The sequence below is a fragment of the Paroedura picta genome, chromosome 5, assembly GCF_049243985.1.
Source record: "Paroedura picta isolate Pp20150507F chromosome 5, Ppicta_v3.0, whole genome shotgun sequence".
Taxonomy (NCBI): domain Eukaryota; kingdom Metazoa; phylum Chordata; class Lepidosauria; order Squamata; family Gekkonidae; genus Paroedura; species Paroedura picta.
The window spans coordinates 8,878,519-9,000,414 of NC_135373.1; the positions used below are offsets into that span (position 1 = coordinate 8,878,519).

Below are 121,896 nucleotides of genomic sequence, written 5' to 3' on the forward strand. Positions count from 1 at the left end.
AATCCAAATGGCCTTGATTGTGAGACGGATATACTTGACTGTCTCTTGAAATGCTGCCAGTATGGCCTATGCTGATGTGTTAAGCTGCACTCTTTCCAAGGCCAGTGGAAGTAACTGGAATTGTTGATACTAAACCACTGGAGTTTGGCGGAGGGCTGGGAGGAACGGAAAATTGCCTTTTGGGGCCTTTCCGGTGACTTTGCAAAATGGCAAAGGGTGGTCCAGGTGGGATGTGCAAAGGGTGGAGACCTTAGGTTATTGGTTTGACCCGTAGGGGCATCACTTTTACCCACCTCTGATGAAAAGTTATATAATTTCATGTATCTCTATCGTTTGATGCACAGGCTCTTTTGGGATCATCTTTTGTTCTTCTGCAGTTGAATAAAATCATAAAAGGTGTTCCAGTCTAGTGGTCACTATATTTGGGCACTACAAAATGCTCGGACCAGTCCCAGGCCTCTCAAACTCCTTCCTACTCCCAGCTCCACCCCCAAAGTCTCCATCAGGTTACTCTTCATTTCAAGATGGTTATTCATTTTCAGTGTATTACATATTCTTTAGGCACAGTTTCTCACAGCTTGTACTTGCCTCTCAGCCTTGGGGTTTCAAGCTGGAGGTCATTCAAGCCCTAGATATGGTCAGAAGCGCTATGCTTCTGCCAGGCTTCAGTCCCAACAAGGTACTGCTGTGTTAACTTGCTTGCTCTCTGTAAACTCAGTCTTTTGCACCAAGTCAAGGATTCGTGTTTTCGAGCAATCGGAAGAAACCTCACGGAGATGAGTATTAACAACCACAGCCTAATATGTTTAGGTCTGTGAGTTTTGCTGGAAAGTTGCTGTGGATTTGGGAGTGGATCCTGGGGAGGGCAAGGTTTGGGGAGGGGAGAGGCCTCAGTTGGATATAATACCATAAAGTCCACCGTGCAAAGCACCTCTTTTCTCCAAACGAACTGACCTCTGTGGTCTTGAGATCAGCTGTAGGAGTGTGGGAGCTCCATGCCCACCTGGAGGTTGGCAACCCTAGTTCGTACACTGCACTCTGGAAATTTCTAGCTGGGCCCGCGCAAAGCAAAAAGCAAAAAGCAAAAAGCAAAAAGCAAAAAGCAAAAAGCAAAAAGCAAAAAGCAAAAAGCAAAAAGCAAAAAGCAAAAAGCAAAAAGCAAAAAGCAAAAAGCAAAAAGCAAAAAAGCAAAAAGCAAAAAGCAAAAAAGCAAAAAGCAAAAAAGCAAAAAGCAAAAAGCAAAAAACGGATTCAGCTTGATTCGGCACGAATCTGATTCAACTGAATCATCCAATTCAGGTTCAGGGTCTCAAACCTCATTGTATTACTGGAAACCAACGTGGTTTCTCTCTGAAATGATCTTCCCCTGTCCGGTCAGTCATGTCTGCCATGGGAGTCGCATCCTTAGAATTTAATTCTCAGGGACCTTCAGTCCCATCCGAACAGGAAGCGGTGCAGGGAGCTGGTGTATGAACCACTGGCAAAAGAAGCTTAGGTGCCAGTTAGCTGAGAAGGGTGGTCCTGGGTTAGCTCTGTGGACATGCCGCCATTGTAAGTAGTAAGTTCCTACCTGGGGATTCCTTTAAGCCAGGGGTAGTCAAACTGCGGCCCTCCAGATGCCCATGGACTACAATCCCCATGAGCCCCTGCCAGCGAATGCTGGCAGGGGCTCATGGGGATTGTAGTCCATGGACATCTGGAGGGCCGCAGTTTGACTACCCCTGCTTTAAGCTATGTTGTGGAGGAGGGAAGGATTCCATCAGGGACCTCTGCAGTACTGGGGATGGGGACACGGGAACCTTCCTTCCCTGCATTCTATTTTGAGTTAGAAAAACAGAATGGGTGGAGGCAGGACCCCAACCTCCCCTACTCAGTGGTGGCCCCAGGTAGTGCTGTTTCCTTGAGGCTCAGCATTCAAAATGGCGGCTTGTGTCCATGGGGCGAGCCCTGGGACGCACATCTTGCACATGTGTAGCCTGTCTGGGCACATAATCAGTTTCTCTGATGCATCAACCGGGGACATCTCAGCAAAATGGCACTGTGGGAGTGGGGGGGGGGACCCCTGCTCTAGTCACCTTCTTCTAAGACAGGGAAGTGCTTACCGTGCACATCCATCCCATAGGCCTGGCAGATGACCCCTTGGCAAACTTGCCACAGGCCTGTGTGGTCTGGGCCTGTCACCCAGTAGTCCGAGACCAGGGCAGCAAGGAGCAGGCTGAGGCCGATGGAACCGAAGACGGCAGTGCCAATGTGCAGGGCGCCCATTCTGAGAGGTTGTCTGGTCTGGACGGCAGAGCTGAGGGGAACCTAGAGAGGGCAAGAGGGCAAGGTTTAGCCACAGCCAGCCTCCCCTCAGAAAGCAGAGAGATGCCAACAGAAGGGGTTATCCTAAGCGTTGACATATGAAATGGGTCTCCTCCTTTGCCCTGCCCTCCCCCACCAGCATCTAAGTTTTATCGATGAGGTGGCAAGCAAGAAGCTCATGGTCTACCTTGTCAAACGCTGATAAGAGCAGCGCTCATCCACCTCGGTCCTCCTCGGTCACCAGAGATCATCGATCGGATTGACTAGAGCTGTCTCCACCCTATGTCCAGGGCAGAAACCTGACTGGAATGCCTCCAGAACCAATGCTTCATCCAGGAATGCTAGCAGCTCGTCTGTGGCAGCCTTTTTCAACCACCTTCCCTTGAAATGGGTGGTGCGATCCAGGATAGTGACTACCTGGGTCCAGCAATGGTTTCTTCAACAAGGGAGAGGTGAATGCCTCTTTCAAACCATCTGGGAGGGCCCTTCCTACCTTCTCGCTGCCTGTTTTTAGGAGCCATGAGGAGCAGGGGTCTAGAGCAGGGGTAGTCAACCTGTTCGCAATAGGAAAGAGATCATCAAGCTGCCAACAGCTACCATACAGAGTCTTGCAAGGAGCAGTCTTCTCTCCAATCCTGTTTAAGATCTTCATGCATAATCCTGTTTAAGATCTTCAACTGGTATGGAAATTCAGGCTGGGATGTCATCAATATGCAGATGACATCCAGCTCTTCCTCCTGATGGATGACTGCCCTGATTCTCCACTAGAAGCATTAGCCAGCTACCTGGAAGTGGTGACAGGGTGGCTCAAGTAGAGTCGTCTGAAGCTCAACCCTTCCAAGACGGAGGTCCTATGGCTGGGCACAGGAAGGGTCCAAGCGAGGAAGCATGCCTACCCAACCTGGATGGAGTGCCAAGCCAAACTACTATGCCAAGCCAAACTACTAGCACCCTACTTGGCCCTGGAGTACTTAGCCACAGCGATCCATGCGGCGGTCACCTCTAGACTGGACTTCTGCTACTTGCCTGTACAGGTCTGCCCTTAGCCTGGAAACTACAGATGGTCCAAAATACAGTGGCCAGGCTCCTCACAACATCACCATGGAGGTCCCACATCCGGTCAATCCTTCAACTGCATTGGCTACCGGTTGAATAACAGATCAGGATGAAGGTTCTGGTCATCACCTTCAAGGCCATACATGGTCAGGGCTCAGTGTACCTGAGAGAGTGCCTCTCTGCCTACACCCCTCAAAGAGCATTGTGCTCTGTCACCTCCAACCAGCTAATCCCCAAGGAAGCCCGCTTGACTTCAGCCGTGGCCAGAGCCTTCTCTGACCTAGCCCCCACCTGATGGAAAAAGCTCCCGGAGGAGGAGATCAGGGCCCTGACGGATCTAAAACAGTTCTACAGAGCCTGCAAAAGGGAGCTCCTCCACCAGGTGTTTGGTTGAAGTCTCTGTCCTAACCCCCACCTGATGGAAAAAGCTCCCTGAGGAGATCAGGAGGAGATCAGGGCCCTGACAGACCTAAAACAGTTCCGCAGGGCCTGCAAAAGGGAGCTCCTCCGCCAGGCGTTTGGTTGAAGTCAGCTGGAACCAACAACACCCACTGGGCCCCTGAGCCTTCCTCCCAGGAATCCATGCACTTGACTCAGACAACCATGGACCTCTTTGATTGTTGTTCTGTTGGATTGTCATTCCCCTGTTTTTATCATCACCCTGACTGTTCTTCTATTCAATATGAAAAACTGGTTGTGATGTATAGTTTCTTTGTGTTCCATGTCAACTGCCCTGAGCCTCAGGGGCAAGTGGTATACAAATGCAATAAATAAATAAATAAATAAATACATTTTAGGCAAGAACATTCCTGCAGTAAAATGGAAGCTGTGTCCCTTGCTCATCTCCAAGGATGCCGTTATCATCTGCTTCAGCCCCCAGAATTTAGTCCATCCCTTGAACCACTGTACTGCCCAGCCTCCCTTGGGTACCTCTGCATTTCGCTGTTGTGAGGAGCAAAGAGTTTGGACCACCCATAACTTAAGCTTTTTAGTACTGAGTGCAGAATCCCCAAAACTGAAACTAGCAAGCAGAACTGACAGCCCCACTTGTATGGAAGGAAGTCCTTGGGACTTTTTAACCATCGCAACCAACAAGAAGAAGAAGAGTTGGCTTCTATACCCCACTTTTCACTGCCCGGAGGTGCCTCAAAGTGGCTTGCAATCCACTTCCCTTCCTCTCCCCACAACAGGACCTCTGTGAGGTAGGTGGAGATGAGAGAGCTCTAAGAGAACTGCTCTGTGAGAACAACTCTAGCAGGATTGTGACTAGTCCAAGATCACTCAGCTGGCTTCATGTGGAGGAGTGGGGAATCTCATCCAGTTTGCCGGATTAGAAGCTGCCACGCTTAATCTAGCGACCAGGAGGAAAAAGTGATATCCCCAAAAGCCCACACAAGCATTTCTTCACCCCTTAATAAGTATATCCTCCTTTCCTGTTGGACAGAACAAATTGCAAGCAACCATCTAATGTCCCAAGAGCTCTGTGGGGTAGGAAGGATGACTGCAGCTTACTTATTTTTTTTTATATTCCTGGTTAGAAAGAAAAAGAGGAATGCATGCATTGTGCAGGGAAACAGCTGAAAAGGTTAAGAGGTATTAGAAGAAAGAATTCTGCTTTTCTCCTGGCTTTAGCCTGACACCAAACAACGTCTTCATAAACTTACCTTGAGATGTCTCTGCCTTAATTCTGCTTCTACATAATCTCAAAATTCACCTGCTGGTGAAAAAAAGGCAGTTTTCCCTTCCCTTTAAAAGAAATATCTACAGTTGCCTCTTCTTATCTGGCACAGAAGTGCCTTCCCCTTTATTCAAAAGAGGCTGGCATGCTCTGAGAAAATTATCCACAACCAGCGCCCACAACAGTGGCTTTTATCCAGAGCAGACTCCTCCTCCTACCCAAATCCAGCTAGGCATGGCCCTCACTGTCCAGTTTGCAAACAGCACACTTTCCCTAGGTAGAAGAAGAAGAAGAAGAAGAAGAAGAAGAAGAAGAAGAAGAAGAAGAAGAAGAAGTCTCAAAGCAAAGGAGTCTCAAAGCAGCTTACATTCACCTTCCCTTTCCTCTCCCCACAACAGACACCCTGTGAGGGAGGGGAGGCTGAGAGAGCCCTGATATTACTGAAGAAGAGTTGGTTCTTATATGCTGCTCTTCTCTACCTGAAGGAGTCTCAAAGCGGCTTACATTCACCTTCCCTTCCCTCCCCCCACAACAGACACCATGTGAGGGAGATGAGGCTGAGAGAGCCCTGATACTACTGAAGAAGAAGAGATTTGGTTCTTATGTGCCGCTTTTCTCTACCCGAAGCAGTCTCAAAGCGGCTTACATTCACCTTCCCTTTCCTCTCCCCACAACAGACACCCTGTGACGGAGGGGAGGCTGAGAGAGCCCTGATATTACTGAAGAAGAATTGGTTCTTATATACCGCTTTTCTCTCCCAAAGGAGTCTCAAAGCGGCTTACATTCGCCTTCCCTTTCCTCTCTCCACAACACACACCCCGTGAAGGAGGTGAGGCTGAGAGAGCCCTGATATTACTGCTCGGTTCAGAACAGCTTTATCAGTGCTCTGGAGAGCCCAAGGTCACCCAGATGGTTGGATGTGGGGGAGCCCTGCTGAAAGACTTGGGGAAGATGCTGTCTAAACCTACTTAGGATTTCTCTCTTAATCATGTAATACATTGTTGTTGCAGTCATTTGATTCTCCTGCAATGTCCCGGATACATGCCATGCTTAAGTTTTGCAGTTTGGTTTGTCGTTGAACCACGAACCAAACCACAAACTGATATGCCCGTTCACAAATGAATCTGGTTTGTATAAATTAGTGAGCTATTTAAAGTTTAAACCCCTGATTTCTGCTCCCTGTGACAGTGGCAGGGAGCAGAAGGCAAGGGTTTAAATGGCTCCGCATCATGGTTTAAATGGCTCCGCATCATTTAAACCCTTTGATTCTGCTTTGTAACCCTTCAAAATGATGAGGAGCAAAAGCAGGAGGGTTAAACAGCTCCTGTGAGAGGCACTTCACCCCCGTCCTGTCTATTAGTCAGGGAGAGTCATAACCCACAGACAGGAGGGGGGTAATGTGCCCTCCCCCCAGGTATTTCACAACTTCCTTTCTGCTGGTTGGGGAAAGCCAAAGAAAGAAGGGGGTGAAATATGCCCCCAGGCACTTCATTTTCTTTCTGCTAGCCGAGGAGAGCTGCAAGCAGCAAAAAGGAGGATGTGATGTGCCCCTTGGGAGGCACTTCGTCCCTTCCTTTCTGCTGGCCAGCAAAACCCAAGGCCAGCAGGCAGGAGGGGTGAAATGCCCCCCTGGGAGGCATTTCTCTTCCAGATTTCTGTGGCTCAGATCCATTTGAACCCTCTTTCTCTGCTCCCTGCCATTTTTTTGCAGAGCAGAACTCGATCATTAAATGGAACCATTCACCCCTCCAGTTTTGCTCCCCATCTCTTCAAAAGGACTCCGTCCTCAGATGGTGAACAGTTATCCCCTCACACCAAGGAGCTATCCTGGGGGGGGGGGGCTCTTGGTGATTTAATCCTTAGGCAGGTAGATAAGAGTGCTGCAACCCTGCATACTGATCACATGGTGATTTGCCTGCCTGGTTCAAGGTAGCAGACATTCCCCATGATCTACATAGGCTGGAAGACAGTCAGTGATGGTTTAAGGCAGGGGTAGTCAACCTGTGGTCCTCCAGATGTCCATGGACTACAATTCCCATGAGCCCCTGCCAGCAAATGCTGGCAGGGGCTCATGGGAATTGTAGTCCATGGACATCTGGAGGACCACAGGTTGACTACCCCTGGTTTAAGGATTCATGGGGCCCATTGCACTAGAGCGACTTTAAGGATTTGCAGGGCCCTTTTATTTTTACAGAATGGAAGAGCCCAGGAGTGACAGCAGCTCCAGGACGAGAGTAAGTGTGGGATGGAGGAGTCCATAATTGGAGGAATCAATCCCACACTTGCTCTCCCTTTCACAGCTGGTGATAGAAACCTTGGGGAGGGTGGTGTGGGCTAGACTCATCCACTCCTCACCCACCTTTCCTTAAATGGCTTCCTGTTCACACTGGGGGGGGGGATTTAAAAGGGAGCTGGCAGCCTGGCTGTCATTATCAGCTGTTAGTACCGCCTACTCCCTTTAAATCTCTCCCCCCAAATTTGCAGACAAAGCTGCCTGTGAAGTTGGGGGAAGTCTGGGAAGCCTGGGAAGGAATTTAAAGGGAGCAGAGGGTGTGTCTGTCATTATCAGCTGTTCGTTGCACCACTGACCCTTCCCCGCCTAGTCAGGCACTGCCTGAGAAAGTGAGGGAGGCAAATGCAAATTTCAGATTCAGAAAACCTTTATTGGCCTAATATATAGAAGAAGAAGAGTTGGTTCTTATATCCTGCTTTCCCCTACCCGAAGGAGGCTCAAAGCGGCCTTCCCTTCCTCTCCCAACAACAGACACCTTGTGAGAGACGTGAGGCTGAGAGAGCCCTGTATTACTGTTCGGTCAGAACAGCTTTATCAGTGCTGTGGCGAGCCCAAGGTCACCCAGCTGGCTGCATGTGGGGGAGTGCAGAATCGAACTCTTAGAAGTCCGCACTCCTAAACACTACACCAAAATGGCTCATCAGAGTCCAATGTAATGAATAAAGTTCAAAGGCAAGGGCATATAAGATGACAATTTGAAACTGACAGTCTTCATCAGTGGAGGGGTTTATTCTTGAAATGGCCAACAAAATTTTGGCCACCCCAAGAATAGCTGATAGTTCCTTCTCACTCAGCATCATTTTAACCAGTTGCTTCTCTTTTACACAATCATATTTCAGTTTCTTCATTTAATTGCCTAAGGAATGTTGATACATCAAAAAACTTAGGACAACCCAGCAGTAAATGCAGCAATATATCCGGGGCATTGCCTCTTTGCACACAAGTTCTTTCATCAAAGGGGATTTGAAGAAAACGGCCACTAGATTATTTCAACGAGAAGATATTTTACTGTGCTAAGAGAAAGGGTCTTTTAAGAGGACAGCTGTCCAGTAGGAAGAAGGAAGAAGGAGGAAGAAGAAGAAGAAGAAGAAGAAGAAGAAGAAGAAGAGTTGGTTCTTTATCAATGCTGTGGCGAGCCCAAGGTCACCCAGCTGGCTGCATGTTGGGGAGTGCAGAATAAAATCCAGTTCACTAGATTAAAAGTCCACACTCAAGTTTGCATTGATTTATATAACAAAGGGATACAGGAGGTATACAGGAGGTACACCTGGCCTCAGCTAGGACCAGGGCCAGGGCTTCTTTGGTCCTGGCCCCTTCCTGGCAGAATGAGCTCCTAGAAGAGCTGAAGGTCCTGATGGGGCTACCAGAGTTCCCCAGGGCCTGCAAGACAGAGCTCGTCCACCAGGCCAGAGCTAGGAAGATCTATATTGCCCCTCCTCCAAATGTTTTATTATTTTAACAGATAGGAAACTATTAAACACCTACCTTGAGGCTAAAGCTAGGTCAATTGGGTGGAGCTTGATGGGGTTCTGGGGGGAAGGGTCAGGTTTGTAATATTTGTGATTTTATTGCGTTTTTACAATTTCGCTGTGAACCGCTGTGAGCTGGCTGGCCCAAGAGCAGCGGTCCATAAGGTGAACAATATAATAAATACACAAATATTCCAATAACTACATGAACATACCCTACAGGTTGGTAAGCCCATCAATTGGGCATCAAGGTTTTCCTGTCTTTGTGTGCTCAAAGACTGGACTCTTGGACAGCTACTGGTGTCATTCAGGGCATCAGCAGCTGCTTTCCAGAAAGTGTGACAGTCCGGTGACTTTACGACTTCATTTCATGCTTCCCAGTTCTTTTTGTAGAAGCTGAATGTTTTTAAGTTGTAACTAAAGAGTCATATTCCTTTTCAACTCTGAGATACCGTTCTTGATCCACCTGCCAGCCAGATTTTAATGAGGGTTTAATGCTTTCTTTTTGGATAGACAGTCCTTATCAACCCAAATGGACATTTTGATTTTAATCTTTGGGGGCTTAGCCTAATGGATAGAATGGCTTTTCTCTCCCATTGAGAAACCCCTGAAACGTTCTTCAAATTTCGAGGAACCCCAAAAGTAGTGTGATTATAGTTGGGAAGCATCGTTGTGGACACACCCATCCAGGGCCCCTCCCCTTCCTGCCCCCTTCAGGTCCATTATTGGCCACTATGTGGGGGGGAGGGTTGACATGACCATATATGGTCATATCACTTGATAAATGTTTAACAAATTTTAAAAATATATCGAAAATTAATTAAATCCCAATCCATTCAGGAAACTCTTCCAGGGCCAATAAGAAGCCCCAGGGTTTCATGAAAACATGGTTGAGAAAGCCTGGGATACAAAGCTTCTGTTAGGAAAGCAAAAATATATGCCAGAAATAAAGCTTTCCCTTTCATTGAATAGTTTTGAAGACTCTAATAGTTCTTCCAAGTGAGTGGCTAACATAGTTGTCCAACTGGTTTTTCTAAAATGGTGGAGTGGTATCTGGACAAAGCTCTCCCATACCTGCGAGCTGAAGGCCGGTATTATATGCATAGAATTTTGATTACAACTTTAAGTGCGTTGAAATATTGAAAACTTTTAGGATAAGTTTCAAAATCATAGGGGGAAACAACCACTGATGAAAGGTCTACTTTGAAAACGGAACAAAATCTAGAGTCCGTTCTCGTTGTTTCATTTATCATTAAAATAGAGATTGTATAAATATATTGTTAACTGATTTTAATAGCCTGGGACAGGTTCTCTCTTTTTCTGTTGTTGTTGTTGTTAGGTGCGAAGTCGTGTACAACCCATCGCGACCCCATAGACAATGATCCTCCAGGCCTTCCTGTACCATTCCTCAAAGTCCATTTAAGTTTGAACCAACTGCTTCAGTGACTCCATCCAGCCACCTCATTCTCTGTCGTCCCCTTCTTCTTTTGCCCTGAATCGCTCCCAGCATTAGGCTCTTCTCCAGGGAGTCCTTCCTTCTCATGAGGTGGCCAAAGTATTTGAGCTTCATCTTCAGGATCTGGCTTTCTAAGGAGCAGTCAGGCGGGTAAAGTCTGTTACAACCAGTATATATTACTTGCAGAAAAAGATTCTGTTTTATTGATTTTAATACAGGGGGGTAAAGTCATATGGCCACTTTCAGAATAATATTCTATGGCATGTATGAAATTAATTATTTCAGGCAATACACAAATGTAATCAACAATGCTATGTCCCCTAGTAGAGTGGTCCCCAACCTGCGGTCCACGGCCCAGTGTCGGGCCGCGAAGGCCAGGGCGCCGGGCCGCGGTTCCCTCTCCCCGCCATCCCTGCAGTAAAAAACTTCCCAGGCCGCAAGCCTGCGGCCCGGGAAGCTTCTTACTGCGGGAGGTGGGAGAAAGGGAATAAAGGCCGTGCCGCGTATTGCACATGCACGGCCCAGGCATGCATGCGCACATGCGTGCTGCGTGGCCGAAACCGCACACGCACAGCACTTTCGCGCACGCACTTTCGTGAAAGTGCCACGCATGCGCGATTTCAGCTGCGCAGCACGCATGTGCGCATGCGCGGCCCACCCGCGCGTGCGCAATTTACGGGCACGGCCATGCATGCATGCTGCGCGGCCGCGGCCGTCGCCCTGCCGGTCCCCTGCCAGAAAAAGGTTGGGGACCACTGCCGTAGTAGATATATGAGCACTTTTATTAGCGTTTAAATAGCTTTTTGAACCATTGAGGATATTTAAATGTAGATCACTACACAATTAATCAAGTGTTTGCTGGCTGTATTGGTTTTGGGTGTCAATAAAGTTCCTCGAGGGGGGTCTTGATTTTTATTAGTTGTATTAAGTTTTAATTGACTACTATTTGTCCCTATTCAAGCATTAAAGTCACTCATTAAAATTATTTTAGCGTCAGGGTATTTTTTTTAAAGGAAATAATAAATACAGAATACTTTCCTGCAGATTAACAATCTATATTCCATCTCTAGCACTGGAGCAATATAAATGACTAATATTGGACTAGGAAGAATTAAGATTGCATGGGTCAAGGGTTGGCAGATGGCAGTTTATGAGATTCTATCCATAATGTTTGATTTCACTAAGATACTAAGTCCTATTTAGTTCCTCCCTCTATTGTTAGCAGGTATGGCTCTTATGAGCCAGCTTGGTGCAGTGGTTAGGAGTACTGATCTGGCGAGCCGGGTTTGATTCTGCGCACCCCCACATGCAGCCAGCTGGGTGGCCTTGGGCTTGCCAGGGCACTGATAAAGCTGTTCTGACCGAGCAGTGATATCAGGGCTCTCTCAGCCTCACCTCCCTCACAGGGTGTCAGTTGTGGGGAGAGGAACGGGAAGGTGAATGTATGCCACTTTGAGACTCCTTTGGGTAGAGCAAAAGCGGCGTATAAGAACTAACTCTTTATCTTATGTTAAAGCTTTAAAACCTTGGAGATGAATTTCTGTTGTGACCCAAGTTTCTGGAAGTGATGTTATGCCGTAGTTTTGCAGGAAAGAGATAAAATCGGTGTCCTTGTACTTGTTGTGCCATCCCATAATATTCCAAGACAGGATGAGTAAACTGAATGCCGGTCCAACAAAATCTAGTCAATCTGAATTCCTTATCAATCTAGCCATATGTGTCCTTGGAGTCTCAAACTAATCATCTAGGGATAGAAGCTCAATCTCGTCTGCATCTTTGTCAGATACTACGCATCCATTTTTTGCAGTGCTCCCCCCACGGAATGCAGGTGCAGTGGAATGTTTCTGCCAATGCGGGGAGGGTATTTCCACACATTAGTAAAAAAAGTGTCACGCTCACAGAATGGCGAAGTGCTAAATTATAAAGTACCTCCTAGGGGCCCTCCTCACCTTTTTGCTGTCTCGCCTTTGTCTGCCTTTTTTTTGCGTGTCTTACCCTCCTCATTTGCTGCTGGAAGAGGTGGAAGAGAGCAACATACCTTGTACGCATTGCTTCTGCCTGTCAATCAATTCAGGCAACCAATCCCCTTTCTCCAACAGTTTAAAGGGCCTGTGATACCCGCTAATATCTATATCTATATCTATATCTATATCTATATCTATATCTATATCTATATCTATATCTATATCTATATCTATATCTATATCTATATCTATATCTATATCTATATCTATATCTATATTAATTCATACTTCTCCATCGCAATGCCTATGCACAGAATCATAGATGCATAGTGCTTTTTGGATGCCACCCCTTATGGGATCACGAGTCCTTTGATAAATTAGAAAATTAATATAGTTCCTGACTTTTTTTGGTGGGGGAGGGAGAGAAAACTTTCAAGACGCACACTTTGTTGAATAAAATTTTATTTTATTTCTGGCATCACCTACATGTCTGTCTGCCTATTCGTTGCTCCAGGCATGTCACCATTTTTAAAAGAAATTCCTGTCTCCAGGAACGAGGGAGAGGGAGGCGGGTGTGAGGGGAGGACGAAGCAGGCGACTTTAGCGTGTTTGAGCCTCCATGCCTTCCTTCTTCATTAGCTAGCTCTCCAGTAGCTAGCGCTTTTTATGTTGGTGAATCCACTTTATTCGATTCCCAAAGAAGGGCTTTTAAAATGGAGGTTGTAGAGAGCTGTCAGCTGGATGTGGGTGACGTCATGTGCAGGGGCCGGAATATTCAGCTTGCAATCAACTGGCATGATGCTACATTTAACGGGTGCAGAAATGCCCTTCATTTTGCAGTATGCTGAGAGTGTTTGGGAATGTCATCCCACCTTCCAGCAAAAAAATGGTGCCTTGCAGCACCATGAAGCACCACAAAGCTGACTAGGGCTGAGGCGAACTGCTGGCAACTATAGCCCCTGTTGTTGTCCGCAAGGCCTAATAAAAGTGGACCACCTAGAACATTTGCAGGAGACAAAGCTCCCTCCAATGTTGCTTCTGACAAAGGGAGCTATCACTTTCAAAAACTTAAGCCCCCAATATCTTGTTGGGCTTTAGGGTGTCACTAGACCAGCAATGGCCAATATGTGGCTCTTCAGATGTCCACGGACTACAATTTCCATGAGCCCCTATCATCATGGTCTCATGGGAATTGTAGTCCATGGACATCTGGAGAGCCACAGTTTGACCACCCCATACTAGATGCAAATCTGGCTGTCCTACTGGAGGGCTACTCTCGGAAATTTTGTTTTACTGCATCAGGAGGAGCTTTGTAGTCAAAGATTTAGATTGGGAGTCTTTAGTCTTGCTGAGTCTTCAGGAACTGTTAGAATGTGGGAAATAGAGATTTCGTTATCATGACAAAATGGCTGTCAGAGGGCCAGGGTCAAGCAACAAAATGGCTGCCATGGAGTAATTTATTTATAATTACATTTATAGCCTGTCCCACTTCTTCCTGCCATCTCTAGGCTTGTCTCCCTAGGTGGAGCTGGAGATCTCCTGGAGTTAAAACTGGGCTTCAGACCACAACATTCCCTGGAGGTAATGGAAGCTGTAGAGGCTGGACACCATACTCAACTCCCTTTCCAAGCTCCACCCTCTCCCTAGACACAACCTCCCAGTCCCTTAAACTGGAGTCGGGTGGAGAAAACAAGACCATCATAAAGATTGTTCAAATCATGTGAATGTGAAGAAAACCCTGCTTTGTTAGCAATGCACTTTGCAAAATGATGTTCTCATCTTTCTTAGCAATGCACTGCTAACCTGTGCCTAAAAGGTATACCTCATAACAGGACACGCTGAAGCCCAAGGCAATGAATGGCATAGTGTAGTGGGTATGAGCAGCAGACTCTAATCTGTAGAGCTGGGTTAGATTCCCCACTCCACTTCCACATGCAGCCAGCTGGGTGACCTCGGGCCAGTCACAGTTCTCTCAGCCTCACCTACCTCATAGGTTGTCTTTTGTGGGAGAGGAAGGGAAGGTGATTGTCAGTCGCTTTGAGACACATGAGACCTGCTGGGTGACCTTGGGCTAGTCACAGTTCTCTTAGAACTCTCAGCCCCACCTACCTCATAGGGTGTCTTTTGTGGGGAGAGAAAGGGAAGGTGATTGTAAGCCTCTTTTTATTATTATTATTATTATTATTATTATTATTATTATTATTATTATTATTATTATTATTATTATTATTAAGGTGGCTCGAGGCGGCTTACATAATCCCAACCCCTTTGAGACTCCTTCGGGTAGTGAAAAGTGGGGTACAAAAATCTAGCTCTTCTCTTTAGCACTCTCGAAGGTCAAGGAGTTACACAAGGTATTCTAATTGACTAGGAGTAGACACCAAACATAATTGTCTAGTAAAAGATGTAGTTAGAACATCAACCTTACAGAGGGAGCAAGTAGGCAAGGAGGGAATCTGAATTTTACATATGTTTGAGATTACTTTCTCTCTCTTTCATCCTTGAATGTGGTCCCTTTAGGCACCATGGCATCCCCCAGTGGGTGCTCTGGAGCCAATTAGCTTCTTGCTTAAAGCATCTCTTCCCTAAGGCAACGATTCAGTCCTGGCTTTCCTCCAGGCTGATGGAGAAGGAAGTGCTTTAGAAACCCTGGTCAGTGTCACCTTTGAATCTCCAGGGGAGTGCCTAAGCAGAAACACCTGCCTCCTTATTAGGTAGATGCTGGACTTAGAACCTACCACATTTTGTGACGCAAATTAAAGGAAGCTTTATGAATGTTCAAATACAGTGGCCACAGAGCAGCTCCTAGGTAGAGACAGCTTCAGTCCTGGAAGTGTGATACTGAAATACAGTAAATTAGTCTCCTAAGAAGTATATTGCTAAAAAGGTAACTTTAGGCCATTTCCGCATATGCAAAACGTAGCTTGACAGACTCCGCATGTTGACGGCATTTTTAGGCCCCCTTGCTTGACATTGCCTGCATCCCGAGGCTGTCCAGTAGGCTGCTCGTGATTTCACCATTTCAAAATTGCAATGCGATGTATCTATGAAAGTGGATTTACCACCCTAAAAAGCGTGAGCCACCAGTAAGCAACCAGTGATCAACCAGGAACAAATCTCTGTGGTATGGAGATGAAATAATTCCAGGGGATCTCCATATCCCACTGGGAGGCTGGCATCCCTATTGAGATAAGGTCTGATCTAGTAGGGTTATATTCTGCAGTTTCCTTGGGAGGCATTGTGTCATGTCTGACCTGAGCCAAAAGGTTGCCCCATTTCTGCAAACAGTAATGTTTTGAAACCTCATTACTGCAAAAACGGTGATGTGTTCTGGTTTTGTTAGCATCATGTTGAAATATTAGTGGTTTTGTTAGAGACATTTCAAAACATTTTTTGTCCTCGTGTTGTAATTTATGATTACTATGGATTTATAGAAATTACTGCAAATTGAGTATTGATTTTGTAAGGGTGGGATGTCATGAATGCCATGCTTCTGCCATTCATTATAACAGTTGTTAGAAATGTAGATGTAGGGCTCGTGGCCAACTTTACTGTTCAAGCTGTTTCCTTTTTTTTTATCACCTTCCCCTCATCCATCTTCCCCTGTCTCCGGAATGCAGCACCTCAATCTTGGGTGCCAGGCTATCTGGTCCTTTGAACATCTCCCGTGTTCCAAGAGTTCTCACAGGAGAGAGAGTTGGTTTGGGAGTTACAGGCTATATCTATCCTGCCATGCCTTAGTTCTGACAAGGTATTGTTGGGGTAACTTGCTTGCTCTCAATAACTCAGTCTTTTGCACCGTCAAGGATCAGTATTTTTGAGCAATCTGAAAAAAGCTCACCTAGAGATTGTTAGTTTCCCCAGAAGTGACATCACATCCTTCCCAATGTCCACCTAGCTCCACCCTCAAAACCTGGTATTTGTCAAAGCAGTTCTGGCAACCCAATGGCAGGAATGGTGTGCTCAAAGAGCAAAAAAAAAAATCAAATCAAATCAAACAAGTTGATACTGAAAACCACCTCTTTAATCTACAAGTAAAATCTATGAAGATCCCTAGGTAAACACACCTAATAGGGCCAAAGAGAACTGGAGGAATGCTAAAGCCATCTAGCAAGTGGCATTACATGCATGAAGTCTCTGATGTCCAAACTGAACTTTCTCGTAAAGTCACATACACAGTATGCATGGGAGTTCCATGTCCCTCTTCAAAACCCACACCGACTCACACGGCCTATAGCCAACACTCAGGCCAATCTGCCCAAATGGACGGTGTTTTCTCCCCTTGTCCTCAGGACAAACGACTGTCTCGAGAAACTTGGTCTGCTCAGATGGGAACCTGCAATGCTGTATTCCTTTCAGGCCTTCTCAGCCACAGCAGAAGGGTTTCTACCAATAGCCAGCGAAGTAATCAGGAGCCACTGTTGACATGCTGGTGGGTAGGTTGATTTACAAGAGCAGGGAATGGGGGGGCGGTATGCTCTAGCCCCCAAAGAGAGTGGCTTTGTGACTCAGAGCACCCCTTGTGAATCTCCACCTGCATCCACAAATATCTAGGCAGTTTTGCTGCTGGTGCAGCTGGGGCCTCTTGGTCGTGGCGAGGAAGTACGGTTGTAAGCTGCAGAGAAACCAGAATCCTGCCTCCAGCTGTGGGTGACTGCAGCCTTGGAGAAAAGCAGTCATTGACAAGAGAGAGAGACACACTGTGCTCAATGCAATGTTGCTGGCAATCCACGATACAAAAGCAGCTAGACTCTCACAGGCAGATCAGCAGGTCTTTGCCATTGAGTGGGCCTGCAGGCTCAGTCGAGGGAGGTTCTGTGAGTGATCATTATTATTGCACCTTAGAGGCAAAGGGGAAAGAAAGACACGTTAGGGCTCCCAGGGCAATGAGATGCAAGGGGAAAGGCCCATCTCCCTGACAACAAGGGGCTACAGATTACTTTTCTAAAGTACAACAAAAGATGAAACTTCAGATAACCTGACAGACTGATTGTTATAACACTATCACATAGGGGTCCTCGATCTGTTTGAGACTGTGGGCACCTTTTGAATTCTGGCATGGTGCGGTAGCCACAGCCACCAAATGGCTGCCATAAGATGGCTACTGCAGGAGGCGGAGCCAGGCACAAAATGGCTACTGCAGGAGGCGGAGCCATAGTATACCTTCAGTCACGCAGTGCAGATCCTTGTGTTGTGGTGGCCGCTGATGTCAAAGCAACGTTTAAACAAATTCTCACAGCCAATAAATCTGCAGTGACCAATCAGAAGCCTTAATGAGCAAAGCCCCACCATGTTCCGTCCACTCTCTGACAACATTTGGCAGGCACCAGGAAAGATGTCAGAATTTCAAAGGCACCGTGTCAGAGATCTCTGCTATAAGATCTCAATTGCCAGGGATCTATCAAGCCACTGAGCGGGTATCAATGTGGCAAATGAGGGTAGAAACTACACTCAAATATTTTTCCACTGTAAATCTTGCCAAATTCTGGTAAATTTGAACCTCTATCTACAACCTTCCTTTCCCCTGATTTTCAATATATCATACTTCTGCATTTGCATTTGCCCTTCCTGCTGGATTGGGGGATTGGTCGGATGAAGCTCCAGCTGGCACTGAAGGAGCACAAGGCTGGAGAGTGCTTTATTTCCTGCCTTTTGACTAGTCCAGAGTCTATAGCCAGAGCAAGCTGGGGGAGGGGCAAGTGAAGCATGAGGCTGCTTGTTTATCTTTCTTTCTGTTCCTGCAGGAGCAGGGTGAGGGGAGGGGAGTGGTGGGGTGGGAAGGCAGCAGCCTCACAGAGAACTAAGAGAGGAAAGTAAATCCAAGAGGCAAATCTCTGCTCAGAGAACTGTGGGCGTTTGTAGTGCAATCACTTTAAAACAGATCCCAAAATGAGGGCAAGAATAAGTCTTGTGAGGGAATAGCAACTGGGAACCAGGCAGCCTTTGAATTGATGCCCTGACCAATCAGCAACAGACTGCTTCGCTATGTCAGCATTGGAGGCACCGAGGAGGAAGTTAATCCGGCAAAACACAGAACATCTATACTTAATACTGGGGCTTTCTCATTTGTAGCAAGTTATATTTGCTCCTGAAAGGTACTGTCACCATGGATCAATCATAGATGTTCCAGAGGGGAAATTTAAAGCGCTAAATATCAAAATGGAAATTGAATCATGTGTAGATGACTTTCTTTAACTTGGGGTCACTGGGGATAAAAAGCCCAGTCCAAATTCAACGAGGTTCAGTGTGGGCAAATGCAAAGTAATGCATATTGGAGGCAAAAATCCTAACTATAAAGATACATTGATGGAATCTGAACTGGCAGTAACTGATCAGGAGAGAACTCTTGAGGCCATAGTAGATAACTCATTGAAAATGTCAGCTCAGTGTGCAACTACAATAATTAATAATAATAATCCCCAAAAGTGATGCTGGGAATCATCATCTATCAACATCATCAGCTGGTATCATAATGCCATTGTGGCCTCGTTTGGAATATGGTGTGCAGTTCTGGTCAGGAAAAAAATTATAGCATAGGAAAAAGTACGAAAAAAGGCAACTGAAATTAGTAGGTGAATGGAGGACTTCCCAATGAATAAAGAGTCTTATTGTTATTTATTAAAAGATTTATATCCCGCCGTCCCAAAATTAGCCCAGAGCATTTAAGACTTTTTTATGTTGAGAAACAACAACTGATGGTTGACATGATAGAAGTTTACAAAATTATGTATGGGATAGAGATGAAAGACTCTTCTCCCTTCCTCACAATACAAGAGCTGGTGGGCACTCCATGAGCAGTAGGTTTAGAACAGATCAAAGGAAGGACTTCTTTGCCCAAACTGGAATTGACCGCTGTAGGAAAGGGTATGTGGTTGTAAGAATGGGCAGCATCAAGAGGGGAATGGAAAAACATCTGGAGCAGAGGTCTACCAGTGGCTGTTAGCCACAAGGCATGGATGGAATGCTCTGCCTGGGGCCATGATGCTCTGTATTCTCGGTGCTTAGGGGGCAACAGTGGGAGGGCTCCTGGAGTTGTGGCCCATCTGGTGGACCTCCTGATGGTCCTGGGTTTTGAGCCAGGACCTGGTTCCTCACCCCTCTCTTCTGATTCGTCAGAATGTATAAAGCAGCCCATCCCCATCAGCAGTTGGATATGCATATAAAGCCTGTGTGTTTTCCCTGTTACCGTTCAGTTTTTTTGCTTGTTAATAAAAGTTCTCTTTGTGTTGGGGCAAACTGATGAGGCTGTACCTTACTCCCTTCCCTCCCCACAACTTTCTCAGTGGTAATAGAGAGGTAGAGCTGCAGGGTCAGTTATGCAGCGGTTATGTCACTGTATAAAAGGTGCTCTGAAGCAGTTGTACTTCTGGAAAAACTTCAGCCCCCCCCCCCAAGTGATTGGGTGGGTGCCTCAGGGCCACCTGTAGAGCACGACTCACCTGTAAAGACGTAAATAGGGATGGAGGCCCAACACAATCCATAGGAGGAACCAAAGATGAGTATGTGTCGCATGTACCCCTCTGTGCTCCTGTTTACAACTGTGAATACAGAGATGGCGATCAAGGTGAAGAAACCTGGGCCAAGAAGGAGAAATGAGAATGTGCTTCAGAAGAACCTCGCAAGCCCTCTCAACCACCCATGTTTCCGTCTCTGTCCCCTCTCTGCTGAGCGTTGCTGTGAAGAGGCCCAGAAGGTGGCCCAGCCAGTAGGGCTCTCACGGCGGCATTACCTGTGCTGCAGCTGAGGAGCCCGGCAGCCACCATGAAGTAGACCGGGCCGACGGACACACGTTCGAAGGAGATGCAGATGAAGAACAATGATGTCAAGCCACAGAGAACAGCCATAATTAGGAAGGCTCTGGTAACATGGAGGTATTCTGCAAGGGAAGAGAAGAAAAAGAAGAAGACGCATCATCCAGGACAAAACAGCAACAGAGCCTTCAGAATGGGTTCTAAACAGAGCTTCCATTTGGGGTCCTCCTTCGCTCCCCTTTGGCGTTTCTCCATCACAGATTCAGTCGGAATGGAGTCCAACCAAGAGTGCCATCCTAAGCAGAGTTACACGCTTCCAAGTCCATTGATGGCAGTGGCATTTGAAAGGCTTAACTCTGTTCAGGGTGGCATTGCAAGTTCCCTGAAGAGGCCACTACACAGGGCAGATTCCACAGTCAGCCCTGGCCTGGATAGCCTGGTCCTGTCATATCTCGGAAGCCAAGCAGGGCCAAGCAGGGCCTTGGAGGACTGGGATAGAGTTCCTCCAAGGGACAGGAAGGGGCATGTCTAGAGGCAGGAAATGGCAAACCAACTGTGAACGTCAACTTTCTCAGTCATCCCTTGTAGGATGTGCTTGCTCCATTCTATGCCCATCCTGTGGTGGTGCCAAAAGCTAGTGCTTGCTTGAGGGAAGAAAATGGTTGCCCAACTCAGCCCAAAGCCACTGTGACCTTGGGGTCACCCCAGCACTGATAAAGCTGTTCTGACCAAGCAGTAATCTCAGCCTCACCTCTCGCATAGGGTGTCTGTTGTGGGGAGAGGAAAGGGAAGGTGAATGTAAGCTGCGTTGAGACTCCTTTGGGTAGACAAAAGCGGCATATAGGAACCAAATCTTCTTCTTCTTCTTCTTCTTCTTCTTCTTCTTCTTCTTCTTCTTCTTCTTCTTCTTCTTCTTCTTCTTCTTCTTCTTCTTCTTCTTCTTCTTCTATTACTGGATTATGATCAATTAAAAACCTTTTTTTTTGTTAGCAGCTGTCCCTTATCCTCAATGGCTAACTAAAGTTGAGTGTAAAATAAGGTCTCCTGGCTTAGACCCGGTACAGTTGCTGAAAGGTGGTCTAATGAAGCAAAAGGTATGATACACCAGTGACTTCTGGGTAGAGGCACAAAATGAGACCTCTAAATTGGCAGCTTTCTTCTCTAGCTTAAAATCATGGTCATCTGGGGTGGTCCAAAGATTGTTTTGGGGTGCAACTTGGCCCCAGTGTCTGGCTGTGGGATTGTCCTGAGGGCACCCTGCTTTGGAGCAGCTGAGCTTCTAGACTCCAGAGGACAATTTCCTTGGAGAATATGGCAGTTTCTCATCGACTCTATAATTCATTCATTCATTCATTCACTTATTATTTCAACTTATTACCCGCCACTCTCATAACTGGCTCATGGCGGGTTAAACCCGTCCGAATTAAAAACCCCATTAAAACACTTCCGGACAATCATCCAATACAGAACAAAACAGACTCCTAAACAATTAAAAACCATGGTAGTCAACAACCCACTAACCCCCCCAAAATCTAATACAGGAGTGGGAGGAGGGAGCGCAGATCACATGGCGGGTGCTTACACTCTTGACACAGAGGTGTCCATCAGATCTTCCTCGCCACGCTGGCAACCAAAGACCTGGCAGAAGAGCTGCATTTCGCAGGACCTGTAGAACACTGGCAGCTCCTGCAGGGTCTACACCCCTAGCATTATGGAGTCTATCTCCACCCTAAACCTTGTCAGCTTCAGGCTCCATCCCCAAATTTTCCAGCACAGAAGTAACATCTCTGACTGGAAATGCCGGGGATTGAACCGGGGTCCTTCTGTATACAAGGCTGAAGATAAACGCTCCTGAGCCAAGCATGCAATATAAAAACAAAGTATTATTATTACTGATGATGACGATGATGGAAAAAAAAACAAATATTCTGCCATATTTTAAAAATCCAGTCCATAGCCTGAAGTTATGGCATTCTCCCACCAAAATACCTGGCCACAAACCCTGGGCCCATTTTTAGCCGTTGGGGGCTGGGGTTACAATAGCAGCCAGAGATCCTACCTGGTACATTAAACGGCAAGTAGTGACAGGAGGGCCTCAAGCACGTCTCCCAGAGCCCCCAGTGCACCAGACCATGTGGGCTCCGTTCGGTCACCCAATAGGAAGTGGTCAGGGACGTAAACAGGATCAGGAAACTGCCACAGCTGCAGATGGCGCTGCTGATTCTCAGGGGGTGGGTCAAGACGGTGAGGTAGTGGGTGGAGAACATTTCCGATAAGGTGTTAAACGAGGATTCCCTGGGAGGAGAAGAGACAGAGGAGGATCAGGACCGGTGAAAGAGCAGGTGTTGACCTCTGACCATCCCCCCCTGACCTCTGACCATCTCCAGACTACAGGGATCACTTTTAGGATCAGACCATGGACCAAGCAGGGGCACAGCTCCTATACAACTATATTCCACGTACAACAACCCCGGTTGGTGGGTGGTTAGGGGCTAGGGATGCCCAGGTAGGACCTAGAATTACAGCTCCTCTCCAGACTACAGCGATCTGCTCCTCTGGAAAAAAAGGATGCTTTGTAGGTGGACTATAGGGTAGCTTGCAGATTGCTGAGATCCCTGTTTTCTCTGGGCTCCAACCCTAAATCTCCTGGTGTTTCCCAGCCTGGATCTGGGAACCTAAACCCCACTTCCCCTCCTGGTAGCTAGGAGGGATGGGACCTGGGAACATGAGGGGGGCTATTTTCAAATAAATGTTCGCTTTCAACCCTCCAGTTTAAAAGTTTTCTCCTACTCCCCCCCCCCACAATATACTTAGAATCATAGAATCATAGAGTTGGAAGGGACCTCCTGGGTCATCTAGTGCAACCCCCTGCACTATGCAGGACACTCACATCCCAATCGCTCATCCACTGTAACCTGCCACCCCTTAAGTCTTCACAGAATCAGCCTCTCTGTCAGATGGCTCTCCAGCCTCTGCTTAAAATCTCCAAAGAGGGAGAACCCACCACCTCCCGAGGAAGCCTGTTCCACTGAGGAACCGCTCTAACTGTCAGGAACTTCTTCCGGATGTTGAGACGGAATTTCTTTTGAATTAATTTCATCCCATTTGTTCCGGTCTGTCCCTCTGGGGCAAGAGAGAACAATTCTTCTCCATCCTTTATATCAATGGTCCCCAACCTTTTTATCACCAGGGACTGGTCAACGCTTGACAATTTTACTGAGGCCTGGGAGGGGGGATAGTCTTTTGCCAAGGGACATCACCACCGCCTGAGCCCCTGCTCCACTTGCTTTCCCGCCAGACACCTGTCTTCCTGCCACCCGCTGGGGGGCACTACCAGCAGCAGCTGCGCAGTGCCACGCTGAGGGGGAGTCCCAGCCATGGCAGCCACTGGAGAGCACCAAAGGTGAGCCGTCAGCAGAGTGGCAGGGCAGCCCCCGAGGCAGCAGCCAGGGAGGAGGACGAGGAGGAGCCTCGGACCGGTACCGACTGATTTACGGACCGGTACCGGTCTCCGAACTGGGGGTTGGGGACCACTGCTTTATATGGCACCCTTTTAAATACTTGAAAATGGTTATGAGATCCCCTCTCAGTCGTCTCCTCTCTAAGCTGAACAGACCAAGCTCCCCCAACCTTTCTTCATATGTCTTGGTCTCCAAACCCCTCACCATCTTTGTTGCCCTCCTCTGGACATTCCAGTTTGTCAACATCCCTCTACAATTGGGGTGCCCAAAACTGAACACAGTACTCCAAGTGAGGCCGAACCAGAGCAGAGTAAAGCGGTACCATCACTTCCCGTGATCTGGACATGATACTCCATTTGATACAGCCCAAAATCCCATTTGCCTTTTTAGTCACTGAGTCACACTGCTGACTCACATTCAATGTATGGTCTACTAAGACTCCTATATCCTTTTTGTACATGCTACTGCCAAGACAAGTCTCCCCCATCTTATATTGGTGCATTTGGTTTTTCCTACCTAAATGCAGAACTTTACATTTGACCCTATTGAACTTCATTTTCATTTCTTTGTCAAATTAATAAAATAGACTCTTGTGAACACCAAACTTCAGCCATTCCATTCAGGTGGGACAGAGATGTTCCCCATAAACCTAAAGAAAACATTTTCAAAGTTTTTAGAAAATAATATCAGCTCTGAGACGGAAGAAGAAAGCGGGGATTTTGGAGGGGAAGGACCTCAACAAAGTGCAGTGCCATAGACCCCACCCTTCAAAATAGCGCCTTTTCTTCAGAAGAATTTATCTCTGTACTCTGTAGTTAACAGCAGAAGAACTTAATGCTTCTTTTGTCCTGTCCTCCCCTTTCCACTTGACTTGTCCTATACCAAAGGCCATACCTTCCTTCAAGGCCCCGTCCTGGTCCAATCTCCCCTGTCTCCGCTGCCATCTTTGAAAGGTGGGTGAGGAAGAAATTGTATGCTTCTTGGCTAATACACCTGGTTGTCTAGGTGACACCTGCAGCTTGGTCCACCCTCCCTCTGTGTGAATTCTAACCAGTAAGGTTCTTGGTGTGCTCCCTCCGCAAAGATTCTGACCAATCATTCATCTGGTCCTTTGAGACTTGGATTCTATGCACATGGACCCTAACCAATCAGTGCCTTGTTCCTTCCTGACAAAGCTTCTACACACATGGATTTTTATCCAATCAGTTTCTTGTGCCTTTTTTTGTCACATGGATTTTGACCAATCAGAAACTGTTTCCGCACTAGAGATTTGCATTAAGGGTCGAATGTTTCGTCAATTTCCGCACTGAAATTAATCTTTTCCAGCGCAGACCTGAATTCCCACCTCCCTTGCCCCGCAGCAAAGGAATCCCAAGAAATCCGTTTTTCATTTTTGATGTGGGATCTAACAGGGTCTAAATTGGGGCTGGCCAATGCGGAAATGTAGCATTTGGCCTTTTCCAGTCTGTGGCCACCATTGTTCCCCACCCCCGTGTAGCGTCACTTCTGTCTCTTGCACCATTCGCCCCCCCCCATTCCCCCCAGGAGAATTTGTGCATCCTTCAGTTCACTCTCCCCCCCCCCCCACTGCCCCATCCTTCAAGAGCCCGGATGCTGATGCGGGCTCTCCGCTCCTCCCTGAAGCAATTTGGCTCGAAGTTCAGGTGGTTGCCAGATCTCATTGGGGAGGGGAGGCGAGGAGATGCCGCATCAATCTTTCCGATGCAAGCCGGTAGCCGGGCTCTTGGTTTCCACACAGTTTGTGATTTACCCTGGCTATTTGAGCTATTTGCCTATGGAAGGGATTATCTAATCTAGGGGTAGTCAAATTGCGGCCCTCCAGATGTCCATGGACTACAATTCCCATGAGCCCCTGCCAGCGAATGCTGGCAGGGGCTCATGGGGATTGTAGTCCATGGACATCTGGAGGGCCGCAGTTTGACTACTCCTGAATCTATACTGGATAACACAATATGCCTTCTGAATATTTGTAGTATGGTTGTAACAGAAGGGAGAATGTTATTTGTTTAAGATGATGGCAGCTTTTGTTTTAGCTCTGGCTACTGACAAGGGGTGTTGGAGACAGATGCTACACACTGGAACCCTGCCTGGTATTTTTGTTACATTATGTTAAAAAAGAAATCCTGTAAATATTTCTGTCTATGAACAATGGGTTCCCAGAGTCATTAGGAACCAAGAGTTTTATTTTTCACAGCGTCATTGCTCTTCACACTACGGACCTGTTTGTTTTGGGAGACTGCCACCTCAAGTTTGACAACTCCAGAATTAATTGGGCAGCGAGGCTCCGCCTGCCTGAGGATTTGACCCTTTCCCGGCATTCCGTGCCTTTTTTTGAGGTTTTTCACCACCCTATCCCACCCTCAACCTCCTTGTGACGACACCAGGCTGAAGTCAGATCAGCAGCTCTCCCCCAGGGAAGCAAATCTGCCATTACTGGTCTTCTAACTGAAGAACCCCAGATAGCCCCAGAGGAAATCTTCTGGCCTTGTCTTTTAGAAGATAAAAAGTAGGGGTCTTTTTCTATATCCCATTTTTTACTACCTGAAGGAGGCCCAAAGCAGATTCTTCTTCCCCCAAGAGACATCCTGTGAGGTAGATGGGACTGAGGAAGCTCTGAAAGAATTGCTATAAGAATAGCTCCAAGAGAACTGTGACTGACCCAAAGTCACCCAATTGGCTGCATCTGGAGAAGAGGGGAATCAAACCCAGTTCTACGGATTAGAGGCTGCCACTCTTAGCTATAGTCTAGGGATATTATGCAGAAAAAGCCCAGGAGAGAAATCCTATTCTCAGATCCTGCTGAGATCTCTTTCTGAGTTTGCTCAGTAACTGTGTTAGGGTGAATTGCATCTCCCAGGTTCGCAGCAGGGGCGGCCCTTTGCCAGATACCCTCCCCCCCCCCCCACACACACACAGATTCCTTTGCAGAAAGCTTGTGCTCATTGGTGGTGGAAAGTAGCATCACATCACAGCTGGCTTTTGACCACCCCAAAAGGCTTTCAGGGCCAGAGACCTTCGGAGGTGTCTTGCCACTGCCTATCTTGACAGTCTCCCATCCAAACACTATGCAGGCTAACCTTGCTCAGCTTTCGAGACCTATCAAGATCAGGCCAGCCTGGGGCCATTCTCCTTGCAGCATCCAGCTTGGAGAGTATCTTTATGCAAGGCTAATATTATCCATCAAGACCGGAAACACTGCATTGGGATGGCACTGAATGGGAAGGACCCTGCTCAGATGCACGCAATTGCATTGATCTTAGAATCATAGAATCATAGAGTTGGAAGGGGCCATACAGGCCATCTAGTCCAACCCCCTGATCAACGCAGGATCAGCCCAAAGCATCCTAAAGCATCCAAGAAAAATGTGTATCCAACCTTTGCTTGAAGACTGCCAGTGAGGGGGAGCTCACCACCTCCTTAGGCAGCCTATTCCACTGCTGAACTACTCTGACTGTGAAATTTTTTTTCCTGATATCTAGCCTATATCGTTGTACTTGAAGTTTAAACCCATTACTGTGTGTCCTTTCCTCTGCAGCCAATGGGAACAGCATCCTGCCCTCCTCCAAGTGACAACTTTTCAAATACTTAAAGAGGGCTATCATGTCCCCTCTCAACCTCCTTTTCTCCAGGCTGAAAGTTGGATCTTAGTCCAACTTGTAACGGATGAATGCTACAGCTGCTGTCACCGAACTTGATAGGCTTTAAAGGTTTTATTTTGCAAGCCTGTGTCAGGATCAGACGCCTTGATCTCTGCCATGGTTTGTATTTGACCTGAGTGACTCCATCTTGAATCCATCTATGTTACTTTAAGAGTCTCTGTGTAACCCTGAACTGTCTGCTTTGCGCTGTGATTTAGGTTTGCAAATATTTCTGCTAGACTGTGTTATCTGGAGGAGAGGAACTGTCTGACACCCAAGGCCAAGACGGCCCGGCTATCGCTTGGAAGGGAGCCCAGGCTGGCACCTGTGGGAGGGGCGCTTTTGCTCTCTGGGAAAATGTACAGCTCTGGGCGGGAAAGAGAAGGAGTAAAAGTGCTTGCTTTTCATGTATTGATCAGAATCGACTATGAACGTTGAGGTGTCTTGATCTGCTAGCAATAAAACTTTCTATTAATCTTCGTTGTTGGTCTGTCTGCCCTTGACAGCCTGGTGCACACCCTGTTTGTACTGTATTTTATTTCCGCTTATTCTTTCCTTCTGTCACACCAATAAAGGCTTTGTTGTTGTCGTCGTTGTCTAGAGAGGGGGGGGGAATGTGTGGCCACCCTACAAAACCTTTCCTATGCCTCCGTGAGGAAGTGAGGCTGACAAGCAATCTCTGACTGATGTGAGTGGATGGCTGAGCTGAGATTTGAACTCGGGGCGTCGTAGCCGCGCTCCACATATCCAAGCAAGACCAGAAACAGGTGGGTGTATTATTCCGTCATGGTTGTGCCAAGTCAGCATTTATTAAGGGAGTCTTTTCACCAGAGGCCCTGCCCACCTCCATCCCCCTTCGGAGGGCACAGAAACGTCCCCAAGTCAGTGGAGCAACGGCCGAGCTAGCGGGTCCCTGCCAGCCTCTGGCATTCGTGCATCCTGTAGGCACACATGTAGAAGATACCTGCAAGAAAAAAGAGACGGGGAAGGGGGAAATTCAGTGCTGTGTGGTCCTTGCAGGAGCCTCTGCTGCAAGCACTAGAACAGGGGTAGTCAAACTGCGGCCCTCCAGATGTCCATGGACTACAATTCCCATCAGCCCCTGCTAGCATTCGCTGGCAGGGGCTCATGGGAATTGTAGTCCATGGACATCTGGAGGGCCGCAGTTTGACTACCCCTGCACTAGAACAAGATAACCGTGTTTTAAAAATGAACTTGGCCTCAATGGGTTAAATTGTCAGGGCTTCACCCAGGGAATCCTGGGAAGCGTAGTTCTGCAGAGGAGAAGAGCCCTCTCTCCGAGGCATCGTTCCCCAACAGCCACAAGAAAACATTTTGGTCCGTTAGCAATTTGCCCATTGGGGAAAACAGTCCATATGAACAGATTAATTAATTATAGATTCTTGATAGTGTGTGTGTGGGGGGGATACATCCAATTAATTAACTGGATCCATTACCCGCTGGTGTTGAGAATTGTCTCACGGCGGGATACATAAATATAAGAACCCTAACCCTAACTCCGCATCGTTCAAAACAGGGGTAGTCAACCTGTGGTCCTCCAGATGTCCATGGACTACAATTCCCATGAGCCCCTGCCAGCAAATGCTGGCAGAGGCTCATGGGAATTGTAGTCCATGGACATCTGGAGGACCACAGGTTGACTACCCCTGGTTTAATACATTAAACACCCAACCATACTCTGGCGGCGAGAAAAAACAAAAGCCGGTCCACTTCTCCACCTCCCCCCAGCGCCCCAGGGGAAATTCCCGTGGTGCCAACCATTCCAGTCCACTTGTTCTTAAATGTGGAGAGGCCCCTCAATCTCCCATGCCATGGGGTCTATCAAAGACCTGGAAGAAGAGCCCAGTGTTGCAGACCTTGCAGTACCACGAAAGCTCCTGCAGGGCCCTCAGCTCTTCCAGGAGCTCGTTCCACCAGGTCGGGGCCAGGACCAAAAAGGCCCTGTCCCTGGTCAAGGCCAGGCGAACCTCCTGTAGGAAGGGAAGGGGACCTCCCGTGGGAATTTAAGGCCAGATTATTAGAGAAATGACCAAGTGGCAAAGAAGGGTGCCAGCTTTTGAATTCAGCATCCTTCATATCACTGGAAGTTCATCCCTCCAAAAACAGGGGAGTTAAAAAGATCTTTGCAAGCATGGTGTGACAGACAGAGCCCTGGCCTACAAAAATCTTGAGTTGGGGAGTTGGGAAAAATTGAAAGACTAGGGGCAAAGCCCATGGCACCCAGGAATGCACCAGACACCAGGACACAGGCTTGCACTGTGTCCTTCCTGGGTGCTTGAGATCCACCACGATGAAATGGTTAAAGACTAGCAAGTCTCTAATCTCAAGGGCTGGGTCAGATCCCCCCCATCCAAGTGCAGGCAGCTGGGTCAACCCAGTCCTGGACGGGCCACGGAGAGGCTTCTGCAGGCTGTGTGGTCCTTGCAGGAGTCTCTGATCTTGTTGGGCGGGTGGGCTGCCATTTCCATGCCTCCTGTGGCCACATTGGAGTGGGGCAGGCTGCTCAGAGGCCTCCCCAGACCCCGTAGGGCTGGCGGATGGACTTTCCTGGGCCGTCCGCCCCCAACCCTTGGATCTTGGGCAGGCAGCTGGAGAGGCAATGCTGGGCTCCTTGGGGCTGGCCTGCAGTCCAGCCTCTCTCTTTTTCCCTCCCAGAACCAGCTGGAAGGAGGAGGAAGGGGTATGGCAGGCCCACCACTGGCTCACCTTGGTGAGTGAACGTTCCCTGTTGGGGGCCCATGCCACAGAGGGCCGATCAGGTTGGGCATGAGTCATCCTCACGCACTTTGGTTTTTATCTTGTTTAAAGATTTGGGGGCTGGAGCCTGGGAAGGGCAGGATTTGCCCTTCCCAGATGTCCATGGACTACAATTCCCATGAGCCCCTGCCAGTGCCTCCATCCAAAGCAGCCACGTTCTCCAGGCGAATTGATCTTGGTCATCAGGAGATCAATTGTAATAGCAGGAGATATCCAGGGGACACCTGGAGGTTGGCAACCCTAAGTGGGCATGAAGGAGGGGAAAGTAGCTGGCTATACCAAAGCTGACAGGAGCAAAGCAGCAGCTGGCTGTTCCCCTTTTGAAAAACAAAGCATTCTGCCATAACCCAACAGTGAATTTTTTAATTTTTAATTTTATGTGTGTGTGTGTGTGTGCGTAAACCCCCTGCAGTTGCTGTACCATCCCTGGGGATGGACTACAGATGCCCCTCCCGCTGGTACAGAAGGGTTTTCCCCTGGCTGAGCTCAGGGATGCCAACCTCCAGGAAGGTCTGAGGCTGTCCTGGAATCAGAGCTCCTCTCCAGACTGCAGGGATTCATTTCCCTGGAGAAAACGAAGGCTCTGGAGGGTGGACTCTCTCTGGCATTGTACCCCACTGAAGGCTCCAACCCTAAATCTCCAGGAATCTCCCAACCTAGATCTGGCAACCCTGTCCACCACCCCCTCTGGCCTCCCACCAGAGGGACTCGGTGACCTGACTCTACCTCCAAATCTCCAGGGATTCCTCAACCTAGGTGTAAACTGCACGGAGCTTTCATTCCAATCCTAGATCAATTCAGTCCCTGCTGTCTACACAGAATGCGATTTCTGTTTTGATTGTGGCCGAATTAAATTTTCCTTCTGCAGCAAGAAGGATTGATCCGGAGTGACCCCACCTTTATTGTGCGATATCTTAGAGTGCTTTTAATGCTCAATATTTTTAGAATTGAATTGAGAAAGCAGGCTGTTTTGAATCTGGGCTTTGCTCTGTGGTAGAGAACCTCTGATTGGCCAAAGCTGTTCATGTGACAAGCTTGCCTTAAAGGAGAAGCCCCTAATTTCTCTCAACTTCTGTCGATCTTGGATTTTTTTCTCCCTCCTCTGCCATCTTCGATCCTCTCTCCCCCCAGCCAAGAAAAGAAAGAGGTCCCCTGCTTGGCTCCTCTCCCCCGACCCCTTCAAGAAAAGAAAGAAAGAGGCTTGGCTCCTCCCTCCCCTTCTGAACTATCCTAACCATGTGCAGAACACTTTCCTGTTTCAATAAGGAGGGGAGGGGAGAGGAAGACCCAAGTTCAAATCGATCTGAATTCAACAGGATTGACAATGGAATAAACAAAGTAAGTGAAGACTCTGCCCTAGAGTTGGCAAGCCAACTTGGGTTTCAATGGTGAGTTCGCTTGTGAGGAGCAGGGATCTGACTGTGGCCGAGAGTGCTTTCCGCTGGGGTTTAAGCCACGGAAAAGAGCTGCTGCCATTGCTGCCCTCTCTTCGGCCTACGCCTGTCTTTCTTGACTTTTATTCCCATTGAAAACCCCCTGAAACATTCTTCAGGCTTCGAGAAACCCCAGAAGCGGCACGATGGTGCAGAATGTGGTCAGGAAGCAGAGCTATGGATATGCCCACCCAGGGCTCTTCCCCTTCCCACCCCCTCCAGGCCCATCATTGGCCATTTTGGGAGGGGTTGGTGGGTCGACATATCTGGTCATATCACTCAAATGTTTAACAAATTATACATATACGTATAGACAGACAGACAGACAGACAGACAGACAGACAGACAGACGGATAGATAGATATTCACTCCCACCCATTCAGGAGACCCTTCTATGTCCATCAAGAAACCCCGGGGTTTCACGAAACTCTGGTTGAGAAAGCCTGGCCAAGGCAGAGGGGAAGGGAGTTGAGGTACCTGCGAAGAAAGTCATCAGGAGGGCCACCCAGCCCAGGATGTAGGACCAGGAGAAGCGCCATTCGCCGAAGCGTTTTCCCAGGAAGTTGACGGTGACTCCTGTGTAAATCCCCATCGCCAGGAGGACAAACAGGGCTGGGGAGCGGAGGGAAGAGGAAGAAAGGCTGGTCAAGGCAACATTTGCAGGAATGCTGGCCTCCACGTTACGCAGCAAACAGAGAAAACTCCTGGATGTGTGTATTGACATTACTTATATTCTGCTCTCCTCTTTATTCTGCTCTTATTCTGCTCTCCTCTGTTTCATCCACACCACAACCCTGTGAGGTTGGCTAGGCAGAGAGGGCGCAACTGGCTCAAGCTGATTTCGCAAGCTCCCTTGGCAAAGTGGAGATTCGAACCTGGGTCTCCCAGGCGGGGGTGGGAGGGGTGTGCTTGCAAGAAAGGAAGTGAAGGCATCTGGAATTAACTTCTCACTCTCCTCAGTGGGTGACTGCCTGTCCTGTCCTAGGAACGTTTCCCCCCTAGAATCAGAGAGTTGGAAGGGACCTCCTGGGTCATCTAGTCCAACCTCCTGCAATATGCAAGACACTCACATCCCTATCGCTCATCCACTCTAACCTGCCACCCCCTTGAACCTTCACAGAATCAGCCTCTCTGTCAGACGGCTATCTAGCCTCTGTTTAAAAATTTCCAAAGATGGAGAACCCACAATCTCCCGAGGAAGCCTGTTCCACTGAGAAACCACTCTAACTGTCAGGAACTTCTTCCGGATGTTTAGACGGAATTTCTTTTGAATTATTTTCATCCGATTGGTCTGTCCCTCCGGGGCAAGAGAGAACAACTCTGCTCCATCCTCCATATGGCACCCTTTTAAATACCTGAATATGGTTTTCAGATCCCCTCTCAGTTGTCTCCTCTCCAGGCTAAACAGACCAAGCTCCCCCAACCTTTCTTCACACGTTTTGGTCTCCAAACCCCTCACCATCTTTGTTGCCCTCCTCTGGACCCGTTCCAGTTGGTCTACATCCCTCTTCAACTGGGGTACCCGAAACTGAAGACAGTTCCCCTGCTCCAAGGCGCCCCAGGGACCACGGAGGAGAGGAAGAGGGTACTTACTGGAAGCGAAGAACAAGATGCCGGCCGCAAAGGATCGGTTGAAGCGCTGAAAGGTGGAGAACTGGGCGAAGGAGAGGATGCCGGTGATGATGCCCGCGAAGCAAGACAGGGCGGAGAGGATCATGAAGGCTCGCGTGGCGTTCCAATAGGCTACCGGGAACAAGACTGAGAGCAGTTCACAGACAGGCACGAGGGACTGTTATTGAACATCATTATTTTGGAGCACAATGTTGGTTGTGATGGATGGGGATGGGGGGGTATTGGCCCTTTCCCATCCAGTGGTGAACCTGCGGCTGGCGGCTGGCTGGTTTTGCACTCATTGTAAACTAAGCGTTTTTTCACGTGAGGACCGAAGGACAGCCACCCAGCAATGGTGGCCGAGCCCAATCCCCGTCCCTGGTTCCCCTCCCCCACCCCGGTCACAAGTCAATTCCTGGTCTACAGATCTGGGGTTCTTTTTCCGGATCCCCACCACGTGGCGCTGAGCTGGCTAAATAATAACATAAAGGCAAACTGGCTAAGAGCAACAGTGACCTGTCGAGACCCTACAGCCCGGCAGAATCCTCAGGCCCCTTAATGAGGGCCACGAGGGCCTCTAGTCACGTGCAGAGTTTATTCCCTTCGGATTAAGGAACCCTACCTAAGGCCAACCCCTTCTCTTTTGAGACGGCAGGCCCAAAAAGTGCAATTTGGCAAAGTCCGAGAGGGGCGGTCTAAAAAATCCCCAAACAGACAGACAGACAGACCAACAGACCGACAGACAGACAGACAGAGAGACAGACCGACCGATGGACCGAAAAGACCGACAGACCAACAGACCGACAGACAGACAGACAGAGAGACAGACCGACCGATGGACCGAAAAGACCGACAGACCAACAGACAGACAGACAGACAGACAGACAGACAGACAGACAGACAGACAGACCGACAGACCGACAGACCGGCAGACAGACAGACAGACAGACAGACAGACAGACCGACAGACAGACAGACAGACAGACAGACAGACAAATAAACAATAAAATCTTCCAGGCAGGCTCTGCCCATCCAAACGAGTGGCAGAATTTGCACACAGGTCCCGTAGGTCCCGTTCCAAGCGGCCTCTTACCGATGCTCTCGACTTGCATGTAGCATTTCCCGGACACACAGTATCTCCAGAGACCCTGATGGGAGAAGGTCCCGGCCAGCCGGTACTGCATCCAGTAGTCGGTGACGGTCGAAATCACCAGGAGGACGTTCCCCACCGAGGCACAGAAGAGCCCCCCGCCCATGAAGCTGTACATCTCGGTCTACCTCTGAGCAAGCAGGCTGCTGGCAGAAGAGTCGGGCTTAGAAACAAGGGCAGACATTATGGTCCCCCATGTACCATTAGGGATTTCTGTACACTTGGGGGGCAGGCCTGATTTTTAGGAGCGGCTTGGAGAATCACCATAGTTGTGTCCCAGTGTACCACAGGGGGATATCCATTTATTCTGCCCCACCCCCCATACTCAGCTGATATATTAATTAAACCATTTAGACCAGGGGTAGTCAAACTGCGGCCCTCCAGATGTCCATGGACTACAATTCCCAGGAGCCCCTGCCAGCGTTCGCTGGCAGGGGCTCCTGGGAATTGTAGTCCATGGACATCTGGAGGGCCGCAGTTTGACTACCCCTGATTTAGACCCTGCCTTTTGTGGCTCAAGACAGTTTACAGCAAGTGCTAAAAAGCCTGCTACGAAGGGTCCAAAAACATCAGTCTCCCCTCCTGCCTTTTATCCCCAACGACCCAGTAAGGGAGCCGAGGCTGAGAGTGACCCGCCGGACGTCAGCCAGAGAGCTGCCCAGGCAAAGGGGATTGAAAGATTATTGAGTCGGAAGAATGCTCAAGGCACATAACGTGGCAGAGCTGATCTGGTTTGTTTGGGTCAACGAGAAACAGGAGTTACAGACTGAGTCTCTTTATCTCTGCGAAAGCTAATTTGAGTCCTTTGTGACAGGGAACTCCATTCTAGACAGGCTCCAGCAGAGATGGGATTCGAATCCAGTCTGACTAGCTAGGATGGGCAGAGACGCAGGAGGCATGTCCTGCCCTCCTGGTGCCAAGACAGAGAATTTCAGCATGGTGTGGAGAGAAGGTGAAAAACCAGGAGGAAGGAAGGAAGATTCCCTGAGAGTAGCAATTGACACATCCAAGAGATAGCATAGAAGGGGAAGGGGGATCAGGGCCCTGGCATCTCTCTCTCTCTCTCTCTCTCTCTCTCTCTCTCTCTCTCTGACTCTCTGTAGTTCCCTTCTGAAGTCTGAGGCTAAGAGGCAACACAAACTGGTTGTGGTGGGCTTTCAGGGCTTTGTGGCCATGGTCTGGTATTTTTTGTTTCAGAGGTAGAACATGACAAGTCAGGAATCCCTCCGAGCCAAAGCTCAAGAGAAATTCCCATCTTGCCGTGTCCGACCTCTGAAGATGCCAGCCACAGGGACTAAACCTCAGGGACGAAAAGGGTCAGACCATGGCCACACAGTGTGGAAAGCCCACAAGAACCAGTTGCCTCGGGTCGTGAAAGCCTTCAACAATTCCTTAGGCAGCACAAAGTCCTTCTCTTCCAGCCCGCAACTCTGGGACCCCAGACTCTTAACAGCACTGGGACTTCTTAGCTCGCCTTTCGGCTCTCCAGGAACCCTAAGCAGCTTGCAAGGAAAAGGGAAAGGGGAAAGAAAGGAACCTGGAGGCACATAAAAGAAGCCAGCCTGCCCTCCACCCCAAGTCATCTGGGCCTAGGCGAGCACCCACAGAACTGGCCCATCAAAGCTGTGCACCACGGGCTCCGTGCCAAGGGCTCAGCTGGCTCCCAGCCATCTGCGGCAGAGAAGACAGGGGTTGGTAGGAGAGTTGAGCGCCATCGTCAGGACTGTAGAGCTCCATTGATGGATCGTGATGCCTGGAGACTCAGGGTCCATCCCCCATCCATTCACCTGTCCCTGGTCACCCACCCCTAGGTCCTTGTCCATCGACCCATGCTTACCTGTGGATCCCGGAGTCTCTTTCCCTGGCCGTCTCTCCTCTCAGCTGAGCTGACCCCTGTCCGACCCTTTTCCCAACGCCCCCCTGGTGTTTCGCTGACTCTGCCTAAACTTCTCTGTCCGGGTCCAGAGAGTCACAGGAGAGAGCGACAGAGTGGGGGGAGCACCGGGGCTGATTGTTCCAGAAGGCAAAATTTGCACGGACAGCAGACTGCCTCCGGTATTGTGAACGAAACGTGCTGACTCTCCAGCTGTGGAGCCCAGTTTAGGCCTCCAGGAGGGCATCAGGAAGGGTTGCACACACATATTCTAACTCCCTCAATAAGTGTCAAGAATGGGGGTTAAGGCTGCATGCTGGCCTGTCCTATGTGCTTAAGAGGGGCTCTGCAAACCAGCAAACATTCATGGCCAGGATCCAAAGTGACAAAGTGGAGCAGCGGGAGAGGACGTGGCATCTGCTCGGCATGCAGAGAGTCCCAGGTTCAAACCCCGGTGTCTCCACTTACAAGACTTGGGTGATAGGAAAGATCTTCAAGACTGCACGGCCCACACTGACCTTGATAGACTGCTGAGTTCTTTAAAGCAGAGGTAGTCAACCTGTGATCCTCCAGATGTTCACGGACTACAATTCCCATGAGCCCCTGCCAGCAAACGCTGGCAGGGGCTCAGGGGAATTGTAGTCCGTGAACATCTGGAGGACCACAGGTTGACTACCCCTGCTTTAAAGGGATGTGGAGCAGGATTAGAGCATCTGCTGGGCATGAGAAGGCCCCAGGTCCAATCCCCCAGCATCTCCACTGGGAAAGCCCAGGTAGTACGTGTTGGGAAAGACCTTGACTTGCGGCCCAAGAGAACCACGGCTCCTCAGAGGGGTAATGGTAGACCAAGGATCTGATGTCGCAGAAGGCAGCATCTTCTTTAAAAGGGTGTGGCTTCGGGGCAGAACGGCTGTTTAGCATGCAGGTCATCCCAGGTCCAATCCCCACAATTAGGCAGGTACTTCTGATCGAATTGTGTATATAGCTACAATTTCTATTGTGGCCTTTTCATTATTTGAGGACAGGTAATAAATGCCTGGAGCTGATGAATTTAGAAGAAGAAGGGTTGATTCTTATATGCCGCCTTCCCTTTCCTCTCCCCACAACAGACACCCTGTAAGGGAGGTGAGGCTGAGAGAGCCCTGATATTACTGAAGAAGAAGAAGGGGCTTTCCGCACCGGGATCCATGTAGCAAATTGTTTGCTGAACGAAAAATCGCCATTTTAAATAGTGGAATTCGTCGTTATGCATACCTGCCTTTGGAGTGGAATCCAGTTGCGTTTCTATCGTTTCCCACAGGCTTCCGGCCTCGGCAAAAATCGCTAGAAAGGAAGCGCTATTGCCGAGCTGTGTCCCGCCCCTGGCCGTCAAGCAGCCAATGGGCGGCCGTTAGCATGCTCCCAAACAGCCCATTTCCCTTTAAGGAAGGTTTAAAAAACACACACACACACACGTTGCAACGAATCTGCGTTGATTCGTTGCAACGGAGAGACCCATCCAGCTAGCAGGTGGTGTTTGAGCTGCCGTTTCATCGTTGCCACGCTCCCCCCGAGTGAAAAAAAAAAATCCCCCCCCTCATGGGTGCGATTTTCGGCGAAAATAAAGTCAAAATAAACCAGCAAACGGGCTTCTGTGTTGCTTGTGCTTAGTGACTTTAAACAGAGGGACTGCAGCCGGGGAAGCCTCGCTGGCTAAACGAAGGCTCGCCGGTGCGTTGATCTCCGCTCGCTCTGAGAAAAAAAAATGGCGATCGCTTTGCCGGAAGATCAGAGGAGAGAGCCAGGGGGAGGGACTTTTCAAAAACTGCAACAATGGTAACGCACAGAACTTTCCTGCTAGTGTTGCAGATTGGTTGCAGGAGTGTATCGCTTTCCGGAGGGTGAATCCACTTTTTGGGATTTCCCTGAATGAGCTACAACAAAGCGCTTTTTGCGGATCGGTTTCAGGTGTGTGGCAGATTGTCAACGACATTGTGCATAACGGCAAAACTGTAGCGATTTCAATTAGTAACCATTGTGCTATTTTGGACGAATGCGGAAAGCCCTGAAGAGTTGGTTCTTAAATGCCGCTTTTCTCTACCTGAAGGAGTCTCAAAGCAGCTTACATTCCGCTTCCCTTTCCTCTTCCCACAACAGACACCCTGTGAGGGAGATGAGGCTGAGAGAGCCCTGATATTACTGAAGAAGAAGAAGAGTTGGTTCTTATATGCCACTTTTCTCCACCTGAGGGAGTCTCAAAGTGGTTTACAGTCGCCTTCCCTTTCCTCTCCCCACAACAGACACCCTGTGAGAGAGGGGAGGCTGAGAGAGCTGTGACTGAATACCTATTAGTATTGTACCCACTGGGTTGACCAAAAGTTTCGCCAGAAGAAGAGTTGTTTTATTTTTATGCTTTTCACTGTCCAAAGGAGTCTCAAAGCAGCTTACAATTGCCTTCCATTTCTTTTCCCTGTGAGGGGGCTGGGGCAAGGAACACAAGGAAAACACCAAGCTCCTTCTCCAAGGAGCTTGCAAACAGTCAGCCAGGCTGGGCATGCCAGCAACAGACCTCAGTGCAGTCCTGAACCTTTTTATTCAGGACTTCTTCCCACTGAGCTCAGTGGCATTTCATTCCTAGTAAACATGCCTAGGACAGCAGCTAGAACTGGCTTGTGAGCATTCAATGAGCAGATCAGTTTCAAGACACAACCTTGGCTTCTAAATGCTGATAGAAGGAGAAGTTGGTTCAAAAGCTGGCCACCCTGCACAAGAATGCCACTTGGTATAGGAGTTAGGAGCGGCGGCTTGTAATCCAGGAGCCGCGTTTGATTCCCCACTCCTCCACATGCAGCCAGCTGGGTGACCTTGGGCTGGTCACAGTCCTGATAGTGCTGTTCTCACAGAGCTGTCCTGCCAGGGCTCTCTCAGCCTCACCTCCCTCAGAGGGTGTCTGTTGTGGAGAGAGGAAATGGAAGGCAAATGTAAGCCCCTTTGAGACTCCTTTGGGTAGAGAAAAGCGGCATATAAGAACCAATTCTCTTCTTCTTCAGTAATATCAGGGCTCTCTCAGCCTCACCTCCCTCACAGGGTGTCTGTTGTGGGGAGAGGAAAGGGAAGGCGATTGGAAGCTGCTTTGAGACACCTTTGGGCAGTGAAAAGCAGAGTATGAAAACCAACTCTTCTGCTTTCTCAGATAGCCTGGGAAGGGATTTTAGGGAATGCCCCAAGGCACTGTGTTCAAATAAGAAAGCATTACTTCAACGCTCTGCTCTGCCACTTCAAGCCACCGCTTCCTGTTCCGGATGTTCTCCCAGCAGGGGGTGGCCGGTGAGTCACTGTTCCCTGTCCCCTTGGCTGGTGAAAAAGGTGTGCTCATGATTGCAGAACAGAGGTGCTGAACAGCCACGTAGCTTCTGAAAAAACAACACACCAGCTGTAGTTTTAAAACTGGAGTATTAAATAATGAAGTTCTTGAATACAGCCACCAGAGGGAGCCAGTGGATCAGACTTCATCCACCCCAGACGGCGAAAAAATCTGGGCAAACTTTAGAGGTGCAGTACACCTCCAACCCTATGTGCAAGTGTTTTGCCTCCAGGACCATCCATTCCATCTACATTTATATCCCTCCTTGGATCTAGCCTCCTCTAGAGAAACCTTGTTGGGTCAGGCCATCAACCTGTCCAGGCCATCACTCTGTGTCACGGTAGCCAAACCCCAGGGGGCATCAGGAGGTCCACCAGAACTCCAGAAGCCCTCCCTCTGCTGACCTCCCAGCATACAGAGCATCACTGCCCCAGGCAGAGTGTTCCACCTCTATCTTGTGACTCAGAGGCGCTGATGAACCTCTTCTCCATACATTTATCCAGTCCCCTCTGCAAGCGGTCCATGCTTGTAGCTGAGTCAACACCACCACTCCCGGCAGCAGTGAATTCCACTCATTTCTTGGGCTGCTGGTGAGTTCTTGCATTAAATGAGAGAAAAGTCCTTTTTTCTACCCTCTCTGTCCCAGGAGTCATTTCATAAACTTCTGTGATACCACCTCTTAATGGTTGTTTCTCCGAGCTAGAGCGACAACCTCTTTAGCTTTTCTTCCTTGGGAAGGTGTTCCATTCAATTAATCCTTTTTGTTCCCTTTATCTGCACCTTTCCCAATGCTATATCTTTTTTGAGGTGTGGTGACCAGAACGGTACACAGTAGCTCAAATGGGGCCACGCCATGGATGAATTTTGGGAAGGGCTGTGGCTCAGAGGCGGAACATCTGCTTGGTATGCAGAAGGTCCCAGGATCAATACCTGGAATCTCTGACCAAAAAGACCAAGGGCAAGACTCTACCTGAAATCTGGACCTATTCTGCACACATTGGATAATGCACTTTCAAAGTGCTTTTGCAGCTGGATTTTCCTGTGCAGAACAGGATAATCTACTTCCAATTGAAACGGCATTTTCCAATGTGTGCAGATTGGGCCCTGGAGAGCTGCCACCAGACTGAATAGACAATATTATGAACAAGGAGGGGACAAATGATGCTGGAACAGAAAACCACAAACCTAACAGGAATTAGCTAGGACCTGAAAGGTTAACTGTCTGGCCAATTTAGACAACAGGTTACAAAATTATATAAACAGCTAGCAGCAAAGCCCATTTATAAAAAAATGGGCTTTGAAAAGGGAGAAGGGAGAATGATAAGGGAAGGGGGAAGTGCCCCCATCAAGTGTACTGGTCTTCTGTAGGTCGTCCTGAAGAGCCAGGCCCCTGCAGGAGCAGGATGAGAGGCAGCTAGTGGGGCGGGAAGGCCTGTCTTCGGTGCACCCGGTGTAGGTGGGGTTCCTATCTGCAAGCCCCTTGCCCCGGAAAGGCCTTTCACCACATCTGCAACACGGCAAAATGCCCTCCCAGGCCAAGGGGCAGTGGAGAAGGACCCCCCTCATCAGGAAATACCACTGCAGAGCAAAATGCCCTCCCAGGCCAAGGGGCAGTGGAGAAGGACCCCCCTCAGCAGGGATGCCACTGCAGAGCCACCCTTCAGCTTCAGCAGTCAGGGATGCTTCTGAGGCAGGGGTGAGTGGCAGTCAAGGGAGGGTGGGAGGAGTTCCAGCTGGGCCAATCAGGCTCTGATTGGCCCTATTCCAGCTCGGACAGCTGGACTCGCTCCACCCCGGGGGCAGTTTCATACATATATAGAGGAACCATGGATAAGGATATATGTTGTGTGCAGCTAAAAAAATATCTTTTAAAGTTGAAAACACCCAAAACGCACAGGGCATTACTGAAAAATTATCCTGTACACTGAATAGCAACTTTGGAATGTGAGAGGACAGACTCAAGGAAAATTGGAAATGGGTCAAAAGAGAAATGTCACCATTTACTATTTACCATTTACAACAAGGAACCGAGGAAGACCCGAGTTCCAATCGGTCTGAATTCAGCAGGATCCACAACGGAAAGAACAAAGTGCAGAATCAGCCTAGGTCAGGATTTCTCATGGCCTCCTCCAGTTATTCAGCAAGGGCAACAAAAACCTTGGATGGTCTTTAAAAACCCACCATTGACTAAATATGCTCACTTCTTTAGCCTTGTCCATAATGAATCTGGCCACAGAATATGGCTTAAAATCCAGGCTTGATGTGACCTCCATTAACAGCCTGGGGAATTGTTCTGTCTGAAGCCTGGTAAAGACCATCTTGTGTCAGCTATCATTTCAGATCTCTCTCCTTCCTCACCACTGAAGCACAGGCAAGGAAGCGGCTGCCGACTCTGTCTTCTCCATCAGCATCAGAAACGGGGATATCGGTACAAAGTCGCTGTCTTTCTAGCTGAGGCTTATGAAACAGGAGCCCCCGTTTCTTTCCCCTGAAGCTGGATCCCCCCCCCCCCCGCCTCCTTTACGAATTCATTCCTCTCTTGCTGAAACTGAAACCGAGTCCTCACCGGGAATAGAAAGCAGCTAACTTTCCTGTTTCGAGTGGGTCGCCGTGGTGGTCTGAAGTTGCACAACAAAATTAGAGCCCAATAGCACCTTTAAGACCAACAAAGATTTATTCCAGGCGTGAGCTTTCGAGTGCAGGCACTGAGTGCCTGCACTCGAAAGCTCACACCTGGAATAAATCTTTGTTGGTCTTAAAGGTGCTATTGGGCTCTGATTTTCCTGTTTCTCACTGTGAGTCCATAAAGGCCGAGTAAGGAGGAGAAGGGCTTAGAGATGCTAGCCTTTGCCTCTCTCTGCACCATGGCCCTGGTATTCCTTGGAGGTCTCCCATCCAACGCCAGCCAGCTCTGCTCAGCTTGAGGGAACTTATTCCAGCCCTGCCTATCCAAGTCAGGGTTCTTGGAGTCATTAGGACTAGAAATGAGGCTGTGGGACCCAACCAATCACCATCATTCCACTATGGAAGACACTAATAAGGGGGGGGGGGAATCGGCACGCTCGGATTACCAGTCATCACCATGCTGTTTAGCCTGGGCAAGGGCTTTGATTGTAAGAGCATTCATCATGCCTCCCTGCCCTCTCTGTACTCCCGGCACAGTTACATTGCCAGTTTGTGCCTCCGGAGAGGAAGGCCAGCTTGCTCTCTTCTGGCTCCTTGTGATTGAGTCGTGTTCTGTTTGGGAGCCTCGTGCCTCTCGCAGTGGAGGAGGCACAGGTGCTACGAGCCTGGCTATTTTCCTCCTTCCTGCTCCGGTAGAACAGGGGTGAAGGAATGGGGCATTTGTGCCACCGCAATCAGTCCTGGCAGGGAGGAGGTTGCAATCTCTGTCCTAGCCTCTTCTGCCCTTTGGTATGGCTCCGTATCTAAGCACACTCCTTCCCTGTCTCTGTGCGTTTCTTCTTCATCTTGGAGGTAGACAGAAGAACAGCTTTCTTCTCCCATGGAGTACTCCCATTTTCCAAATCCTAAAAGTCCACCGTTCTGCAGAGTCATGGAGCTCTGCGGCGAAGGTCCTGTTGGAGCAGCGGGGCTAATTGGACTGGAGAGAGGGTCAGCCCACGACAGTCCAGTAAAGGCATACTAAATTTGTATAGCCCTGCCTGGAGCGATTGGAGGCATGACCTGACCATTCCTGGAGGACTTCCTCCACTGAAGGTGAAGGCGATTGTGCTAGGGTTGGCCAGTGGAAAAAGGAGACCAGGCCAACAAAGAGTGCAGTGGTTGGACACAACCAGGATGGACACCAGCCACATCACACGGCTGTGTGGGATTGAGGATCGTGGTGACAGCTAAGCTGTGGGATCTCCAAGAGTCGGACATGACTGAAGGGATGACAATAACATCCTACGCACCACACAATCTTAGGCCTTAGACCTGATGCGTTTCGACCCTCACTGGGTCTTCCGCAGAAGTCTACTTCCAGTTAGGTTTGTTGTTTTCTGTTCTGGACAGTGTCCTGACCTCGATGGATCCAGGGTCTGGATAAGGCAACCTCATGGATGCATCTTCCCAACAGCCATGCAAGGTGGATTGATGGATTGATGAAGACTAGCTCCAGGCTACCCTGTAAACCAGGGGTAGTCAACCTGTGGTCATCCAGATGTTCATGGACTACAATTCCCACGAGCCCCTGCCAGCAATTGCTGGCAGGGGCTCGTGGGAATTGTAGTCCATGAACATCTGGAGGACCACAGGTTGACTACCCCTGCTGTAAACACCTCTGCCCTTTCATCACGAGGATGCCTGGCCTCGAACAGGGTCAGGGCCAGGACCAAAAAGGCCCTGGCACTGTTCAAGGCCAGGTGTTCTGGCTCTGACCTGGTGGAATGCACTCCTGGAAGAACCGAGGGCTCTGACAGAGCTTGTGTACACAGGGCCTGTAAGTCAGAGCTCTTCTACCTGGTTTTTGTTGAGGCCGGGTGGCAATAAGATCGAGGGTCCTTCCGTAGTTCAGCCAGGAAATCAGGGTCTCCTCACATTACTTTTTTCCTGAGGGGTCAGACAGGGGTGTTGTCAAACAGAGGGGTGGAGAGTTGGTCATTGGTCTTAGAATGACTTTAGTTGGGGATGGTTCTATTTTATTGTGGGGTTTTCAATGTTTTAACCCGCCGTGAGGCAGCTTGCTGGGAGTAGCGGGTAATAAATCCAATCATCATCATCATCTAACGCAATTGTCCACAATCCCTACCCCCTACCCCCGTGCTCTAATTTAAAATTGTTACAGGCTGCCGGGATTTAGAGAATTTCCCATCATGCCCTGAACGACCACTGGTCCAGTCTGCTACCTCATTTATTGTGCTTAAACCATCCGTCTCCCAAGGTGCTCCGAGTCGCAGGCGATCCCCTCCCCTCCTTCCTCTCCTCCCGTCAAATCTGAGCTAAGGTTGCCATCTTTGCCGCAGCGTTTTGTGAAGCTGAATGTAATTGATTCTGACGTGAGCTGGTGGGTCTTGGGTTCCTCACCAATTCTTGTGTCTTTTTTTTTTTTTACTGCCAAGTCTCCTCTCCTGACCCTGCATACATTGTGGCTTGTATCTGTTCTGTATTTTGATGATTGTTCAGGTGACCTTCTTACTATACAGGGGCATGCAACAGAGTGAACTGGCTATAGTTTCATGTGTCAGCGTAGGGTTTGAGGAACTCATTGCCACTAGCTGAAAAGACTGTCTCTGACCCACAGGAGTCTTTCAAGGGGGATTCAGAAACTTCATGGAGGATGGATCTGACTAGCCCTGACCTTCGGAACCTAGGTTAGCTTGGAAGTGCCAGCGCTAGGAAGTGAAGAAGAATCAGCCCTGCTTAGTGCTGGGATCAGAGACCGACATGGAAGTTCAACAGGTGTCCATCCCGCGAGGTTCAGCTGTGACTTAATGTCCTCCCAAAAGGTCTGTCAACAGGTCCTTGCCATGATGCCTAAATGGAACCTCCATGTTCAGGGGCAGTATACCTCTCAATACAAATGCAAGCAGGCCTCTGGCCTCCCCTTGTAGGCCTTCCAGCAGTATCTAGGGAGAATCTGGAACAGGATCTGAGGGCGGACCATGGATCAGATCCAACAGGTTTGCTGGTTTAAACCTTTGCTGGTTTAAAGATATTGCTCCAAAGCAGGTTCTTTTTTTGCTCATTTGTATTTACTCCCGAGATTTAATCTCTGGAGTCTCTTGGCCTTATTATTCCATGGGGGGGGGGGGGGAGCAAAAACTCCAGCCAGACACTCTTGGATAAACACAGAGACGCTTTGCTCCAAAGTAACACCAACTTCCTCTTTATTGCAGTAAGCAATAAATAACAAGCGATCCATTTATTTAGAATGGGGTTACATCTCTTCGACCCACATGGCTTAAAGGAAGCACAAGATTAAGCCCGAGGAAAGAATAGGAAAGGGGGGATCCGGGCGGGCACTCCCAAATGCACACACAAAACCTTTAATGTGCTTTCAAGATTACATAACCTGAACTCCAAACCAACAGAGATTTCGCATGGGCTGTCAAAGTAACCGAGCCCCGCTACGTTACATGCACAGAATATTTCCCCCACCTTCCTCCTCAAAAGCAGGAACCAAAGTATATTTTTTTCCTGACGTTTTTAAGCCACCTGATGACCTTATGTAGGGGTGGCTCTCCAAATGTCTGTGGACTGCAATTCTCAGTGCTTGACAGGGGCTCCTGGGAATTGTAGTCCACAGACAATTGGAGAGCCATAGCTTGCCCACCCCTGACCTCAGGCCTTTACGCTACTCCCACGATTTCGGTTCCCCGCCAGCTTCTTTCTCCGGGGATGGCACCTCCTCCTCCTCCTCCGGCTTGGACGACTCCACGTCCATGTCGATGACCAGATCTGAGGATCCTTCGGAGCTGGACGTCTTCGGCAGATCAGAGTAAAGATTCTTGAGGTAGTTGACGAACCCGCCATTTTTGCTCCGGTCTGTGCCGGACGCTGCTGGTGGCTGCCCTGCAGCAGAAGCAGCAGCAATTGGCTGGCCCTTGGAGGCCAACTCTGGAAGAGAAGAGGGCGACACACGCTGTCGGGGAGGCTCAGCAGTCGAAGCACAATCCCCTGCTTCGGAAAGGTCGGCTGGGACGTCCGAACGGGAAGAGCTGGCAACGGCCCCTGGCGCAGCAGCGCCGATCGACTCTGCTTCGTAATCTGTTTCCCAGTCTTCTCCCTTCTCCTGAACGACTGGTTCACCGCCTGCAGGCTTGAGCGGGAAGCTGGTTGATTCTTCTGTTCCTTGATCCCTGGGCCAGCCCACTTTGGCGTTTTCCATCGGTCTTTTGGCGTCGGGGGCACCCCACGGCGGACGAAGGCCCCTCTCTTGGGTTCTTTTGTTGCTCGTGTAGTTGGACCCGAAAGTGGAGCCGTCCTTCCTCACGTCTTGTGCGCCTGACCTCCAGGAGGCAGGGTAGCCTGTGTCGGGTCTCCGGTCACCCCTGGACCTGCCAAAACTCTCCCTCCTGCCTTGCCAGTTGTCCCCATTATCCCGCCCTCTTCTTTCCCCGCGCGGCTTCTCCTGCCAGCCTACTGGGGACTGGGGCCTCTTCCAACCTCCTGTCGGGCTGGTCCTTGGCCAGCTTCTCCCATCCCTTCGATGGCCGCTGCCATCTCTGCTGGGCCTGTCTCCGTGGCTCCCCGAGCCCCCTACACAGCTGCTGCAATCTCCTCCGTACTGATGGGTCCCACTGGGCTGGGAAAGGCTGTGGCAAGCTGTCGGGCAGCCGCAGCCACTTGGAGCACGCTGGGCCGGTGGGCCATGGTGGCAAGGGGAAGGAGACCCCTGTACGACTTGGACGGGCGCGGGGGGCAGGGCGCACTGCGCTCCTCTGGCAGCGCTGTTGAGCAGGAACAAGAGGACGTCCAGCCGCACGGGCACCATGACGGAGGCCTGGTTGCTCGGGGACGTCACATGACTCCAGGAGGTCTGGTTGCTCGGGAACGTCACATGACTCCGGGAGTAGGGCTGGAGCTCAGATGACCCGGGGCACAAGGGTTCACCGGAGGATGAGCAGGGAGACCCATGGACTGGCTTTCCGGTGGCAGAACTGCTGTGGCCTGGGTACTTTTCAGCCATGATGGGGCCTTCAGTAGCGCCGATAGCAAGAATCAAGGAGCTGCACAGAGGAGGATAAAACAGAATGCATCACAGCACTCATGCAAGGGAAATCTGCTTTTTCCTAGCCATCGTGCATTGAAAGAGTTGGGGTCTTCCACCTTGCATGGTCCTATCTTGGCAATGGAGGTGAGGTCGGGGCTTTTGGTCTGAATTCTTATGAGGGCCACCCACTGCGGAGCAGCACAGGCAGAGAGAAAAGCCAAAACTTATTTAAAAATATTGCAAGAAGTTTGTATGTAGTTGGTGAGTGGCTGGGCCATATTCTAATACTGCATGTATGAAGAAGTTGGTTTATGTACTCCGCTTTTCACTACCCAAGGGATTCTCAAAGCGGCTTACAATCACTTTCCCTTCCTCTTCCCACAACAGACACCCTGTGAGGGAGGTGGGGCTGGGAGAGCCCTGACAGGACTGTGACTAACCCAAGGTCACCCAGCTGGCTGTATGTGGAGGAGTGGGGAATCAAACCCAGCTTGCCAGGTTAGAGGGTGCCGCTCTTAACCGCTACACCAAGCTGGCTCTCTATGTAGTTGCTGACTGGCTAGTTCATATTCCCATAATGAATTATGAAGCAGCTGACAAATGTATTATGAAGCAGCTGTATTCTAATAACTCATGCATGTAGTTGCTGATTGGTTAGCCCATATCCTAATAAAGGTAAAGGTATCCCCTGTGCAAGCACCGAGTCATGTCTGACCCTTGGGGTGACGCCCTCTAGCGTTTTCATGGCAGACTCAATACGGGGCGGTTTGCCAGTGCCTTCCCCAGTCATGACCGTTTACCCCCCAGCAGCAAGCTGGGTACTCATTTTACCGACCTCGGAAGGATGGAAGGCTGAGTCAACCTTGAGCCGGCTGCTGGGATCGAACTCCCAACCTCATGAGCAAAGCTTTCAGGCGGCTGCCTTACCACTCTGCGCCACAAGAGGCTCTTTATATCCTAATACTGCATGTATATAGTTGCTGACTGGCTAGGCCATTTGCTAATGCAGCTCCTGACAGGCCTGTATTCTAATAATATGGCTAACCTGTATTCTACTACAGCACTAGCCAATCAGCAACCACATACTACTATCTCAGTGGTTCTCAACCTAGGGGTTGGGACCTTTCACTGGGGTCGTGGCAGGGCAAGCAGCTTGCCCGGGGGGGGGGGCGCCATCCACACAACAGCCTTGTGAGGCAGATCGAGACAGAACGTCCGTCTGTCTGGAGCAGCGGAAAAGAGTGAGATCAGCATGGTGGGATAAGAGGCAAAGCTGAACTGAGAAACCCAGGGGGGGGGACAATTTATGTACAATCATGAACAATGGATCTTCACCCCAGTGGTCAGTTCTGGTTTAATGTCTGTGAAAGAACCCTTGCATAATTTTATGGTTGGGGTCACCACAACATGAGGAACTGTATTAAAGGGTCGCGGAATTACGAAGGTTGAGAACCACTGTACTATCTGGTCACATACAACTTCCATGTTAGAGAGCCAGTTTGGTGTAGTGGTTAGGAGTGCGGACTTCTAATCTAGCATGCCAGATTCGATTCTGCCCTCCCCCACATGCAACCAGCTGGGTGACCTTGGGCTCACCACGGCACTGATAAAGCTGTTCTGACCGGGCAGTGATATCAGGGCTCTCTCATCCTCACCCACCCCACAGGGTGTCTGTTGTGGGGAGAGGAATGGGAAGGCGACTGTAAGCCGCTTTGAGCCTCCTTCGGGTAGGGAAAAGCGGCATATAAGAACCAACTCTTCTTCTTCTTCTTACCAAATCAACAAGCTAACTCACCTGCAGCCCATCTATATAGCATTTTTCCATGCCCCCCGTCCCCCCCCTCAATGGGGGCTACCTGACCCTTGCTAAGGGGATCCAGGATTCTTGCTGGAAAAGCAAGTTAATCCTGTTACAGTACAGAATCAAGATTGATTGATTGCAAATGTCAAAAACCTCGTGGGCACCTTATTTATTTCCCGGCAACAGGAGGTCACCAAAGCAGCCTAAAGTGGGAACACCAACGCAAGCTGTGGCAAACCACCCTTGATCATCTCTGACCTTGAAAGCCCTACAAGGTCCCTGGAAGTTGAGGGCCCTCTTCAACCCCACCAACAAACCCACAGGGTTGTGCCATTTCAGGTGTCTGAGTGCCCCCAAGCATGGGGAGGGGGAAGGGAGTGAAGAACAAACCTCTCCCTTCAATGGAGAGACAGAGAACATGGAGGATAGAGATCCCTCTGCCTACCATGCTGGGAAGACACAGACCCCCAACCCGGCACAAAACATGCCTGCAGCTCCCCTCTGCACGCCTGATTCTTCCCTCCCGGGTCTTCGGCACACACAGTGGTGTGCCTCTACTACCAAACTGCCATAAAGACACTTGATAGAGAGAGACAATGTGGTTTCAAAACTTAGGTTTCAAAAGCAAAGCAGGGCTTGACTGCCGCCTACGGGGGCAGCCCCTAAGGCCAGTTGATCTGTCCAAATTCAGGTGACTTAATCCCGATACAAACCACCAAGTTAAAAATGAAGTCCAATCGAAGTTGTTGGTTTTCTAATCCCATTTGTGCGGCGTCTACTTCGGGATCCTTTCCTGGTGACCGCCAAGCGTTTTTTTAAAAATGGGTGGGGCCATATGGGCCTTTTCTTCAGCAAAGACTCTGATTGGCTATGCAGATTTTTAAAAGAAAAACGCAGTTCTGGCAGCAGCTGTCTTCCCGGCAAGTTCTTACTGTTAAAAACAGTTTGCATTCAAACCGAAACGTTATACTGTGCTGTATTATGAAAGTTCCAATGACAACCGCCCTGAGCCACAAGGGAGGGAGGGATATAAATATAAATAAATAATCGTTGTATGGCTGATATTAAGCGGCCGCAGCTATTTTGGGGTTGGCTCCACCTCCCACCGCAGTCATTTTGTAGCTGCACCCACCATGCTGGATCGGAATTCCCATGGTGCCTTTCGTCTAATTCAGGGGTAGTCAAACTGTGGCCCTCCAGAAGTCCATGGCAGGGCGAATGCTGGCAGGGGCTCCTGGGAATTGTAGTCCATGGACATCTGGAGGGCCGCAGTTTGACTGCCCCTGGTCTAATTCACAGAGTTTCCAAACTCAGGTACATGCTGATGTGTTCCTGGAACTGCCTTTCCCAACTTTTTTACTGTTGAGAAACTCTTGAAAAAAATCCTTCAGGCTTCGAGAAACCCAAGAAGTGGCTCAATTACACAGAATATGGTTGGGAAGCAGACCTGTGGACACGCCCATCTGGGGCCCCTCCCCTTCCCACCCCCTCCCGGCTCATCATTGGCTGTTTCGGAAGGGGGAGCGGGTCAACATGACCACACGTGGTTATATCACTCGATAAAAGTTTAACAAATTTTAAAAAATGTTAAAAATTAATTAACTCTCACCCATTCAGGAAATCCACCCAGGGCCCTCAAGAAACCCCAGGGTTTCACAAAACCCTGGTTGAGAAAGCCTGGCCGAGAAGAATGATGAAAGTTCCAGTGTCAACCACCCCGAACCATAAGGGAGGGAGGTATATAAATGTATAAATAAATAATCTTCCTTGCATGGCTGCTATTAAGCACATCTTTCTCTAACAAATAAGGCCCTTTAATGCAAACCCAGGCACATAATCTTAGAAACCATCACCTGACATTTGAGAGCAGCAGCATATAGATAGATAGATAGATAGATAGATAGATAGATAGATAGATAGATAGATAGATAGATAGATAGATAGATAGATAGATAGGCAGGCAGGCAGGCAGGCAGGCAGGCAGGCAGGCAGGCAGGCAGGCAGGCAGGTAGGTAGTCAGGTAGGTAGATCCCTAGTCATGCAGCCTGCATGGTTTTTGCACTGGCAAATTTCCATGTTCTTGGAGAGCAATCACTAAAGCAAGGATTTTGCTTGGATTTCTCCATGCACTTCCTGGCCCAGAAGGACCGGCTGCAGTTCCAAACCTTCAAACTATTCTTCGGTGCTGCAGGCTGGTCACTGAAAAGAATGTACATTTGCCTTTTCAACACTGCTATGCACAAAGAGACCCACTGGGCCACACCCGAAATGCACATTTTTAAAAAATTACAATATTTGATAGTGGTAAGATTACTAGATGTCTTCTTTTCAGAGGACATGTCCTCTTTTTTTGGTGTCTGTCCTCTTTTGGGCTCTTTGTAAAAAAAAAAAAAGGATAAAAATGTCTTTTTTACGTGTTGGAAGATTGGGAGTCATCTTTCTGTGTAGCCACAATCACAACTTAAACAGCGGGGGTATTAAAACCAAGATTCATCATAGTGATCACTTGTTTGACGTGGTCTTTTGGGAAATATGTCCTCTTTTTTGGTTTTCAAAATAGGATGACCCTAACAGAGGTGCAAACTTAAATGGACTCTGGGGAATGGTAGAGGACAGGAAGGCCTGGAGGATCATTGTCCATGGGGTCGCGATGGGTCGGACACGACTTCACACCTAACAACAAGAGCGGCTAAGGCAGGCCTTCCAAACCAGGGTTTTGTGAAACCCTGGGGTTGCTTGGCGTCCCTGGAAGGGTTTTCTGAATGGGCGGGAGCTAATTCATGTTTAATATATTATTTTAATTTGTTCAACATTTAATCAGGTGATATGACTATATGTGGCCATGGTGACTCAACCTGCCCCTCCCCAAAAGGCCAGTGATGGGCCTAGAGGGGGTGGGAAGGGAGGGGCCCTGGGTGGGCCTGTCCACAGCTGTTTCCCAACCCTATTCTACAGGATTGCGCTACTTCTGGGGTTTCTGGAAGCCTGTGGAATGTTGCAGGGGTTCTTCAATACTCAAAAAGTTGACAAAGGCTGGGCTAAGATTGCCACTTAATATGATTGCAACCATTTCACAGGTTTTGGTATTCTTTTTTGGGGGCGCGTTAGGGTGTGCCCTTGGAGCCAGCGGGTGCCCCTTCGGTAGGGGAGGAGTGAAGCTGGGGGGTGGGGGAACGGCTGGAGCCTCCCCTCGGAGGAAAGGCGCCCCGGGAACTTTACCTGTAGTCCGCCTATTACCTGCGAGACGCCCGCCCTGTCTCAGTGCCCGGAGCGGAGGAAGGCGGGCCGGGGGCGTGGCTTGCGCCAGGGGGGCGGAGTTCAAGCATACACACCAACAGCGCGGAACACCGAAGCGGTTCCGGAAAACTGCAGAATTTGGGAAGAAACAGCCTCGAGAGCAGCTGCTGCAGCCGATAGGGGCGAAGATGAAATTTTGCAATTCCCCCCTTCTGCTCCTGCAAACGCGCTGCCACCTTCTCGGCCGCGTCTGTTGCATCCCCGACGGAAGAAAGGCTAAAAGCTCCAGCCGGGGGGGTGGCAGTGGGACAGAGGCGGGACGATCCTAAAGAAGGGGAAATAAACGGGGAGCAGGTGGCAGTCAAGACATCGGCGCTAGAGTTGGAAGGGAGTCCCCCAGGGTCATCTAGTCCAACCCCCCCCCCGCACAATGCAAGAAACTCAACTACCTTCCCGCCCACAGGGGCCCCAATTCCATGCTAGAGCAGAGTGTTGTCTTTTTGTAGAACTGGTTTATTCCCACCCCACGCCCCAACACACTGAGTTTGGGAGCCAGTTCTGCACAGGAGGCAATTTCGTGGAGGTTGCATGGCCCGAGTCCCGTGTGTGTGGGGGGGGGGGGGATTTCGCATTGTTGCGGGACGCCTCTTAGGGACGTTCGAGGGTAGCAAAGGTTAGCTGTTCGGCAGGGAGCCCCCTCGTGGCCACCTGCGGGAGTGGTGCAGGTGCTTCGGAGGTGCTCTGGAGACAGGTGACGAAATCAGAATCATATAGTTGGAAGGTACCTCTAGGGTCATCTAGTCCAACCCCCTGCAGAATACAGGAAATTCACAAATAGAATAAATAAAGATACAGGCAATTTCCGCACATCAGTAAAAATAGCATTATGCCATCTGAATGGCGTAGCGCTAAATCATATTGCGCCTCCCAGCCCCTCCTCACCTTTTTGCTGTCTCGCCTTTGCCTTCTTTTCATGCGTCTTACCCTCCACATCATCTGCTGGGAATGGCAGAAGAGAGCAACTCGCCTTATATGTGACTCATTTCTGCCTGTCAATCAATACAAATACAGACAAATTGGACAATTTGTAGTGTCTACAATCAAAGAGAGAGATAACCCATCCCTAGGCTACTAAGGATATTTTCAAAATTTGCACAGAATCGTTCTATGTTGCTTTATTGTAATGTAGATTCCAACCAGAATGGTTTCTAAATATATCCTGTTTTCAAAGGGTAATTTTCCTCACTGGTTGTCCTCTCACTTGTAAGTATAATGGTAATCCAAATACATAAATAATAGATCCCCTGGGAGCAGTTGGATTACTAGCATCCCTACAGTACAGAGTAAAGTTTGGTGTATGCTTTAAACCGGGAGTCATCAACCCCCGGTCTGTGGCCTGGTAGCGGGCTGCGAAGGCCTCGGTAAGGGGCCAGCGGCAGCCACGCCTGCCTCTCCCCGCCCCTGCAGCAAGAAGCTCACCAGGCCGTGAGAGAAGCGGCCGCTTTGCTCATGGCCCGGCTAGCTTCTTGCTGCGAGAGGGGGGGGAAGAGGCAAGTGCGGCCACCAGCACACTGGCAAACACAAACGCGCATGTGCGGGGCTGCCATGCATGTGCATTAGCACCCCCTGGTGGTGAGAACACGCATGCACAGCAGCTCCGTGCATGAACGTTTTCACCACTAACACGCATGCATGGCGCCCGGGCTCTTCCCCACCCCCGGAGGCGGTTCTCAACCATAAAAAGGTTGGGGACCGCTGCTTTAAACGATTTAATAAGAATTAATAGAGGTGGTGAATTATCTGTTTGGATTACCATTATACCTACATGTAAGAAGACAACCACTGAGGAAAGTTACCCTTCAAAAACGGGATATGTCTAGAAACCGTTCTGGTTGGATTCTACACTACAATAAAACTACATCGAACGAAGAGACCTTTTACTTTACTTTTTTTCTGTACTATTTTGAAAATATTGTTAGTAGCCTAGGGATTGTTTTTTTTTTCCTTTGATTGTCAATCAATCCAGGCAACCAATCCCCCTTCTCCATGTTTTCTTTTTTAGTCATACTTCTCCGTTGAGACGCCTATGCATAGAATCATAGGTGCATAGTGCTTTTTGAATGACACCCTTTATGGGATCATGAGGCCTTTGATACTTTTAAAAATTAATCTTCCTGATTTTTTGGGGGGGGAGAAAACTTTGGAGAGGCACGCTTTGGGTTACACCTTTGAAAAAATAATTCTTTTATTTCTGGCATTGCCTGCATGCTTGTCCGCCTATTCGTTGCTCTAGGACAGCAGTTCTCAACTGTCCTCACGCCGCGACCCCAACTGCAGCGGCAGGGGTGATGCATGCATATACGCGGGCAGCGTGCACAGGTGCGTTTGCGCATGTGCGTGCACGTAGGTGCACAACAATCCGGAGGTGGCCAGCGCCATGGCGCCGCCGCCACCGGCCACCACCACAGCGGCAACCCGACATGGTGACCCCGCGTGAAGGGGCCAGGTGACCCCAAATGGGGTTAGTATCTCAAGGTTGAAAACCACTGCTCTAGGATGTTAGCCATTTTTAAAAAGGGATTCCCATCCCCGGGTACAAGGGAGAAGGAGGCGGGTGTGAGGGCGGGATGAGGCAGCTGCCTTTAGCACGTTTGAGCCGCCATACCTTCCCTCCGCTGGTTGCCTGCGGATTGCTCTCCAGTAGCTAGCTCTAAATAGGTGGGTGAATCCACTTTATACGATTCCCCAACTAGCGCTTTAAAATGGAGGATGTAGCCAGCCAGTTACTGCCCAGATGCGGGAGGTTGTCAACGTCTTGCAAAACGCCAAAAATATGGCGTCTTCATAAGGTTAGCATTTCACTATTGTTTATCGGGTGCGGAATTGCCCAGTGTACTCTCGTAAGACAAACTGGGTTTCCGTTCCCCTTCAACTGGTTTCTGAGGAAGACCACTTTTCACATCACTGCCCAATCATCGTCACAGTTTCATTCATTGGAAACTGCTCTGTGGTTACGGGAGTTTCGCTTAACAGGGGAACCCTTGAATCTTTACTAACAGGCAGAAAACCTGGGGGCCCACATGAAAGCATTCGTCTTTCTGTTGGGCTGCCTCTTCTGGTATTGGGCTTGCCAATGTCCAAGTAGGGCTTGGAGATCTTGGAGAACCGTGCACATGCACGGTTGCAAAGGCGCATGTGTGGCTCTTTCGCGCATGTGCACATGCGTGGGAGTGCCACACATGTGCCTTTGCCGCTGCACATGGCCTTCGCGGCCCAGTGGTTTGGGACCACTGCACTACATTGCTCTGACTCTGCATGCAACAGTTTGTGCTTTCCATCCCGATATCCCCTGCAGGAGTGTCTGTTTTAACAAAAACACCAGTGGAGGCAAACAAAGTCAAAGCAGATTAAATGTGACATATATTATTGGATCCCTTGTCATTTTTTAATGATAAAAGGCACTGTCAGGGCACAGTTTGGACAGAGGGAATGGCATAATTCAGCCAGAAATCATTTCATTAATTTATTTATACCACCACAGACCAGGATATAGAAATTAGGCATGGTAAAACATTAAGATTTTTAAAAATGTCGGGGGATGTGGAAAATAAAATTGGCCCTTGTCAAAGATTTTTCGGCAAAAAAACGGTAGAGGTGCTTTGTTTCCTTCTGGTGGGCTTGAATCACGTGGGCCCAAAATTTCACTGTCCGTAGAAAGACTGGAGGCTTGTCTCCCCTGAGTAGGCCTTTGGGCCAGTCTGCTTCTGTTTGGCATCACCTCCCTTCCAGGAGGGGGTGAATAAGCTTGTTACGGAAGTCAACAAAGCAACATACGCTCCATAGTTTCCACCTCCATTAATGGGCAGGTGCACAATCTCTCTGAGGCTGGCCTTCTTTTATATCTGCCCTGCCGAAATGCTGTGGGCATGGCCGAACAGCTTGCTAATGTTCGTACGTGCCTATATTGGTTGCTGTCAATTGATGAGAGGGAAGCAGCTGGTGTTCATCTATATCTCGTGGATGGCAGTGAGAGAAAGGCTGGAGCGTTTGCGAAGTCCATTTGCCTTTTGGCATCTTATATATTTTTGCCTGAGAATTCACTTTGCCTGATCTTTCCCCAGTCTGAGTAGAATCTGTCCCTCCTCTTCTACTTTTGGAAACGGTCATCTTCCCACCCAAGTGAACCTGTGGGCTGTTTCTGAGGGCGTCTTCGTTCAAACATGGTGAGATCTTGTGAGGCCAGGTAAAACGAGTCGGGGCTGGGATCGGGCCCCAGGGCAACCATGAACTCCCCAGTCAGAAAAGAAGGCCTCGGGTGGTCAACAGGAGAGAAAACAGTTCTCTTGTCGTGAGGTTTCTCCAAGGTGATTGAAGGAAGGAGCTGATAAGAAAAGGAAGATTCTGGTGGGTCTGGGGAATCGTCGGACCGCTAAACTGGGACCGTAATGGAACTCCCAGGGCCATTCCACACAACGTAAATGTAGCAGAAGTCTTACCTTTGGTAAATGCTACTAATTCAACATTCCGCATGACGTCGCACACAATCTGCAACACTCCTGCAACACTCCCGCAAAAATCACTTTGTTGTAGCGCTTTTCGGGAAATCGGGAAAAGTGGATTCCCCCTGAAAAAATCGCTACACTTCTGAGCACAAGCTGCAACACATCAGCAAAAGACATGTGCGTTCTCAATGTAGAGGTAGAAAGAATGTCCCTCCCCCACTCTTGCCCCCGAACTTCCGGAGAAGTTCCGGAAGTTCGGGGGCAAGAGTCGGGGAGGGACATTCTTTCTTCCGGAGAGCGCCATTTTTTTTCCTTAGACGGGTGAAAGCAACGAACGAGTGAGGCTTCTCTGGCTAAAGTCCCTCCACAGAAGTGATTAAAAGTTAAACAAAGCTCCCTACTGCAAGTGTCTTTGAAGTTCCCAAGCACAACACAGCCCCCTGTTCAGCACTGCCCGTAATTTTGACCACAAATCGCCCCCATGGAGGGGGGGGATTCTTTTTTTTAATTGAGGAGCATGTAAACGATTAATTGCCAGCTCCTACGCCAGCAAAAAAGTTCTTTCCGAAACAAAGATTGAACACATATTCATTGCAACGGGTGTGTTTGCGTTTTTAAAAAACAGTTCTTAAAGAGAAAGGGGCTTTTCGGGAGCATGAACATAACAGTCCATTGGCTGTTCCGTTTGATTGACGGCCAGGGGCGGGAAGAAGCACAGAAAAATATTGCTTCCTTCGTTGCGATTCCAGCAAGACCGGAAACATGTGGGGAATGAATACAACACTACTGGGACTTCTATATTCTACTAAAAATAAAGGTATGCGAAATGACGAAATTCCACTATTTAATATAGCGTTTCTGCATTCTGAAAACACTTGGCAACATTGGTCCTTGTGCGGAATGGCCCCCAATTTAGCCACACCCTCCTGCCTTCTGTATCCCGCACTGCAACACCAATAAAACTTTTGCGAACCCCAGGGGTGCAACTACCACTTCCTAGTTTGTCTTCATTTGTCCAGGATGGGGACGGGAGACCAGACCACTGGGGAACGCTGCCTAAGCATCACACTTATTGGTCAAGTGACGCGAGCTGCTTCCTAAGAGAGATCCTTCCTAAATGGTGTAGACTTTGGGGAAATGGAGCCACAAAAGCCAGAAGCTGTGGCCTGGGGGACCTCAGTGGAACATCATGCGACCTTCCACAGCAATTTCTTCAGGGGAACCAGTTTAATGTCACCTGGGGATCAGCTGTAATCCCATGAGATCTCACAAACTCTTCTTCGTGCCAGGGTGTGTGGGGCAGTGAGAGAAGCCCTCTTGAATGCCAGGCAGATTAGAAGAGCCCCAGAACCCCTGAGGAAAAGCAGTAGCAACCCGATTTTCATTGTCCCTGGCTACATCCGCCATGGAGTGGGGGCCGGGGCTGCCATCTGGGCTCCTGTGTTTCCAGAAGAAATCCCTCCTCATTCCAGCTGTTTGTTGGGTGACCTTGACTGACCTGGGCCTCTTCAGCTTAACTGCCTCCCTGTTGGAGGGAGACACAGGATAAGGGTCTGAAAGCTGTTGGCCCAGGAAACGGGCTGGTTAAATGATTAATAACCCTCACAAACCACGAGAGTGGTCCCTTTAACGCTACTGCTCTGTATTTCCCCGTAACACTGCTGCTCTGTATTTCCTGCCCCCTCCAGGGTGTCATTTTAAGAATTTGTTTCACATCTCGGGTGGATGAAAGTGACATGCAGCCAAGAGGGTCGCCAACTCTGGCTGGGGAAATTCCTGGAGGTTTGGGGGCAGGGCCTTCAATTTGCCCTAGAGTCAAAGGTAAACCATAGAGTTCTCCCTCCAAACCAGCCAGTTTGTCCTGAGGGAATTGATCATGATTTTCTGGAGATCAGCTGGCATTTGGGGAGAATTCCAGGGTCCACCTGAAGGGTGGTGGCCCTATTTCTGGTTTATCTAAGGACTAGTGGATCCTTTAAAAAAAAATTAATGTGGGGACAGAATCTGGCAGCACGGCAGTTTACTGAATCGCAGCAGTCATGTCAGCACTGGGACAAAGGGCCGAAGCCAAATCCACTCTCCAAATTACTAGCCTGGCGATAAAACTTTATTTACACCCTGCCTACCCCCTCAATGGAGATCTAAATCGACTTACATCCTCCGCTCCTCTGTTTTGTCCTCACAACAACCCTGCGAGGTAGGTGAGGGCAAGAGTGTGTGATTGGTGAGCTTCCAGAGCAGAGCACGGAATTCGAATCCAGGTTTCCCAGATCCAAGTCTGATACTTCAACCATGATACCAAGCGGGTTCTCGTGCTGTCTGGTTTAGGATTCTTCATACAGGCAAACAGTTGTCAGCTTTTGAAGTGGCCATTGTAACTGTTTCCTTAACAGCCAACTGTTGGGTGAATTGTCAGATGTAGAGCCATTCCCTGGAAGATTTAACAGGTATATCTTGATTTGATCTCCATTAAAGATGCAGCTGTTGGTTAGGCCTCCCCCCATCCCGCCCTGTCTGTCAGATGGGAACCCCCCCCCCAAAAAAAAAAACACTCAGAACATTGTCGTAACAGGGGAGGAAGCATTCGAAAGGATCTGAAAGAGAGCAGGCCTTACTTTCTGGTTCCAGTGAGGACACTGCTAACTAAAAGAAGGGAGCCTTGCTGGTCTCACAACTCTGACCTGGCTGGATTTATACTTTACTTCCTAACTCTGCACCCCACCCAACTATTGAATAACTCGGGGTGGTTTACTGAAGGCTAACCTGATTTATCCTCACAACAATCCTGCGAGGTAGGGTAGCCTGACCATGAGACCCCGGCCGAGGGAAGATTTGAACTCGGGACTCCCCAGTTCAAGACCAGTGCTAGACCCACAGCATACTGTCTGAACAAACTGGGTTGTTGGGGGCGGGGTTGTATTTTGTAAACTGCTTTGAGTTTCTGTAAGAAAGGCAGACTATACTTGGACAAAAACAAATGAACATATTAGATTGGCAATTTGTATCATGCAGTGAGGATTTTCCACTGGTCTCTGCTGCTGTCCCTGGGCTACAGAACTTAGGAGGTGAAGGTGCTCACAGAAGGGACATTGGTATTTGCCATCTCGATAAGGGAAGGTTTTGAATACTATTGTGAAAAGATAATTTGTAAAATGCTAATTTACAGGCTGTATATAAGTGTTGGAAGCTACTGTGGGAAGGGATTATCCTGAAAACGAGTGGCAATCCGGCTCTCATTTTGTCTCTCATCATCACATCAAGGAGAAATTTACGGGACTTGTAGCCTTCCCCATCGGCTGTATCCACAAATCTCCAGGATTTTCCCAACCCAGAGATAACCACTGTGTTTCGGAGGGTCCCGTCTCTTCCCAAACAACTTCTCTGTCTAACCCAACCCTTTTCAACCTTTCTACTATGGAGGAAGCCCTGAAATAATTTGTCAGACTTCGAGGAGCCCCAGAAGTGATGTCAGCTGGCCACGCCTCCTTGTCTCACACCCACCCACCCACACCCACACCTCGATCCTGGAAGTGACATGTCACTAGAAGTGACATCACCACCACCTTCACAAGTAGACTTGCGGACTTTCCAGGCACAAAAATCATGATAGAACTTGTGCCACCCCCTCCCTCTTGGGGCGATGGCCGTATTTTGCCCACCCACGCAGACTGACAGGTTTCCTGAATGCTCTGTAGGACCAGATGCCTCCGGGTGACTGGTTGAGACTGCTGGTGGAGGACTGGCAGTGCCAGCTGTTGGCCACCACTGCTGAAATCGCTCCCCAACACCCTGTCTGCCCTCACCTCAAACATGCCCGCTGGTACACTGGGGAGCTTCGGGAGAGGAAGGGGGAAGTGAGATAGCTGGAGCAAGCGTGGAGGAAAACTTGCAACGAAGCTTCAAGAACATCCTATTGCATGCTTATGAAGGAATATGAGATGGTGGTGAAGCTGGTGAAATAAATGTTTTATGCCACTACCATCAGGTCCACAAGCTCTCACCCGGCATAATTCCTTAAGGTACTTCAGTCCCTCACCACTGTTGAGGAAGGGTGTCAAAATTTTATTCAATTGGATCTGAGTTGTGAGACATTAGCGAGCTATCTGTTCCACTATATATTTCTGGTAATGGATTGGAGATGGTCTCATAGCTTAAGTGTCACTCAGCACCTAACACCCACTCAGGGCAGCTGTCCCTCCCCTGAGTGCCTCCTCCTACAACCGGCTTGCCTGTCTATCCAGTGGCCAGCCAATCGCCTTCCATACCATACCCTTGATCACCCCCTCCTCCTTCCATTTCCCTCAGAGGCTTGGAGGCTGCAGATCCCTGTTGCGTGAGAGCTGCCCTTGCCAGTGAGTTCCCTGCCTGGGGGCCTCCAACCTGTAGCCTTTCCAGGGCCTGGGGGGAGGGAGAGGCCATCTGCAGAGTTCTTCCACACACACACCAATCTAGCGCCCATTGTATTCCTGAATGCAACGGGCTTCGTCCCTAGTTTTGTAGATAAAGTCTTGTCGCTCTGCCATAACCTACCTGCCACACTTAACACAGAAAGGGAGCTGGCGGCCCCTTGGCTGTCTTGGGAAATAATATTTGATGACTTCAGGTTGTTCCCTCTAACTGGAGTGGGTGAGCTGCTGGGGTCAGTGAGGGCAACCAGTTGCCTCCTTGATCCCTGGACATCCTGGCTACTCAAATCGAGTGACCAGCAGATAGGAGTCCCCTTCAGGGATATTATAAACCCCACCCTGTCTTCCAGGCAGTTCGAAGGGGCACCCTTTACTGAAGAAACCAGAAACTGATCTTGGCACCCGGCCAGTCTCGCATCTTGCATTTCTAGGCAAGGTGGTTGAAAGGGCCACTACGAACCAGCTCCTCTTCCATACTGGATGGAAGTCACCAGGATTTGTGGCCCCCACATTAAGTTACACCACCCCATGGCCTCCCTAACGTGCCCCCAGACATGACATGTCATGGGAAATGACATCACTCCCCATGAGGCGGGAGAGACAGGATTTAGCTTAAGGCGGGAGTAGGTGTGTAGGCTCCACCCCCCTCCCAGGTGCAGAAACCACGAGGGAACTCAGCCATGCTTTGGAGGGAGGGAGGCAGGAGGGGAAGGCCGTGGACCCCCTCTGGAGCCGGGTGGGAATCTCTGCTCGTTTGGCCACCCCGTTGGAGTTAATGGGAAAGCTTCCCTGTTTCATAGCAGATGCTGTTGAGGTCATAGCATGCACAAAGAGGGAGGAGGAATTGATGCAAGCCATGCTCATGGGAGAGATGGAAGGCAGCCTCCACACTGCCCGTGCTTTTGAGTCATCGCCAGCCCTGCCTTGCTTCGAGATCCTAAGAAACAGTTCTGCTCGGGGCCCTGCTTTATTTGTACTTCACACACAAGGAGAGAGGAAGCAGCCGGCCTCCGCCCACAGCTGTGATCAAGCGGTTAGAAGGTGCAGGTCCTGTGGGAGCCTATTTTTGTTCCGCTGGCCCGTCCTTGTATTCGTGCTTCAGGGCCACACACAGCCACAAAGCTCCCTGCATGTTGCTCCCTTCCAGGTCATCACTGGCCAGCACTCAGCTTCAGTGTGAACTTCACAGGTACGGCACAGCGCTCTGCTTATAGGGTTGTCTGTTGTGTCTGCAGCTCTGCCGAGGACCAAGCTTGAGGTCCGAGGCAGGATCGTAAGCCTGCACTGTAATTCATCAATGCGTGGCTAGATCCTGTCTGCCAGATCCAGTCAGTTTAAAGTGAAACGAACCAATAGCACGCAGGTGGGAAGATCCATTGTGGGGCTTGTGTATACAAGTTGGGGTTGGTTCCAGGGGGTGGCAGGTTAGAGTGGATGAGCGAGAGGGTTGTGAGTGTCCTGCCTAGTGCAGGGGGTTGGACTAGATGACCCAGGAGGCCCCTTCCAACTCTATGATTCTATGACTCTATGATTCTATGGTTGTGGGTTCTGCTTTCTCGTTGTACCATGCTGGGATCCTAACGAAGAGCTCGAATCACTTCCATTGTCCATTTCCAGATTTAACATTGTCGATTCTGGATTAGAATTTCCCTGGCAATTTAGGGAAGGCTGGAGTTGAGAAGAGGAGGGTCTCCAGTGGGCTCCAATGCTGCAGACTCCAACCTCCAAGCAGCCATTGGCTCCAAGAGGATTGATCTCTGTAGACTGGAGAGTGGTTGTAATTCCACTTGAAGATCGGCACCTTCCCATAGAATCAGGGAATTATTTTGGGCACAGTCATAACTGCACAATACACTGTCCCCATGCCCTCCCCTCAATCCTGGGGCCTTGTCCATCTATACCAGGGGTAGTCAAACTGCAGCCCTCCAGATGTCCATGGACTACAATTCCCAGGAGCCCCCTGCCAGCGAATGCTGGCAGGGGGCTCCTGGGAATTGTAGTCCATGGACATCTGGAGGGCTGCAGTTTGACTACCCCTGATCTATACCCTGCAGTTTCCAGTGGCAAAGGCACGCACACACGCTCACACACACACCTGTTTAAGAATGGGTAAACAGTGGGGCTAGGGAAGGTGCATATCCCTTCACCCCACCTGCTATGGTTTAAATAGGGGCCCCAGATGCTTGGGAAAGGAATTTGTTGCTGCAGAGGGGTGACTGGCTGATCTCAAGTCACGGAGGGCTGCTTGACCACCCAGTGTGGCCTGGAATTTCCCGTAGAATCATAGGGTCATCTAGTCCAACCCCCTGCAGAATGCAGGAAGTTCACAGCTACCTGCTCACCCACAGTGACCCCAATACTATGCACAGATGACGCCCTTCTCCCCAAAACCAGAATCCCTGGTCAGTATGGCCTGGAGGCCATTTGCCTCCTGACCCCAAAGTGGCGATCAGCATTCCCCTGGGCCTGCAAGAAAGGTCCAGGCACCAACACAATTCCTTCTGCCCACCCACTCACAATCTGTCTAAGTTCACAGAATCAGCATTTCTGTCAGATGGCTCTCTAGCCTCTGCTTAAAAACATCCAAAGAAGGAGAACCCACCTCCTTCCTTCATCACAATTGATCTCCGGATTTCAGCAATTAGTTCCCCTTGAAAAAAAATGACTGCTTCAAAGAGCAGATTTGATGGTATTGCACTGCGGGAGTTGAGGGAGGCCCTGCTTTGACACTGCTCTCCCCATTTGGGGGGGGGGGTTCAGAAAGCAGGTGGGAATCACTCCCAAAATAGCTGCTTTCAGTACAATCCTTAACCATGCTGAACCTTCCCTGCCCTTTTCTGCCCAGCCTGGTGGAACTCTCTGCCGGCTGAGATCTGGACCCTGTGAGGTTTACTACAGCTCCACAGGGCCTGTAAAAGTGAGTTGTTCCACCGGGCTTCCGGTTGACGGAAGGTACCTTCCACCATTGGCCTCCTGGTCAATTCCCCTCCCCCTCCTCAAGCGACCTACCCATGGACTGTTGGGTTCATCTTTGAAATCTAAGATGTTATTCGTTTTGACAGTTCTCCATTATATTTATTCTTGTGGTTACTGTGAGCTGCCCGCAGACCGCTGTGGGATGGACAGGCTATAAATCGAATTTATAAGCACACAAATTAATAAATACCCTCGACCCCCAAATCTGGAGAAGACTCTTGAGAGTCCCTTGGACTGCAAGGCGAACAAACCGGTCAGTCCTAGAGGAGATCAGCCCTGACTTCTCCTTAGAAGGCCAGATCCTGAAGATAACACTCAAATACTTTGGCCACCTCATGAGAAGGAAGGACTCCCTGGAGAAGAGCCTAATGCTGGGAGCGATCGAGGGCAAAAGAAGAAGGGGACGACAGAGAATGAGGTGGCTGGCTGGAGTCCCTGAAGCAGTCGGTGCAATCTTAAGTGGACTTCAAGGAATGGTAGAGGACAGGAAGGCCTGGAAGATCCTTGTCCATGGGGTCGCGATGGGCCGGACACGACTTCGCGACTAACAACAACAACCCACAAATCTCCAGGAATTTCCCAACCCAGAGTTGGCAACCGTATGCCCAGTCCAGAGGACAGAGCCAATGACTGTGCAGTCACAGCATCGCTGCAAATTCCTTGCTGTTATTGTCCAAGGCAGGCGGGCTTGAGGAAATGCAGTTCTTTCCCTTGGTGGAGGCTGGCGGGGTGGAAAATGCCACGGCAGCAAGTATTCCTTCCTTCTGCTGATCTGCAGTAGTAGTAAAATGCTGGGCCCTCTGGATCTGCGTCGGGAGGTCAAATGAGGAAGAGAAAGGCCTTGCAGAATTGGGGGGGGGGGGGAGATGAGGGAGGGAATGGATAGAAGAGCCTACAGGGCTGTGTTTCCAAAGAGATCTTACGCGGCCGTTTTGGCCATAAATTAAGCCCTAGCCCAGGGGTAGTCAAACTGCTGCCCTCCAGATGTCCATGGACTATAATTCCCAGGAGCCCCTGCCAGCGAATGCTGGCAGGGGCTCCTGGGAATTGTAGTCCATGGACATCTGGAGGGCCGCAGTTTGACTACCCCTGCCCTAGCCGATTCCACTCTCCTACCCTCCCCTGCTTCCCTAATGGTGTGGCGATGAATCGATGGGTGTTTGGCTTGTAGCCCAGGATGGGAACAGTCTCATGCTGGAAAGTGCTATGTCCAAACTGAGACAATTCTCTCTACGGGGTGTTCTTAGGATGGCCACAGCCAGTAACTCCCGCTGGTAGCCGTCTTGTGGAGGGAACTGGGATGGAAAAGACAAATGGGGTGGAAGAGAAAAAGGGGGCGGGATCGAGTCCTGTTTTTTTTTTTTTGCAGATATAACCAGGTAGTTAAGAGCCTCTTGTGGCGCAGAGTGGTAGGGCAGCAGACATGCAGTCTGAAAGCTCTGCCCATGAGGCTGGGAGTTCGATCCCAGCAGCCGGCTCAAGGTTGACTCAGCCTTCCATCCTTCCGAGGTCGGTCAAATGAGTACCCAGCTTGCAGGGGGATAAAACGGTAATGACTGGGGAAGGCACTGGCAAACCACCCCGTATTGAGTCTGCCATGAAAACGCTGGAGGGCGTCACCCCAAGGGTCAGACATGACTCGGTGCTTGCACAGGGGATACCTTTACCTTTAACCAGGTAGTTTGTTAATTAACTTTTTGAGTGACCCTTTTCCTCTCCACTGGTTAAGTAAAATGCCAAAGAAACTTTATACTATGGGTCTGGACATCTCAACCCTCAGCATGCAAGAGGAAAGGGTCATGCTAAAATCAATATCACAGGGACTAGAAGATCAGTATACTCAGGTTTTAGGCTCCTCTAATAACAGGGTATGTTCTCCCAGTTTCTGGGATATTCCTTCAACATACGAATCCATGCCCATGTATTTCCAAATTTTGGGGAGACACCCGTTAAGAAGAGCATTTCTAGTAGCTCTCTTAAACATCACTTAGGCAAGAACTGTGTTTTTGATGGGGATGTTTCACCTCACATGTCCAATTTACACTGTCTAAAGCTGTTCTTAAAAAGCATGTCCTGATAGCACAGGTTTTAGCACCCTATTTGAATGAAAGGGCCACAGGGTCAGTAGCAAGATGCCAAAGAGTGATAAATAACATTAAGTTCAGTCCATTGGGAGGTATCGTATCCAAACAAAAGATGAAGTAACTTTCTGCACGTTGAAGATCCATTCCACTGTGATATGTGCCATTGGCACATATGTGTTTACTGTGAAACTTTATTCAGGCATGTTGCTGATTGGATTTGTTTTTGCTGGTTGCATGATTTGTGTTATTTATGTAAATCTGACTCTAATTATGACACTGAATAATTGTAGATATTGACAGGCAATCACTGATGAAGATACAGAAAGCTGAATAAGAGTACCTGGGACCGCGTTTTGGTTGCCGATGTTTGCGAATGAATGTGTACTGATAAGTTGCAAATTAGAAATACATTCATTAAATAAGAAAAAAAAAAGACCTTCATACATTTGTGCCATTTGGATTTCGATTTGTGACTTCTGTGGTTGTTCACGAGAAATCTACAGCGTTCTGTCTATTCTACAGTTCTCTTTCACAAAGCAGTAGGTTAAGAAAATTAGCTCGGATTGTAAAATCAGACAACTTTCCCTGTCAAAGTCAGACAGCTTTCTCCGTCTGATAGTCGGTCAGACAGCTCTCTCACTTGGTTTGAAAAGGGAAGTCAACCTGGATGCCGTCAATTACTTGTTTTTAATATTTAATAGTTATGTTATTTAACTGGTTTTACTGACTGTTGTGAAGTGCCGGAGACAGCTGGGCCGATAGGGGCAGGTTATAAATTTGACAGATGGAGGATGGATGGATAATAAAATCAGAGTCCAGTAGCACCTTTAAAGGCCAACAAAGATTTATTCAGGGCGTGAGCTTTTGAGTGCAAGCACTCTTCCTCAGACTATGAACTCCTTACGTGACAGTGAAAGAAAGCATCACCCACAAGGGCAGAACAGGGCAAAGGTAGATCATTTGTTCTAGCTAGTTCTAACTCCACCCACGTACTCAAAACAGTTGGCAGGGGCCGGGAAAAGTATTCGGGGCTGCCGTGGTGCCCACGGGTGCCACATTGGGGACCCCTGCTTTAAACAGAAATCTTTCATATCCCTTTCCTCCGACATGGTCTGTTCAACGGGAGAGGCTGAGGAATGAACCTGGGGCCTTCCACATGCAAAGTCAACCTCCAGTCCTGAAAAAAAAAATGCATTTTTCAGAGGACATAATAACTTATGTCCTGTTACTGCTTTGGTCACCCCCTGAGCGGAATCCCCGGCGTTTGCCCCTATCCTGCTTGGATTCTGGTCCTGAGGACAGGGACGATGGGAGCTGTCCTCCCCCTGCTGGCTTTCCAATCGCTGGAGGGGTCTCCAGGGAGCATGCAGCTGTTTGGGCCCCATCAGCCCATCTCCAGCGGGCTGGGTAGCAAAGGCCACTGGCGGGCGGAGTCTGGATGCTAAAGCGGCACAGAGAAACTTCACGCAGCCCCCAGGCCAGAGAGAGAGAGGGAGGGAGAGAGAAGTGATTATTTATAGTTGGCAGCAAGGGGGGAGAGGACACGAGGGGGAGGGAGGGGAAAGAGAGAAAGGCAGGCAGGGAGGGAGGGAGGGAGGGAGGGACGCGATGGCAAAGAGACTGACAGGCGGGAAGAAATAGAGCGTGAGGAGGCAGCTGGCCGGCTTGCAGGTGCTGGGGGGAGCAGCTGGGGACCCCTCCCCCGTCTCTGACAGGTGAGACCCCTGGGGAGACCTACATGCATGTGTGTGTGCGGGAAGGGTCAGCGCTGGGGCGGATGGAGAACAGCTGGCGCTAAGGACGGAGGGGGGTGGGTGGGGGTGGGTGATGCGCTGGGTGTTGACCGGGATGGTCAATCCCGCATTGCACAGCTGGCGAGAGCAGCAGACCCGGGCGCCCTGCTGGTGCCTAGCCCTCCCTCCCCCTCCCCTCCCATGCTGCGGCTGGAGGCAGAATCTGAGATTGCCGCTGCACGGCTCCTTCCAAGGGGGTTGAGCGCTTCCAGCCCAGCGTGAGAGGATCTCCCCGGCTGAACCCAAGAGAATCCAGTTTTGGTTCTCCCCCCCCCCCAAAAAGAAGGGACGCTGCTCTCCCTGGCTGTTTCTCTCCTACCGCAGCTAGACTTTCTCCCCCCCCCTTCCCCTGGGATCCATGTAGGATCAGAAAGGTCCCTATGTCCAACCAGAGATTCCAGTTCATCCCCACAGATACCGTCACAGCTCAAGAGAATCCACTAAGAGCTCACTGTCCTCTACCAGCCCTTGGGGTCATAACTCCGGGACAATTTTGGGATTGCAAGCAGCATCCCTAGCCCTTGCCTCCCATGCTTGAAATCTCTGAATATCCTGCTCTGGAAAGGCAAGAGAATGACTGCCACATTCGACATTCTTTGCCTGGAATTATTTGATTTCCACCCTCCCCCACCCCCCGCCTCTCCCCACATCCCAGTAAAGCCAGGGCGGGAGAGTCAAGCCTGCAAGGTCAAACCGAAATCGCAAATGAAAGACAGGGTCCTGCGACCGACCGTTCAGCATGCAGTAGATGCTGCGGATTCCGTGCATGCCTCCAGCCGGCTGCATGCGGCTGGAGACTTTCGCAGGCAAGAGAGACAAATGTCCTTCTTCGCCCCACGCAGTGTTGACTTATGGAACTTACTGCCGCTAATGTAGCAGAGGCCGTTTGCTTAGGGGGCATGGGGTGTGTGTTTGTGCAGGGGGGAATGAAGCATATCTTCGAATCTTGGAATCATAGAATCAGAGAGTTGGAAGGGACCTCCTGGGTCATCTAGTCCAACCCCCTGCACTATGCAGGATACTCACATCCCTACTGCTCGTCCACTGTCACCTGCCACCCCTTAAGCCTTCACAGAATCAGCCTCTCTGTCAGATGGCTATCCAGCCTCTTTTTTAAATTTTCCAAAGACGGAGAACCTACCACCTCCCGAGGAATAAAGTTTGGATGCACACTTTTCTTGGATGCTTTAGGATGCTTAGGGCTGATCCTGCGTTGAGCAGGGGGTTGGACTAGATGGCCTGCATGGCCCCTTCCAACTCTATGGTTCTATGATTCTATGAATCTGGGGATGAGAAGTTCCTCATCAGCTATTGGTCACAATGGCCCAAAGAAACGTGTGTGTTCAGAGGAGGGTTGCCAGATCCAGGTTGTAAAACACCTGGAGATTTGGGTGTGGAGCCTGGGGGAGGTCAAGACCTCAGTGGGGTACAAGGCCTTAGAGTCCATCTTCTAAAGCAGCCGTTTTCCCCAGGGTACCTGATCTCTGCAGTCCGGACTCTGGAGATGAGCTGTAATTCCAAGGGATCCCCAGCCCCCCCCCCCCCGGAGGTTGGCATCCCTAGTTCGGAGCCTGTGTAGTGCTGAACTGCAGTTTCCAAGAGAACAACGGGGAATGGTTGTGGGCTCCCTGTCAATCCAAGTGGCCCCTGTGGGAATTGGAATCCTAGAACTAGATCGCCTGACCGTTTGCTCCATACGCTGTGACGTCGCAGATCCAAGCTTTGGGCGGGTGTCGGAAAGTTCTAGAAGCCTGTTGCGTGTAAACGTGTGAAGCTTTGTCCTCCTGCTTTCAGGACTGACGGCCCAGTGGCGGTGCGCATGGCCTGCTCCCCGTGTGCATTTAGGCATTTTTATCCCACTTCCTTCCCCAGGTGGGACTCCACGTGGTTTTAATCACAGTTCTACCTCTCACTGTTTCCTCACAAGAGTCCTGTGAGGTAGGCCTGGCTGAGGGTTTGTGACTCACCTGGGCTCACCCAGAGTGGGAGGCCTGGGAGGAGCTGTGGCTCGGTGGCAGAGTATCGGCCTGGCGTGCTGAAGGTCCTGGGTTCAATCCTCGGCATCTCCAGATAAAAAGGATCAGATGCTAAATGAAGTGAAAGCCCACTTCTTGAGGCCTAGAGGAGCCGCTGCCAGTCAGAGCAGGGCAATAATAACCATGCTAGATCCGTGGTCTGATTCAGTATAAGGCAACTTCATGTGTTCAAGCAGGGATTCAAGCCCGGGTCTCCCAGGGGGCTTGCTAGACCCCCCACTGCTACTCATAGGCCACACTGGCTCTCAAATGTGGAAAACAAGAAACAGAAAACCAAGCGGGTTACGTGTGCCGAGAGAATCCCAAATTGCAGGGAGGAACAAGGGTGAGGCAAGGGGTGGGTGGTGGCCTTGCCTCCCTGGCTGAGTGAAGAGAGGAGTGGAGGGTCACGGTGGGTGGGCAGGGATGGAAAGAGCTGGGGAGAGGCAGCCCAGAAGAATGGAGAGATGGAATTTTGTAGGGATGGACCGAGGGGTGTGGCCGGGATGGGCGGAAGGGAACGGAGCAGAACGGCAGCTGTCCAGCGAACAGCTCTTCATCTCTGACTTCCCGTCTTGCTAAGCCTCGCCATCCAGGGCTCAGAGAGTCACATTCAGAAAACCTTTATTGGCATCAATCTACCCAGGGATTGGCATCAATCCACTCATTGCAAGCAGCAACTGGCTGTCCCAAACAGGGGCCCACACTTTCAGGATTCAATAGCCAGAGCCTGAAAGGGCAGCTTTCCAAATTTATGTATTTATTTGCCGTCAAGTTGCAGCTGGCTGAGGGGTTTACAACAAAGGGGGTTTACAACCTGGTACAAGGAGGAGTATGAAGTGGGGATTTCTTAGCCCCTCCTGTTCCTCTAGCTCCCCTTTCACGTTAGCACGAGTTAGAATGTCAGATCCCAGAAACGAAAGCTATGGGGGTGTGTCACGCGGCAAGAGTATTCCTTCCTTTGTGTCTTTTTTTGGGGTTATTCAAGGTTTGCATTTGTTTTGACAGCAGTTTCAGTTCTATTTATGTTTCGATTTATATCCCGCCACTCTCCACAAGCTGGCTCTAGGGGGCTGCTCTTCCTGTAGGCCCTGTAGGTTTCCTGGCATCGTATATGCAGGAGATACATTTGTATGCAGCTTATGGGGTATTTATACTTATGATAAAAAGGGTATGATGCTGATTAACTCAGAAATAGCTTTGAAGAAAAGGACATTTTATGGGGAACATTCCATAGCAGGGGAAAAGGAGGGAGGGAGGGATGGGGAGAGAGACAGAGAGAGAGAGAAAGAGGGAGGGAGGGAGGGAGAAAGCAAGCAAAGAAGGAAGGAAGGAAGGAAGGAAGGAAGGAAGGAAGGAAGGAAGGAAGAAAGAAAGAAAGAAAGAAAGAAAGAAAGAAAGAAAGAAAGAAAGAAAGAAAGAAAGAAAGAAAGAAAGAAAGAAAGAAAGAAAGAAAGAAAGAAAGAAAGAAAGAAAGAAAGAAAGACAGGTGTGCTTCTTACCAAGGAGAACAAACAAAACAGGGATTCTCAGGTCAAAACTGTAAGGAAGATAATTTTAAAGTCACCCCTAATACTGCATTATGTACATTTCTGCATTCTGCATTTGGAAGGTGGCTTTAATGTTCTACGTTCTTTTTAACTCCTTGGAATATTTGGTGTGCTTCAGAGCAGGAAATGGGTGACTTAAGTTCAACATTTTATGGCTAAAGGAAACTTTTCAATATTAGTCCATACAAAATCTAAACATCTGAAGTAGTGTCTGTGTCCATAAAACTTTGAATAAAACTTTGTGGGTCTTAAAGTTACCCCTGGACTCAAACTATTAAGCATTTCTGAAGAATCTCAGATCCAGCTGCTGGATTTCACCACTTTGAATAGAGTTTTGGAAAGCAGTGTGTTAGAACTGCCTAAAGGTAAAGGTAAAGGGATCCCCTGTGCAAACACCGAGTCATGTCTGACCCTTGGGGTGACGCCCTCTAGCGTTTTCATGGCAGACTCAATACGGGGTGGTTTGCCAGTGCCTTCCCCAGTCATTACCGTTTTACCCCCCCCCCCCAGCAAGCTGGGTACTCATTTTACCAACCTTGGAAGGATGGAAGGCTAAGTCAACCTTGAGCCAGCTGCTGGGATCGAACTCCCAGCCTCATGGACAGAGGCTGCATGTCTGCTGCCTTACAACTCTGCGCCACAAGAGGCCCTTTAGAACTGCCTACACACCTGCTAATTAGACTTTTATAAAACTGTCCCTTCAACCCCAGTATTTTAGAGACAGCACTGAACTTCAGCTGGTTGGCTGAAGTTAGGGGGTGACTGTCAGTAGGGTTGCATGACAGGTAGAAATTATCTCAGTGAAACTAGACATTCAGCACCTGTTGAATTTCAGCCTACCACCCAGTCGTTAGAAACCCAGTGCTGGCCAAGAAAATGAAAAACAACAATGATTTGTTTTTGTTTTTTTATAATTTTATTATTTATTATTATATGAAGCATTTACAGAAAAATAAAGAGAGAAAAAAAGCGACCAGCTGATATGGTTTGCCATCCTCTTTTAACATACATATTCAATTCCCATCACATATTATTCCTAATCTAGAAGTTTTTACCATTTTTCTTAGCAAACTGATTGTTAATACATATGAGAATATGATCTGTTATAAGAATATATTCTGTTATTATCTTAAGTGATATAAGGTCAGTCCCCTTCCCTGACCTAAGAGTAACTGCTGCCGTCTTGTTAATACATATGAAGTATAGTTTGTCATCCTCTTTTAGCATACATATTGGCATACATATTCAGTTCCCATCACATATTGATCCTGATCTAGAAGTTATTACCACCTTTCTTAGCAGAATAGTTGTTAATACACATGAGAGTATAATCTATTATAAGAATATATTCTATTATTGTCTTAGATGATATTAAGTCAGTTCCCTTCATATATTGGTCCTGTCCTAAAAGTTACTGCTGCTGTCTTCCCCACAGGAAACCAGGGGAATACTCCACTGTTCAACTCATCCTTCAGGTGGTCGCAGAAAATGAAATTGTGTTTTTTTCCATAGTAAAGTATTTCTGATTGTTCTTCTGTCAGGGCCAAAGAAGTCTCTTACTTGATTCTTGCTTGCAGTCGCCTTTGAGTAGGCTCTGTATACTTTATCAATCTCGATCTCTTCCTCTGGTCGCACAGAGATATCTCCTGATAGCTTCCTGCGTGCTGTCGCCTTTGAATAGACTCTTTTTATTTTGCTGATCCAAATCACTTCCTGCTCTAAATAGACTTTCAGGTTTTCGGTGCTTTCCTTCCTTAAATCTGTTTCCCCAAGTTCTTCCAAGGTGCTTTGGATTTTTACGTCCCTAGCTCTCTCCCCCTCCTGTTGATTAACTTCCAAACATTGAATTCTCATTTGAATTATTATTGGCAGAGCTGTGTCATCAGCTGCTCTCTCCAGACCGTCGGCTCCGTCCAAAAGCTCCCCCTTAATCCCACGGATTTCCTTTTCCACCTTATTGACTGCTTTCAGTATCTTTGAGTTTCCTTCGCATAACAAATGGAAAAGCTGTGCCTTAGTTAATTTTTCCATAGTTCTAGGCCAGGGGTAGTCAAACTGTGGCCCTCCAGATGTCCATGGACTACAATTCCCAGGAGCCCCTGCCAGCGTTCGCTGGCAGGGGCTCCTGGGAATTGTAGTCCATGGACATCTGGAGGGCCGCAATTTGACTACCCCTGTTCTAGGCAGTCACAAACTATAAACAGAAAGTTTTGTGAGGTCTCGCAGGAGCACGAACGATTCCAAATTATCAGTTTGTCGATCTCCGTATCAAGTCAGCTTTCCCCACTGAACTCTCTCCAACAAAACTTTGAAGTCTGTCTTCTCTTGAGCACTTTGTTTGTTTGGTTAGTGGGTATAATTAGCTGGGAGCCTCTCACTCGAGGAAAGAAGGAATTCACTTGTAAATTGGTTGAGGGGGGGGGAGAGCTTGTGGGGAGAGAAAAGGAAGAGCGAGAAAATTTTCAATCCTTACTGTTGTGAACTTCGGCTCCTGTCAGTCTGGTAAAAGATGATCTGGGAAGAATGTAGGGTCAGCTGGTCGTTTCAGGCTTAGAACAACAATGATTTGTGATTATATCGGATGGAGACATAAAGGGTAATGGAATCTGTGTTGAAAAACAGGGGCAATATTTAACTTAAGTATGGCTCTGAAAACTTCTTCCAATCCACATGTCTACCTTTCCTATAAAGGGGGGGGGATGCTGTACCACAAGGATTGTCAACCAGTTTCCTAATGAAATTAGAGCTGATTTTTCTTTTTTCTTTCTTTCTTTCTTTTTTTTGCCCTTGGTGGTAGGGATGCCAACCTTTTAACTGGCCCAGGCTCCTGTGCCTTTCACAGCTATGAGAACTTCAGTCAGAGACAGTCTATCAATATGTCATCAAAACTTATCTCAATTTCAGCCTCCCTAGCTGCTGCGAATAAATAAATAGATAAATAACTGAATAAATCAATACATAACTGACCTCAGGGGTCATTTGGCAACCTTCCATGTTGTCCACATGGGGCCTATTTTTTTTTATTTACTTATTATGTATTTACTTATTTTATCTCTTTGAGAGCCAGCGTGATGCAGTGGCTAAGAGTGGTGACCTCTGATCTGGAGAACTGGGTTTGTTTCCCCATTCCTCCACACACAGCCCGCTGGGTGACCTTGGGCTAGGCACAGTTCTCTTAGAGCTGTTCTTGCAGAGCAGTTCTCCCAGGGGTTTCCTCAGACCCAACTGTCTCCAAGGGTGTCCGTCGTGTGGAGAGCCTGCATGGAGAGAGCCAGTAATGGTTAAGAGCGGTGGCTTCTAATCTGGTGAGCCAGGTTTGATTCCCTGCTCCTCCACATGCAGCCAGCTGGGTGACCTTGGGCTCATCACAGCCCTGATGGTGCTGTTCTCACAGAGCAGTTCCCACAGAGCTGTCTCATCCCCGTCTACCTCACAGGGTGTCTGTTGTGGGGAGAGGAAGGGAAGGCGATTGGGAGCTGCTTTGAGACTTTGAGAAAAGCGGGATATGAAAACCAACTCTTCTTCTGTTCTTGTGAAGAGAAGAAGGGGAAAGTGTTTGTATGCTGATTCTGGGTTCTTTGAGGTAGTGAAAAGCAGGGTATAAATCAAACAGCTGCTGCTGCTACTATCATCATCATCATCATCATCATCCCACCTTTTACCCCAGTAAGGAACCAAAGCAGTTTGCATCATTTTCCTCTCCTTGGTTTTATCTGCACAACCACCCTGTGAGGTAGGTAGACTGAGAGTGTATGCCTGGCCCAAGGTCACTCAGTCAGCTTCCATGGCACCAGTAGGGATCCGAACATGATTCAGAAGAAAAAGAGGAAGAAGAAGAGTTGGTTCTTATATGCCGCTTTTCTCTACCCGAAGGAGTCTCAAAGCGGCTTACAGTCACCTTCCCTTTCCTCTCCCCACAACAGACACCCTATGAGGGAGGTGAGGCTGAGAGAGCCCTGATTTTACTGCTCGGTCAGAACAGCTTGATCAGTGCCGTGGCGAGCCCAGGGTCACCCAGCTGGCTGCATGAGGAGGTGGAGTGGACAGTCAAACCCGGCTCACCAGATTAGAAGTCTGCCCTCCTAACCCCTACAGCAAGCAGGCTCTGTCAGGCTGCCGTCTGGGGCAGCAGGCTTCACCTCCCTGCTCAGCCAGGGAAGCTATCTGGGTAAGCCTGGCCCTGGCCTGCTGTCTCCTACCTTGCCAGGTTGTTGCTGCAAGGATTAAGCAGAGGAGGGGCGAGCTACACCCTATGCATCCGTGTGCCCCCCTGTCTAATTGCAGCCCGCAGGCACTATCCGTGCTGTCACAGACATGTGAGCAACTATCGGGGGGCAGGAGGAACATGAGGAATGCAGAGGCTCGGGCAGGGTTTTCGGATCAGGGGAAATGGAGCTCATCATTTCTCATTTGGAAATTAAGCACTACTTGTCCCAGGGGCGCTAGGGAGGGGGGTAAGAGGCAGCAGCGTCAATCGGTGCGGACAGCAGCCTGAATTGCCCCGAGGTTACCGCTCTGTACATGGCTGGAACATTATGCACACTTCACGCTGGCACGGCCCGTGGCTCACTGCGAGGAGGCAGCTCAGCTGAGAGAGGCGGGCGTGTCATTTGCAGATTAGGATGGGGGTGGGGGGGACGGAAGCTGCCCTTGCTTGCATCCTCAGTTTTGGCGGGCGTTACAGATCCCCCCAAAAAGGTTTGGAGGCTGCGAGGAGTGTGAGAGCCCTGTCAGAGGTGACCGGCCAGTGTCCGGGGCTCGGAGGCTCAGCCCAGGGACCCGTTGCTTGCACCAGCCTGGATCTGGATGCCTGCCAGCACCTGGGGGGCAGGGCCGAGCAACGCCTCGCTTGTTCACGCGCTTCTGTGTGTCAATGGACGCCAAGGGTATTAATGGACGCCAGAGAGACAAAAGCCCCACCTTCTTTGCAGCCTAGAACTGGCCAAAGCCAGGATTCTCCCTGGCCAAAGCCAGGATTCTCATTGGGTGACCTTGGGTTGGTTGGCCCTTCCCCCTTGTGTCCTTCTATGGCATCAATTGCCTTAGGGGATGAGGGGACCTACCCACTGCTGAAAATCAGGCTGCCAAGTCCGGTGGGGAAACAGCTGTAGATTTGAGAGTGGAGTGGTTTGGGGAAGGGAGTGGTCTCAGCAGGGCCCACCCTCCAATTCAGCCATTTCCTCCAGGGGAATGGGATTCTGTTGCCGGGAGATTGGTTGCAATTCCAGGAGATCTCCAGGCCCTGCCTGGAGGTTGGCAATACTAGCTGAAGGCAATCCACTCTGCATATACACAAGGCTACTCTCTCATCTTTCTGCTTTCCAGGGAGAGGCTGTGAGTCTAGGGTTGCCAGTCTGCAGGTGAAAGAATGAAATAGGAGGGGTAGGAACCGGTGAAGGAACAGACAGGAAGCAAGCAATGGGGCTCTGGGATTCCAATGTGGTACATCAAATATTACAGTATAATAAACAGACTTACGGGGAGTTTTCAAGCTTCAGTTGATTCTTTACAATCCAGAATCCTAAATAAATCCCAACGCATTTCGCTGCATCGTAGCTTTATCGAGGGAGATCCATATCAAATTGGAATGCCTTAAACTAGGAGAAGCTGTTTATAGAGCTGTTATAATAGTCCTTTGTTGGCTGTATTGTTGGCAGATTAAAAACTTGAAAGTATTGGAAGGTACATTGAGATGGGAAATGCTGGTTTATGTACTGGGTTATATGTTAAGGACCTTGGAAATGAACTTTATGTACTTGTATCTTGTAGTCCCATAATCACTGAAGAAGACAGGGAAAACAAGAAATTGAGTAACCCGGGAACCCGTTCTGATTGTGTTCCAATGACCTGGAGTCCACCTTCCAAAGCAGCCATCCTCTTCTGGGCTGAATCTGCATGGAGCTTTTACTCCAATCCTAGGTCGATTCAGTCCCTGCCATCTACACTGAATGCAATTTCCATTTTGATTTTGGGCAGTTCTGCCTCTTGTCCCAACTTGCTGACCTTGCTCTTTTCCACTGCTCCAGACAGATGAACGCTCTATCTCGATCTACCCCGCAAGCCTGTTGTGTGGATGGTGCTGCCCCCGCCAAGCTGCTTGCCCTGCCGCAATCCCTGGGAAAGGGTCGTTCGACCTCCAAAGGGGTCCTGACCCCCAGGTTGAGAACCACAGTGCTAAGACGACTTCTTTGGGGCCAGATGGTTGGATTGGGTAGAATGCATTGCTCTACAGGGGAGAACAGACAAACAGATGGTCTTTGAGGTACACAGGACCCTGACCACATATTAATCAATTAATTAATTAATTAAGATTTCTATACCGCCCATTTCTTTGCAGCTCTGGGTGGTTTACACCGAACATTATAACTTACATGAAACATTATGCAGACTATAACATGAAAACAACTTTCAATAAAACATCAAAAGATTACAAAACCACAATTATAATATAATTACAATTAACAGTAACGCTGGGAGAGTCATGGGCAGGCGTCTGAAGTTGTGGCCTTGAAGGTGTGTGCTAGCACCTTAAACCTAATCTGGTGTTCGATTGGTAGCCAATGCAGCTCCTGGAGGATGAGGGTGATGTGGGCCCTAAATGGGGTTTGGGTGAAGATGCAAGCAGATGCATGTTGTTCCAATTGTAGCTTCCAGAGCAGGGATAAGGGAAGGCCTGCAAAGAGCGAGTTGCGGTAATCCAGTCTAGAGATGACATTGTGTGGATCACGGTGGCAAGCTGTTCTGGGACCACAGAGGGGCCAGATAATTGGTGTGGACGGGGTATGAGGGTACCATCAGTGCCTAAAAGGGCAAATGGGATTTTGGGCTGTATCAAGTGGAGTATCGTGTCCAGGTCACGGGAGGTGATGCTACTGCTTTACTCTGCGGCCTCACTTGGAGTCCTGTGTTCAGTTTTGGCCACCCCAGTTGAAGAGGGATGTAGACAAACTGGAAAGTATCCAGAGGAGGGCAACAAAGATGGTGAGGGGTTTGGAGACGAAGACATATGGGGAAAGGTTGGGGGAGCTTGGTCTGTTTAGCCTGGAGAGGAGATGATTGAGAGGGGATGTGATAACAATCTTCAGGTATTTAAAAGGCTGCCGTGAAGAGGAGCACAGTTGTTCTCTCTTGCCCCAGAGGGACAGACCAGAACCAATGGGATGAAATTGATTCAAAAGAAGTTCCTGACAGAACGGTTTCTCAGTTGAACTGGCTTCCTCGGGAGGTGGTAGGTTCTCCATCTTTGGAAATTTTTAAACAGCGGCTAGATAGCCGTCTGACAGAGAAGCTGATTCTGTGAAGGCTCAGAGAGGTGGCAGGTTACGGTGGATGAGCGATAGGGTTGCAAACCTCCTGCTTGCAAACACAACGTCGGAAGCCACACGTGTGCAAGCTTCCTGATGGAAGACCCCTCCAATGTTTTCCCACCACCAGGTTATGGCATTTTGCCTCCAAATGAGACAACAAGGGAGAACAAAGCAAACTTCTCCCTCCATTCCACGAGTTGTTAATCACCGTAAACCAGCAATCCCAGCACAGTGGCTGTTTATGGGACTCAAACTTCCTTCCCTCCCAAGCCCCCCAATTTTTTTTTAAACGGCTCTTCTATATTGCTATGTGGTAAAGCCACAACACATGAGAATTTCATTAAAAATTAATTCTTCAGCATTGCTCTGGAGAAACGCCACAACAATAAAGCATCCCCCCTTCCCCTTTTGGGGATTCTTGGTGTTTTGGTCTCTATTTATGTACAGGTAGATGTGTGAGAGCCTGGCCATGGTAACTGGACCCCTATGAGTGAATTTGTGTGAACAGTAAGGCTTAAAAATGAGGAACACTGATGCCTAGCTGATTGGGAGAGGGCTGCTGCATCACACTTTAACTGTTAAAACCCAAATGCCAGAAAACACAAACAGGGATGTGCCTTGGTTGCCCGATCGCAAAACAATGAAGACAATAAATAGAACCTTTTATTTTAACTTGGGGAATGCTGCTTTGCGGTCCTGCTGCAATGCAGACTGCGGCATTAAAAAAGAATTCCTGTGAGCAGGAAATGGAGTGCAAGGATGAGACAACGCTAGCAAGACTGTCACGTGTTTCTCCCTCCACATGGGCCTGCCCTAAGTTGCTCCCCAATGTGAAGCACAATAAGGAGTGGCAAATGGTTTTTGGTTGAGGCCGGGGGTCAGCGAATGAGTCCCAACATTCCCTTCCCCCCCGGACCTAGTAAGTTAGATCTCCTCCCCACCCTCCCTGCTGCTCTGATAGCAGGGGTGGGAATAATAAGAACTTCCGCTATGTTGGGATTGTTTTAAAGTCTTTTAATGGGTATTTTAATGGGGATAGGACTGTTGTGACCCGCCACGAGCCTACGGGGAGTGGTGGGAGATAAATCTAAATAATAATAATAATAATAATAATAATAATAATAATAATAATAAAAATAAAAATAATAATAAAATCCAGTTTGGGCAATTTCCCTCATCATGAGGCAAATCTGACCAAAACTTGTGCCAATCCCTTCACAGCTTTGGGTTGCCGTGGAAGCAGCACTAAAACTCGCAGGCAACCAGAGGCTGTCCAGGGGCAAATTCCTTGTGTGGAAACGACCAAGGTCTCTTGCTGAGCCACAGGATGGCTCTGAGTCTGGAGGGCTCATTCATTATTTCAAAGTACCAGCTGACCCAACTGCCCTGCCCTCCTTATGCTTCCAGCAGCAGTTCGGCTTGAAGAAGACAGCTGGTGAGAATTACTTCCCCTCCTAATTGCTGCTGCGGCAATGGCCATTGAGGACACAGGATGGTGCCCGGCCATATTCCAGGAAGAGTAAGATGCAAAGATGGAAACTGCTAGGGACACACACAATCATCAACATATTTAGGCTTTTCTTCTTCATCCAACCAGTTTTCCTAGGTGGTGCATGACTGAGCTGAGAGGCAGAAGCAAAGAAGGAAAGACCCATGCCCTGGCCCTGGCCCTCTCTCAGGGCTGAAATCCAAGAGGGATTTTGCAACATGCAACTCTCCAGAAACAACATCCCATCAGGATTTCTCCTAAGTATGTTCCTAGCTGCTCACAGGTTTGGGACCAACTCAATCCCACTAGGAGACTAGTAAGCCCACCCAGGCTTGCTAAGAAAAATTCCTTTATTTCTTCTTTATCTAGATCAGGCTTTCTCAACTAGTGTTTTGTGAAATCCTGGGGTTTCTTGATAGCCCTGAAAGGGTTTCCTGAATGCACGGGAGTTAATTGATTTTTAAATCTATTTTTAAAATTTGCTAAACATTTATCGAGTGATATGACCATATATGGTCTTGTCGACCCTCCCATCCATCCCAAAAATGGCCAGTGATGGGCCTGGAGGGGGTGGAAAGGGGAGGGGCCCCAGGTGGCCATGGACACAGCTGTGCTTCCCAATCAGATTCTGCAAGATCACGCCACTTCTGGGATTTCTTGAACCCTGAAGTATGTTTCAGGAGTTTCTCAACGGTAAAACAGTTGAGAGCGGCTGATCTTGATTCTTCCTGCAATGCAACAATCCGTCTCCCCCTTTAGGAATCTTGAGTCATCTGCTAATTAGTTCCATTTTTATCAAAGAGAAGTTCAAAGAGAGGAGGGACAGGAGGAGGGGGGGGGTTCTGCCACATTTCACTTTCTCTACAAAGAGAAATTCCTTTTTCAAAAAGAGAGGGGAAAGACAGCAAAAACAAAACAAAAAAAATCAATGCATGTATCTCTAAAAGTGTGTGCAGGTTTGGGGTTTTTTTTTGGAAAGGGGGGATTCCCAACCCTATAACAACACTAGGCCTTGCAATTTAGCTCCTGTTTAAAACACAGGTCCCCTTCCCCAGTTCTGTTTTACAGCCCTCTCTCTGTGGCCTGGAGTTCCACCCTGCCCAGCTCCATCCAAGCTCTGAAAGGCTCCTGCGTGGTGATTCCGTGCTCTTTCACCTACCCGGGTCCCCGCGCTTCCTGGGGAGGCAAATTCAGCGTGGCTTGGTACCAGTACCGGACACGGGGTTACCCTGAAATCTTCAACAGCAAGAGCACCCACAACGTCCTTCCAGAGTATAAAGGGCGGTCGGAGGTGGTGGGAGACCTAGAGATGGGCAACTGCACCCTCCTCCTCCGAGATGTGCGCCACAGGGACGTCTACTACGTCTGGATCAATCCAGACTCCGTCAGCCACCGGTTCTATGACGTCACGGTCCAGGTGGAGGTAACAGGTGAGAGGTACCCTTCTGTGGGTCTTCTCTTAAGATGCCAGTGGCTGTTCAGAACCAGGCAAAAGAGATCCTGCATGAAAGGCTGACCCCTTAATTGCATGCAAAGCATATGCTGCGCCAGTGAGACTCCCCCGCCTGGCAGGCTGAAATCCAACAGGGATGCTTTCGTCTTCACGCGTCTCCTGCATAGCCACTCCTCGTAGCTTACCGCCCCGTTTCTTGTTTCCAGATGTTCCCAACCAGCTCGAGATGAGCGACCCGGGGTTATTGACCGAAGGGGATCACACCTCACTGACGTGCTCAGCTCTGCACACCTGTCCCTTGTCCCCCCCTGCCATCACCTGGAACCTCGTGGGAGGGAAGGCGGTGACGATCCAAGAGCGCCTGGCGGGGGGCGTCTGGCGGACCGAGTCGCAGCTCAGCTACGTCCCCACCCACAAGGACAACGGCAAGCATCTCCAGTGCATGGCCACCTTCCCCACCCAACAACAGTCTCGCAACGGGATCACCCTGCAGGTTAAGTGTGAGTACGTTGTGGAGGGAGGTGGGTCTGGGAATGTTAGCACGTTAGCAGAACCCACAAAGGCTCACAAGGCAGCAGAAGCTATCTGGCCTGTGTGTGTGTGTGCAAATGGGTGAGACCCTATGATCTTTCTTTTATTATAGGATCTCTCTAGTCTAGAAAGACTAGTGAAGTGATAGAGGTCTAATCTAGTCTAACTAACTAGGATGGAGGGAGATGCCAGAACCCATGAATTACAGCTCACAAGAAGTATGGGGTTGGGAGAAGGAGTTCTGGCATGGTAGAGTGGTTAAGAGCAGCGGACACTAAGCTGGAGAAACGGATGTGATTCCCTATTTCTCCTCTGCATGCAGCCAGATGGTTTATCCTGGGCCAGTCACAGTTCTCATAGGGCTGTTCTCACAGTACAGTTCTCTGAGAGCTCTCTCAGCTCCACCTACATCAACGTGTAGAGGGGAGAGAAAGGGAAGGGTGTTTGTTAGAAACTTAAAATCCATTATTTGCTACCCCTCCTCCTCCTCCTATTATTATTATTATTATTATTATTATTATTATTAGTATTAGTATTAGTATTAGTATTAGTATTAGTATTAGTATTAGTATTATTAAATTTATTTCCCACCACTCCCAAGACTGGCTTGTGGCGGGTTACAATTGTCCTTAGCTAAAACCCCAATAAAACCCCCATTAAAATACAAGATATAATGAACATAACAGCAAGACAGAATTTAAGGCTTTCCTCTTAATGCATTCAGAAAATGAACTTGTTCTACCTTGGATCGTCATGGAATTTAAAATGACGTGATGTGGTTTGCTGTAGGGTTGAGGCCTAGAAATAACACTGAAATGCTGGCCTCCCTGCTTTGAAAGCCCACTCCAAACCATTTTTCTAAGAATTAATATTGCCCTCCTCAGTTCTGCAGCCCCCTGAGCTCCTATAAAAAGGAGGCAACCTGAAGGCTGAATAAATGGGATTGATTTTAATTATGAATGTTAAGAGTTTTTAAAGTTATTTAAGAATGGTTGCATATTTTAAAATTTTGATAAGCTGCCCTAAGCCTCTAGGAAAGGATGGGACATAATTGTAAAAATAAATAAATAACTCTTCATGCATAAAATCCTTACCATCCTTCCAATGACATGTGCCTCTGATTGGTCCTTACCGGAAGAGCATTCTCCCAGTAGGGTGAGAGATTTCCCCCACTGAGAGCCAATCAGAAGCTCTTCCCTTCCCCATCCTCCTCCTCCTCTGCGCCACTCCGTGGCACTTACCAGGAGGATGAAGAGCCAGCACCAGGTAAGCAGGAAGCTGTGCATGGCCATCCAAGCACCATCTGCCCTGCACCACCCCAGCCACACTGCTCTCTGGCCTCCTGGCTGCTGACAACGGGAGCAGAGCTGAACAGGTGCACTCCGCACCAGCTTGCCCCATCCTCCAGTTTGGTGTAGTGGTTAGGAGTGCGGACTTCTAATCTGGCATGCCGGGTTCAATTCTGCACTCCCCCACATGCAACCAGCTGGGTGACCATGAGCTCGCCACAGCACTGATAAAGCTGTTCTGACCGAGCAGTGATATCAGGGCTCTCTCAGCCTCACCTCCCTCACAGGGTGTCTGTTGTGGGGAGAGGAAAGGGAAGGCGAATGTAAGCCGCTTTGAGCCTCCTTCGGGTAGAGAAAAGCAGCATATAAGAACCAACTCTTCTTCTTCTTCTTCTTCTTCTTCTTCTTCTTCTTCTCTGAATTTCAATTTCTTCAGATAATTAGCTAACGGGCGACAAAATACTTCAAACTTAGGACACACCAGGAGTATATGGTACAACGTGTCAGGGACACTACATCCATGTCAACAGTATCTCTCCTGAGGAGGGATCTTCAAAAATCTACCTCGGGTGACATTTGAGGGAAAGATGTTTAAGCGAGCTACTAGAAATGCTCTTCTTAACTGGTGTGTCTCCAAAATTTGGAGATACATGGGCATGGATTTGTAAGATAAGGGTATATCCCAGAAGTGGGGAGAACATACACTGTTGTTAGAGGAGCCCAGAATCTGTGTATCCTGATCTTCTAGTCTCTCTTATATTAGCTTTAGTATCGTCCTTTCGTCTTGCATGCTAAGGGATGAGATGTCCAGAGCCTTTCCTTTGTTCTTAAACCACCTGGAGGTTTGTAGAAGCTCACTGACTCTTAGAGCTGAAGCTTGATAGTGAAGACAGTTTGCACTCTTGGGACTCCTGGTGCTGGAGCTTTACAGTCTCGCTACTCCTGGCGCTGGAGGCTCTTGACAGATGTTTATGTATTTGTTGCCTGGTGTGTGTAGTATAGCCGGGAGACCCAAGGATTGTCTGGCCACCAGGCAAGGGACATTTGGAGCTGGTTTGCCATTGCCTGCTCCCACCTCACATCTCCTAGCGTTCCTTGGAGGAACTGCATCCCAATCCATGGAGGTCTCCCATCCAATTCCTGGCAAGGGTGGTCCCTGCTTAGCTTCAGAGATCTGCTGGGATGGGGCCTGCCTGGGTTATCAGGGCTTATGATCGGTGGTGGAGAACAGTCAAGATTTTGCCCTGCTCAGCAATTCAAAGCACAAGTGGGGAAGAAGAAGAAGAAGAAGAAGAAGAAGAAGAAGAAGAAGAGTTGGTTCTTATATGCCGCTTTTCTCTACCCAAAGGAGTCTCCGAGTGGCTTACATTCTCCTTCCCTTTCCTCTCCCCACAACAGACACCCTGTGAGGGAGGTGAGACTGAGAGAGCCCTGATATCCCTGCTCAGTCAGAACAGCTTTATCAGTGCTGTGGTGAGCCCAAGGTTACCCAGCTGGTTGCTTATGGGGGAGTGCAGAATCGAACCCGGCATGCCAGCTTAGAGGTCCGCACTCCTAACCACTACACCAGACTGGAAGTAGGACAGGTGTGGTCTAGGACTTCTCCAACCGGGGGGGGGGGGGTGCAAGGACAGCCCATGTGGTGGACCCCAACCATATTGTCTCTTCCAGATTCCCCAAAGGATGCAGTCGTCTCCGTGGTGGGGAACTCGACCCTGAAGGAGGGAGACAATGTCACCCTGCGATGCAGCAGCCACAGCAACCCCCCTGCCCTCAGTTACCGCTGGTTCTTTGGGCCACGCCAGGCACCGCTGCGGGGAGCAGGCACTGGGCCAGAGGTGAAGCTGACAGACATCAAGAGGGACTCTGGGCCATATTACTGTGTTGCTGAGAATGACGTCGGGATGGGGGAAGACTCACCCCCTGCCTTCCTCTATGTGCAATGTAAGACGGTGATCATACCTCCTTATTCATTATGACTAGATTTAGGACAACATGTAAATATTTCGATAGGGGGGGTGTCAACTTTTTAAACATAGTGTTGAGTAGGGTGGGGAAAGACCTGGAGACCTTTGTGGGGTAGAGTCAGGAGATATGGGGTGGGAAGGGGCCTCAGTGGAGAGCCCACGTGAGGCCTGCCTCCAAGTAGCTGCATCGGCTTTCGGTTGAATTCCGGATCAGATTCAAGGTTCTGGTTTTAACCTTTAGGGCCATTCAGTGCCTGGGCCCCATGAGCCTGAGGGACCACCTGACTGACTTTACCCCCCAAAGGGCATTGTGCTTGCCCATTTGAACAGGCTGGTGATCCCTGGCCCTCGAGAGGGACATTTGGCCTCAACCAGGGCCAGGACATATTTGATCCTGGCTGCCACCTGGTGGAAAAGCTGCAGGAAGAGCTACTCTAACTCTTGGAAGAGCTGCAGGCCCTTTGAGAGCTGGCCTGCATGATGGAGTTCTTCCGCCAGGCAGTTGGTTGGGGCCAGTATAGAGCCCCATCATGCACATTGGCCCCCTCCTGTGACGGCCTCCCCTGGAAGAAATGGGATCTTTCCCAGGCAGTTTCTTCAATCACAGATGCAGTAAAGCAGGGGTAGTCGACCTGTGGTCCTCCATATGTTCATGGACTACAATTCCCATGAGTCACTGCCAGCAAATGCTGGCAGGGGCTCATGGGAGTTGTAGTCCATGGACATCTGGAGGACCACAGGTTGACTACCCCTGCAGTAAAGGAATTGAGAGAGGTATTTTCATTGTATTTTGTTGCTTTAAACTCAGGTGTTATTCTATTCTATTGTTGTTTTAATCATTATTGTTAACCGCTCCAAGTCGGCTCATGAGGAGAGGTAGTCATGGAAAAATCAATCAATAAATAAATCAAGCAGAGCAAGCTATGGAGTCCACCTTCCAAAGCTGCCATTTCCCCCAGGGGAGCTGATCGTTGTCACCTGGAGATGAGCTATAATTCCAGGGGATCTCCAGGTCCCACCTGGAGGATGGCATCCATAGTTTGAGTGGCTTACATTAGCCAGTGAAGAAGGGAGACCTGCCCCAAGCCCCTCGGTGGGCTGGCACGTCGAATCATGATTGACTCTTGGAAGTTAAGGCCATGTATATTGGAGCCCGCATGGATAGGATCATGAGTAATCCAGAATCTTTGGGGGGGGAGGCTAAGCTTCTCTGATCTTTTAAAGATGATTAAAAAACCCCCAAAGAATCCCCATTGTTTTTCAGGCTGCTGGTATTTGGGGGTATTCTGACATTGTATGGTGGCCACAGGAGGTGAAGCCAGCCACAAAATGGCTGTGACGGGTTACGCTCAGTCACACAGTGACTATCCCCCAGTACCCAATCAAAATCCTTGAGAAGCATATGCCACATCTGGCCACACCCACTTTCCTGGCATACTCGATGGGTACCAGGAAATGTGTTAATGTGCACCAAGGTGGGTTTGGGGCAGGGGCAATTGTCTTTGGACTGGGATCATGCCAGCAAATGCCCTCTTTGCAGACAAACCTGTTATCCTGCCGGAAGGGAACTGCACCATATCCAGGACTGGGGAGACGGTCACATGCTACTGCTTGGCGGAAGGAAACCCAGTCCCAGGGATTGAGTGGCACCTGCCAAACCAAACTGTCCCTGAGGACTACAACAGCTCCGAGCTGCAGGCGGTCTCCGCTTCCCTGGGGCACACCGTTGTCGGGGTACTGAGGGGCCCTGCGCCCAGCCTGGCCAATGTGTCCTGCTTGGTCACCAACCTGCATGGGCCCAGCCGGGTCACCCTGCCCACCTATCAAGCAGGTAAGGCCAGAGGGTGGTAGGACAGAATCTCTGAAAACGGAGACTTTGACTCTCCCTCTCTCTTTTGTAGGGCATTCTATTCTGCTCTTCATGGCCTGTGGGGGTGCCGCTGGGGGCCTCCTCCTCTTCACCCTGCTGGGGGTTCTGCTCTTCAAAGTGATAAAAAACAGGTGAGAAAGTCTCTGTTGAGTCAGTCCACTTCAGGCCTAGTCCCCACGGTCTGCTGTTTGGTTTGTGTTTTACCTACACAGCTGGTTCACATAGGCCAGGCTTTCTCAGCCAGGGTTTTGTGAAAGCCCTTGTTACTAGGCTCTGGAGCAGGCCTATGTGAGTTCTGGGCCCATTCTGCACATGTAGCATAAAGCATATTCAATGCAGTTTAGAAGTGGATTATCATATTCTGCACAGGAAAATCCAGCTGCAAAAGTGCATTATCCAATGTGTGCAGAATGGGCCCTGGTGTTGTTTTGGATTACTTGGTGAATGACCAAACACCTCATTACTCTTCTTGTTCTGTTTGTGTGAAGGAAAGAGAAGGACAAAGAGCAGGAGGAGGACGAAGAAGACCCAGCATTGTATGCCAATGACGGAGACGGGGAGCAAAAGATGGCCCCTGAAGAAGAAAAGCCACCCAATCCCGAGAAAGAGGAGCAGTTCAACATGTACAGCAAGTCCAAGAAAGGAGGGAGCCCCGTTCCTTACAATGTAGGCAGCCCTTGAGCAGTTCAGTGTAATGGTTAGCGCCCAGGACCTTGACTGGGGGAGCCCTGGGTTAAATCTCTACTGTGAAGCTCACTAGATGATTTCTGGCTGGCTTCTTACTCTCTCTCAAAGGGGATGGAATATATATATGGGGTTGAGAAAAAAGGACAAGGAGAATGTCTTCTCCTGCTTCCATGACACTAGAATTTGGTTAATCAAGCTAAAAAACGTTTCTCCACAGTCTAGAGCAGGGGTGGGCAAACTCTGGCCTTCCAGAGTTTGCCCCCATTTGCTGGCAGGGGCTCATGGGAATTGTAGTCCATGGACATCTGCAAGGCCACAGTTTGCCCACCCCTGATCTAGAACATCTAGGAAGAAGAATGCTGTTTGCCTTCAGTGGTTGCGTGCAAAGTCCATAGCGTTTAAAACAAAGCAAATATTATATTATTTAGTTCTGGAGGCCTCACTTCAAGAAGGACGTCGATAAAATTGAAAGGGTACAGAGGAGAGCGATGAGGATGATCTGGGGCCAAGGGACCAAGCCCTATGAAGATAGGTTGAGGGACTTGGGAATGTTCAGCCTAGAGAAAAGGAGGTTGAGAGGGGACATGATAGCCCTCTTTAAGTATTTGAAAGGTTGTCACTTGGAGGAGGGCAGGATGCTGTTTGCATTGGCTACAGAGAAAAGGATGCTTGGTGCCAGGAATCTGGAATTTTTTTTTCTGGGTCATCTATCACTTCATTTATAATCCGAAGTAATAGGGGCATAATCACATGTGATACCTTTTTATAATACATCGAAGAAAGCCCGTCAGGTCTGGTGCCTTTTGCAGTTTCTTAGCTGCTATAGCATCATTTGATTCTAGAATTTGGGGGCATGCGGAGAAGTTGATGGGCAATAGACTAAGCATCAAGAAAAGGAAGTACCTTTTGGGATTCACAGTCTGAGGATATGCAGGTGGCCATGAGTGTGGATGGCCATGGAAATGTACACTTGAACAGGTCTGTGATAGACCAAACACTTAATGTGAGAAGCTCAGGGGACAGAAACATCAGAAAGAGCATTTGGAGGCTCTGTAGAAGTACTGCTGCTCAAAGCTAAAGCAGATGCCCAACATGGTGCTGGTGGGTGCCACAATGCCAGCTGAACCTTTTCTGGTGCCTGCCAAGCATTTTTAGGAAGTGAGCAGGGCCAAGGGGGGTTTTGGCCCAGAAAGAAATCTGATTGGCTATTGGAGATTTAATTTAATTTTTTTAAAATGTGGCTTCGGCAGCAAATTGTACCACAGGGCAAGGATTTCCACTGTGTGGCCGAAGGTAAGATGGGACAACACATTTTGTCACTGGCTCCACCTCCTTTGGCAGCCATTTTGTCAGAAGGACCCAGGATCTGATTGGGTAGAAGGAAGCTTTGGATGCATTCTATTCTGGGGCCAAGGGACCAAGCCCTATGAAGATAGGTTGAGGGACTTGGGAATGTTCAGCCTGGAGAAAAGGAGGTTGAGAAGGGACATGATAGCTCTTTCAGTATTTGAAAGGTTGTCACTTGGAGGAGGGCAGGATGCTGTTTCTGCTGGCTGCAGAGGAGAGGACACGCAATAATGGGTTTAAACTTCAAGTACAACGATATAGGCTAGATATCAGGAAAAAAAATTTCACAGTCAGAGTAGTTCAGCAGTGGAATAGGCTGCCTAAGGAGGTGGTGAGCTCCCCCTCACTGGCAGTCTTCAAGCAAAGGTTGGATACACACTTTTCTTGGATGCTTCAGGATGCTTAGGGCTGATCCTGCATTGAGCAGGGGGTTGGACTAGATGGCCTGTATGGCCCCTTCCAACTCTATGATTCTATGATTCTATGATTCTATTCATTGATTCTTTTACAGAATTTTCTTAGCGTGTCTTTCTCATTTCCCCGACGTCTCTTGTTCCCCCGTCTCGTTCCTCACTTAGGATGCATGCGATGAAGACTATGAGAATATGGAAAGCAAAGACGAAGATTATGAGAACGTGCCATCGTTGGGCCCTCTGGGGAACTTGGGGAACCTGAGCAACTGGCAGCCCGTCTCAGGGACCGACCAGGTCTACTCCAACCTCTGATCTGAGATCTCCCAACATTTCTCTTGAACAAGCACTTACAGAACTAGAAACATTAGTAGCTAAAGTAACTGCTGGGGGACCAGAGAGGAATGTGGTGGTATGTAGTTAAGACACCTTTACAAGCAACCTTGCACAGTTGCCAAATGGTCAAACTCTCCTGGGTCAAGGCTCACACCTGACCAAGAGAGCTTTGATTCATGTCCGCTTAAACCCTGGAAAATGTTGTTCTTTAAGGTGCTACACGACTCTAATGTTATTCTACTTCCTCAGACTCACTCAGCTATCCCCCTGTGGCTACCCACATGGTAAAGGTTAAATTCCAGAATTCCCAGGCAGGTGTGATTGGTGCAATCCCCTGGGACTCCTCGCTGCAGGGAACATGAGCTTTACTTCCTGTTCTCTTAGGGGTCCATTAGGAAGCAAGAGCAGCCCTGTCTGGCCATTCTTCTCAGAGCTTAGAAGCTAATCAGGGTTGGCCATGGCTAGTGCTTAGATGGGAGGCCACCAAGGAAGGCCAGGGTTGCTATGCAGTGGAAGGCAATGACCACCCACCTCTGCTCATTTTTGTCTGGAAAGACCTATGGTCCTAGGGTTACCATGTATTACTGTAGAGAGAGAACCCTGGAATCCGAAACAGAGTGGAAACATTTAGTTCTGCCTCCTTAGGTCTCCCTGCTAGAGAAAATACCCTTGATCTTTAGGTGGTAGCTGGAGATCTCCTGGGATTACCACTGATGTCCAGGTGACGGAGATCAACTTCCAGAGAAAAATGGCTGCTTTAGAAGGCGGCTTTCTATGGCGTTCTACCCCACTGAAGTCCCTCCTCTGCCCGGACCCTGCCCTCCTCAAGCTACAGACCCCACCACGCCAGGGCCTATTCTGCACACAACAGATAATGCACTTTCAATGCACTTTAGAAGTAGATTTTCCTGTTCCGCACAGGAAAATCCATCTGCCAAAGCACATTGAAAGTGCATTATCCCATGTGTGCACAGCCTGGAGCCAACAACCCTTTGGGACTTAAGCCAAGGGAATACGTTAATGCTGGTAACTCCCCGGACAGTCTCCGCTGAACAGAGGTGAGCTATTGAACCCCTTTCTCCTCATAAAATGGAGCTCTCTCCTGCTGTGCTGAGCCTGCTGTATTGAGTGGATTCTGCTGTCAGCCTTTGAAAATATACGTCTCTATTTTTGTACTTTCAGGATGTCCCGTTGCTTCTGTTACCGTGACTGATTTGGAGTTGGAGGCGAGGGAGGTGGGAGGAAGATGCTGGAGCCTCTCTATGTGTGAGGCCATTACACAAAAAGCGTTGGAGAGAAAGCCACCAGCCCCGCCTGTACATTCACATTACCTCTTATTTGTTCAACATAATTTTCTTTGGGATCTATTGATATCTTTTCTCTACCACAGAGACCCAAAGCAGCTTAAAACACCATTGTTCCCCTCCTCCATTTTCTAACCACCACCCTGTAAGGTAGGCTAGTCTGAGACCATGTGACTGACCCCAAGATCATCCAGCAAGCTGCCAGGGTATACTAGGGATTCGAACCCAGGTCTTCCAGTATCCTAGTCGGACACTTTAACCACAATGCTACCCTGGCTCACCCTAGAAGCTTGCTGGGTGACCTTGGGTCAGTCACATGCTCCCAGTTTACCCAACCCGGGGGGGGGGGGGTTGCTGTTAGATAATGGAGAGAGGGTTGCCAACCTCAAGGTGGTGGCTGGAGATCTCCCAGTATTACAATTGATCTCCAGGCGATAGAAGCCTGGAGAATGTGGTCAATTTGAAAGGTGGTCCTTATGGAATTATGAGCCTCTTGTGGCGCAGAGTGGTAAGGCAGCCGTCTGAAAGCTCTGCCCATGAGGCTGGGAGTTCAATCCCAGCAGCCGGCTCAAGGTTGACTCAGCCTTCCATCCTTCCGAGGTCGGTAAAATGAGTACCCAGCTTGCTGGGGGGTAAACGGTCATGACTGGGGAAGGCACTGGCAAACCACCCCGTATTGAGTCTGCCAAGAAAATCCTAGAGGGCATCACCCCAAGGGTCAGACATGACTCGGTGCTTGCACAGGGGATACCGTTACCTTTACCTTTACCTTATGGAATTATACCTCATTGAAGTTTGTCCCCCTCCACAAATCCTCCACTCCTCATGTTCCACCCCCCAAATCTCCGGGTATTTCCCAAGCTGGAGTTGGCAACACTACATGGAATGAAGGAGAATGTGATTGTGTGTGTGTGTATGTGTGTGTGTGTGAGAGAGAGAGAGAGAGAGAGAGAGAGAGTGAAATTCATGAGGTAAAAATGTTTTTTTTTTTTTAATCCCAAGTAACAAAAAGAAGCAGAAGATACAAACTGAACACTGGAGAAATAAATAAGGAGGCATGGAGGGGAGAGGGGAGCAGCTTTGGGGGCCGGGTGGGGAGCCTGGGGCTTGTGTGTGGGGCTGGAACTGGGAGTTGTCCCACAACGCCTCGGTTATCCGTCGAAGAATTCAGCCCCTCTACGTTCGGCAGCAGAAACCGCAGGCCTTGTTGCTGCAGCAGTTGCAGCAGTAGGTGCAGAGGGGGAAGTGGCTGCTGAAACGCTTGGACCTCCGCAGCATGGCCTGTCGGGGGGAAGAAAGAAGCATTGAACACCTCGGAGCCTGCTGGTCCCAGATAAGGAGGTTCCACTTCCAACCTCATCCAAACACATGGAGTAACTTGGAAACTGGGGGAATGTGAAATGCGATGAAATCATGAACGGTCATGACTTTTATCTCAGCAAGGGGGATAGCGATTTTCTGGCCCGGACACGGATGCCGGCCTCCGGGTGGGACCTGGGGATCCCTCAGAATTAGAATTCGTCTCCGGACTGCGGAGATCACCACCCCTGGAGAAAAATGGCCGGTTTGGAGGGGACTTCGTGGGAAACGGGGCCAGCTCGGTCATTCATACAGCAGCCTTAACCTGGCAATACAGGGACCCTGCCAAGGACTATCTGATGCTACATCTATGGCAGGGGTAGTCAAACTGCGGCCCTCCAGATGTCCATGGACTACAATTCCCAGGAGCCCCCTGCCAGCGAATGCTGGCAGGGGGCTCCTGGGAATTGTAGTCCATGGACATCTGGAGGGCCGCAGTTTGACTACCCCTGATCTATGGTGTAGGGTGGCCATATTCCCTCTTGGGCCAGGAAAAAGTGACCTGTCCTAATGGGTCATTTTCTACCTTGAGTTGCCACATTTTGTTTTTGAAACTCTTTGCTTCTGAGAGCCTCTAAACATGTGCAGAGGGACAGTTCTAAAGAAGGTGTTTTTTGAAGGGTCAACAGGCAGGAGAAGCTACGCCTGTTCTCCCCCTGGGAGAAGAAACTCCGCAAGACTGGAAACTGAATGAACATGGATTCTTCCCCTATCTATTTCTCTCAGTCCCAGATCGCCCCCTTGCTTCCACAGCGGAATATTTCAACCCAGCCTCGGGATCGATTTTACCTGCAGGCCAGAAGTCTCAGCCACGCCCTCTTCTGCATTGTGGGTTTCTGAGTCTTTGTCGACTTGTGTCTGCAAACAGAAAGAAACACAGAGATCGGTTTTAGCTGCTCTGTTTTGGCAGAGGGAAATCTTGTAAAGTTCTTTTGCAGGGAGGGGTATACATTTCACTGAACCAAACAGCAACGCGTTATGGATTTTTCTGAACCTGCTTTCCTTCCCAAATGTCTCTTTCTTTGGCTCTGGACTTGGGCGCCCTGAGTTCAAATCCTACCTTTTGCCATGTGTATTCATTACATTGCGTTAGAAACTGTGCAACAGATCTGGGCCCATTTCAAACGGTTTCTGAGGTCTGGTCCTCGTATTACATGAGTGAGTTTGATTACTATTCTCACACCATTTGGGCAGGGTAGACATAGAGAAACCACATGAGGGAGGCTGGAAAGCCTGGGAAGACCCAGAACCTTGGCTGTGGTCAAACCGGAGGGGAGAGAGTTACATTATTTTGTGGAATCTTCCCATGTGAGCCCAATTCTTCCGAGAGTCATTTTCTTTCCTGTATTACAGGAGTTGTGAGGTTCCAGTATGGAAGAAACTTTAGCTATAGGCTAATCTGCATTCTCAAAGGTTTCCAGCTAGGGCTGCTTAGCAAGTAGAATTCAAGAAATAAACGCATGGACCCCATCCTGGCATTTTATATTAATCAATCTCCAACGGTGACCATTCACAGAAACTAATACTGATTACAATCCCCACTTTGTTTATAGGCCTTAAAAGAAAACCACTGTTTTTCCTCCCAGCCAGATAATATTAATAATACTAATATCAATAATAAAATACTGTTAATATTAATAACACCTTGTGCAGTTGACCTCCATTATTCATGGATTGAGGGTAAATGAGCTTCATGAGTTAGGGTGACCCAAACAGAACAGTAGGGAATAAAGGACAAAATGTACACAAAATTTGCATATGCTAATTTATAAATAATCACTGTCGTTTAAATAGAAGCGCAGCTCTCTGCAGTATCAGTTCCATGGGATATCCAGGCGCTAACTAGGGTTGCCAGCTCCGGGTCCAGAAATACCTGGAGATTTGGGGGTAGAGTCTGGGAAATTGGGATTTAGGGAAAGGAGGGCATTATGGTATGCAGCCCACCTTCCAAAGCAGCCGTTTTCCCCAGGAGAAATGGAATCAATGTTAAAAATAAATAAATACTAAACACGCGGCGAAAGTTGTCTAGAAATCAGTTGGCAATTTGGGAGATCTCCAGGTCCCACCTGGAGGTTGGCAACCGTAGCCCTAATGGGGGACAATGAACAAGGTCCACCTTCTCCCCTTCAACATCTTTCATTCACCGCAGGTCGCTTGAGCGGTCCTTCCAGCAGCAGGGAGCTCTGGACCGAAGCAGAAATACAGGCCAGTACTCTGGGAAAATCAGAGAACTTTCCCTCTTAAGGAGATTCTGTAATTGGAGTTGCCAGTTTTGAACTGGGAAATACCTGGGGATTTTGAGGGCACCGTCAGAAGGGGGTGGGGTTTGGGGAGGGAAGGAAAAGGATTTCATCATTTCCTCCAGTTGAACTGGTCTCTGTCTCCTGGACATAATAGCAAGTCTCCAACAACCTCCAGATCTCCAACCATCTCCAACCACCACCTGGCAACTCTATCTGTAATTTCTAATTTCTTCTCACCTCAATTCTGAAGGCATGGAGGCTTTGGGCGGTCATGCTGAGAAGAATGAAGATCAAGCAGACAAGTTGCAGCTTCATGGTCCTTTCTGTAGTCGGCCTTGGCTTGGGTTTTACAGCCTCTTTGGGATCTATCCTGTTCTTGATTTTGCTCTGGAGAAGTTCTGTGATGTCCGAGCAACCAAGAGGCCTACCTTTATGGGCCAGAGAGTCCCTCCCTAGGTTGGAACCGGCCAATCCGCAGTGATCCAAGAAAGAACAAGTTTGGGAAAGATAACCCTTGAACAAACAGGTCAATACGCTGATGGCGTTTGTAGGACTCATATCCTTCAAACATACACAGGAAAACGGGCCAGATTTCCCAATAGGTGTAAAGTCAGGTTCCTTAGTCAGGTTTGGCTGGGCTTTTACATCATATTCCTGAATGCTGCAGATGCAAAATTAATGAATGTTTGGCAGCAGGACACTGTTCCAGGACACTGTTTTGTATTTTTTAATCTTTAATCCTTTCTGGGGCTTCCCTGAACATTTCAGAATATTTACTGTAATTGTCTGAGATATTAAAAAAAACAAACCAGCATGAAAAGAAATGAAAAAGAAATCATTTGGATTAGAACTTTCCCAAGTTTTGCAACTCTTCTTCCAGTCTGTGAGCAATCAAGTTTGACACAGTTATGAAACAAATTTGGAAAGACCCTGAGCAGAAGGGGGAGACGCCATAGTTACTGGGGGATGCTCAGAAATGAGGCCACGATTCCCATCCCTACATGTTCATTCGATTTTGCTTGGCTATAGAGCAGGGGCAGTCAAACTGCGGCCCTCCAGATGTCCATGGACTACAATTCCCAGAAGCCCCTGCCAGCATTTGCTGGCAGGGGCTTCTGGGAATTGTAGTCCATGGACATCTGGAGGGCCGCAGTTTGACTACCCCTGCTATAGAGTATGGAAGGACTCCTATGAATATTGCACCCCGATTTCACATATCAAGCATAGACTTGGGTCATTTGTGATCCAAATTTAATTCCGCTCGAGATGTCGAGCCAGTGGCACAAACACCACCATCATGCAGTAAATAAAATCGATTATGCTTTCCAGGGCCATGCACAAGGGTTATTTTTGGGGGAGTGGAGTGGGGCGAATTAACTCCCTCCAAAAGATTAAATCAAAGAAATATGAAAAGCTACCCATTGAATTGATGAAAACCTATGCACAATGGCAGGAGAGAGGAAAATAATAGAAGAGAGGTTTTTTTTTAATTCAAGAAAATGGAGAAAGAATTAGTTAAGTAGTTTCATGCAGATTCTGGAATGTATTCTAACACCCCCCCCCTTTAATAATCCTGGGCAGGGGGCTGATTCCTTTGCAGACTGATACCAGAGGAAGTGGCTTGTGACTCTGTAGAGATCAAGCAAGTCTCTGCAGAATTGTATTCTGGTCTATTAAATTATACCCAGAAAAGTGTTTCTTTGGATTGCACTTCAAATTGCAGACACAGTATCCTTTAACTATCAATTTCTTTTATTCTGGATAGTTTTGCTTGCTTTCTGATTACTGTTTATGTTTACGAACATTTCCCCCCATTTTTTATTCTTGGGGGTAATAGGGAACTTGCAAGATTCTTTAAAAATTCTTTGGAAGTCATTTGGAAGTCAGGGTCGCAAAAGCATGTTAATACAAGGATCAGAGTTGCCAGCTCTGGTTGGGAAACACCTGGAATCTTTGGGGGTGGAGTCAGGAGTGAGAGGGTTTTGGGGTGGGGACGGACCTCAGTGGAGTTCAATGCTATGGAGTCCCCCTTCCAATGCAGCCATTTTCTCCAAGGGAACTGATCTCTTTAGTCTGGAGATGAACTATAAGTTCAGGGAGTCCGCAGGGCTCACAACCCTAACAAGAACTCAAGGTTTAATGCATTTTATCAGATGCACGTTTCAATAAGGAAGCTGTAAAAATCACTAGTTGCATAAAGAAGCAGTAAAAAAAAAAAGAAAGACCTGACAAAAAGTGCCTCTAACCAAGAATCTAATTCCCCAACTTGTTGGTCATTCCCGGCCCCGGGGAAGTGCACCTGGGCCCATTCTGCACACATAGGATAATGCACTTTCAATGTGCTTCGGCAGCTGTATTTTACTGTGCGGAACAGGAAAATCTGCTTCTAAAGTGCATTGAAAGTGCATTATCCTATGTGTGCGGAATAGGCCCTGGCCTCAACCAGGGCCAGGGCCTTTTCGGTCCTGGCCCCTACCTGGTGGAACAAGCTCCCAGAAGAGCTGTGGGCCCTGCAGGAGCTTTTGGCATTCCGCAGGACCTGCAAAACGGAGGTCTTCCGCCAGGTCTATGGTTGAGGCCAGCTCAGCAAGGAAATCTGCCTGGGCACCCCCCAGCACTGAGAGATGTGAGCAGTGGCTTGGCTATATTTCATCTGTGCCCCTCTTCCCACCCACTCTATTAGATATTAATGGGGAATTGAAAGTTGAAGGTTGAGTTTTTCCGCCGTGTTCTCTGTGACTTTCTTGGTTTTTGTGGTATGTTTTTATGTCCAGGGGGTTTAATGGGGTTTTATCAGGGTTTTATTAGGACAAAATTGTACCCCACCATGAGCCGTCTTTGGGAGTGGTGGGTAATAAATGAAAGAATAATAATAATAGCCAACTAGATGACCTCAGGAAGACCACATTAAGGACATGAAAGCAGCAACGCTTCCCCTGGAGCAGCTCTTCACTGGTACACTGCCTCTTCACCTGGAGGTTCCATTTGGGAAGCAGACGTTCAATTCAGTTATTAACATATCTAACCCCTTTCTCTTCCACAAGCTAATTCAAGCTGGTTTCCTGTCTATGCTCTCTTTGAAGAAGAATTGCTTCATTTCAGCCCGTTTGGTAGCCTTTGACAGATCTTTCCCATAGGACTTTGCCTACTTCCTCTTCAAGTTATAGTTTGTGCAAATGCTTTTTCTTCTAGAATAACTGACAATTTTTGCTGTACCTTTCAGCTCAACCCATTCTAAAAGCTGCAAAGACTTTCTAGCACGTTGAAACCAGTTCATTCCCATGTATTCAGTCCTTCGTATCAAGGAAGTATTAGAGATCAGGGATGAGAGAAAATAGATTTTAGGTTCTATGTTTTGGAGCTTCCTTAGGGCTACAACATTTTGGAGAGAGATGCTTGAATTCTTCTAGTTTGAATTTATTAGAGTTCAACTGTGTCCATTTCTAATAAATCCCCCTCCCCCAAGTATTCCTGTATAACATTTGCTGTTATGGATTTTGGCAAACCACATAAAATAAGAAGGATTGTTTTAAAAGGTATTTAACGTGTTAGAGTGCATAAATAACTAGGTTTTTTTTTTTAAAAAAACAAGAACATTATTTTTCAAAGTTGGATTTCGAAAAGTAACTTTTGAACCTTGGAATGCTGCGGTTTTCAAGTGGGATCAAAGATTTCCCTGCCGTTCTTGTTATTGATGAGATAACCTCTGTGCCGAAGAAGAGACTGTGCCTCTTTGGTAGATGATTCATATGTGGCATTCAAACCACATCTGACTTATATTGACTCGGACACGTTTTCCATCTAGTGCAAGGTTGGCAATGCAGACTTATATCTGCAGGAATTCAGGACACAAAAAGTTGTTTTTTTACATCTGCTACCAGAGTCCTTTTAAGGGGAGATGTCACCCCAATGGATATAGGATGATAAGGATTTTGGTTTTGTGCATTTCAATTCTTCATTACATTTTTTTCAACCAAGCACAATGGATGCTAGCAAATTTAAGAATGCTTATTTAGAACCAACTCTTCTTCTTCTTCTTCTTCTCCTCCTCCTCCTCCTCCTTTTCCTTCTCCTTCTCCTTCTCCTTCTTCTCCTCCTCCTCCTCCTCCTTCTCCTCCTCCTCCTCCTCCTTCTCCTTCTCCTTCTCCTTCTCCTTCTCCTTCTCCCAAAATGTTATATATATGAATCAATCATGAAGCAGTCCAAAACATATGGAATGTCCTAAAAATTGTAAAACATATCTGTGCTCTCCGGTATTCTTTAAATAATCTGCCATGCATTTATAGAGGTTTCCAGACTAGCAAATCAGGATGCATCTGATATGGAGCTTCGCATATCAGGTTCATTTATGGACTAAAATGTTAAAATGATTGATGTTGTTTGGATAACATAGTCATTGAACACTGTGGTGAAAAAGGGGGCATTGCTCAAAACACGTCAGTCAAAATAATACTTCCCAGCATTTGGGTCACTAAATGAAACCTTTGTTTTGCACCTTACTTGGTTTGAAAGACAATGCTCTCTATTTAGATTTCCAACTCCTCTTCCCAGTGTAATCCCAACGTGCCCCTTGAAAGCCGGTCTTGCAGATCCACTAGCACAGCATCTGGAGGTTGTAGGACTGTCAAAAAAAGACTCCTAGAGGCTGACATTAAGAAGTCTAGATCAGTGGTCCCCAACCTCTTTATCACCGGGACTGGTCAACTCTTGATAATTTTACTGAGGCCAGGGGGGGGGGTAGTCTTTTGCCAAGGGGTGTCACCGCCATTTGAGCCCCTGCTCCACTTACTTTCCTGCTGGTGCCCCTGACTTCCCGCCGCCCGCTTGGGGGCACTGCCAGCAGCAGCTGCGTAGTGCAACGCCGAGGGGGAGCCCCAGCCATGTCGGCTGCCGGAGAGTACCAAAGGTGAGCCGGCGGCACAGTGGCAGGGCAGCCCCCGAGGCAGCAGCTGGGGAGGAGGACAAGGAGGAGCCTCAGACCGGTAGCGACTGATTAACGGACCGGGACTGGTCATAGGACCGGGGGTTGGGGACCACTGGTCTAGATGATGTAATCTCTTAAGCAGCAGTTCTCTTATATCTATCTGGTTTTGAAAATGAAAACTATTTGCAATGTGGAATGTTAAGGCTATCGTTGGGGGAAAATCCTACCTCCAAACAGAATAAAATCAGAGTCCAGTAGCACCTTTAAGACCAACAAAGATTTATTCAAGGCATGAGCTTTTGAGTGAGGATGAGTGCTTGCCCTCGAAAGCTCACGCCTTGAATAAATCTTTGTTGGTCTTAAAGGTGCTACTGGACTCTGATTTTATTGTGCTACTTCAGATCAACACGGCTACTCATTTGAATCTACCTCCAAACAGGTTCACCTCCTAAACATTGAATTTTGGCCCCTAGCCAAGATGCTTAGAAATGGTATTGTTTGCCTTTTAGGAATATTTCCTTTCATTCTCAAATACACTTGGTTTTCCGGACACGCTGGAGGCAAGACTCCAGAAAAACAGCTTACTGTTTAGCTTTTGCAGGAAATGATGGTTTTCGTTGTTAAAATTTCCGTGATCGATTTTTTCTCACTTTGAAAACTTCAGTCAAAATGGAGACTCTAAAAATCCATATAACAATATATTAAAAGACCAAAACATACCCCTTCGATGTCCAGTAGAGCTACCATCAATTCAACTCTAAAACAAAACTTCTCGTATTTCTGAATATCTGTGTCAGGAAATAAATATTCTCATCCCTCGTTCTTAATCTTTTTGCCTGTACAAAAATTGGAAACATTTGCTTTTCTAGTGATCTCATACTAGGAATACTGTCTTTGCCCACACCTTTGATGTAGATTCACTCTGTTAGTGCTTGTTTCTTAAGTACATTTCTCATCATCCACAATATTTGGATCCGGAACGAAAGTAGAGGACTTTGTTGACTTTCTGTCCATGCATGAGTACCTTGCCTTTTTCAGCAGCTGAAAAACAAGCTTGGCTGTTTTGTCAAATCTACTCGGTAGCAAAGAGCCGATATCAAATGACAGGTTGATATCAGTGTCCTTGGAGAAAACAAGATACCATCATGTTCCAGGAATTTTATCTTCCATTCTAAAACTTCATTGAAAAAAATGGGAGCTAATGGTAACTTCATAAAAGCCATGAAGTAAAATACTAAGTAAGGGGTTCGGGGTTTTACTTTTCACCCAATTTTTAAACATCGGTTAGCCTGACATTTTCCAGTTATGAGTTGGCTACATTTGCAAAGTTCTTAATCTTAAATGTTTGCAACTTTGGTTCTGTTTTTGTTATTCTTAAATCTCCTGAATCTTTTAAAGAGATTATGGATTATCTGGAGTAAAAATGACAACTGAAATTGAAAATAGAAATCCATTGCAAATTGAAATTTTTACACATGCACAATTATATGACATGGGCTATTTGTTATTTTAATAGACAATTGTCAGGGGTTCAAACTAGCTGTGTCCATAGAAAATTAAGTTTCCCAGTTAAAACTGGCTGATTTGTAGGGTCTAAACACCAAGCCTCTTTCACCTAAAAGCTACTAATTATTGATATATGAAAATAGGCATACAGGCAGGTCTTAATAACTGGTGAACTGAACTGCACCCATATTTATTTTAAATTGCACCTTATTCTTTTTTTAAAGGAGGCCTTTTTGATAATTGTCCATTAATTTATCTGTTACGAGAAAGACTGAATGGTTCTAGAACGTTTTGTGCCAAATAGGGATTTGAACTTGGATGCAATGCTGTACCCACTAAACCCCAGTGGCAAATCTTTCCCCTTCATCTGTTGCAGTGGGTGTGGATGAATTTCTTCCGCTGGTGAATTACTTGGATCAATCCAATTAAAAGAACATTAACCTGGTCCTATTAAAAAAAACATGTCTGCTAGCTTTTGTTAAGTTCCGTACTAAGACAACATTTTGCCAGGGTTAGAATTTGTCTATAACCGTACAGTTTTCCACTATGAGAACAAGTTCTTTCAGAGACTGAATCAGGGCTTCCTGGATACTAGCAGTCTACCCTATTAAAATTTATTTTCATCTAAGCTGGGGGGCAGGATGGATGTACCACGGTTTAAAATCTAGATTTTCCACCTACTTTGCAAGGAAAATGTGTCTTTGAGCCTGGGTCTCCCCAGATCCCCAGTAAGGGTGCCTGATCAAATTCTTAGATGTCAGATTCTGGGAGGGCAGGTTCCCACGTCACCCTTTAATGACATCGAGTGTGACACCTTTTCATTAGAACCAAGCAAACATCCTGATGCAGCTAACTGCATTTTGAGTTCCACAGAATTCTTCATCATGTTGGAAGTTCAACGGACTCACATTGAGCAGGGGTAGTCAAACTGCGGCCCTCCAGATGTCCATGGACTACAATTCCCATGAGCCCCTGCCAGCGAACGCTGGCAGGGGCTCATGGGAAATGTAGTCCATGGACATCTGGAGGGCCGCAGTTTGACTACCCCTGACATTGAGAGTTGGGGAGCTGAAAAAATGTGTCAGGCCATGGAAGGTCGGTTTGAAGAAGAGTTTAAAACAGGCATCACAGATTTGGGTCAGTTAGGGGGAGTTAAACAGAAACACCACCAAAAGCTGCTGAAGTTTGAAAAAAAAAATCCAACTCTCCTTTAAATCCAGGCATACATTTCCACCAAAAGATCCAAATCATGCCCATTTCAAAACAGTTAGGTGCAACTTGAAATCTGTTCTGTGTCTAGTGCTATCTAACCTGATTAAATCCCACATTTCCTGCTCTTATTCCATTTTGGTATTTATTGCTTCTAATAAAAAAAAAAAACAATTGCAACGCTGTGGTGCTTGAATCACAGAGATTCAGTCTTTCTGGAACGACTCTGGATTGTTAGAAAGACAGCAACTCCCCCCCCCCCCCGTGGTCCCTCTTTTCTGACCAGGGGCACACAGACAGGATCCTTCAGGCACTCCAGCTACGGAGATTCAGTAGAGTGAGCGGCTCTCAGAAAAGGCACTCCCAGAGCAGGAACTCATACAGAGGCACGGTGCTAGATTAGAGAGATTGTTTTTCCTCTTACACTGCCACTGTCAGGGTTTTGGTTGTGATTCAGAAAGCAAGAGGTATAGTTTGGGTTTCCAGAGATGTACGGCTGGGCTAGATCTCCCGAGGAGGGGTGAGTCCGGAATTTTGACGCCAAACTGTGAATGGAATTAGGGTCCAAATTGATTTATTGGTGGAAATGGCTGTCGAGTCATAACCGACTTACAGAGACCCTGCAGAGTTTCCCAGGAAAGATACGTCCAGAAGTGGTTTGTCACTGCCTGCCTCTGTGTACCAACCCTGGACTTTCTCGAGGGTCTCCCATCCAAATGCTATGCAGGCCATACCTGCTTTGTTTCCGAGATCCGAGGAGTATGAGCCGCTTGGGTCAGGGGGATGCTGGGAAAGGGGGTGAAATTTGGCTGCCTCTCAGCTACCGATTCTGCTCGGCAACCTTGGGTGAGTAATTAACACTCCCCAACCCCTGCTACACCGAGAACTGAACTGGGGGAGGGGGTTCCTTGGAGCTAAGATTGGTTGCTCTTTACCATTTGCACTGTTGCATGCGAGGTCATGTTTTGCAACCGTGGGCATTCACAATGCAATGCCATTGGGTCTTACAGGGGGAAAATACCTCCCTCCGACCCTGGTTCTACGAGTTCAGAGACAGACATTCCCCTTCCAGGCAGCGAGGGGGGCTCCTTTGAGTTAACCTGTGGTCACTGCCGAGAACCACCCGGTGGATGTATTTGCTCAGAGTCCAGGGCAGACGGTTTGTTTGGCGTTCCTCTGCTTGGGCTCGCATCCTCGATGAGATTTGGCCGAGGGCCAGCCAAGCTGGCTCCTCTTGGTCGCCTAAGCGCAGACCGAAAGGCGCCAGGCAAAACACCTTTCCTTCCATGCCCTCTGCCCTGGACGGGTGACCTTGGCAGCATCAGGCCCAGCTAGCCCTCGGAGCAAAGGAATGGGGGAAGTTTTCCAGGATTGGAACACCATGAAATAAGATTGGAGGGGATGCCTGCTGGGTTCTAATGATTCCACGTGGATTGCAGAAGATATGGGCATTCATGTTTTTATACGTTATGCCATAAAATATGGCAGAAGAAGAAGAGCGGCTTTTTTTACACCCCGCTTTTCACTACTCAAAGGAGTCCCAAAACAGCTTTCTGTCCCTCTCCCCACAACAGAGACCCTGGGAGGTAGGTGGGTCTGAGAGAGCTCTGAGAGAAGTGCTCTGCAAGAACGGCTCTAAGAGAACTGACTGGCCCAAGGGCACCCAACTGGCTGCATGTGGAGGAATGGGGACTCAAACCCACTTCTCCAGATCAGAGAATGATGACACCATGCTGGCTCCCTACTTGGTTGTTCTTATTTGGCCTACATGCAGGGGCCATTTGGATCAGAGGTGGTCTAGCAACTGCATCTTTCTCTCACATTATGCGCCCCCCCCCCCCCCCACTGCAAGCAGGGAGCCAATTTTACATTTTGGCTTCATATTTTTAAAAAATGTCTTTCATCCTTCTTGCCAGCTGACTCGAATAAGGCAAGCAAATGCATATTCAAAGTAAACAATCGCTCACTAGACAGCTCCAGTGGTTGGGGGCCATCTAATCTTTTCCCCTCACTGTCCCCTCTTATCTCCCCCCCCCCAAGAGCAGAGCCGTTCACAGCCAGAGCAGAATAGAACTCCTGTCCCTTTGAGATGGGCAAGGGGCAGTGCAAGACCCTCCTGGGCAGCTCCAGGTTGCTGCTGAGGGGGCTTCCTGCGTTAATAGGCGGCCCCTCACACACACCCCTGAGACTCAGGAACCCTGGTTGCCAGGTGATTTTCCATGCCTGTGGGCAGTTAGGCACGATGCGCCTGCCTTCTCCCCCCATCGCTGGGCCCTCAAGCCTGCACAATTTCTTTCGATAAAAACAAGCAGCCTTCATATTCATATTTAAAGGCCTTCCCATTTAATGTTCCTTTCAGTCGGCACACCTCCCCATTAACGGCTGGCAATCCGGAGCTCACGCAAGTGTGTCGTCATGCAGGCTAACTGGAGCCATGGCTTTCTAGCCCACCCCTCCACATCGTTGAATTACCTGGTCCAGGTGTGACACTACAGGAAAAACAGGCCCCACCTACTATCGGTGCAGAAGAATACGCAGAAGCAAAGCAGTTTGGCATTGTGTGGGAGTGGGGGGTGAGGGGCAAAATGGGAAGGAGAAATGAGCTCCCCCCCAGTTGAAAAATTTGGGGGATTTGACTACAGCATACACAAAACTGCCAGAATCTAAGCAGCTGGTTGGCCAGTTTACATTATAAGGTATTATTATGGTGACTACCATTAATGAAAACCCTGAATGAAAATCTGAAAAGAGGGAATAGCCACTGAAGATAGGGTGCCTACTTGGAAAACGGGTATTCTTCATCTGGACCCCATTTTGGCTGCCTCATAATTATTTCTGCAAAACATAGGCATTTCAGCATTTTTGGTGATAATGCCAGTTCATTGTTTGTGTTTATACCTTTGAAAGAAATAGAATGGGCACTGAGCATCATCCGGAATAAGTTTATTTTTCACCTGTGCTTCACTTTCTTTTCTTGTTCTTTGCCGTGGTTTGTGGAAAGGGATTGCCGCTGTTTTTGCCTCCGTTGGTCTTGGAAGCTAAGCTGGGTCACAGAATCATAGAAATAGAGTTGGAAGGGACCTCCTGGGTCATCTAGTCCAACCCTCGGCACTGTGCAGGATACTCACATCCACTGTAACCTGCCACCCCCTGTAGTAGCCCTGGGTAGTCCTAGGATGGGAAACCACTAAGGAAGTCCAGGGTCTCTACACAGAGGTAGGAAGACCACCCCTGAAGAACAGTTCTTGCCTTGCAAACCTTACAGCAAGGATTCCCAGGCTGGTCTCCCTGGTGCCCTGGGGCTATGTCCGAGTTCCCCTGGGGCTCTCCCTTATATCCTGTCTTAATGTATTTGGCCACAAGCGATTCCTGGCATTGCCCTGAAAGCAGGGAACTGGCTTCTTCCATTGACTTGGGGGTGGGAGATGGGGTGGAGCCCATGTGCGTAATCCTGCTTTCTTCCCCCCCCCCCCTGCACACCTTAGGTGTGGCAGGGAGGCATGGCCAAGTGACATCACTTCTTGTTCTAAGGCTCCTTGAATCCTGAAATACATTTCAGGGGCTCCTCCACAGTCAAAAGGTTGGGAAAGGCTGGCTTACAGTGTCAACCATAAATTGGTTGGAACAGATCCAAATGAGTAGCCGTTTTGGTCTGAAGTAGCACAATAAAAATTGTAACAGGACGGTCCTTCCTACTACCGTATCAGTACAGGGCACTTAGGCTAACCTCCTCCCCCACCCCCAAAGTGATTCAGCATTCCTGCAAGCTGTGCCCGTTTGGAGCAATAACTCCAAGAAATGGGGAAGACATGCCGAAGTATCCGAAGATTATTTGCTTCGTTTCAACAGAGATCCGAAAACAGTGCTCAGTCCATGATTCATGCACAGGCGCCAATTCCAGGGAGCCACTGGGTTCTTAGCTACAATGCAAGAGGAGCCTGATATAGGTTCTTAAAATGATGCATGAGTCGGAGAGGGTTTTTCTTCCTCTTCCAGCATCCTGCCGCTCTCAGCCACTCCACCCCGCTGGCTTTCAATGGTCTCCTGATGGCTTCTCCTGGTTTGGGGCCCCCACCATGAAGCATTCCATGGGAACCCCCCCACACACACCCCACGGACACCCACACCCTGAGCCCCAAGTTCACCGCAGTGCGGGATCCCTGGGGAATCTCTCTCCGCCCCGACCTCTTTGCCTCACACCGCCTGCAAACCAGCCAGGGAGGGTTGCGACACAAACCTTGTTTGCCCCCTCGGTGTTTTCCCCTCCCCTCCGAGCCCCAGACGACGACAGCAAAGATCACAGGTTGCAGGTGGCGCCGGGCACAGCAGGCGGCAGGCGACAGGCAGACTGGCCAAGCCCTTTGCGACTGGCCTCCGTCCTGTGGGCAGCCTGTCCTGCTGCCCCCTCCCAGGGGTGTGTGTGTGTGTGTATGCTGGGGTGCCCATCACATGTTGTCCGAGCAGCTCAAGGGCATTATTATTATTATAGGTCCTGAGTTCAGGGGGAGGTGGCCATGCTGGGGAGGGAAGCAGGTATGGAGGGATTGGAGGAATATTAAAAGCTCACATCCACCCTGCTGATCAAGGGACCTGGGCAGAGAATGCTGAGGCCCCCCTGACTGTCCTCTGTCTACCACCAGGCCCCCTCCCACTTCCTGGCCCCATTCCTGTGCCTTTTCCCCACCCCTCCCTCTTATCACCTGTCCTCGCAGATGTCTGTTCCCTGGAGATGCCGGGCAGACTGTGGAAAACGGGAGAAGGAAGGGCGAGTGGGCCACAGGGGAGGTGCAGGGTCAGTGGAATCATAGAGTTGGAAGGGACCTCCAGGGTCATCTAGTCCAACCCCCTGCACAATGCAGGACACTCACAACTCCATGCCCACACACAGGGACCCTGGTTTCATTTATGCTCTGCCTCCGGGTCTTCTGATGCCAACTTTGCTACTGAGGAAGGGTATCTTGGTGGGGGCTCCCAGGCTCTGTTTGTTTTGCTTTTCAGAACTCTTTACGAAGCGTTAAAGTGGCAGAGTAAAAAAAAATCCTCAAGGGGCCACGGAAGACAGACTGGCCTCACCTTCCCACCTTAGTTTGCTATTGTAACACTTTATCCTTCAACAATAATCGAAGGTCCACACAATACAATCCAGTTGTGACCTGTGGCTGTGCCACACCATCTAACAAGGTCACTGTGGATGGCAGGCCGTTGTGAGTTCCTGCACTGAGCAGGGGGTTGGACTAGATGGCCTCGGAGGTCCCTTCCAAATCCATGGTTCTATCAGGTATGGACAGACTGAGTTGATCCTTGCTATTCTGAGCTGCCCCTGGGAAATCTCTCCATGGGGGGGGGGGATGCGCTGGGATGGCTTCTCAGGGTTGCCCTCTTGGGAGAGCCAACTTGGTGTAGTGGTTAGGAGTGCGGACTTCTAATGTGGCGTGCCGGGTTCGATTCTGCACTCTTCCACATGCAGCCAGCTGGGTGACTTTGGGCTTGCCGCGGCACTGATAAAACTGTTCTGACAGAGCAGTAATATCAGGGCTCTCTCAGCCTCACCCTCCTCACAGGGTGTCTGTTGTGGGGAGAGGAAATGGAAGGCGACTGTAAGCCGCTTTGAGCCTCCTTTGGGTAGAGAAAAGCAGCGTATGAACCAACTCTTCTTCTTCTTCTTCTTCTTCTTCTTCTTCTTCTTCTTCTTCTTCTTCTTCTTCTTCTTCTTCTTCTTCTTCACCAATCCAGTGATGAAGCCTTTCTCCACAACAGTTCCTGTACAAGCAATCCATGATATCAGAGATCTGGCACCAACCGGCAGATCCTGGCTAGCTGGACCTTCCCACATTTATTTATTCATATTTATATTTATATTTTAACTTACACACCACCGCTCTCAAAGACTTGCGGTGGTTTACAATAAAAGAATAAAACAACAACCCATAAAATCCCCAGCCATAAAAGAAGGCAATTCATTAACCCCCCATCTCCTCCCCTGTCCAGCTTGCAGTCTGGAGCTCTTTCATTCGGAGCGAGGGTCCTGATCTCATTGGTTCTAGGAGATCCCCTGATTGTAACTCTGGGACGGCAGCCCAGCTTCAGCCATACACCTGGCGGAAGAGCTCCAACTTATGGGCCCTGCGGAAAGCTGGTAACTCCGGCAGACCTGCTAGCAGGGGCTTGACCACAAGGTGGATCTTCAGCACATCTGCCGGCTGTCCAGGGCACACGGCCAGGAGCCACGAGCTTTTCTGCACAGGCAAGAGATCTGCATTCTACTGAATGATTCACCAAGTTAGGGACTGTGGTCTGTACCACTGCATATTGCTTGCCAGGATCTGGCTGTGGAATTTTGCGTCATTTCAGGCACCGTGTTAATACTTCTGCTTTGCTTCCGTCCCAATCCCAGACTCCTCTTTGACTCCCCAGCCCTAATCCTGCTGCATCTGGGAAGTTGCTGTCAGAGGTCTTTAGGTTGTCTGTCAAACGCAGAATCCTGGAGGCTGACCTTAAGAAGTCTTGATGATACAATATCTATCTGTTTTTTTAAAATGAGGACCATTTGTGATGTGGCATGTTAAGGTCATCGGCCGGGGAGGGGGAAATCCTGCCTCCAAACAGGTTCATCTAGGCCAGAGGTAGTCAAACTGCGGCCCTCCAGATGTCCATGGACTACAATTCCCAGAAGCCCCTGCCAGCGAATGCTGGCAGGGGCTTCTGTGAATTGTAGTCCATGGACATCTGGAGGGCCGCAGTTTGACTACCCCTGCTCTAGGCATTGAGTTTTGGAGCCGAGCCAAGATGCTTAGAAACAGTGTGGTTTGCCTTTTAGGAATATTTACCTTTCTTCCGAAATATGTTTCGGTTTTAAGGACACCATGGGGGCAAGACTCCAAATAAACAGCTTACTGTTTAGCTTTAGTAGCAAATCAAGTTCTTTGTTTTTAAAATTTTCATGTTAGATTCCCCCCCCCCCTTCTTTTTCTGCATACCATATACCAGTGTTGCTCCCCCCCCCCAACTGGTAGCCACTCCGGCTGAAACGACCTACAAGAAAACGGTCAGAATTCAGAGCAGAATGGAAGTGATATTGCCTGCTACCCGGAGCACCTGATCCACACAACACATTAAGAGAGCCCTGGTCCTAGACATAACCTGAAACCTCAGTTGCGAGGAGAAGAAGAGCTGGGGTTTTTTTTTTGTACCCCAGTTTTAGCTATCCAAACAAATCTCAAAGTGGCTTATAAATCGCTTTCCTTCCTCTCTCCACAACAGATACCCTGTGAGGCAAGTGGGGCTGAGAGCTCTCTGACAGAACTGGGAAGGGCCTGCCTGCTTGAAAGTCTACCCCCCAAAAATTCTCTAAGAAATTACATGGCCCCCCTCAGTTCTGCACCCATCTAAGCCCCTATAAAATTGAGGCAGCCTGAGGGTTGAATGAATGGGATTGATTCTAAGTATGAATTTTAGAGTGTTAAAACCTATTTAACAGTTGTTGTATAGTTCAATTTCTTTTTCTTTTTCTTTTTCTTTTTCTTTTTCTTTTTCTTTTTCTTTTTCTTTTTCTTTTTCTTTTTCTTTTTCTTTTTCTTTTTCTTTTTCTTTTTCTTTTTCTTTTTCTTTTTCTTTTTCTTTTTCTTTTTCTTTTTCTTTTTCTTTTTGTAAGCTGACCTGAGCCTTTAGGGAAAGAAAGGGTATAAATGTTACATAAAATATACAAATAAGCCACATTAGGACTCCTTCGGATAGTGAAAAGTGGGGTTTAAAAAAGCAGCTCCTCTTCCCCTTCTTCCTCTTCCTCTTTTTCTTCCAAGTCGGGAAAGAAGGTGTCAGAAAGGCAGAAGGAAGGAAGATTCCCTGAGAGCGGCATTCTACACTTCAGAGGGATAGCAGAGGAGTAGAGTGAAAGGTTGGCCTACCTGTCTCTCCCTCTGATTCCGTTGTAATCCTCCTCTGAATTCTGAGACTAAGGGCCATTCTGCACCTGATAAATACAGTGAAATGCTTACCTTCTGCAGACGCCATATTTTTGACATTTTGCACAACATCGCTGCAGGGAACATGAGCTTTACTTCCTGTTCTGTTAGGGGTATGTTAGGCAGCAAGAGCAGCCTAAATAGCCCTATCTGGCCTTTCTTGTCAGAACTTAAAAGCTAAGCAGGGTCAGCCACGTTTAGTGCTTAGATGGGAAGCCACCAAGGAAGGCCAGGGTTCCTATGCAGAGGAAGGCAATGACTACCCACCTCTGCTCATTTTTGTCTGGATATAATCCTGAGGTTACCATGATCCAGTTATATTATTGTACAGAGAGAGCCCTGGATTCTGAGGCATGGTGAAAATATTTATAGCTCTGATATAAATAGGATTTCTGCTATAAAGATGATATTGTCGTGAGTGGCAGGGTATAAGTCGAAGCATGAATGAATGAATGAATGAATCAATCAATCAATCAATGAAATAGGACTTCTTGCTCGAGGAAATAGTCTTGATCCTTAGGTCTGCCAACCTCCAGCTGGTAGCTGGAGACTGACAAGAAGGACCCATCAGCCAAAATACCATGAACCAATGTGACTAGTCTGATGATGGCAAATCAATATATAAGCTTATTTTGTCTTCAAGGCAGAGTCAAAATGAGCCCTAGGAACTTATAGCTTGTTTTCAACCAAAACGTCTTCCTCAGTGACCCTATCAATCCAAATACACACATTGTTCTTCAAATTTTTCTCCAAGCAGACGTTGGCTGTTCTTCACATCCTTTAATGCTTTTTAAAGGCTGTACCCATGCCAAAAAATCAAAAGCACAGACAATGTTCCTTGGATTGGTTCATTCCTTATCCTTAACATTATTTTGCTCCTTATATTTGGGAAACAGCCTCCTGGGAGGAGATTGTCCGGGGCCCTGTCCATCCAGGTCCACCTTGATTGGCCCTCCCCCTCCAGCTCCCACCCTCCCTCCTTGCCTGCTAGCAGTGGCGCTGCCTCCAGACAGGGCTTTGTCGCCAAATGGGAGGCTGAGGCGCAGAGATGCTGCGAATGGGTAGGAGCTGGGAGAGGGTATTCCAGCCTCCCTTGGGCTGCACAGCGCTGGCAACAGGGCTTTGCCACTGAATAGGGGCTGCCCCTGGGATGGAGGGGAGAAGGGGGAGGCTTTCCAGCCTCCCTTCAGCAAAAAACAAAAATTCCCTGTGCTTTTTTATTGTTTGGCACAGGCGCGCCCTTTAAAAAGCATTATCTTACGTCACTGGCATCGAATATCACACATTAAAGGATGTGAAGAACAGCCAGTGTTTGCTTGGAGAAAAGGCAGAGATTTGGAAGAATTGTTTTCATCTCCAGACACGGGTGCTTCATGAAAAACGGGAACATTATCTTCCATGCGACAACTGCAGCAAGGTTGGTGTTCGCAAGAAGATGGAGACAAGAAGATATACCAAAAATAACAGACTGGATAGAAAAGTCGGGAGAACTGAACAGAATGGCAAAGCTTACTAATCTAGTTAATGGAAGACCAGGAGAATAATTTGAAGAACATTGGGGGTATTTCTCACAATATTTAGCCATATAGGTATATATATGTATTAACAAAATTCAAATTCAAAAAACCTTTAATAACATATAAAACATCATGAGAACAAGGGTAATTCATAATTATAATTAATGAATAAAAATTACATAGTCTAGATAAACAAAAGAGAACAAAATAAGCAGTAACCAACAGTAGATTCCTCCGGAATGCCCAGCAATCAGTAATTTCTACCAGTTGTAGGTGCCCCTGGTCTAGACCTGATTCTTGCCTAGCCGACTGTCCTTTTGTATCACAGTAGCCAAGAATTCGGCCACCAGTTCCGTTGTTTCTGGGGACCTATCAGCTAACAAATGTCTGGTTATTCTGTCCACAGGGCCAGAAAGGTCCATCGTGATAGGGACAACCAGTCGCTGTCTAAGCATAGAATGGGATGGGCAATACAGTAGAATATGTGGCACTGAGTCAGGCTCTAATTGGCAAAATTTACAAAGTCTCTTCCCAATTGGTCCATTGCTGTATCTGCCTGCTTGGACAGCTGATGGGAAGATGTTTAATCTAGCAAGCATAAAAGCATGTATTAACAAAATATTTATTAATATTTAGCCAGATAGGTATATATGTATTAACAAATATGTTAGTAGGGTGAACTGATGTGTTTTGAAACTATAATCTTTTGTTATTTTCTTTCTTAAACTAAATAAAGGCTGGGAACATTACCTGTTGGGTGTTTTAAATGTGGAAATTGTGCAGCTTGCAAATTGAAGGTAGAAACCAATACTTTAGTACATCCTAGCCTTGACTTTAGTTTTCAGATTAGCTCCTTTATAAATTGTTACACAAAAAAACATTGTATATATAGCTATGTGAAGTTGTACACTTCTTTACGCATGGGTGTGTCTTTGAGGCCTTTTAAAGTGAGAATAGAGTGCAAAAGTTGGCTTGAAAGTCAACATCAAGAAAACAAAGATCATGGCATCCGGCCCTCTCAATTCCTGGCAAATAGATGGGGAAGAAATGGAGATAGTGACAGATTTTATTTTCCTGGGCTCCAAGATCACTGCAGATGGGGACTGCAGCAAAGAAATTAAAAGACGCTTGCTCCTGGGGAGGAAAGCTATGAAAAATCTAGACAGCATCCTAAAAAGCAGAGACATCACCCTGCCAACAAAAGTGCGTTTAGTCAAGGCTATGGTATTTCCAGTTGCAATGTATGGCTGCGAAAGTTGGACCATAAGGAAGGCCGAGCGTCAAAGAATTGAGGCTTTTGAATTCTGGTGCTGGAGAAGACTCTTGCGAGTCCCTTGGACTGCAAGGCGAACAAACCGGTCAGTCCTAGAGGAGATCAACCCTGACTGCTCTTTACAAGGCCAGATCCTGAAGATGAAACTCAAATACTTTGGCCACCTCATGAGAAGGAAGGACTCCCTGGAGAAGAGCCTAATGCTGGGAGCGATCGAGGGCAAAAGAAGAAGGGGACGACAGAGAATGAGGTGGCTGGATGGAGTCACTGAAGCAGTCGGTGCAAACTTAAATGGACTCCGGGGAATGGTAGAGGACAGGAAGGCCTGGAGGATCATTGTCCATGGGGTCGCGATGGGTCGGACACGAATTCGCACATAACAACAATAACAAAGGTGAGAATGTTGGAACATCTTTTAAACATTAGAACAGGGGTTCAGGAAGCCCCCCTGATGAGCCATTTCGAGGAATGTCACCATCAACTAAAAGATTTGAAAGTTTGGGGGATTGGAATGCCCGCAGGAGCAAGCCTATTCAAAATCTAACACTATGTAAGATTGCGGAGAAGCGAAATGGAACGGATGTTCACAATGAACACACTGACACCTAGTGGACTTAATCGTTCATTGGATTGTAATTGTGGTCTTTAAATTGAACCCGGTAACGTGAAGTGTAATTATAGCACTTAATAACATTAATGAGATAAAGTTTTTATAGAATAAGGCTGTTAAACAGGATGGAACACTCTTGTAGGCATTGAGCATTGGATTCCCACTAAGTCAAATTATATGAACCTGTATGGTCCAAGTGATAATTATAAGTCAAGTCAAGTCTTTATTATTACGGTACTAGACCAGTAGTCAAATTACATGATACATAAAAACATCTGGCATTAACAAGATAAAAGAATCATTGATAACTAAAATATTATCAATGATGAAAACATTCCAGCTATAAGAATCATTCTGTTTTTAAAACTCACAAGCATTATCTCAAGCAATGGAGACTATCTCTACCTAAATTGCTCCGAATCTACCCAGCTCTACCTTGTTTTGATAGCTCTCCAAGAAAATCTGGCCACCACAGAAGTTATTTCTGTGCTTTTGTCTGACAACATGTCTGTGATTGCCTCTGAGTTGGGCTTATTCTGTAGGGAATGTATAAGTTCTCCCCTGAATTGTATCGTATAGCCTACACTGGAGTAATACATGTTCATATTACCAGAGATTTGGGAAAAACACTATCAAGAAATTTATGTGGCTCTGGGCATCTCTGAAACATGGCAAGTAAACTCAGGAAGTCTGGATAATCTTCCCCTATGGCCTACTGTTCAACTTTCTGAGATCAAAAATTTGATAGGTACATTGCGTCCGGGTAAGGCAGGTGGATTTGATAATTATAAGGTAATGACTTCTTAGTCGTTACGTTATAATGTTAAGATATGTAAAAGCTGAATGTGTTAAAGGTTGAACATAATATTGTATACAATTTTTTGCAGTGAAAACATGGTGAAAAATTATATAGAATATTCCGTTTGAAATAAGAGAACAAAAGGTAGGCAGTCATGGCACAAATCGTGATAACCTTTATTTGTTGTTTACGTAATACATTGAAAAACAATGTGTGGTTTTTTGATTTATAAAGTCACTGAGGAAGGTGTTTTAGTTGAAAACGAGCTATAAGTTCCCAGGGCTCGTTTTGACTGTGTCTTTTAGATAGAATAAAATTATCTATTGAATTTGCCATCGTCAGCTTGGTCGTATTTGTTCTTGATAGTTGGAGATCTCTTGGGGTTACCAGTGATCTCCAGGTGACGGAGAAAAGAGCTGATTTGGAAGGCAGCTTCTATGGTGTTCTACCCTAGTGAAATCCCTCCTCTTAACAAAACCTGCCCTCCTCAATTTGAAGAAGAAGAATTGGTTCTCATATGTCGCTTTTCTCTACCCAAAGGAGTCTCAAAGTGGCTTACAGTCACCTTGCCTTTCCTCCCCCCACAACAGACACCCTGTGAGGGAGGTGAGGCTGAGAGAGCCCTGATATTACTGAAGAAGACGAAGACGAAGACGAAGACGAAGACGAAGAAGAAGAAGAAGAAGAAGAAGAAGAAGAAGAAGAAGAAGAAGAAGAAGAAGAAGAAGAAGAAGAAGAAGAAGAAGAAGAGGTGGGTGTGGCTGAGAGAGCCCTGATATTACTGCTCTTTGAGAACAGCTTTATCAGTGCTGTGGCGAACCCAAGGTCACCCAGCTGGCTGCATGTGGGGAAGTGCAGAATTGAACCCAGCTCGTCCATTTAGACCAGGGGTAGTCAAACTGCGGCCCTCCAGATGTCCATGGACTACAATTCCCAGAAGCCCCTGCCAGCGAATGCTGGCAGGGGCTCCTGGGAATTGTAGTCCATGGACATCTGGAGGGCCGCAGTTTGACTACCCCTGATTTAGACGTTCGCACTTCTAACCACTTCAGCAAACTGGCTCTCCCCTACCCAACCAAATTTCCAGGTATTTCCCAGCTTGGAGCGGATAACTCTTTAGGCTCCCTTAGTGCAAGGGGATATGTTAAGTTGACCAGATTGTCCCACTTTTGGAGGGACATCTGGGGGCCCCTGGCAAATTGTGCTTACGTTGAAATTAAAATATATATATTACAATACTATTTTTGCGTTCTGTGCGTTCTATGAAACTTTTTGTTGCTCCATATAGACCAAATTTTTAATCCAGTACCCTCCCCCCCTCCCCACTTTACCAATGTTGAAATCTGGTCACCTTAGGATATGTTAATGCTAGTAACTCCCTGGACAGTCAGCTGCCAAGAGGTGAGGTACTTCTCCTCTGCTTTCTCCTCTTAGGCTGGGGCCCTTTCCTGCTGTGCTGAGCCTTTGTGTCTGCGGATTCTACTGTCAGCCTTTCAAAATATACGTCTCTATTTTTGTACTTTCAAGATGTCCCTTTGCGTGACCTGCTGTGATTGGAGTTGGAAGCGAGGGAGGTGAGAGAAAAATGCTGAAGCCTCTCTGGGGCCGTTTCTGCAGTGACCAAAAGCAGGATGCTGTTCCCACTGGCTGCAGAGGAGAGGACACGCAGTAATGGGTTTAAACTACAAGTACAACAATATAGGCTAGATATCAGGAAAAAATTTATCACAGTCAGAGTAGTTCAGCAGTGGAATAGGCTGCCTAAGGAGGTGGTGAGCTCCCCCTCACTGGCAGTCTTCAAGCAAAGGTTGGATACACACTTTTCTTGGATGCTTTAGGATGCTTTGGGCTGATCCTGCATTGAGCAGGGGGTTGGACTAGATGGCCTGTATGGCCCCTTCCAACTCTATGATTCTGTGATTCTATGATTCATGGCAGCACCCATTAAAGCTCCACGGAATGTCCTTACTTTCACACTAAAATCTCCTGATTCAGGGGTAGGCCTGACTGCATCCTCTGTTTGCTGTGCATTTTGTGAATCCTGAGAAAACACGAGTCCCCCTCTTCCCCCAGGAGGGAATTCACAATAACCTCTGTGTGGTTTTAATGTTTTTTTTTTAAGTGGGGTTGTTGTTGTGGGACTTTTTGTATTGTAACCCACCATGAGCCGGTATGCCGAGAATGGCAGGCAAGAAATATTAATATTAATAATTATTATTATTAATAATAAAAAACCGAAAGTGGAACTCCAAAGTCACATTGACTTCCTCCACTGTTTCCCTGCCTCAAAGGGATGATGTTTGAGATCCGATCAGTGCTTTGTCTCTGCTCACCATTCCCCACTCCCCGCTGTACTTAAAAAGAAAAAGAAAAAGAACATAAATATGTTACATTGTAGTTCCAAAATAGCACAAACAGGACCCAAACACATCATCCCTGCATCTCACTTGGTTCGGCCTCACTTGGAGTACTGTGTTCAATTTTTGGCACCCAGTTGAAGAGGGATGTAAACAAACTGGAGCATGTCCAGAGGAGGGCAACAAAGATGGTGAGGGGTTTGGAGACCAAGACATATGAAGAAAGGCTCGGGGAGCTTGGACTGTTTAGCCAGGAGAGGAGACGACTGAGAGGGGATCTGATAACCATCTTCAAGTATTTAAAAGGCTGCAATGTAGAGGATGGAGCAGAGTTGTTCTCTCTTGCCCCAGAGGGATGGAACAGAACCAATGGGATGAAATAATGCAAAGGAAATTCTGTCTCAACATCCGGAAGAAGTTCCTGACAGAGTGGTTTCTTGGTGGAACAGGCTTCCTCGAGAGGTGGTCGGTTCTCCATCTTTGGAAATTTTTAAACAGAGGCTGGAGAGCCATCTGACTGAGAGGCTGATTCTATGAAGGCTCAAGGGGGTGGCTCAGGGGGGTGATCCTGTGAAGGCTCAAGGGCTGCGAGTGTCCTGCATAATGCAGGGGGTTGGACTAGATGACCCAGGAGGTCCCTTCCAACTCTATGATTCTACGATTCTACGATTCTCCTCCTCCACCAAGATTTAACGTTCTTTCTCAAGAAATCGAGCCATGGTCAGTTTCAGGCAGGGAGGGTACCAACATCATTAATTTCATCCAGCTGCCTTCCCAGACTTTCCCAATGTAAAAAAAAAAAAAAAACTTCTTTGTTTTGCAACATAGGAGCAACCTATAGTAATGACTGGGCTTTAAAAAAAAAAGTTACATGCACTAGGAGGAGAAGGGGAGAGGAGATCAATGCTTTCCTGAAGTGGCACACTTAAAACAAAGTTACAAACAGGCATCATTTCCCCTAAGCTACCTTTTTATTCGCATTGCCCCAGAGAAGGAGGGTGGGTGGGGAATGAGACCCACAACATAGGGAAAAGGAGAGTGCTTGGACACTTTTTCCAAGGGAGGGTGGGAGGGAGGGAGGGAGGGAGGGAGGGGGGAGGTCGGTCAGCGATGAAAGCAAGATTTGAGTCCAAGCGGGGGACCAAATTTCAGTGGACCAAATTTCCAACATTTTGCAAGCGCCTTACATCTAACTAGTGTTATTGTACATGCAACATATGAAAGAAGGGAAGAGGCAGGAACAGCTGCTCCCCACCACGAAAAAAAGCAGCGGAGCTGGGACCAGCCGCTGGCACCTCCAAAGTAAATTGGACAGTCACAGTCAAAGTCATGAGGTCAATTTTTTTTTAATTCCAAGGAACAGAAAAAGAGAAGATACATATTAAACACAAGAAATAAACCGGGTGGCATCCAGGGGAGAAAAGAACAATTTTGGGGGCAGAATGGGGAGTCTGGGGTTTGCTGTAGGGTTGGAACGGGGAGCTGTCAGAAACGGCAGCAGAAACCACAACCATTCATGTCGTAGCAGCTACAGGACAACTCACAGTCCATGGGGGGAGCTGGTGGAGGGCTTGGACCTCTATAGCAAGGCCTGTAGTGTGAAGAGCCTCTGAACATCCCAGAGCCTCCTTGTTCCCAGATAAAGAGGGCCCAACCAATCATTTGGAAACTGGGGGACCGTAAAATGTGATGAAATCATGAACAGTCACTACTTTACCTCAGCAAGGGGGCTAGCTGGCCACCCTAGCTTGAATGAAGGAGAACCTATTTGTGGGTTTGTGTGCACGCGAACTGGAAAGTCACCGTCAAAGTCATGAGGTCAACATGTTTTTAATTCCAAGGAAGAGAAAAAAAAGAAGATACAAAGTGAAACACTGAAGAAATTAAGCAGGAGGCATCGAGGGAAGAGGGGAGCAGCTTGGAGGGCCGTGTGGGGAGGCTGGGGTTTCACGTGTAGGGCTGGGAGCTGTCAGAAACGGCAGCAGAAACCACATCCGTTCATGCCGCAGCAGCCGCAGCAGAACTCGCAGTCCATGGAGGAGCTGATGGAGCGCTTGGACCTCTGTAGCAAGGCCTGTAGTGGGAAGAGGAAAGTTCTGAACACCCTGGAGCCACCTTGTCCCAGATAAAGAGGGCCCAACCTCATCCAATTACACAGAGTAACATTAGGAACATTAGGAGTAACATCTAAGAGCCTCTTGTGGCGCAGAGTGCTAAGGCAGCTGTCTGAAAGCTTTGCCCATGAGGCTGGGAGTTCAATCCCAGCAGCTGGCTCAAGGTTGACTCAGCCTTCCATCCTTCCGAGGTCGGTAAAATGAGTACCCAGCTTGCTGGGGGGTAAACGGTAATGACTGGGGAAGGCACTGGCAAACCACCCCGTATTGAGTCTGCCATGAAAACGCTAGAGGGCGTCACCCCAAGGGTCAGACATGACTTGGTGCTTGCACAGGGGATACCTTTACCTTTACCTTTAACATTAGTAAACAGGGCGGGGGGCTTGCAATGTAATGAAATCATTAACAGGCAATATTTCTACCTCAGCAAGGGGGGTAGCTATTTTCTGGCCCAAACAGGGATGCCAGCCTCCAGTTGGGACCTGGAAGTCCCTCAGAATTAGAATTCATCTCCAGACTGCAGAGATCAGCACCCCTGGAGAAAATGGCTGGTTTGAAGGGGACTCCGTAGGGAACGAGGCCAGCCTTGGTCAATAATGCAGTCCTCTAAACCTGACAGAGAATGGAGCCTGCTAAGGCTTACAGTCAATGGGGGTCAGGAGGCCATATACCATCTGGAAAAACTAACCTGACCTATGCTGGGTCGCCAATTTTTGGTTTTGACGCTCTTTGCTTCTTAGAGCCTCTAAACATGTACAAAGGCTAAAGAAAGGCTGATAGGCAGGAGAAGATATACCCATTCTACCCTTTGCAGTTTTAGTACTATCAAACAAATTTTAAAAACCTGGGAGAATATCCGTCCTCAGCAAGACTGGAAACCCAATGAACATGGATTCTTCCCCCTATCTATTTCTCTCAGTGCAACGTCGCCCCCTTGTATCCAAAGTGCAGTATTTCAACCCAGCCTCAGGATCAATCTTACCTGCAAGCCAGAAGTCTCAGCTACGGCCTCTTCTGCGTTGTGCGTTTCCGAGGTCACAAGGTCTTTGTTGACTTGTGCCTGCAAACAGAAAGAAACACAGAGATCTTTTTTAGCCAAGGGACAATTTTTTTTTGGGGGGGGGATAAATTTCAATAAACCAAATGGCAACGCAGTATAGATTTTTCTGAAACTGGAGGGCAGGCTGAGGGACTTGGAAATGTTCCTCCGGAAGAAGAGGAGGTTGAGAGGGGACATGATTGAGAGGCCGTCATTCCAAGGAGGGCAGGGAGTGGCTCCTCTTGGCAGAAGAGAATGGGGCCAACAGGAATCGGTTGAAACTACGTGCAGAAAAAAAAAAAAAACTTCCTTCACAAGTGTTGCGTCCCTGACTGGGCTGGCCTGTGCTACCATGGATGCTCCGCCCTCAGCGGGCAGCGTTGCCATGGCTGGGCCAGCCTACCCGGGTGATGCCTACACTGCTGTCTGCCTCCATCTTCTGTCACACTCAAGGGGGTGGGACTTATGGATGTCACGTCCGTGAGTGTTTCCGTTTCACCGATTGCACCAGAAGATGTCTTCCACGTCAATAACATTGGCTTGATATCGGGGGGGGGGGGAGGAATTCACAGTGTAGTTCCGAAGTGGAGCTCACTGAAGGAGATGGTGAGCTCCCCCTCACTGGCTGGACAGTTATTTATCTTGGGTGCTTGAGGCTGATCCTGCATTGAGCAGAGGGTTGGACGAGATGGCCTGGATGGCCCCTTCCCACTCTAGGATTCTATGAGTCTAGTTCAGCAGTGGGATCGCTGCCAAAGGAGGTGGTGAGCTCCTCCTCACTGGAAGTCTTTTTTTATATATAATTTTATTATTTATTATTATATAAAGCATTTACAGAGAAATTGAGAAGAAAAAAAGCGACCAGCTGATATGGTTTGCCATCTCTTTTAACCTAGATATTCAGTTCCCATCACATATTATTCCTAATCTAGAAGTTTTTACCATTTTTCTTAGCCAAGTGATTGTTAATACATATGAGAGTATGATCTGTTATAAGAATACATTTTGTTATTATCTTAAATGATATTAGATATCACTGGAAGTCTTCAAGCAGCAGCTGGACAGATACTTATCCTGGATGCTTGAGGCTGATCCTGCACTGAGCAGGGGGTGGGATGAGATGGCCAGGATGGCCCCATCCAACTCTATGGTTCTATGAGATCTCTTTCCACCTCTGTTATTGCTAAATTCTTCTTACCTCAATTCTGAAGGCATGGAGGCTTTGGGTGGTCATGCTGAGAAGAACCAAGATCAGGCAGACAATTTGCAGCTTCATGGTCCTTTCTGTAGTCGGCCTTGACTTGGGTTTTACGTCCTGTTTGGGATCTATCCTGTTCTCAGTTTTGCTCTGGTGAAGTTCTGTGATGCTCAAGTGAACAAGACGCAGACCTTTATAGGTCAGAGAGCCCCTCCCTAGGGTGGAACTGGCCAATCTGCCGTGATCCAAGAAAATAACACATTTGGGAAAGATAACCCTTGAACAAACAGGTCAATACGCTGATGGCATTTGCTGGACTCATATTCTTCAAATATACACAGGAAAAGCAGGAGAGATTTCCCAATAGGTGTGAATTCCGGTTCCTTAGTCATTTTAGAATATTTACTGTAATTTTCTGAGATATTAAGAAACAAACCTACAGGAATAGAAATGAAAATAAATCATTTGGAGTAGAAATTTCCCAAGTTCTGCAAATC

At 48.3% G+C, this 121,896-nt stretch overlaps 6 protein-coding genes and 1 long non-coding RNA gene across 10 annotated transcripts in view; 1 reads left to right on the forward strand and 6 right to left on the reverse strand.

The window, feature by feature from the left end:
- Positions 1–5,191, reverse strand: part of LOC143838933 (protein NKG7-like) — a 9,389-nt gene extending 4,198 nt beyond the window's left edge. Inside the window, exons 1-2 of the mRNA XM_077340827.1 lie at positions 5,025–5,191; positions 2,103–2,307 (exon numbers count right to left, since the gene is read on the reverse strand). Coding sequence (XP_077196942.1) covers positions 2,103–2,265 — 163 coding nt within the window. The 5' untranslated portion in view covers positions 2,266–2,307; positions 5,025–5,191. The remainder of the gene's footprint in view (positions 1–2,102; positions 2,308–5,024) is intronic.
- Positions 5,192–17,019: 11,828 nt separating this feature from the next.
- Positions 17,020–24,376, reverse strand: LOC143838828 (protein NKG7-like). The gene is made up of 5 exons (XM_077340736.1): positions 24,327–24,376; positions 22,057–22,266; positions 19,950–20,125; positions 19,660–19,794; positions 17,020–17,060 (listed from the first exon to the last, which is right to left on the reverse strand). The coding sequence occupies exons 1-5, from the start codon at positions 24,374–24,376 to the stop codon at positions 17,020–17,022; spliced, it is 612 nt and encodes a 203-aa protein (XP_077196851.1).
- A 3,489-nt stretch (positions 24,377–27,865) lies between these two features.
- LOC143838934 (lens fiber membrane intrinsic protein-like) lies at positions 27,866–36,053 on the reverse strand. Of its 4 annotated transcripts, none has more exons than XM_077340831.1 (5): positions 35,901–36,053; positions 34,007–34,206; positions 32,896–33,045; positions 31,780–31,914; positions 27,866–28,055 (listed from the first exon to the last, which is right to left on the reverse strand). In XM_077340831.1, exons 2-5 carry the CDS (start codon positions 34,179–34,181, stop codon positions 27,994–27,996), a joined length of 522 nt encoding a protein of 173 aa, XP_077196946.1. In that variant the 5' UTR covers positions 34,182–34,206; positions 35,901–36,053; the 3' UTR covers positions 27,866–27,993. The 4 variants fall into 4 exon arrangements, with proteins under 4 accessions (XP_077196946.1, XP_077196943.1, XP_077196944.1 ...); XM_077340828.1 differs by having other exon boundaries at positions 32,896–33,060; XM_077340829.1 differs by having other exon boundaries at positions 32,896–33,060; positions 34,007–34,209; positions 35,901–36,037.
- Positions 36,054–45,107: 9,054 nt separating this feature from the next.
- Positions 45,108–49,684, reverse strand: LOC143837007 (uncharacterized). The gene is made up of 2 exons (XM_077336401.1): positions 49,451–49,684; positions 45,108–46,952 (listed from the first exon to the last, which is right to left on the reverse strand). Exon 2 carries the CDS (start codon positions 46,910–46,912, stop codon positions 45,578–45,580), a length of 1,335 nt encoding a protein of 444 aa, XP_077192516.1. The 5' UTR covers positions 46,913–46,952; positions 49,451–49,684; the 3' UTR covers positions 45,108–45,577.
- Positions 49,685–67,540: 17,856 nt separating this feature from the next.
- LOC143837008 (B-cell receptor CD22-like) lies at positions 67,541–91,179 on the forward strand. The gene is made up of 9 exons (XM_077336402.1): positions 67,541–67,657; positions 80,205–80,357; positions 81,152–81,526; positions 81,756–82,049; positions 85,041–85,313; positions 86,877–87,167; positions 87,238–87,337; positions 87,695–87,872; positions 89,819–91,179. The coding sequence occupies exons 2-9, from the start codon at positions 80,261–80,263 to the stop codon at positions 89,963–89,965; spliced, it is 1,755 nt and encodes a 584-aa protein (XP_077192517.1). The 5' UTR covers positions 67,541–67,657; positions 80,205–80,260; the 3' UTR covers positions 89,966–91,179.
- A 1,074-nt stretch (positions 91,180–92,253) lies between these two features.
- LOC143837010 (hepcidin-like) lies at positions 92,254–95,310 on the reverse strand. Its single transcript, XM_077336404.1, has 3 exons — positions 95,130–95,310; positions 93,439–93,507; positions 92,254–92,571 (listed from the first exon to the last, which is right to left on the reverse strand). The coding sequence occupies exons 1-3, from the start codon at positions 95,205–95,207 to the stop codon at positions 92,467–92,469; spliced, it is 252 nt and encodes an 83-aa protein (XP_077192519.1). The 5' UTR covers positions 95,208–95,310; the 3' UTR covers positions 92,254–92,466.
- Positions 95,311–118,862: 23,552 nt separating this feature from the next.
- On the reverse strand, positions 118,863–121,558 carry LOC143837009 (uncharacterized). The gene is made up of 3 exons (XR_013230889.1): positions 121,400–121,558; positions 120,145–120,222; positions 118,863–119,122 (listed from the first exon to the last, which is right to left on the reverse strand). It is a non-coding gene; the product is annotated as an uncharacterized LOC143837009 (long non-coding RNA).
- Between the last annotated feature and the right edge of the window lie 338 nt (positions 121,559–121,896).

What these genes read in the sequence shown, in the direction of transcription:
- LOC143837007 (XM_077336401.1), bottom strand. Translation starts at nt 46,912, where the DNA reads ATGGCTGAAAAGTACCCAGGCCACAGCAGTTCTGCCACCGGAAAGCCA.
- LOC143837008 (XM_077336402.1), top strand. Translation starts at nt 80,261, where the DNA reads ATGCCCTGGCCCTGGCCCTCTCTCAGGGCTGAAATCCAAGAGGGATTT. An exon ending in GGTCCAGGTGGAGGTAACAG is followed by an intron (nt 81,527 to 81,755) that starts GTGAGAGGTACC and finishes TCTTGTTTCCAG; the next exon opens with ATGTTCCCAACCAGCTCGAG. An exon ending in CCTGCCCACCTATCAAGCAG is followed by an intron (nt 87,168 to 87,237) that starts GTAAGGCCAGAG and finishes TCTCTTTTGTAG; the next exon opens with GGCATTCTATTCTGCTCTTC.
- LOC143837010 (XM_077336404.1), bottom strand. Translation starts at nt 95,207, where the DNA reads ATGAAGCTGCAACTTGTCTGCTTGATCTTCATTCTTCTCAGCATGACC. An exon ending in TCCATGCCTTCAGAATTGAG is followed by an intron (nt 93,508 to 95,129) that starts GTGAGAAGAAAT and finishes TTCTGTTTGCAG; the next exon opens with ACACAAGTCGACAAAGACTC. An exon ending in CTGAGACTTCTGGCCTGCAG is followed by an intron (nt 92,572 to 93,438) that starts GTAAAATCGATC and finishes TCCCCCCGACAG; the next exon opens with GCCATGCTGCGGAGGTCCAA.
- LOC143838828 (XM_077340736.1), bottom strand. Translation starts at nt 24,376, where the DNA reads ATGGCAGCGGAGACAGGGGAGATTGGACCAGGACGGGGCCTTGAAGGA. An exon ending in ACGTGCTTGAGGCCCTCCTG is followed by an intron (nt 20,126 to 22,056) that starts TCACTACTTGCC and finishes TGGATGATGCGT; the next exon opens with CTTCTTCTTTTTCTTCTCTT. An exon ending in GCTCCTCAGCTGCAGCACAG is followed by an intron (nt 19,795 to 19,949) that starts GTAATGCCGCCG and finishes TTCTTGGCCCAG; the next exon opens with GTTTCTTCACCTTGATCGCC.
- LOC143838934 (XM_077340828.1), bottom strand. Translation starts at nt 34,181, where the DNA reads ATGTACAGCTTCATGGGCGGGGGGCTCTTCTGTGCCTCGGTGGGGAAC. An exon ending in CATCTTGTTCTTCGCTTCCA is followed by an intron (nt 31,915 to 32,895) that starts GTAAGTACCCTC and finishes TCCGCTCCCCAG; the next exon opens with CCCTGTTTGTCCTCCTGGCG. An exon ending in CCTGATGACTTTCTTCGCAG is followed by an intron (nt 28,056 to 31,779) that starts GTACCTCAACTC and finishes TTTTTCTTGCAG; the next exon opens with GTATCTTCTACATGTGTGCC.